Source organism: Choloepus didactylus, chromosome 19, assembly GCF_015220235.1.
Source record: "Choloepus didactylus isolate mChoDid1 chromosome 19, mChoDid1.pri, whole genome shotgun sequence".
In the NCBI taxonomy this organism is placed as follows: domain Eukaryota; kingdom Metazoa; phylum Chordata; class Mammalia; order Pilosa; family Megalonychidae; genus Choloepus; species Choloepus didactylus.
In genome coordinates, this window is record NC_051325.1 from 28,753,388 (window position 1) to 28,865,933 (window position 112,546).

The 112,546-nt window shown below is 40.5% G+C and overlaps 1 protein-coding gene and 2 pseudogenes across 7 annotated transcripts; all 3 read right to left on the minus strand.

Moving 5' to 3' along the window:
* Positions 1-17,928: 17,928 nt before the first annotated feature.
* On the minus strand, positions 17,929-101,952 carry SHLD1 (shieldin complex subunit 1). 7 transcript variants are annotated; one of them, XR_005213051.1, is made up of 6 exons: positions 101,896-101,952; positions 92,691-92,765; positions 89,725-89,906; positions 88,526-88,619; positions 46,196-46,251; positions 18,770-18,794 (listed from the first exon to the last, which is right to left on the minus strand). XR_005213051.1 is itself a non-coding variant. In XM_037811417.1 (5 exons), the coding sequence occupies exons 2-4, from the start codon at positions 92,705-92,707 to the stop codon at positions 46,211-46,213; spliced, it is 240 nt and encodes a 79-aa protein (XP_037667345.1). In that variant the 5' UTR covers positions 92,708-92,765; positions 101,896-101,952; the 3' UTR covers positions 18,673-18,794; positions 46,196-46,210. The 7 variants fall into 7 exon arrangements, 6 of the variants coding, with proteins under 6 accessions (XP_037667339.1, XP_037667340.1, XP_037667341.1 ...); XM_037811417.1 differs by lacking the exon at positions 88,526-88,619 and having other exon boundaries at positions 18,673-18,794; XM_037811415.1 differs by lacking the exons at positions 18,770-18,794; positions 46,196-46,251 and adding an exon at positions 79,292-79,312.
* On the minus strand, positions 28,878-29,677 carry LOC119515455 (annotated as a pseudogene).
* On the minus strand, positions 81,937-87,513 carry LOC119515453 (annotated as a pseudogene).
* Positions 101,953-112,546: the final 10,594 nt, after the last annotated feature.

Here is a 112,546-nt window from a genome sequence, read left to right on the forward strand (position 1 = left end):
TTTGCTAATGCTGCCAGAATGCAAAATACCAGAAATGGATTGTGTTCTAGTTTGCTAATGCCGCTGGAATGCAAAACACCAGAAATGGACTGGCTTTTATAAATGGGGTTTATTTGGTTATACAGTTACAGTTTAAGGCCATAAAGTGTCCAAGGTAACACATCAGCAATCGGATACCTTCACTGGAGGATGGCCAATGCTGTCCAGAAAACCTCGGTTAGCTGGGAAGGCACATGGCTGGCGTCTGCTCCAAAGTTCTGGTTTCAAAATGGCTTTCTCCCAGGATGTTCCTCTCTAGGCTGCAGTTCCTCCAAAATGTCTCTCTTAGTTGCTCTTGGGGCATTTTTCCTCTCACAGCTTCTCTGGAGCAAAAGTCTGCTTTCAACGGCTGTCTTCAAACTGTCTCTCATCTGCAGCTTCTGTGCTTTCTTCAAAGCGTCCCTCTTAGCTGTAGCTCCTCTTCACAACATCACTCACAGCTGCACCGAGTTCCCTCTGCCTGTCAGTTCATTTATATAGCTCCACTGATCAAGGCCCACCCTGAATGGGTGGGGCCACTCCTCCATGGAAATATCTAATCAGAGTTATCACTTACAGTTGGGTGGGGCACATCTCCAAAGAAACACTCAAAGAAATCTAATCAACACTGATAACATCTGCCCACACAAAATTACATCAAAGATAATGGCGTTTGGGAGACACAATATATTCAAACTGGCACAGATTGGCTTTTATAAAGGGGTTTATTTGGTTACAAAGTTGCAGTCTGAAGGTCATGAAAATGTCCAAATTAAGGTATCAACACAAGTACACCTTTACTGAAGGATGGCCAGTAGCATCTGGAAAACCTCTGTTATCTGGAAAGGCAGGTAGCTAGCATCTGTTCCAGAATTCTGGTTTCAAAATGGCTTTCTCCCAGGATGTTTCACTCTAAGCATCTGGGGGTGTTCTCTTAGTTTCTCCCAGGCAAACTCTCTGGACTAGCAAAAGTCTACTTTCAACTGCCATATCCAAAATGTCTCTCCAAGCTGCAGCTGCTCTGAGGTCCTTCTGTTTGAGAGCTTTTTATAGGACTCCAGTGATTAAATCAAGACCCACCCTGAATGGGCAGGGTCCGTATCTCCATGGAAATAATTTATTCAAATATTTCACCCACAGTTGATTGAGTCACATCTCCATGGAAACACTCAATCAAAGGATTTCAACCCAATAAACGCTAATATGTCTGCCCTCATAAGATTGCATCAAAGAATATGGTGTTTTGGGGGACATAATACATCCAAACCAGCACAGAAGTATTTTAATAATAATTTATTATTTGGGGAAATTCTGAGAATTCCTGGGAATTCTGATTTCTTGATTTAGAATCCCAAAGTCTAATATCTGCTGGGAATTTGGAAACATTGTGATGGGTGAGGATACAAAAGTGTGTGTATGAGAGAGTCTGTTTTGAGAAATTTGCCTAAGGCTAATCTTGTTCCCAGAGGGAAAGATAATGGTCTCCAAGAGGCCTGGATTTCTGCAGGGAAAAAAAATTATCTAATAAATGTCATAGGCTAAAGAAGTCATGGAGATTTGCTTTTGTTTGTCTTGTCTCCCATTTTCTCCATCTCATCTAGAAACATCATTTTACCTCTGTCTTGGCTGACAAGTCAGCTTATATACTAAGAAGGCTTAAATGAATGTGCCAACCTGAGCTGTTTTTGGTCATGTAATACAAAGTCTTCTACCACTCTAAGGCCCAAATAACCCCCAATGTGAAAACAGCAGGGATCTACTTCTTCCCATGTGGCAACCACATGTTTTCCTGCTCAGACCCGTTCAAGAGGAACAAGATGTGCTCAAACCATATTAGGTTCTTAAAGTGCAATGACTGCTCTTTTGAGAAGAAATTATTCTTTATCACCATATCAGAGACAATTGTGTTTGCAGTAGGTATACTCTGTTCCTGGGAGGCTAGCAAGCAAAAGAGAGGGCATGAATGAAATTCATCAGACACATGCTTAACTTCTCACTTCAATCCGATTCAAAATGGAAGCCTCTCTGGTTGCTTATCAGAGCCCATCAGCCAACAATATTGAGATGTTTACTAGCAGGGACCAAAGGTTGACCTTTGAAGCCAGGCATGCCCCTCACACTTGAGGAAGTATGGTTGACAATGGTAGACTTCTTCTCCGCTTACATTTTATGTTGCAGCCAGAGGAGGGGAGTAGAACCCAGGTCATCAGGACCACTGATGCAGCAAGATGCTAATTAGATATACATGTAGATGTAGAAGTAAAAGATGTAGATTGCATAGATGTAAATGTTGATGTAGATGAAGTAGGTAGATATATGTGATGGATTTGATGTAGATGCATGTAGATAATGAAGTAGAAGTTGAAGCAGATGACATAGATATTGTCAATGGTGTAGCTGATGCAGATATTGTAAATGATGCAAATGTAGATGTAGCTCTCAGTGCCATAGATGTAAACACAGATGTAGATGATGTGGACATAGACACAAATGCAGACAGAGTAGATGTTAAGTATAGATGTACATTCATGGCATAGCCATAAACACAGACATAGAAGATGTGGGCAATGTAGAGCAGGGTTTCTCAACCTCAGCTCTATTGACATATTGGCCTGGATAATTCTTTGTTTTGGGATCTGTCCTATACATTGTCCTGTACATTAGCAGCATCCCTGGCCTCTGCGCACTGGATGGATACCAATGGCATTCTGTCCCCCTGAGCTGTAACAATCAAAAATTCCTTCAGACACTGCCAAACGTCTCCTGGGAAGCAAAGTTGTAGATGTAGATGATATAGATGTAAATATAGATGTAGATGATGTAATAGTAGACATAAATGACACATTGATGCAGATGACAGATTTGATGTAAAGATGTTGATGTAGATATAAACACAGGTAGAGATGATGCAGATGATACAGATCAGATATAGGTAATGAGATGGATATCCAGATAGACAGCAGATAAAGAATTTTTCCAATTTAAATGTAAGTTCTTTGAGGGTGTGGGGACAATGTCTATTATATATTTGTATCTCCCAGAGCAATCTGGAGGTACTCATCAACTACTTGATGACTGATTAATTAGTTATACCTCTTGAGAGTCAATAAAATTATCTTTCATATTTCAAGTGGACTTGTTTTTTCTGTAAAGTAAGAAGAGGCCATCTTTAGGAAATTCTGAGGTAATTTAAAATTCCAAGTTATTGTAAATAAATATATGTGGCTCAATACCCTGCATATTTCTCCAACATTTAATTATGAAAATTTTCAAACATATAGAAAACGTGATAAAAATTTACAGATAACACCTGCATACTCTCCACCTTGATTCTACCCTTAACATTTTACTATACTAGTTTGTCTCATGTCTATCCATCTATCACTTCATCTTACTTGTTGATGCATTTCAATGTAAGTCATGCATATGTTTTTCACTGATTTCCTAGAAAACCAAACTTCCAAAAGATTACTTTTGACTTCATATAATTACATACCATCGTCTTGCCTATGATGGTCATAAGTCACCTGGATGTTTTGCAGAATAGGATTTAGGAGGTAATCATGGCACTTGAATCTGGAATCCAAGCAGGGATAAGCCCAGAGTTTATTAGAGAGAGACACTAAGATGGTCAGGCTGTGACACTTCCCCAGCCTACCTTGTGGGAGAGTTTTCAGACCATGGGAAAGTAGCATCCTGAATGGAATGGGTTAAGTGTAGTGTTGCCCAGAGGCAGAGAAACTACCTGGATGACCCCTGAAGGTCCTTTTCTATAGAGCTGAATGGTTCTGAGATATCTCAGTTTGTACTGAAGGCTGATATTCAGGTTGAAAAAAGAAACAAAAAATAAAAAAATAAAAAATAAGACACCAAACATCAAAATATCATTTCATTAATATAAGATCCCATTGCATACCTCGGATGATCTTCAACTTATTCCATAAATATTAGTAGGATTTCCATACACCTGATAACAACTGAGCAAATGTTTCCGCTTTTGCCAAGGTCCCAGGTCTTTCTCACGGACATTGTCAATTTGCCAGTTCACAGCTGGTTGACTCACAGTATAAGCAAATGTTATCCACAGTCCTGAAGGAACTGAACCACTTCCCCTGGAGATGAGAAATACCATATTCCCCCAAGATCACAGTTGTCTACATACCCCAAACTCAACATGTTTAGCAAATCTTAGATCTCTTAAAAATATCAAATTAGACAAGGACTAGCTGAAAGTGCATTGGGTGTGGACAAAAGACATTTCCAAATACCCAGGACATTTGCTGATTGGAAAGAAGTGGGAGTCAGTCAGTCAGTGACTATTTATCCAGCTATTACAGGGCTGTGGTCAGTGTCTGTGCTACTAACAAGTTATTGGTCAAGGCTGACAAAGGACTAAACCGCAGACTGACCTCGTAACATGGATGGAGAGTTCCCAAGTAGTATATAGTGAAATAAGCAATCTCTACCAATTAGAAATTTGGTTTGAGGGGTGGCAGGGGATGTGCACCTGCCCATGGTTGACTCTGGGAAGGCTTATGCTGGACTTTGAATGGGCAGAGAATAGAAAGTTTATCCACAAGTCTGGAGGATGTGAGAGAACACAGTGTAGCAGATGCTGGGGTGCCCTGCCTGGAGGCCCTGGGACTTTAGCATTTTGTGCACACCAATCTGACTTCCAACTGCCAGCACCTGTCTCTTGGCTGAGAGCTTTGTCTGTTGGCCAGAACCTGCTCTACCCATACACACAGCAGGCTGGAAGCACTGGAACACTAGTGCCTACCCAGTTGTAGCCTTCAACTGAAGACTAACATGAGTTGGTGTATAAATACCCCAGCTCCCTCACTTCTTGTGCAGGATAACTCTGAGGCTTACATTCTGCACTGGTTCCCAGAGATCCCCAGTGGAACTGAACTCCAGTTGCCCACAGTGGTAACTGACTACTTGCACCTGAATTCCTGTCTCAAGTCTGTTTCTTAGGGGAATCTAAAATCCTAAGTTTAGAATGCTCTGAAGAGCCCTCTGGCTTATTATTTTTCATTTTGTAATCCATTAAGAGAAGAGAGAAGGCAGGATGTGCCAAATACTCTTAGCTCAGCCCAGAAAATTCAAAGGCATTTTTTCCTATTAATGAAGAAATCCTGTGCCCTTGGGAACAGTGTTCACAGTGTCATTCTGGCCTCATATTATTGAACCACAGAACACCTTTCATTATGGAATTCAAGGGTCACAAGAAGACACTGAGAAAAAAAAGTGGCAGAGTCCTGGCTGTTGCCTCAATAAATCTCCCAAGTTCCCATTCATCTCTGACCCAGTCTTAGACATGGCAGTATGAAAGAGTTTAAAGCACAAGTCCAATCACTTGGAGAAATTCTGATGCCCCTGGAAGCAGTGTGCTTACTGAGCGTCTGAGTGCAAGTCAGGTAGACAGATTGATCTTGGTTTTCCTCCAGAAATTGGGTCAGGGGATGATCGCTGAATCATCAAGACACAAGAAGGAACCGTTTCCCCTTTGAGGGAAAGGTTAAGGCCCTTGCGAACTCAGAGGTCAGAATAGTGCTGTTTGTTTGGGAGTAGATAGGAAATACCTCCTCTGTGATGTGGGTCATGATAGGAAAGAGGACCTGCTTCCACCATTTTTCCCTGTCCCTGCCCCTTGGCCACTAGAGGACAGTCATGTGACCAAGATGCTCCCTCCCAAGAGCTTGACTCTGGATGTAGGGACAGTGGACGGTTTAGAATTCCAAAGCAGCAGCAGCATCTGGGTTCCTGTGCTCATCTTTGATGGTGTCCAGCAGCCAGAGAGGCAGCAGGGCTAGAGTTACGGCCATCCTAGTCAGACTGTCCCTGTAGAATGACCTAGGCTGTGTTCCTGCTGCCCCATCTACTCAAAACCTGGTTATCCAGTCTTCTGGTCAATTTTGTTAGACTATCATCCTCCTATTAAAGCTAGAGTCCAAGTCTGTTGTGTGCAGTCCAGACTCCTGCATAGAAAATGGCATAGATAATGGCATCCCATAGTCCTCTGGAGATTAGAGACCCAGGCATCTAGATAGCCGTGGGGAGCTTGCAGGGGCATGAGGGCATATTCACTTGGGTTCTTTTCCTATTCTAAAGTTCTGTGATTCCACATGAAGTGTTGGCCAGTGAAGACCCAATGCTACTTGAGTTTCTGCATCCTTAGTGGCAGGGGTAGGGTTTATGGAAAAATATGCCATTATGTGAAGACCACATCTGGTCCAAATCAAATAACCAAAGTACATCTAAAGCCACTATGTATATATGTAGATCCCCGAAGAGGTGAATGTACTGTTTGTGGCAGGCAGGTAGAAGCCAAGAAAAGCCAAGCTTCATTTAGCAATGCGCACAGGTACATTATGAATGCTATATTAATGGTCCTGTTAGAGAAAAAGAATCAGAAATGATAAGACAGGAGAGTGACTGGCACTTTTATGTATACAGTTATCTAAACAGTTTTGTAGCCATAAAAACAAGTTTGGGGAATGGGAAATACAGTCATAATATGCAGAAGTCATGGGGTTTAATTTTGGGTGCTGCTCACTTTTTTTTAAGCATTCCCACTGTCACACTATAGCAAATGCAGGGGCAAAAAAAAGTCCCACTTGAAACACTGCAAGTCAAGAAAACATTTGTAATTAATGGTAAAACAATCACTTTGAAGGCTGGTTCAAAAACAGCTTTTAAGGGAGGGGCGACTATTAAAGATAAAAAGAGGCTTAAGAGACACGTCAACCAAAAGCAATGGGAGATCCTTGTTTGGATTCAAACCAATCAGCTGGAAGAGGACATTTTTTGAGAGAGGTAGAGAAAATTGAACACAGACTATTAGATGATAATAAGGAATTATCAGTAATTTTCCAGGGAGGATTCATGGTATTGTGGTCATTTAAAAGAGTCCTTATCCATTAGAGATACATACTGAATTTACAGGTGAAATGATATAATACCTTGGGTTTGCTTTAAAATACTCTAGGGCAGTACTTCTCAAAGCATGGTCCGTGGATTGGTGCCAGTTCATGAGTAGCATGAACTGTTGGTCTGTGATAAGTGACAGTAAGTGTACAGAAACCGTTATGGGGCTTTGACATTGCTGTGACAGCTACCCAGAGTAGTTTGGGTGGTGGTGACCTCGCAGGATGAGTCACAAGTGGAAATTAAATGAAAGGGTCCTTCACCACAAGTAGCATGAGAAGCTCGGCTTTAGCACACGCACACGAAGGGAGGGAACTGATGAAAAAGAATGGCAGAAAGCTGATGTCTGTTGAAGCTAGATATTGGGCATGTGGGGTCTGAAGTACAATTTCCTCTACTTTTATGAATAAGTTGGAAATGTATATCATTTGGTATAGTAACAAAAACCAGCCTGTCAGAGGAGACATTCTAAATACATACATTTTAAATGTATATGTTTATATTTAAATGTACACTGATATATATGTATTATAAATGTGTTTCAAATAAAATAACATATGACACTAAACACAGCATATAGGGATTAAATGTAATGGTTCAGGTAAATCTATCTAATTTAAAAAAGAAGTCTTAGGTAAGCAAACAGAAAGTAATTTGCTGAATCATGAGCTTGATGAACTTTGATTATATAATAAACTGATTCTATAATAAAGTCCTTGAGGCAGAGGATCCTGAGAGATATCACCTCTGTACCTCCCTGGCACTCAACCCAGGGTTCTACTGAGTAAACGGTGTATAATAAACACTGGTTGATAAGCTAAACTCAGGAAATGAATTGCTATGAACAGCTGTTTAATGATCTATGCAATAACTCCACACTGCTCAATCAATTTGAAAATCAGCTTGCCGAATCCACCCTCTTGGAGATTCGTCACAGAATGTCTGAGCCCGAGGGGGACTTGGAGCTTTGCTAATATCCTTATCTTGCACACAGGAAATGAGGTCTGGAGAACAAGCCACCCAGGACGTCCCTCTTGTTAATGGCCTGTTTTAGCTCCCACGCTTGCAAATGGAGTCTTTCCTTGCCATGATGGCTCTCAGAAGGTACAAACCTAAACCCCTGTCCCTTTGCTCTAGGTTTTTAAACTATCTGGTTTCAGTTGTAGGAAAGGGAAACAAGTTGTCAAGCTGGCTCCAGCAGAGACTGAAAGGATTGGTGAACTCAAAAATTCACGCTGAGCTCAGGGTTTACTAGCCCTGGGCCATGCCTAGTCTGGGGAAGATGAGGTCTCTGGCCTTCAGGAACTTTCCATCTACTCAGGGCAGGAAGATGTACATGTTTGTAGTTAAAGGGAGGTCCTGCTGTGTAAGATTAAAAGGGGGAAAGAAGTGATTCAGGGGCGCTGTGGGGGCTGGAAAAGGGATGCGATATGTTTGGAGGTCGGACAGCTTGATCCTGAGGGGCCAAGGGGCGAGGCAGGACAGAAGGCGGGAGTTAGATCAGCCTGGGCCGGGTGTGGGCCTCACCCTACAGGCATCAAGGAGCCTGGGCGGTTTCTGTGGGGGGCAGGAGGGGATCCAGTTAGTGATTTAGGAAGATCAATTTGGTATCAATAGTGTGTGGGAGAGGCCAGAAAGGGGGTGGGCATAGAATTGGCAGCAGAGAAACAGGGAGCCTTGAGGAGGTGAAAACTAGAAACAGGTGATGACTGTGGGAAGGAAAAGAAAAGACAGAAGAGGCTTGTTTTTTAAGCAATGAAGAAATATGTAAAATACATTTAACAAACCCTATGTGCCAGGTGCAGTTCTAAACACTATACAAACTCATTTCAGCCTCCTGAATGAGGTTCTCTTTTATCCCTGTTTTACAGATGAAGAAACTGAAGCACAGTAAGGTAAAGTAACATGCCCAAGGACACACAACTAATAAATGGTGGAGTCAAGAGTCATTTCCAGGTGCTCTAACTTCTGGGTCTCAGCTCTTAACCATTATTCTATGCTTACAGTAGGATGTTTAAAAGGAAAAGTCACAATGAATCCACAGTTTTTCAAGCATGACTGACTTAAAAAATGTCAATGTCATAACAGATTAAATGAGACTGTGAGAAAGAGGATACACTTGGTTTTTGTACATTTTGCTTAAGATGATAGGGAAACATCTGAGTAGAACGTCCCAAGGGAAATGAAAGGAACTTGATAAAGGACTGAAGATTGGCATTTAGGTGATAGTTGAAATTCTGAGAGAGGATCAGTTCTGAAGAATGGCACACCTGAAGTGGAACCCTATGAAACTGCTCATGCTTGGCCACTTTGAGCAACAAAAATAGTGATTTCAAATGGATCAACCAGGGCTCAAGATTGTGCCTCAGGGAAAAACCCAAGGTTGAGGTCAGGACGGAAAGGAATTTCTTGGGGAGACTTAGAGGTCAAACAAAAAGAAAAAGAAGGACAACAGGAGAAACACATCATTTATTCCTTTCTACTATTTATTTTTAAATTACATTTTTGTTTATTTTTGAATCAGCAGTCACCTGGGGCTGATAACTCAAAAGGTATTTTATCCATCAACATTCCTAGCTACAGTAACAGAATCCAGTCTGGCTATTTTAAGCAGAAAGGGGTTTACTAGAAATGCACAAAAATATTGGAAGGGCTGGAAGAATATGCTGTAGACCAGGCTTCTAACACCAACTCCCCAAGCCACACCACACGAGAATGAGAAGGGAAACGTGGTCACCCAGACTCCTGTGTCAGGTTTCCCTGGCACAGTCAGTGCCAATGGCCAGACATGCAAGTGAGGCCACCACAGGGCACTCAGCCTCACTCAGCCTGCCGGGTGACCGAAGCAGCTTAAGTGACCCTAGCTGAGCCCAACCCAAGTTGCTGACCCTCAGGACTTTTTTTTTAATTAAACTTTTTATTTTGAGATACTTGTAGATTTGCATGCAGTTATGAGAACCACTATATTCCTTACCCTGTTTCCCCCAGTGAAAATATCTTGCATAATTATTGTACAGAATCACAACCAGGATGTGACATTGATACAAACCAGTCTTGTTCAGATTTCCCGTTTCATTTGTACTCAAGTGTAAATACTTAGTTCTATGCAATTTTATCACATGCATAGGTTCATGTATCTACTACCACAGTTCCATCACCGCAAGGATTGCTGGTGGTGTCCTTTCATAGTCACACCTACCTTCCTTCCCCAGTCCCCACCTCACCCTTACCCCTGGCAACCACTAATCTGCTCTCCATTTCTATAATTTTGTCAATTCAAGAATGTTATATAAATGGAATCACACAGTATATAATTTTTTGAGATGGACTTTCTTTTTCTCCACAGCATAATTCTCTGGAGATCGTCCAAATTGTCTGTATATTGATAGTTTGCTCATTTGCTGTGTAGTAGTTCTATCAGTTGCCTCAGGGGGTGTTGAAGTCTCAACTATAATTGTGATTTGTCTTTTTCTCCCTTCAGTTCTATCAGCTTTTTTTCCCCTGTATTTTGGAGCTCTATTGTTTGGGGTACCATACATACATTTAGGACTGCTATTTCTCCCGGTGGACTGATAATTTCATCATTATATAATATTTTCTTTGCTCTAAAGTCTACTTTATCTGATATTAAGATACTCCTGCCTTTCAAAAATTAATATTACAAAATTATCTTTATCAATCCTTTGAATTTTAACCTAAACACATGTACATGAAGTGAGTTTTTTGTAGACAGCATATATTTGGGTCATGTTTTTGTATCCACTCTGCCAATCCTTGTGTTTTTATCGATCTATTTAGACCATTTACATTTGAAGTAATTATTGATATGTTAGGGCTTAAGCCTGCCAATTTAGTATCTCCTTATTCTTTTTACTTGTCTTCCTGTGAGTTACTTGAACTTTTTTTAGTCTTTCATCTTGTTTTTTATATGTGTTTGAGTACATCACTTTGTACAATTTTCTTACTGGTTGCACTAAGCATTAAAATTACACACATATCTTATCACAGCCTACTGGGATTGATCTTTTACCACGTTGAGTGAGGCACTGAAACATTTCCATTTAGGTCTCTTTACCTTCCCTCTTTAAAAATATGACCGTCTCAAGTATTTCCTCTACATACCCTGAGTACCACCATGAATCTTGTTTTAATTTTTGCTTCTACCCCCAAGGCCAAAAATGGGTCTGGATGTACTAAAATTAAGTGTTGGCAGGGCTGCATTCCTTCTGGAGGCTCTAGGGAAAAAAATCTATCTACTTGCCTTTTCTACGAAATGCTATCTGCCAGCATGGCATTGCTTTCTGCTTTTGTGGTCACATCTTTCTCTGACTCATACTCCTGCCTCCCTCTTATAAAAACCCTTGTGATTAGACTCAGCCTACCTGGATAATCCAAGATAATTTTTCCATTTTGAAATATTTAACTTAATCATAGTGACAAAGTCCCTTTTGTCATGTAAGGTATCATTCATAGGACTCAAGGATTAAGGTGTGGACATTTTTGAGGACCATTATTTTGCCTACCACAGCCACTAAAGTTCTGTGCTGGTTTGTTACTTAGCAATAGAAATGGACACACCTTTGTTCTCCAGTCAGCCGGTTCTTCTCTACAAAGGTAGCAAGAGTTGCTAGTCCTTTCTGTATCTCTCCAAAGATACTTTATGCATATACAAACCCTTCTCTTTTGCCCCCGTTTCCCCAACACAAATGGTAATTTACCACATACACTATTTTCCCCCTTGCTTTTTTTTCCCAGTTAGTAATATAATTTGGAGACTTTGTCACATCAGAATAAAATGAATCTCCTCATTCTTTTTATAGCTGCCCAATAGTCCACAATGTGGGGATGCCATAATTCATTTAACCACTCCCTTACTGTTGGACATTTGGGTTGCTTTCAGTTTTCTGCTTTTTCAAACAACCCTGTAAATGTGTAAGACAAGAGGCTCTTTAAAAATATCTTGCTGGAAATTGGGCCAAAGGGTAAAGGTTGAAATTGTGTTCAAACTTCAACTTCCATGTGAGACCAAGGGAAGAGATGTTTATTTGGTGTAGGATCTATATTTTCTAAACAATATAACTTCTACAGTCAGTTTGTTCAAACACTACAATTATGTGGAACTTTGAACAGGACTTGAGCTATGGTAGGTCTGTATAGATTAGAATGAAATAGCAACACATCTTAAAGTAATTTGGGTGGAGAATAAAAATATATATTTGGGGCCCCCCTGAAGAGCTGGGGGAGAATGCAGAGGTGTTGGACTTCCTCACCTGGATTGTTGCTGATGTTCTCACAAACACTGGGGACGGATGGCTTGATGTGCTGAGCCCTCTGTCTTGGGGCTGGCCCCTATGAAGCTTGTTGCTGCAAGGAGAGGCTAAACCTGCTTATAATTGTGCCTAAGAATCTCCCCGAGTGCCTCTTTGTTGCTCAGATGTGGCCCTCTCTCTCTAACTAAGCCACCTTGGCAGGTGATCTCGCTGCCCTCCCTGCTACATGGGACCTGACTCCCAGGGGTGTAAATCTCCCTGGCAATGCAGGATATGATTCCCAGGGATGAATCTGGACCTGGCAGCATGGGATTGAGAACATCTTCTTGACCAAAAGGGGGATGCAAAATGAAAAACAAAGCTTCAGTGGCTGAGAGACTTCAAACGGAGTTGAGAGGTCACTCTGGTGGACATTCTTATGCATTATATAGATAACGCTTTTTAGGTTTTAATATATTGGAATAGCTAGAAGTCAATACCTGAAACTACCAAACTCCAACCCAGTAGCCTTGATGCTTGTATAAGTGAAGACAATTGTATAACAATGTAGCTTACAAGGGGTGACAGTGTGATTGTGAAAACCCTGTGGATCGCACTCCATTTATCCAGTGTATGGATGGATGAGTAGAAAAATGGGGACAAAACCTAAATGGAAAATAGGATGGGATGGGGGGGTGATTTGGGTGTTTTTTTTTATTTTTTTTTTATTCTGATTCTGATTCTTTCTGGCATAAGGAAAATGTTCAAAAATAGATTGGGGTGATGAATGCACAACTATAAGATGGTACTGTGAAGAGCTGATTGTACATCATGGATGACTGTATGGTATGTGAATATATCTCAATAAAACTGAATTAGAAATAATGTCTTGCTGGGATTTGAGGAAGTGAGTGACAAAGGCTGTATTTTCAAGGAAGGTGGTCACTTGTCAATGTCATGGTTGAGAGGGGCTTCAACTGAGTGGTGGAGATGGAGGACAAATTAAAAAGGGATAAGGAATTAGTGAGAGTGGCAAATAGGGCCACCTCACAATCTTACGGCACTTTATAATTTACAGAGTATTTTAAGCCACATTTTATCATCTTATATACATACACTAATTAGTCTTTTACTTACAAGAGCCTCAAAAGGATGCTGAAACATAACAATCACCTATTATCTACAATTTGCAGATAAATAAACTCAGGCCCTGAAACGGTCAGTGATGTGCCTGAAGTTGCACAGCAGCAGAGCCAGATCTCAAACTTACGTCTTCTCTGTCTCGTGATTCCAGGTTCTTGTGCCTCCACTATTTCCTTGGTCCAGAAGATAGGAGAAAAGGGAAGGGGAGGAGCCAGGCAGAAGTTAACATGATAATGTAAAAGTATTTTTGAGAATATGTGTCTGCAATTTTTTTTTTTTAAGATAAAGAAGATCTGTAAATATTTGATGAGAAAGAGAGAAGAACTAGCAGCTACCCGGAGAGCAGAGGATACCAGAGAGTGGGGATAGAATGTGAAAACCAGGGCAAGGTTAGGCACTGCATCCTTGCTGCCTGGGATTCCAATGGGAGCATCTGGCAATTCCATACCTTACATCCAAATGGTCCACAAGCCTTCTAGATCATCAGTATGGTAAGCATTAACCAGGATCCTGGGGACGGGGACTTGTCCGAAGGCAACCAGAAAACATTCACAGTTCAAATACACATGAATTACATTCTTATTAAATATTAAAGTGTCCTGCTTCTGATATTCAGGTGCATATGCTGAAGGAAGCCAGAGGAGAAAATAACAGAGGGAGGGATGCTAAATCTGCATCTTCTGTGAATGCTCTACCCATCGAGACACCAGTTAGAAAGGATTTGCCTGGACGAATTTGAACAGTGTCTGTTTTGGTTCCCGGTAAAACCACTATCTCTGATGCCCAACTTTTAGGGATTTAAGAAAAAAGCAATGAGAAAAACAGGCCTGGACCTTGTTCAGAGATTATTTGCTGAGAGAATTGTTTATTCCAAAGGGTCTGGCATTCGGATCCCCTTAACATGATTTCTCTCTCAATGTAAGCTTACTGGTGAGGACCACGTTCTTGACAGGGGGAAAGCCATTTTCCCCTAGAGAAGAGGGTGGAGTTTGAAAGAGCCTAGCATTGAGAAGCAGTCTGAGAGAAGGGAAATGGAGAGTGGAAAAGAAGAATAAAAGAGTATTTTGAATCAAGAGGCAGCAAAAAGCAAGCTGGTTTGTCATCTGTTGGGATATCTGCAAACCAACATGCAAACAAAACATTTTATTTAACAAATATAATTGTTTGTGCATCAGTGTTTGCCAGCATGTGTGGGGCAGGCATGGGGAACATGGCCGAGTTCACATTCCCAGGGGTGCAGGGTGAGATTTAAACCCCACACTGCATCACTACATTTGTTTAATGTAATTAAGTCATGAGGGCAAAGTCCACAGTGCTGTGGGAGCATAGGAAAGGGAGACCCTCCCCAGCCGTGGTTGCGAAGTGGAGGGAAGGTATGAAGGAGGGGTCGGGAAAGCCCCTCTGAGGAGGGGCCTGGCAGGCAGAAGGAGCAGCATGTGAGATGGTCCTGGGAGCGCATCTCTAAGACGACTTGCTAAACCCTCCATTTGCTACAACCCTTAGGGATTCAAAGTACCACCTCTATCATATACTAAATCTCCATGTATATATATTTTCATGGATTTATAGACTGAACGCTATTCCTTTGACATGTCTATTTCTGTTTTATTACTGCTTTAACTACTATGGAGTTTAAAAATATTTCCATATTTAACAAAGTTAGTCCCTTCTCTTTACTTTTTTTCTCATCAGAAATTTTCTGGCTATTCTGGCATGTTTTGCTTTTTAAAAAGGATTTACACTATGGCTGCAGGGTAAAGAGAGGCAAAGGTAGATGTGGGTTGACCTGATGGAAATTTATGCAGAATTCCAGAAGAGAGAGGATGGAAGATTACAGGACAGAATGGATCACCTACCCGGCTGTATTCCAAATCCCATTCATTTTTGAGTATACCACTTTTATAACTTTTGACATACCTATAGATGACCTTTATTACTTATTTAAGATTTTTCATTAATTTAATTCACTTTAAAATTTTAAATACCTCTATTAGGCTTATCCTATGTCAGATTTGTGAAAGCACGAATTAGATGTAGGAGCTATATTTTTCTAACATATTACATTGATGGCAATTAAAATAAAAATTTTATCCATATAGCACCTAAAATTATTTTGTGTTCTACTAGCAGTTTGAGAAACATTGGTTTGAGCAAACCATTCTCGTCAATTCTCCAGATGAAAAACTCCACTTAGAAGGGAGGCTCCTGGGCAGGCTGGTAATGTCTGTTTCTTGATCTGGGGGCTGGTTGCACAGGTGGGTGCAGTCTGTGAAAATCATCGAGGTGTCCACTTACATGATATATGCACTCTTCAGTGTGATTATTATATTCCTATAAAAAGTTTTTAAAGTAAACTCAAAAAATTTTAAAATACTACTGTATTGCTTTATATTAACTGCCTACTTAACATAATTATATTATGTTACTTGGCAATAAGCCATATTATAAATACTCTTACATAGATCATGCAAAGAACTAGACTAATGAAACGAATAATAGAAACACAAATTTAAAGTACTTGCAGCATTCCCCCTCTTTAGAGTTCTGATGTTCCTGCAAGCAAATCCATCCTCCCAGAGACCCCCATGGATCTGGAAAGGTCCACAGATAATACCATAGAAGATGTTGGTGAACTTATCTGGAGGGTAGAATTAGACAATAATGCCAAAGGCCAAAGTCTCATATCCTTATCTCACAGTCTTTATTAAAGGTTTGCAGAGGTAAATGGAAAATGCCACCCTAACCTCAGGAAGATCAAATTAAGGAGTGAGATTGCAGGGAACCAAATGTCTTGTACTGCCTTGTCACAAACACTTACTTGGATACGAGTAAACACACACCACACTCTTTTCCACCCTGAGGTGATTGTGGCTGGTAGACTTCTAAATTCTGTTTCCAGAGTCTCCCTCTTGCTGAGCACCCTCAGCATGAATATTAATGAAGGTTACACAAGTCTTGCATTAACTGCCATCAATATAATATGTTAGAAAAAATAGAACTCCTACATCTAATTCGTGCTTTCACAAATCTTACATAGGATAAGCCTAATAGAGGTATTTAAAATTTAAAAGTGAATTGAATTACTGACTAAGATGTGACGGGAAATAGAAACTACTGCTTATATGTACAAAATAATCCAGTTTCCTTCCATTGGTAGCCATGGAAACCAATCTCAACTATTTCAGTGACAGACTAACAACTAATAATGAAATTCTTCAAGGGCGTCTATTAATTTGCTTCACACTGAGAAAGAACAAAAGTAGCTGCCTTCAAATTTAACCTGTAGATTTTCAGTTATAAGTTCCATCGGTTTCATGATTGTTTGGGGGCCAGTTTGAATGGAAGAAGCCCATAGAGAAAGATGCAGACAATTGCTTGTCAGGAGGAAAATCTGAGTCTTGTTTTCTCAAAGGCCTATTCATTTCCTATTTCCTACCATTTAAATCTCTTCCAGTGGTGCCTCTGAACTTAAATTTGGAACACTTGTTTCTTAACTCGGATCTTCCCAGAACTGGAAGATTTAAGTAGTAATCCCTGACCTTTAAAAAGGTTTCTCTCTGTGTCCAAGAGTCCCCAAGAGACCTACCGGAGGGGGTGCGTTCATTTTTAATGTACACTTTTAGGCTGATCCATTTGCATAATCAGCTTTCTGGAAAGCTTTTGGGGTCTTATGCCAATTAAATTCCACCTAAAGTTTCTCAAAATCTAATAACACAGTGTTAGCAGATTCTTTTTTTTGTTCCCCAAAGAAGGGATATAACCTTTTCTGAAGAAGTATGGGGGGTAGGGATTAGTATGAAGCTTCTAATTACAATTCCAGGGAGCTTGGTGCCAGGTGATGTAATTCTACCAACTGAGGCTCCAGCGGGTTCAGGACACGACCGCAGAGCAGCCCGTCTGTACGCCCAGGCCTCTGCTGGCTATTTAAAGCAGAGCTCAGGCCTGCCCGCAGCGCGGGGGTGGCAAGGGGCACCTGCTCTGGGCAAGCGTTTGCAGATGGAGCTCAGGGTGTCAGAAGCCAGGACAGGACTGGGGGAGGGGCTGACCATTCCAAGGGTGGCACAGGGTGCTGGCAGCAGGCAAAAGCCCTGAGGAAAAAAAACCGCTTAGGCAAGTCGCTCCTCTTTCTCTTCCACAACACACTGACAAAGCTGCCCCACGTCAGCCCTGCACATCCTAACTACGTTTTACACACACCGTGGGGGGTGGCGCACCTTTGTTTTCTTCTCACCTCATCTGGTGGAGATGAAAAGAGAATTTTGTTGTTGTTGTTTAATAGTGAATTTTAGCTGTTATTTAAGGTGGTCCAAATGTTCCCTCCACACCCAGTTAATATGCTAAAACAGGAAATTCTGGCTTTGGAGAGGAGGCAAGGGTATGACTAAGATGTGATGTACTTCTCGGAACTGTATTTAGATCTTGATATTATTTGGGGACATATGTTCTCAGTCACATGGCCCCAGTTTTTACAACTTGGTTTAATCCTTCTTACCTGACTCAGCATAAGGGTGCACCTTTCAAAACATTCATCTGCCAGAGGCCTGTTCACTTAGGTCAGGTCTCCCAGAAGCAGACACTGAGTCAAGGATTCAGGTACAAGAGATTTACTGAGGAGGCGCTCCCAGGAGACACCACTAAGGGGGGAGGGGGCAAGGAAACAGAAGACGCTGAGCCAGGATGCGGCTGCAGGGGAAGCTCCAGCCTCGGCCTGCATCGGAAGGGAGCTCTGGAATAAATTGTTCCTCTGAGCACGGCCTTCTTTGAGGGCAGGAAGCTGGGCGTTCGGACCCCCAAACTAGCCAGCCACTGGCCTCAGGTTAAGGGAAGTAGGGGTGGGAGGTGGGCAGACTCTGCTCCAGGGCCAATCACAGGTGTCGGCCTTCAGCTGGGGAGCACACAGAAACTGGGTGGTAGTGGTGGTGGGGTGTCAAAGAGACCTCAGGGGATCTGGGTGGCACCAACAGGGTGGGCCCCAGCGTTACACCTCCAATCTTGCCTGCTCTCTCCCCAGCTACGGGTTTTGCATCACATTCTGCTGCAAGAGGAAATGAATAATATCTTTTGAAAGTCCTGGGGTCGGCTTTTCGTTATGGGGAGATGCACTCCCTTCCCCGGGCGGGTAGAAGCTGCTGTTCCTGGAACGCGTCTGCAGGACTGAGCAGCCATCCCGGTTGAGGATGACCCGGGCCAGCTGGAAACTGCGGAGGGCATATGTTTGGCTCCCCTCGCCCTTCAGCTCAGTGATTTTCTGAGACAGGGACTGGCAGACAGATGCAGAGAGAGGATTTCCGGATGCCAGCTGTGGATGGCCAAACACTTCATAGAATCTATCCAAGGATTTCCGAAGTCCATTATCTTCCTCCTTGGTCTCCAGTTGGCCTTTCATGGAAGGGTCAAGCCAGAAGTTCCCAGAGGTCCAGGAATCATTTTGTTCCATATTTGGGTTACTGGTATCTGAAGGACAAAACACATTCTGAGACTCAATCACACAATAAAAATATGAGAAAGCAAGCCAAGAACAGATCTTGTGTCTTTTCAGTTCATTACTATTCCTGGGTAAGCTGGGAGGGGCCTCACCCCACTAAGGGGCTGACCTTCAGAGACTTGAGACCCAACCTGGAGACAGGAGGAGAGAGAGAATCTACAGTGATGAGAGAAGCTATCATAGTCACGCCAGCAACAAAAGGGACCATGCTTTTTGAAGAATCCAGTAGCAGGAATAGTGATTCCACTACACTGGCATCCAGGAAGTATAAGCTACATCCCAGGACCTTCAAACATAAAAATACAAAAAGGAAAGAATTTCCTTAATGCTGCTATGCCTAGGGCTTCTGCCTAGTTCTTCTACTTGAGTTTATCCCCAATCTCATTGCTGGTCTGAGCCCTGATGGGTGGAAGGTGAAGGAGGTACAGGCTGGTCTCTCCCTGATTCTGATGTCAGAGGAGCAGCAGGAGAGGAGTTCCTGGCCTCTTGACTTGGGACGCCCAACACACTTTCCAATAACAGGTCATTAGGTTATACAATGTAGAAGAAGATGTGGGTGGACAGAGTGGGAAGTTGGGAGTTGTTACAGCAGAGTGATTTTGAGAATAGTCTCCAAAGTCAAACAGACCCAAGTTCAAATCCATGCTCTGCCAAGTTCGAGCTGTGTGACATTAAGTTACTTATTGTCTCTGAGGCACAATGGGGAAGCTAACAGTTATCATCTCATAGAGTTGTTGTGAGAATTAAATAAGATAATATATGCAAATCACTTAGCACATCTTGAAGAAATGGCTCATTTCAGGGTTGGCGATGGAAAGGTTCAAGACAAGCTTGGAAGAACTATTGTTCTAGAAAGTAAGGAAGTACTCAAAGAACAATGGGATCATGGCAAGAGAGCGCTGAGTCCAGCTTCAAAGGAATCCTGTCAGCTAAATTTGGAACAACTGGAGCACAGAACACATAATAAGAGTCACAGATTAAAGTCCATTGATTAAAATAGAAAATGCTGAATCCATAAAATAACTGAAAGTTTCACGAGGACCAGGATATTAAAATAATCTCAGAGTACCTCCCCATAAAATAACTTTACAGAGGGAAGCCTGGCAGACACCATCTTCATCAAGTAATCAAAGTGAGCAGCACCAGTAATGGGACAAATTGAAACCATGTGCCACCTCACTGAATCAACAGGAAGACAAAATGTCACTTCTCTGCTAGCCTGCCAGTGGTGAATTGCCTGAACCCAATTGTGAGGACGCATCAGACAAACCCAAATTAAGGGACATTCTACAAAATAATCGGCCTGTACTCTTCAGAAGTGTCAAGTTCATGAAAGCTAAGGAAATACTGAGCAACTGTACCAGACTGAAAGATACTTAAGACACAGGACAACAAAATATAACATGCAATTTTGAAATGGATTCTTTTGCTATAAAGGACATTATTGGGATAACTGGTGAAACCTGAATGGGGTCTGAGGATTAGATGGTGGAAAGGTCTCACTGTTAATTTCCTGATTTGGATGGTTTCATTGGGGTTATGTAGGAGAATGTCCTTGTTTGTAGGAAATTCAGGGGTAATGGGGCATTGCGTTGGCAACTTACTCTCATGGTTCATGAAAAAAGTTCTTTGAACTGTACTTGCAAGTTTTCTATCAGTTTGAGATTGTTTTAAAGAATGAAAACAAACATCTGGAGGGAAAAATTTTGAACAAACAAATATTAGAACAAACAAACAAAACTGTAACCCAGGGCTTGGAAAACAGCACTTGCCTAAGCAAGGGGAGTAGGGTGGATGGAGAAGGGAGATGGGACAGGGGTCCCACAACAGCAGGATAAAGAGTCCCTTCCCACCTTCTTCCCTCCAGATGATCTGGTCCAGGGGTAGCAAGGCAGGAAGATAGGAGCTAAGAAGGGTCAACAGGGGGGGTGGGGAGAGAGAAGGGAGATCTCCAGGAGTAACATTGAGAAGGCTTGAGCATTCCTGAAACTTCCCACCAGAGGTGGCCATTTTTACAGAACACTCCCAATACTCCTAATAGCATAACATGTACTTAGTCACTGGCCAGTATACTTTGATATGCAGGTTTTTTACTCTTCCATCTGAGTTTCATTTTTAGGCTTCATTTAATCTGAAATCATGAAAATTCAGTGTCCTTCAAAGAACCTAAAAAACTGGCCTATCTCTAATTTTCATGCAATGTGCAGCAGACTACACATATCTTCAAAGAAGCCACCTTGCAGAAAAGCAATGACAAGAAAGAAGGGTTGAGTCAGATATTACCTTGGTTCTTTCGAACATTGCCCCCAGTCCATTTTGGTCTTTGATTTTCTTTAAAAGTTCACTTTACTATCAACTACAAAGCCAGCCCTCTAAACACATGGCTGTCATGGCCTTTTGGATAAAGCTAATAGCTTCTCCTTTGCTGGTGCACCCACGTGCGGAGAGATTGATGGGTCTTTGAAAACTCAGTTCCTGCTCAGTTGCGCAAGTTCACAGCTATGTTCAAATCTCACCTGATTCTTCCTGTTGATGTAGCCCAGACCTGGAGGGTTCTCAACTGGGGTCAGTAATGCCCACTCTAGGGAGAGTGTGGGGATGTTTTTGTACCGGCAATTGGAGAGTGCTACTTGCATTTAGTGAGTGGGGTTAAGGATGCCAAACCTCCTATAATACACTGGACAGCCCTGTACAACAAAGAGCTGTCCTTCCTCATAATGCCAATAATGTCCCAAAGAGGAACGCTGGCTCAAGGGATGGACTTTAGAAGGAGCAGGAAGTGAATGCTGTATCTCATTGCATTATAATTTACCTATTTACCTTGAGCTCCCCAAGGCACCTTTGCCATTCCTCCCCACCTCCCTTCTGGCTACTACCTAGTTGTGTTATCCATTCTTTCCATTCTCAGACCTCCAGATGACATTCTCTTCTCAGGAAGGTCCCCGTTTCCAATGGTTCTGGCATCATCTAAATCAGGTGAGAATCCCGCTTTTCATTTCGATATGCTTTCCATCACAAATAGGATTTCTCTATAAATCTACCAGAAGCAAAGGAGGAGGACAGGGTTTGATATCATGGTGCCTTTGTGTGCTTTGTTTCAAGGCAAGCCATCTACCAGTCAGCCACTTGTTAATTTTCTTTGGCCCAAGAGAAAAGATATAACAGGTAGAAGTTCCCCCAAAATATTTTGACATCTTTAGGAGCTAGAGATGCTAATTTGAATTCAGTAATCGAAGACAACCAATTAGCATGGAGGGTTTGAGATCATCATTAACTGCATCCTGTAAGAGATGCCATTAGCCTTTGGATACCCAGATGTCTAATAGGGGAGTCTTCAGAGAACCTTTATCTTTGTGAACAGTTTTAGCCTTCAACTTTCATGCTTCCTCTAAACGGATCTGATACTTAGAATTCTGTCTCCTTCAGGCATTTGCATCAATAGCCGCCCACCCTGCTTTATTTCTCCAGAGGTTCTTTTACTAGCAACTGCTAATTAGGAGGCTCTTGTGGTCTTAAGGCTGTACTAAGTCCAAAGAAATCTCAAACAGTAAAAAATATGGAAAATTATCAGGATTTATGGAAAGATGTACATATATTACATATGGCTGATATGGTCTCCTATATGGCTTGGATGAGAAGCTGCCTCTTTCTTGGCACTACATGGCATACTCCTAAGTTCCCAGCCTTGCTGCCCTGGTTTCTCTGTTGGAGATACCCTGCTTTCTGTGTGGCTCTGGGAGAAAGTCATGAATGGGAGACCTGGTCACCAATGGCCACTTTTACCACACTTTTGAGACACTGACACATCTCCTTTGTGACAAGAGTCAGACTTCCAAGGCCTCACAGCACCCTGGACAGGTTGTCTCCATGGGAAACACCACCATTTTTAGTACATCAGGGACCATGGCCCACGGATCTGGGGCCTCACTCTGCTAGGCTGCATCTTCCAGCCCCAGGCCTCACTTTTTTTCCTTTCATATCCTCTTTTATTTCCCTCCCTCCTGCCTTCCACTCCAGTTTCTGTGGAAAAATGGAGCAAAAAGGATTATTGGATGAACAAGAGTAAGTCCTTCCTCCAGCTCCACAGACTGGAGCTAATGCCTCTGTCTGCATCACTGCCCTGAAAACTCGACTTATTTCCTGATCCTTCAACACATCAAGCAAGCTCCCTTTTCAGAACCTTTGCACTTGCACCTGAAAGTGAATGGACAATACTTCCTCCACATATCTACATGATTTGATCTCTCATTTCCTTCAGTTCTTTGCCTTCTCAGTGAGACCTTCTGAATCAGTCAAGATGGGGTAGGCTATGCTACATAACAAACATGCCCCAGATCTCAATGGAGTAAAACAACAAAGGTTTATTTCTCATGACATGTAGATTTGTGTCATCATAGTCACCATCCCAGTACCCAGAATGATGGAGTAGCCACTATCTGAACATGGCTTAGTGACTATGGCAGGGGGAAAAGATTACAGGTGAAGCAGGCAGTGACAGGTAAGGCTTCTGTCACATCTGCTCACATTTCACTGGCCAATGTTAAGACACAAGGCTAAGCCTGATTTCGAAAGGATGAGAATGAAAAATCCTCCTGTAATTACATTTACAATGTTGTGCCACTGAATTGTATAATTAAAAATGGATAAAATGGAAAATTTTAGGTTGTATATGTTACCAGAATTTTTAAAAAACAACAGAAAAACAACCAAAGAACTATAAAACAATAACAACAAACACAAGAATATAGGTGGAGAAGATGAAGAATATATGTTTCCTCTGTCCTTTATATAAAATATAGGTAATTTTTATTTTTGTCATGAGGTAACAGGGATTTAAGTCATGAGAATGTAGAAAATGCCTATGGAAGAGACAAGCTCCTTGGGCATACTGGAGGTGGGGAGTCTATCCAGGATATATGACAAAAATCAGAGATACAAAGGCTTTGCTGCATTATTATTTATAATAGTGAAAACTTGGAAACTAAATGTGTGATAATTAAGCAAATTTTGGCTGATGCAAATGATTTAAATCTTTATAGAATAATAAATTACATGAAGCGCAAAATATATAGTGAAAAAAACTAAAAATAAAATTTTATTCAATAACTTGCTTTTCTTTAATAGGGAAAATTGGTGAAGAATAATTCAATCTGCCAGACCTTCTCAGAGCACACTGTTTAAAACTGCATTTCCCTCATTCTTCTGGGCCCTGGCTGTCCCTAGCTCTCTTCTCTGCCTTATATTTCTGTATAAATCTAATACTATCTAATAATATATGTTTTATATAATTGTTACATTATTATCATCTAATTATAATATTTACTATGTAATATAACATAATTATATATTACTATGTTACATTATAATTTATTAGATATTTATATATATATGCATACACATATACTCACACATATGATTTGTTTTTTTATTGTCTATCTTTTCTTACACTATAAAGATAAGGATTTTTGTCTCTCTTGTTACCTGCTCCAGTGCCCAAAACACTGCCTAGCACATGGTAGACACCCTGTATATTTTTAAAATTTTGATGCTCTGTTCTATTTGACAAGTTTGTTTTATATAGCAAGACTTCCTTATTGTACATTTAATAAAGCCAGAGCTCCAAACACTCAGTACATTATAGAATGAACAACCAAGTGAATGAAATCAAAGCTAGCATCCCGCTTCTGAATGAGACATGTAAGCAAAAAAAGTACAAGCAGCCAAACCCCTAGCTATTCCCAACACATAGAGTGGTCAAAGATACTTGCTAAAGACTGACAAAGTTTGAGGACAATTTTTTAAAACTTCATAATAGCAGTGAAAAAAAAAAAAGGGAATTCCCCAGAATATAATGAAAGGTGATGTGAGCAACATATTATACATGCAGCTCTGTACTGTCCAGTGGGGTAGCCACTAGCCATATGTGGCTACTGAGCACTTGAAATGTGCTAGTCCAAGTTGAGATCTAAGTATAAAATCACACCAGATTTTAAAGACTCAGTATGAAAAAAATGTTTTAAACATCTCATTGTTTTAAAATATTGATTACCTATTGAAATGATAATGTGTTGAATGTATTATGTCAAATAAAATATATTTTATTTGATAAATATCTAATAATTTAGAATGTAACATATAATAATAAATAATAAATATTAATTCTTTTAACCTTTTAAATGTAGCTACTAGAAAGTTTTAAATTACCTATGTGGCTCGTATTATATTATTAATAGACAGCGCTGATCTAGACATTCTTTATAGTTGTAAGAAAGCTTTGTCTCCACAGGTGATGAATTTCCAAACCCAGGATCTTTTCTGAAGGTTTACGTTTCAGCTTGTGGAGATCAGATGACATTCTGAAGGCAGGATGAAGCTTTGCTGTCTCATGGTGTCCCTCACTGGTTCAAGAAGCACGAGATGTTCCACACCCAGTTAGTCAGTGCTTTACTACTGTCCTGCCTCTGCCAGCTGCCCCTGGAGACCACGTCTGCAGGGAAGCAAGGACCAGCCTTCTAAAGTGGGCTTGTTGTCTCTGTTCCTCAGACTCATGCAATACTTTCGGAACATCTACTATCCAAGGCTTGGGGTTTGGCCCAGGGAGAGATGGCCAAGGTCTAGGAGCAAAAGGAAAGATGATGCAGAGGAAGAAAACTGTACCAGGGGCAACGGGTGGAGACAAGAATGCCCCAGAACGTGGTGTGGGATGGTCAGGCAAGGACAGAGATTTCTTAAAAGAGAGGAAGGGCTGGGATGAGGCTCCAGAGGGCCTGGATGTCAGGCTGAGAAGCCAGATAATCACTTCTGGTAAACACCCAGCTTCAGCCATCCCTTACCGTAAAGATGTGCTAATTCTAGGGTGACCAGTAATGTCTAGGATGACTGGGACGTTTGCCCAGGAGAGTCCTGGTTTAGGCCTGTTATCTCAATTACTTAGTAACAGCATGCTCTTTCGCTCTCGAAAGTGCCCTGGATTATGTGATCTATCACATGCTCACCATAGCTAACACCTGGTGCTGGGGAGGAGGGCAGGGCCATCTTAATTAACAGGGAAACGTTCCCACTGCACATCCTTGCATCCAGCGGGACTGGGATTTGATGCTGAGAATCATTCAAGTCCTTGGGATAAATAGTAAGGTGGCTGCAGATTTTTGTTGCTGTTTTTTGCTGAATCTTTCACAGACTTGTTCTACCAAACTCTGAGAAAATCCTCCTTTCGTTTTCCCTGTTTTTCACAACTGGCATTTCTCCCACTCCCTTGCTGTTCAAGAAGCTTCCGATTACTTCCTGGCAAGTGAAGGGCCTTTATATGCTCTACCCCATCAGCAACTCACTTTCATTCCTCTTTCTGGTTTCACCTGGCTTTCCCCCTGGCATAATAAGACCAGCAGTGGAGTTCTAAGAAACCTTATTTTCTATCTTATTAATAACATAAAAGTAATGACAAAAGAAAAATCAAGACACTTAAGTTTCCTTTGGCCTGATGGTATCCCCCCATCCATGGCTTAACACAGTTCAGAATTTGCAACGGTTCCTTTGAAGGACAAACAACACATACTCACAAGGAGGTGGAGTGTAGATATCAATATATTTAATCAAAATTAACACTTCAAACAGATGGATGGTTTGGTCAGGTGCCTTTGAAACCACTGTCTCTCCCTCTGTGCTTGTTTACATCTGAAAATTAAAACTGGATGACTCACCCCAGAGAAGAGGTGGCATATGCCACCACCCTTCATCCTAATGATGAACAGATGCCATGGGCAGAGGACAGGGTCCTCTAAGAGGCAGCTGCGGAGGAATAAAATGAATGCTGGCAGAAAACAAAGATCCCTGCAATGGGGCCCAGGGCAATTTAATAAGTAGACAATGTCTACTGTCCTGGTTTGTAAGCTATCTCACTTTAACCTTGCATTTTATATTTCTCTTAGGAAATTAAAATGTCCTGAACACTAAAGAGAACTATAACAACCAAGTTCACACCACCCAAAATGGCAATTAACAATTAAAGAAATAAGGATTTCAGTTAAAGTTACCACTTCCTCAAAGATATTAATTTGGTATGTTTCTTTCCCATCCATTTTTATCCCTTTACATATATATGTATCCATAAGTTTTGCTTGCGGTGGTGATTTTAATTTTACTAGCAATATACAAGGCTTTACACCTTGCTTTTCTTACTCAATGTTACGATTTCTTACTTCTAGCCATTGTTATATATATTCTAGCATACAGAATATAAATAATTCTTTGCAAACGCTTTACTGCATTCTAACATGAAAACGTACTGCTTTATTTTTCATCCATTCTCTTGTCAATGGACATGAAGGTTGTATCTAAATTTCACCATCAAACAAGGCCCCATGTGAGCCTCCTGCTACATTCCTCCTTGTGCACATATGGAAGAGTTTCTCTGTAAAAAAGTCCACAAATGGAATTGCTGAGTTGAAGGGAATGTGTATTTTCAATTTTACCAGATCCTGCCAAAATGCTTTCAAAGTGGTTGCAGCAATTATACTCCCACTAGCAGAGTTTGCGTCTTCCCATTTCTCCACATCCTTGCCAAACCCTGATATTGTCACACATTTAAAACTGTATCTCCGTATTTTGTTTTGCAAGTCCCTGACGACTAGTACAAGTGAGCTGTTTTTTATATACTTACCGGCCATTTGGGTTTCCTATTGTGTGGACTGCCTATTCACATTCTTCACTATTTCTCTATTGGGCTTTTTGTTCCTTATCTCACTTCTTTTTAATAGCATACACAATGAATTACAAAGAAAAATATTTTTGTCTGAGTTTTTGATTAATCTCATGACTAGTTCATTCTAGTCTGTTAGACAGAAAGAGATCAAAGGGGGATGAAAGGAATGTAAGAGGGAAAAAAAGACTTCCTGAGTCACAAATTTTTTTATTTGTTTTTTTGGAGGGACTGGTTCTTTATTTCAAAAAGAAACTTGCCAATTTTCACTATCAAAGCAGTTGCATTATTGGTTTCTTTCTCCCGACTGGCCCCCAAAAGAGCCACACCAAAGGAAGGTACATTTCACGCACACCTAACAGACCTTCCAGAATTCTCACCACAAAGGGGGAGCTGGGTGGGAACAGGAATTGTAAAAGGCGAGCACACTGCCAGCCCAGATAGGGTGGCCAGTGCTCCCCAACCCCAAGAAGCAAACTTTCAAAATAATATAAAGGTTTTTAAAAGTTTTGTACGTGAGCTACTCAAGATTTCCCCAGCACTGGCTGATACAAAGCATGAGTTGGCACTTCTTAGAGACAGCAGCTTCAGACCCAGAAAACAGTGATGAGATGTTTCATACAGCTAAATCAGTGGCAAAAACATAATTTTCCTTTCTTTCCTTTTAAAAAAGGAAACAGGAGAGTAAATCAGTGGTCACCCCAACATAAGATGCACATGATCCATTCTGTAGCGGTTGGGAAGGGGATAGAGAAAGGACAAGACAAAGATTTGGTCTCAGACAGAGGTCTCACCATATTAATTTGATCACTTCTGATGAGAAAACAACTTGCCCCAAGGTAGAATAAAGCTGAAAACTCGAACAGCACCTTCTGGGGGTAAGGGGAGTGGGAGGGGAGGCTAACTCTTGGAATCGCCTTTCTGGGTTGGCTCATGCTTTGTTTAGAGCAACGAGGTTTCCCCGCCGTGGTGACTTTCCCTGATGCCGTGGCGACTTTCCCTGAGCTAGGCCCCACTCTCAGTGAGGCAGGCCCACGCCGCCTTTCCTCCTCTATGCAGAGGACAATATGTACTAAGCTGAAAAGTTACTTCCCAAAAGTGAGAAAGGGATTAGAATGCTGCTTCAGAGCTGTGGAATTATTTGGAATGTTTTACAAATGGTTGCTACAACAAAAAAGGGGAGTAATTACAAAATGTATACCTCACAGCATGCTTTTAAAGACACTTGAATTGTGTTCACTTTTCCTTAAAATGTTCCCAGAGGTGCTCAGCCCCTAGCCCAGCTGCAATGCCTGAGAGAGGAAGAGACAGTTTGGTGAAAAAGACACCAAGCCACGGGTGGGTGGGTGGGAGGTGTGCGGGAGAGGAGAAAGCAGCCTTCCCATTGAAGAACGGCCCTCAGTTTAAAGGTCAGCTTGGGGCAGGCTGGTCTCAGGTGGAGTCAGGGTCAAAGTAGCAGCGGCAGGACAGGCCTGGGGTGCTCTACATCTCTTTCAGGTCCAGCAGAGTCTAGTCCAGCATTCTTTGGGTCCAGAGTTGGTCCTCTTTGGTGGACTTCAGTTTATCTTCCAAATCATCCATTGTTTTTTCCAGCTTCGCTACGGTCTCAGCAAACTCAGCACAGGTCTCTGCCCCCTTGAGCTAATCAGTAGGAATCTTTATCTCTTCTTCACATTTGTCTTCTTTTTGAGAGTACTTTTCTACAGCAGCACTCAGGCACTTCAGGTTCTGGTCCATCAGTCTGATATACTTACCATCTCTTGGCAGTGGGACTCAACCAGCTCAGTTCATTCCTCAGTGCATTCCAAGTTCCCTTCAATAATCACCAACTTGCAAGCCACCTCCTCGTATTTCCAATCTGCCTCTTCTGCAATGTGCTTAGCTTCTTTGGGTTGAGTTTCCTGGAGTTCCATCTTTTCTTCATCTTTTAAAGCCCGCTTTTCTATAACCTTTATACCTGTCTCAGCAGCAGCTTTCTCTGCTTCCCACAGGTTTTGCAGGGGTAAAAAGCACTTGTGAGCCAGGTGCTCCTGAGCACGGTCCAGCTCCTCTTCAACCAGCTGGATCCAACGGTTCAAGGAGGCCACCCCAGCCTCAGCCTGCCCCTGGAGCCACCCTTCTCCCTCCATTTCCTGCCAGGCTCTCTCCTTGGCACCCTCGGCCTGCTGCTGTCAAACCTGGATCTTGTGCTTCCTGCCTCGATGGGGGTGATCCCGGCCACAGTGCCCACCCAACAACTGCTTACACTTGGGTTCCTGCCACCTCCACTTGGCTTTGTAGCCACCTCTCCTTGTTTTTATTTTAATGGCAAATATTCTCAAGCAGAACAACCCTCAGTGTCAGTTTTCACTACCAAAAGGTGAGACTGTGTTTCACCTCCATTTAATAAAAACTTCATATGCCAAGCCCTGTCCAGGATCTAGCTCTACTCAGTCTCACTGTCCATACAAGACAATTGAGGCAAGGACCAAATATCCAGAATCCCTGGCCAGCAATGAGAACACAGAAAAAGCTAATCTGTTCATTAATTTTCTTAATTAGAACGATCTTCATATGGTTACCAGTAGCCATAATTAGGACCAGGGATGGATTTACATGTTGGCGATAAGAGACCAGGAAGAAGATTTCAAGGATGATTAAGATAACAAAAGTTTAGGAATTACTTGCTTTGATCATAAAAAATGTTTTAACAGTTCTCTCCTTTACTATGGTATTGAGGCTTCGTTTAAAACTGGTTGGTTTTGTATTTTGTCGATAAGGTGTAATCAAGGCAAAGGAGCAGAACCTGACCCCTTTATAGCTAGAAAAGCCACGGGGGATGATCTGGGTCAGCTGTGGCACTGTGTGGCTCCCTGCTGCACTCTGCAACCGGAACAATGAGGTAAGGCTGTCAGACAAGGGGAACTAGAGACAATTTGGAATTCAGAGCTTCACTGTCACACTCAAAGCAATCATTTAAAAATATTTTTCCTCAAATGATTTTTTAAATATAATTTTACGTGAAAGGTTTCAGCTGAGCCATTTCATACCCTGGCCTAGAAAATAAAGAGCACTTGTGAGCAGAAAGGAAAACCAAGTGAATTGGACCTCAGTTGCTATGGCAACATTGCTATTTTGATGATGACTGTTTATTTCAGCCAAGTTAAGTTAAATGTGAGCAGCCCATTAAGATGATGCTTGAAACTTTAACCTTAACCTTACCTGTAAGGGAAAAAAAACTGAAAAATGATGCTGGAAGTGGTGCCAGAGACAAATATCTGCAGGATCCTGATCGGCAAGAGAATGCTCCTGTTTGCTGGGAAAGCAGAACATTGGTCCCTTTCTATGAAGAGAAATGGGGACGTCCCAACAATCTGTCCAAATTGACAAGTCAACATTTGGTCATTTTAAGATTTAAAGAGGAACAGAACAGGGTTTCTATCAAACAGAACAAGTTCCAGAGCTGAAGGTAACATCTGTGACAGACAAGGAAATTGTGACACTTTTCTATCGGCAACAGAATTCTTGTTGGACACAGATTTTTGTAAACAGAGTTCACTCCACCTCAAAGCAGCATTAAGTAAATCTATGAAATGATCACCTTGGGGGCTAAGCTCTTGTTTTTAAAATGATGGCATTACTTAAAATGTTGGATCCTCTTTAGGAAGTACCTTCACTCCCCCTGGAAGCTTCTGCTGAACGTCCTCAGTGGTGGAAAGTCTCCATCCTCAGAGGACAGAATTACTTTTTAGAAACAGTCAAGACACATGAGTAGTAAACTTGGGCAAAATACTATAGGTGATCAAACAGGGTAACACAGCATGGGGTGAAAAACAAGATTTACCTAAAAATGAAATTGATTTCCTTATGTTTCACGGACTAACTCTGAAAGCACTTCTCACAAAGAAATTCCAAAAACATTCTTTGAATGGCAGTCAGCATCATTTCAAGGTGTATAGACTTTCAAATACATTACCTTGAAGGACAGAGCTAATGTGGATTTAACTTCTGGCCTTTGTAAATGCTCATATTCTTAGATCACAAATCTGAACGTTTTGTGTCCTGACAGCAGGGTTGCCTCTGAGCATGGATTTCAGTTAGGTAATTTGAGTTTGAGTCCTAGCAGTGCCACCTACTGGCTATTGTGACCTTGGGCAGGTTCTTCAACATATTTGAATCTCAGAGTCCCTATCTGTAAAATGGGGATAATAGTATCTCCTGCTTCAAGGACTGTTGTAAGTATTAAGTGATTTATTGGCATAAACCTATAAAGAGAATAAACACTCAATACATAAACACTACTTTACACCTATTAACACTGAGACAAAAAGAGTATCAGAAGCAGAGCTGGTAACATCTTAGTATGCAGGTATTTGTTATTTAACAGCTGGGATTTTTAAAAGCGAATTGTAAGTGCTCCTGTGTGTCTATTACACAGTGATAAAAGCATACTAAAATCCAGATGAACAAGCACTTGTTTGTGACTGGAAGAAACTTCCATCTTTACCATCCTGGCATCATACGCTGATGGGATGAATTACAGCCAATGCTACCCATCTCGCAGCAGTAGGACTATGACTATAGAGAGGTCCCAAGTGCACTCTCTGCAAAGTAAATATGATCATGGCGCGGGTGGAAACAGCATGTGCCTCAGTGTGTGGGAGTGTCAAACACAGAAGCCCAGGCTGGTGGAACCCTCCAGCTGTCCCCCAACACGCTCCCCAAGGGGAATGAGCATCAGAGCGTGGGTGGCACTGAAATGACTCAATCTCCAGGGAGCCTGATGGGGGTGATGGTTTTTATAAGTTGATGGTAACTGTAAATCAGGTGGACAGCCTCAGAGAAAACTTTAGGTTACAGAGTACACTGTGAAGAAGGAGAAAGAGGTTGCATTTAAAAAAAAAAAAGGGAAATTAGGCAGAAAAGCTCTAGGGTTCACAGGATGACTGCTGGGTGAGTCAGAATTGCAGTGCTGAGTCAAATTTTAAAAAGGCAAAATGAGACTGGGAAATACGATGAGAACAGTTATAGGAGATAATTCTCAACTCTCTCGTGTACATGAAAATGAGGAGAGCAGAGCTTTGAGCCTTCTCTTCTGGACCAAATAAGTTCAGAGAAAATGGAAAACTCAAACTGGATAAAGGTCACAAACAAAATTAAATAATTGCATAATACAACCTCTGCAGAAAAGGAGTACAGACAGCAGAGAAGTGAAAGCTGAGGATGACCGAATGACAGAAAATATGGGCCATGAGGAGTTTAGGATATATTTGTGTTGAAAATGTTTCTTACATGGATTATTGAGTAGAAGTGGGTGCAGATATGAAACTGAATTTACACCTTTTCAAGGACACCTTTAGGCAGGTTGCAGAGATAATTACATGCTTTTGACAAAAGAATGTGGTAGACAAGATAATATGAAAATCCTCCTTGCTACCAAACACCTAAAAATGCTTGATAAAATGTTTTTCAAAGTCTTTAAAAGTGCATAACTGAGCTGGTAATAAAGTAAGGAAAGTCTTTAGAGACCAAAAGGAAAATGAGAGTAAGAGTTCCAAGAGGCATGTGAGTCCTGAGCTGGTGCCTACACCTACCATGTCAGCTCTAATCGCCACACGGGGCTCAGGACACAAAGGCTAGGGTCACAGAAAGATGGGGGTGCTTGAAAGGAGACCACTACCTAAACCTGAGAGACCTGAAGTTACACTGTCAGAAAAAAGGTGAACTGGAAAAAAAATGTGCCCTGCAAAGGGTCAAAGTGAGGAAACTTGTCTCAGCTTTGGCTCTGGGTAGAGAGAAAAGCAAGAAATGTCTCCCCTGGGATTTAATAACCACAAGCCTTACACATATTTGTGGCCTCAAGTGAGACTATCTTTGTGGTCTAAAAACTCCAAGCCAGGTATTTTATTTTAATATGGTTCCAGATTGATGTGTCCCCATATGTCTAGAGTAAGTAAATGCAACTTCTCTTTAGAGAAATGTACTCTCAAACTCAAAAGAAACCCCACACATAATGTTCCATCAAACATGTGCTCACAATGAAATCAATATTCACAAAATACAAACTGAAACAAGGTACTTCTTTTTCAATTATTAGCAGAAATTTATTTTCAATGAATATTTGTTATTTTTTAAAAATAGCTACTTACTTTGATTTTAAATATACTAACCATTTAAGTCCTGGAGAAATTTCACCCTAAAAAAATTTAAGCAGCATAGAATAGTATGTATTTACAAAAATCACCACTTTGTTTCATTTTTCTAAATCTGATATATCTTACTGACCAAATTTTACATTATGCAAAATATACAAATTTGGAGGTAATATTCAAGGTAACAAAATTTACCATGTTAACATACACAATTCAGCTGCATACAGTACATTCACAATGTTGTTCAACCATCATCTCTATATTTTTGTAAACAATATCAGTCACAGTGGAGTCCTGTGAAGGGCATTTCAGTAAGTTAAACTTAATTTAAAATAATTTAAGATCATGATTGAGTCATGAAAGATTGTCAAACTTGGCATATCCCTCAATGAAAGCCACATGATATACTAAGTATATCAGAATATTATTGGTAGTTTGACACTTCCAGTCATCCAAGATTGTGGTGGAAGATGCTCAAGGGTTCCATTACCCTATAGCATCTTTGAGCAACTAGAAAAACTGGCAGAATCATCTTCTGCAAAACTCCAGAACTGAGCAAAAGGATAGCACTAACTGGGTCAGTGCCAGCTCAAGAAAAGAGAACTTAAAATCAGTAATAGAAACTCACGGTGCCCTTGCTGACCCTTCCCCCACTCTCTCACTGGTGTGGTGTAGAGCCCTTGTGTGCTTGCACTGTGGGTCCCTGGCCTTGTTCTGTATTGAGCAGAGTAATCTCTGTGTATATACTCGGGTGCCTATATGTCCATGCTAATCTATTGGGTGGCAGCCTGAAGGAGTAAACCAGGACACTCATCTCCGTATCACCCATCCATAACTTGCCTGCAGGTAGAAGCAGCTTGTGAAACAAGGCACTTTTAATGAGAGGGGTAAGTAAAAAGAACCAGCTCCAGAATGAGACCCATAGAAACTTTAGATGTTGGAGTTAATGAACATAGAATATAAAACAAATATACTTAATATGTTAAAGAAATAAAGTAGGGAATCAACAGTATGAATAAGGAACAAGAGACTATAAAGAAATGAACAGGCAGATTAGAAAAAGAAAAAAAGAACTTAGAAAAATGAAAATTATAATAATAGGTCTTCATACCTCAGTGGATGGGTAAAACAAAAGATTAGACACAGCTGGAGAGAGAATTAGAAAATGAAAATGAGCACTGAAGATAGAATACAACACAGAGAGGCAAAGACACAGAGGGGGAAAAAAACAAACAAAAACTATAAGAGATAAGTAAGTCAAAGTGAGATGGTCTAATATATATCTAATTGGAGTTCTAGAAAGAGACAATAGAGAGAATAGGGGAAGGAATACATAATAAGTTAACAGACGAGAATTTCCCAGAACTGATGAAAAGCATGAATCCACAAATTGAGGAAATGCAATATTTTGCTAGCAAGATAAATAAAAAGAAATCCATGGCCAGGCACAAAATAAAACTGTGGATCATCAAAGACAAAAGTAAAAATCCTACAATCAACTAGAAGGAAAAGACAGATTACCTGAAAGTGAATTCCAAATAACTGTTGGGCAATGGAAGCAAGAAGACAGTGGAATAATACCTTCAAAGTTCTAAGAGAAAATAACTGCTGACCTATGGCCATACAAGAAATGGTAAGGAAGTAAGACATCAACCTCTTCACTAGTCAGTTGGACAAACTGATAAATGTCGTAGCCAGACTACCCTCATATCCTAAGCTCATCCTCTAAGAGTGCTTAAAATAGACAATATTCACATCTGCCTAGGTTGATTTATGAAGATTTTGGCTCAAGGCAGAGGAATGAACTACATGAAATTTTAAGGCTTTCTATTCCTTTGATGACATGAGTCTGTTTAATTCACTAATATGGTTCAGCTATCCTTGAAACAGTTTTCCAATGCTAGACTTTGATCCCAAATCACGGATAATCATCTTAAAAGTGTAGGCACCAAGTCCATTCTACAATTTGTTTCTGAAAATTTCATTCCATAATAAGGCAATTATACAAAATCATTCAACTTCAAAGTTGTTCTAGCTTGGTTCTATAAAAAATATTGATGCTCGTAATGCTTTGTAGATGACATTCTCCCTCTCTCTGTAATCAATTATTTCTATTTGCTTTTCAAATAATTACTTACTTTATCTTCGTAACTTAGCCCATGACTGCTGCCCTAGTGGCCTCAGCACTGCAATACTAATTGTGCTGCCATTGGCCCACAGTCTGAGATATCTGTTCCAAATACTCTTTTAGGAAAAAAGAGAAAATAATTATTTTTACTGTCTTATGATATTCATTCTCTTTGAAGAGATCACACAAAAGAAATTGGATAGCTTAGCTTTATGAAATTAAATTTTCTTCTACTCAAAAAACTACACTAATCATAAAAGGAAAAACAGAACCAGAGATATGAGTCAGGCAGTTATTACTGTGTGACATTTACTGTCTTATTGGCATTTAGAATTTTCTGTTACTTAAGGTCCTCAAATTTGTTTCATCTCACATATAAATGAATCAGTTTTCTTGCACAAACTTAGATAGGAATACAAATTTGAAGGGAATTATGTAGACGGAAAAAGAAAAAAATGATCTCATTATACTGGTCTTTCCAGATGACTAAATTTCTTTCACATCTAAGTGGCAAAACCTCAAATGATTTGAAACTTTGGCTCATAAAGGGGGTCCAAAAAACCCATGCACACAATAAATCTTTCATGTGCATTTCTGTTTTTCTGTATCTTGATCTGGGTAGTGGTTACATGGGTGTTACATATATGTAAAAATTAATAAAACTGTACACAAAAGATTTCTGTACTTTATGTAAATTGCATCTCAATTTAAAAAAATCTACACATGCATATTACCTGTCTTCAATAAATCTTAGATGAGGCATAGGAATTAATTTTTTTTTTAAATATTGACAGATGATTCTAATGTTCAGATACATTTGGTAACCACTATCCTAAGTGCAACAAGAACATATCTTGATTGGAGTAGACACTCAGTAGATATTTGTTTCAATGAATGCATGAATGAATTAATGAACCAACAAACTAATAAATACCTACATTATTTACGGTTTTATGAAAAAGCCCTAGAACATAAAAGAAAAAGCATTTCAGATCATGTTCTGAGACTTTAAATGCCTTACCTTATTAGCCCTCACAACAAACCTGCAAGGTAAGTTGGCTGGTCTGGGTTTTTAGGTGCAGCCAACATAAATCACTTTGGCTACTTTAAGCAGAAAGAGATGTATTAAGAAGAATAATACAATTCATATTATTGTTGGGAAAGTTGCAGAAACAGACTCCAGGCTGAGCTTTCAGGAAGTTATTTTAGGATTTTCTAATGGAACATCTTATTTCCACCTTCATCAAAAAGTTTGGAAAACTATGTTGGATGCAATAGAACACTGTTTTTTTTTTAACCTCTCCAGAAAGCTGACCATTACACAGCTCTTACTGGAAACCTCTAGACAAAAACCAGTGGTGTATTCTCTGTTATCTGCAAACCTAAGAAGCAGAACTTTCTAATGACTGGTATTGCCACACATACTTAGTACAGTTTGGTCTATCACTCTGTCTACCTACCTGTCTGTCTGTCCGTCCGTCCATCCATCCATCCATCCCTCCCTCCCTCCAAGAAAATGACCATAAAACTGTATCCAAAATAAAATCATATCATTAAGTACAGATTAAGGCTGAGAGGAGTGAGAAGGGTCCGTTCCAAATCATAAGATGGTAATGTTGAAGGTTCCCCACAAAGGAGAATGAGTTGCTATTTTTAATGATCATAATTTCTAATAGAGATCCTCCAGAGGGCAGGGGGCAGAGAAAATGCTTCATTTTACTTCAGTGAACTTCTCATGAGAAGTTATAAATTGCAAATCTGCCAGTTTGGGAAGGGTAAATATTTGCTGAAGATTAAGTTCATGGCAAAGGTACATCATTAAATCTAACATAATTAAAAGCTCAATTTAGTATCACCTGTGTCTACTCCATTTTTAATAAGCATATGGCCTCAACTGCCACAAGCCATAGATCTATCTCCATGGTGTAGAAGGAAATGATAAATGTCTTCAGCATGATTTACAACAAGGTGAGTCTGAGTTACTCTGTGTGCAAGTGAAAATGGATGTGATTATACAAATGAGCCTGCCAGTCAAGGACATCCGTCACAATCTGGACAAAAATTCATATTAACCAAGTATATGTTGAATTTTACCAGTGATACATGCTTAGAAGAAGGGTCATTTAAAATTTATATTTTAGCCCTTAACTATTTTTTTTTTTATTTTTATCAAAGTAATATATGCTCGTAGTTTTTAAAAGTCAGATGGGGTTAAAAGACTTATAATGAAAAACAGCAGTTCCCTGCTTCTGCATCCCCCTTCCTATTCCTCAATCATTTCTATTTTATAAATCTTTATATGTCTATTAATATGCTCATCTATGATCCATTTTTTAAACCTTATGTATTGCTATCCTATTCTGGTAGATAAGAATTTAGTTCGTAGGCACACACATACACAAAGGCTTATTGTTGGGAATTGCATCATGTCCCGCACAACCCCTGGATCTGAGGGTGTGAACTCATTTGTAAATAGGATCTTTGAAGATGAGGCCAAATTGAATCAAGGTAGTCCTTAATCCTATGACTGGAGTTTAGGGCAAAGGGCATTTGGACATGGAAGGAGAAGTCATAGAGGAAGCCAAAGGAGGCAGATCACTGTGGGACATTGGCAGAGATTGGTTGTCACCAGCAAAATGCTACAGACTTCTGCTCATACCTTGATTTTGGATATATAGCCTCTAAAACTGTGAGACAATAAATTCCTATAGTTTAAGCCAACTGGTCTATGGTATTTGTCATAGGAGCCCAGACAACTAAGACCCTTACTTTCTCCCACTCTCTAAGCATGGTTGAGTCAAATTTTGATTAAATCAATATTCACTATTTATATTATTGTAACTGCATAACTACTGATCACTGTTAAATGCATCACAAATTTATTTTCTTCATTTAGGAAACTATTGTTTCTGTGGTTGCTGGGAAGTCTCAGACATGCTCAGCAGCCACCTCTCAACCCTGGCCTACCCCCTGCCACCCTTTCCTAATGTGTGCAGATGTTGCATTATGTTTCCACCCTACAGCCCTGGGGATGTTAGGTATAATGGAGAAGCCTGATCATATCTTAACCCTGAAACCAGAAACAAGCCATCCCAGCTGCTTATCAGGGAGGGAACTCTCAGTGGCAAGGCCCTCCTCCCCCTGGGTTGCATAACTACTCAACACTCAAAACAACACAGCGTCTCTTCTTTCTGACATGAAGTGAGGTGTGCAGAGCTGCCGTCCAAGCAGTTGCCCTCCCCAGGAGTTCGGCTACACTAGGATCTCTTCCCTGCTCTTTTGGACCTTTTGTGCTGTTTAAGTAATAAGGTGGTCATTTGCTGAAAGTTTCTGTTGAGCCTGAGCCTGTGTTCCCACAATGCACTATGTAGCAACTCATTCGTTAATAGCTATTTCTTTTCTGCATTTGCTTTGTAACTATCTCTAATTCTACCCACACCCTACTAAAGCCTTTCAACACAGTTTGCTACATGTCAAACCAACTGGAATCTGTCAGTGCCTCAGCCCACCTGAACTTTCCCTCGGAGTCTTCCACCCGCTTGTTCTAGTCTGGCTGCACTCACCCCAGGCCAGTGGCACAGCTGGTGACTTGGGACTCCCCTCTCTTGTTGTAAGTCAGAGTCCCTCTTCCTGGGATCCCAAGTCTTCTTCCTTTTGACTCATGCTACAGTTTTAGAGGTGTATATCTTTCAGGAGATTCCTGAGAAAGGGTGGATGGGAGGTAAAGAGTTTTTGAGACTTTACTTCTTAAATCGACTCTCACATTTGATTAATCGTTTGACTCCCACTTAAAATTTTGAAGGCATTACCACATTGGCTTTTAGCTTTCAGTGTTGCTGCTGAGAAATCTGAAAGCATTCTGATACTCAATCCTTAATATGTGACATGTTTTCTTTCCTTTGGAAGCTTTTTGGGTCTTTTCAAATTTTATAGTAAGGTGCATTGGAATGGGCATTTTATCACCGTGTAAGGCATTCCCAGGGCCCTTTCAACATAGAGACTCACATCTGGGAGCATTTCTTGCATTATTTCTATGATAAGTTCCTCTGCCCCATTTTTTTTTTGTTTTGTTTTGTTTTGTTTGCTTCTACTGTCCAGATGTTAAACTCTTTAGATTGATTCTCTAATTTTCTCTCCTCTCATGTTGTCCATATTTTCTTCCTTTTGTTCTACTGTCTGGGAGATTTCCTAAATGTATCTTCCAACATATCACTAAAGTTTAAAAATTTTCACAATATTTTTACTTTTTACATGCTTGTTTTATTTTCTAATTATTTCTTTTTATTGCTTGTTCTTGTTTTACTGCAGGCATATCTTATTTCTCTGAAAATATAATTTTTTTTCTTTTTGCCAATTTCTTCTGTTCCATCATTATCTGTTTCTTCCAAGTTTCTTTAATTCTAATTATTAATCCTGGTGTCTATGATTTGTGATAGAGGATTTCCTCAATGGTTGTGAGTTCATATTTAAGGGTGAGGCATTAAAAAGATAATTGGAAGTTCTTGCCATGGGTAGTAGGGCTTATGGACTGGTGAGCTTCAATTCACTGCAGGATGACTGAGCTATGAAGTGGCTTCTTCATCAGGGAACCCCACAGCAATCTCTGGGATCATTCAGTTTTTTTTCCAGAGATGGCTCCTCCCATCTCCTGACTGGGCAGTGTCTGCCTTCTGTGTCTTGGAAGCATCACCACCCCCTTCACTTCCATCACCTCCACAGTCTCCATCACCAATCTCACCTCCAGAGCCATTACTACCACCTCCACCTCCATCTCAAGAATATCTGGTATCTCTAATGCCTGAGCCTTTCCTGAGTTCCACGAGATGAACTGGCTTGCTTCTCTTTGGCATTCTGCTTTGCAGATACTTGGTTTTACCTTCCCCTACTCTAAGTTAGGTGCTGATTCTCTGTCTGCTTTTCATTTCTGTATACTATGGTTTGGGGTAAAAGATATTAAATTAAAAGTACGATTTTAAAAAAATTAATGTCAGCTTCACCCCTGGCATTTATTCTACCCCTTTTATTGTGATCCTTGCATATTTTCTTTAAAGTAAATTTCCATAATCATCTCTCTTTTCCAAGGCTCCTGTCAGCATCCTTGAGCTGTCCTCATCCTCACTACCCATAAGGGTTTGCATACCACGATATGCACTAAATTATGCTACTCTGTAGGACTCTAATGCTTTCTGAACTTCCCTCTAAACTTTTAGTTTTACCTTATTCTTTATCCCTTGACTGTAATTTCTCTATTCATTTACCTTATGGACTCTGCCAACAATCACCTTTACAACACTATTTCTCTACTCTAAAATGAAGGAGACTCAGTACCATAAAGTCTGTTCATTCATTCTACAAATATTTAGTGAGCACCTGTGTGCGCCAAACAATGTTTTAAGCCCTGGGATACTGTGGTAGAGGAGACACTGCTGCTGCCTATCCAATAACCATTCTCCCCTTCTTCCTTTCCAACAGAATCCCAATTTTGTTTGGGGCAATAATGTGCCCATCACCAAGCAAGATACTCAATTTCCCAAATTCCCCTGCAGCTATTGAAGGTTACCTGCAATGAGACATAAGTGAAAATCTGCTTGGGGTTCCCAGAAGATTGATTTTCTAGTAAAGGGAAAGATAGGGCTGGTACCACTCTTTCTTCTTTCTCCCTTCCTTGGATACATGATAGCTAGAGCACAGAAGCCATGAGGTTGCAAGGCCAAGGGAACCAAAGCAGCATTGGCCCTTTCCCTCTAAACTGCTGGACCAATGTCAACAACCAATTACCCCGAACTTCTTGTTTTGTATAAGAAGCCACTGCAATCTGGTTTTCTCTCACTTGCAGCCTAACAGATTCCAAACTGATAAGTGTAATGAACAAATTAGGTAAAACCCCACACCTCATGGAGCTGATACTCCAGTTGGTGAAAACAGAGAGTAAACAAACAAATAAATATAAATATAAATATAAATATAAATATACACTGTTAGACAGTGACAAGTTATACTAAGAGAAACAAGGGGCAACATAGTGATGAGTGAGACTGCTGTTTTAGATGGAGGGTCCAGAAAGTCCTCTCTGAGGAGCTGAAATTTAACCAGAGACCTACATGCAATGAGGGAGGGAGCCATATGCGGGGCAGCAAGGTTTCAGACAAAGGAAACGGCAAACACAAAGCCCTGAGCTGGGAGCAGGTCTGGCAAGGATGAGGACCAACTGGGAGGCCATTGTGGCCAGAGCGGAGTGAGCAGGGGGAGACCAGGAGGAACCACGTGCACTTAAGGTTAATGGAAGCAATTTTCACATAGACCTTGTCAGGCATATTAAAAAGCCAAATACTGAAATAGTTAGTGAGCCAGAAATATTTGACATAAGACACAGAAAATCACTATTGACTTTCCTTCTTTTGATTAATCAGGCAGGTTAACAGTTTGTGGAATTATCTACCATGTTCGACTTCATGAAGATTCTAAAAAAGAAAAAATCTATACCTCATAAACACACTAGAGACTTTCTGAATATAATAAATAAGATATAAATCTGTACAGACATGCCTGAACTAAATCAAAGGAAGCAGCTCATGTTGTTGAGAAAAACTGAAGACTTTAAAAAAAAAAATCCCTAACCAGTTGTCAAGGCAACAAGAAAAAAAAATTAGAAAGTATAGTTTCCATCTCTAGCAGTAGCACATTCAGAAGTTGTATATTTCCTGGGCTCTGCTTTTGAAGTTTTATTTAACCTTCAGTCAGTCATTTCAGTAGATGGGAAATCCATAGCACCTGTCAAAGCCAGGCAGTGGGACAACTTGCTTTTACTAGCAAGTCTTAAGAGAGTGAAAGTCAACCCTATGGTTTACAAGCTAAGGTATAAGAACTATGTTCTTTATTTAAAAATTATTCTGCAACTTTTCCAGTATGATACAATTTTTCGGAAGACTTCCACTTCTTAGCTAGCCACCAAATGGTTATTGAGAGACCAGAAGGTCAGATAACTTGCTGGAGGGTTTCCAAGTCCTTCTCCTTGAATTTCCGTAATTTCAAAGAATGACTCAGAGCTGGCTTTTAACACCACCTGTGATCCTCCACCAGCCGCCCTGCTAAAGGTCCTGCCGCTCACACGTGGCCAAACACATTCTGGGCAGATGCCAGTGCTCCTGCGAATGAGACCCCTTGCCTGTGCTCATGCCCAGTTCATCCACGTGGAGTGGCCGGTCCCTCTCGGAGGCCCCACTCAGGATATAGTATCTTTTACGTCCTATTGAAATGGTATGTGTGTCTGCTTTCTTATCTGACTGTGACTTCCTAGAGGCAGGGAAGCTGTTCTATCTACAGATGGCACCAGTACCTGGCAAAATTGCTGAGAGAAATGCTTTGTTTTGTTTTTTAGCAAATGAGAAATAATAAATCAATAAACTGCCCTAGGATAAAGCTAATGAACAATCCAAAATCACCATCAACACAACTAGCAGAAAGAACCTGGAAGGCTGGTGGTGGTGGAAAGAGGGAGGAATTGTCTCTGGTCCCAGCTCAGCCCAGACATGCCGGGTCAACTCTTAGTCAAACTAAAATGCAACCTACCTGGGTGACTTTGCAATACATTTTTTTCTGTATTAGTAAACAGGTTATCCCTTTCCTAGTTTTTCCTCTGCATAAAAGTTACACTGTTAATTTTTCTAAAAAAACAAATCTTTAAATCTTTGGAAAGTCCTATTTCCAAAAAAAGGACCCACCGACAGGGTAGGGGAACCACTTACCTGGAGGCAGGAGGTCCCTACCTAACCCTTCCTCGTGGTGAGCAGCTCTGTTCTCTCCTGCTCCCTGAGACCCTCCGGGGCCTCCAGGAGGGGGCTGGGACATGAATGGTAGCTCCCCGTCTACTTTTCCAAAAATTGAGCACTGCCTTCCTGATAGCCAGCAGGACATAAATATTACCCTTAAGCAGACATCTGGATTCCAAGGGTCACGAAGGTGAGGTGAACCTCATACAGGACCAGGGAATCAAATGCAAACAACACATGAAACTTTTGTCTCCTCCGTGCCTGGGACAGCAGGACCATCTCTGATGAATGGGGTTCCAGGAGAGAGGATTAATAGGGCCACTTTCCATAACTGAATGTAGGGCAAAGGGTAGACAAAACGGAAATGAAAAGGATGCAAATCCAACCTAAACTATCTCTTTTCTCTTCTCTGCCCAACTGTGCTCTCATTCTCCTTCAGTGTCTCTCTCTTTCTATCACATGTACACATACGTACTCACACACACAGCTGTTTACTCACTCGGATGGACCCAGTTCAGGACTGACAATAATTTATAGCAACAATAAGCAGAAGCCTAGAATTATTGCAAATGTCACATCACCCCCAACCAGAGCCAAGCGGAAGAAACAAAACAGTGAATCCACTAAGATATTTTAAAGGTCAAGAGAAAAAGCATCTGTGTTAAAGTGTTAAAGGGTGATATTTCTTATCAATGAATAAACTCTTTCATTTAAATACTTTAGGGGTCTAAAGAGAAACTGGGGACAAACTTCAGAGAAGTGGGGAGGAAAAAATCTGAAGAAAGTCAAGAAGGAGAGACACAGGATGCTATTTTAGACGAAAAAGCAATTTATGAGTATTGTTAAGGTGTGTGCACCCAAGAGCATGACCGAGGGGGGATCCCTAGGCAGGACAAGGAAGATTCGTGAGCCACACAGCATACAGCACAGGGAAGGTAACGGCCAGGTGGTTCCAGAAAAGTAAAGAACAGCGCAGCACTGGACAATGGCCAGAAATCCTCTACTTGAAGTGGAAAACTTCTGTTAAAAATCTAAGGCTAAGAAACAGAATTAATGGGGTTTTAAAGTCTACAAGATTTTGGATCCCCATATTCAATAGGATGAGACTGAGGATTTCTTTAATAAACAGAATGGTCTCTCTTTGAAGAATCTGAAGCCGTTTTTAGTGATTTGGTGCAAAATGTATATAACTACTGAACTAATCTCAAAAATTTAAGCACCGAATAAGAGGAGCTTATAACATATATATCATGTTATACTATTTTTATCCTTTTGTTTTACTTGGAAAGGAATACACACACAAAAACATGAAAAATACAGAAAACACATGATTGTTCCGTAAACCCATAACTTCTCTAAAAAAAAAAAAACAAAAAAAGGAGGGCTTTATGATCAAATAAGCATTGAGGAATGTTAAATGCCATACTCTGTCTTCAAGATTCATAACACACATTAACCCATCAAAGACTCTGGTAAGTCCTGCAATAAAGAAACCTGTTTTAACTTTGTTTAAAAAAAAAAAGTCCATAGTCTCAGAACTCTGAAATTCCACTGTTACCATTTTAGTGGGTGAGGAGTTTAATTTTTTAAAAATTAAATTAACAGCTAGCCACAGAATTTCTCTTTGGGGGGAAATCTCTTTTCTTTGTTCTTTTACTTAGAGAAAAAAACCACACATTATACGGATTCCAAGTGGGACCAGAACTTGTCCTCTGGTAGAGGAAGGAGAGAGATGGTGCTGGGTGGGTCTGGATAGGAAGAGATGAAGGCCCAAATCTTAATCTAATTTACATTTTCACATATAAAGAAATCCAAATTAGCAACATAATTTTGCCTAGGAATCTGTAAAAAATGTGGAGATGTTTCTCTCATCCAATCATTTCCAGCACTTGTAAGAAAGGAAAACAAGAGAGGAGGGGCATGAAAGCAATGAATACGACAGAAAAAGGAATAGAAGAAAATAAAACAAAACAGTATAGGAGTTTATCTTTGGAAGGGTGATGGGTGTGTTATTTTTTTCTTCCTAGTACTTTTCCTTACTTCCCAATCTTCTATGATAAACCTGTAAACAAGAACAGAGAGAGAGAGAGACAGAGAGAAAGAGAGAACCAGGCAGTATCACAGCTTGTTTAAAGAACCAAATAAGATCAAAGGGATTAGAGAAATCAAATTGAGACCCCTCAAGGGAAGCATCACAAACACTGTCTCTTAAAAACAAATGCTTGTTCCTGCTTCAGGCAGGGCCTCTGTTCATTTTTCTATCTCTTCAAGTCAATCATTTGTCAAATATTTATTAAATATCCACCATATGCCTGCCCCTGGCCAACAGCAGGGCCATTGGCCTCAATGAACTTGCAATCAAGAAAGAATTAAAAAAGAAAAATAACTAGAGCACTATTAACTGTTAAACTAAGTTCTTTTGCCAATGGCTTTAATTAGCACTTAGGAACAGAAGTCGGAGGTGCCAATGAAGACTGCACCAAACCAAGAAACCTGAGCTGACCCCTAAGGAGAGTGAGGGATTTGGAGAGCTCCCATGGCTCTTCACAAAGAGACCACAGCTAGGTTGGCGTGTCTCAACGGTTTCTTTTGGTGGCCCACCCCGTTCTGCTTAAAGACAATGCAGTACCCGTGTGATCCTTACCCTTGTGTCAAAGCGTCACTGTAAATGGTTCTCTGCGCAGCAGTGGTGGGCCTCTTCTAATGAGTTGACACCAAACACATAGGGGGTAAGCACAGAGAATAGTGATCAGCTCGTCCTTAAATTAATGCAATGCTATATATTCAAACTGATGTATTTCAAACTTTTTATTAAACTGTAAAATATATACATGAAAGTGTCTGAATCATAAATTCTGTTAATTTTCACATACTGAGCGCACCCAGTATAACAAGCACCTAGATCAAGAAACAAACAGCTCCAGAACCCAGAAGCCCTCTCTCTTTGTCCCCCTCCCAGCTATTACCTGTACAAGGGGTACTGCCATTCTAACCCCTAGATTGCTTTGTCTCTTTTAATGCCGTTTATAAATGCAATCATACAGTCTGTATTCTTTTGTAACAGCGTCTTTCACTCAACCATATGTTTGTGAGGTTCATCCACGTTGTTGTGCACAGCAGCAGTTTGTTCATTTTCAATGATGTATAGTATTCCATTGTGTGACTGCACCGTTTATTTATCTGATTCTACTGCTGGTGGGCATTTGCGTAGTTTCTAGTTTAAGGCTATTATAGTCAATGCTGCTGTGACTATTTCAGTGCATATCTTTCCATGAACATATGGATGCATTTCTGTTAGGTATGTTCCTGAGACAGATGGGTCATAAGGTATACATATGTTCAGCTTTCAGAGACACTGCAAATAGGTGTACTAGTGTGTAAATGTCTGAGAATTAAGGACACTGTTCTCTGTTTGCCCGCTCCCAGCTCTCATGATGGCATCCTATGCCAGGCCTGTACTAAATACAGCACCTGATCTTATAGGATCTGAGACTGAGAACCTCAAAGCCATTCTATTTTCATCTTCTTTTAAAAATATTACCTTCACAGATATTGCCCATGCTTATTTTTTTTTCCTAAAGAAAAGATTGTTAGAGAACCTGGCAAAGGGATTAAGAATGCCTTTTTGACCAAAAGGGGGGAAAAAAAGGTAACAAAATAAGGTTTCAGTGGCTAAGAGATTTTAAATAGAGTCAAGAGACTATCCTGGAGGTTACACTTATGCAAGATCCAGTAGATATTCCAAATGCCCACGGTATGCCAAGCCCTAATCAACAGTAGTCCCCAAAACACTAGAGAATACCTAGGTCCCTATCTGAGACTATAAAAATTTCACTCACTAAGTTTACTTTCCAGAAATTTAAATCCCACAGAGTGTTCCTATACCAGATAAGTCCCCAAACCCACAGACAATGGCTTCTCCAAGAACACCAACCAGATACATTCCCCTTCCCTATAATGTCAACACTCCTTTTCAACCTTTTCAATATGAACAAGTTATGGAGGTCACTGCCCAGATATCTCTGAAGGTTGAGAAAGTGATCAAATGAGAGAGATCAAAAGAGTTAAATCCTGACAAGATAGGATTTAACAAAAGATTATGAATACTGCATCTTTAATTTTTTTTTTTTTTTTAGTTTCTAGAGTTCTAGAATAGCTAGAAGGAAATAACTGACATGGTGGAACTGTAACACTTAACACTCTTTGAGATTTGTTCTATAGCTACTATAGACAGAGAAAGCAAATAAAAATCTTACATAAAGGGAAAAAAAAGAAGAGGTTGTTAGGAATTGTGGAATTAATTATTTTGTTTAAGGCAAATTATATTATAAAGGACAAATTGTGTGGCAAAAAACAACTTGTAGTTACAATTAACTTCAAAATAAATCAAGTTATCCATATAAAATCAACAACTCACTGGTAAATTAATGAAAAAGATGAGGGTTGAGCTTTTAATTGCTTCTATTGCAAAACACCTAAATCTAAACTTAGATTACCAGGCAGAAAAGAGGCAATTAGTTTGCAACAGATCTATCAGAAAAACACCACTTTTTAACACGGCTCCAGAGTTAATCTTCCTCAAGTTTATGAAAACCATCTGCCCAATTTTTACAGGTTTTCATTCTTTAGATAATCCTATTCAGTTTTTCCAAACTAATTGCATTTTGCTGTTTGTTTGTTCTTTTTTTTATCAGTATCTTTTTCTAACACCTCCAGCATACAATCACAAACTTCATAAAAGCCCTGTTGTCTCAAACCCCAAGTTTAATTTCCTTTCCAGAACTTTTTGTTTTTCAGAATATTAAACCTTGGAAAAAATGACAGATGAAAAGATTATTGAGCAATGGTAGGGCTTAAATGAATTAAGGCTTCCAGGCTGTGCTGCCACTTCTTGTTTCCAAGAAGCAATCTTTTCTCAGCTCATTACATATCACTCTTGACCTTTAAAAAGAACTCCCTGAAGTCATTCATTAATAATAAAATCTGGTTAGACGATCGTAATAGTGAAACAATATAAAATGAAGCCAATTTTCAATTTTAAGACCTATAATGCCTATTATACGTTTTCAGAATTACTAAAAAGGATTGAGGTGATCCAAATTCCAATCAAATATATTTCACTTGGCACCATAAATTTCTATTCTCAGATGAAGAAACTACACATAAACACAACTGGAAAAGAGAAAAGATAATAACAATTTCAGAAAAAGGATAATTCCCAAAATATTACTATATTCCCTAGAGAGATTGAAGGAAAAAAGGGATTTGTTCTTCTCAGTACAAGACCTGCCTTAGTACAAGAGGAGGGTGGCTGCTCCAGTGATGGGGAAGTGGAGGGTCACAAAGACAAGAACCTTTCAAGTAGCAAGCAATGATTTGAGGGTCATGGAAAGGAACCCCATGTACCCTTCCACAGTACCTGGCATCTGTATCTTTACTCTGCTGGCCTCCTAAGGTTCTAATTTGTCACAGTGTATTGGGACTAATGTGTTTATTCATTCAACAAATATTTATGGAGCACCTATTATGTGCCATATACTGTCCTAGAGTCTGGAGATTCTGAGACAAATACAGGTATGGTCCATGCCCTCATGGGGCTACAGATCTAGATGAATAGGGAAAACATGCAATAAATAATTACAAAAATAAACTCTAATAAGTGACATACAGGATGCCAGGAGGGTATGGCAGCAACCAAATCTGGACGTGGTGGGAAGACATCAGGCAGTGACTTGATTATGTGCAACACGCAATATCTTTAATCAGTGTTAAATATGTTGAATCCGATATTCATAAATTACCACACTCTTTAGCCAGACCAGTAATATTTATGACATATTTCCATTAGTCATCTTCTATGCAACTAACTTTTTTGACCCTTGTTTTTATTTCTGACTCTTGTAGGTATCACAAAGGAATGTCGAGATGGCTATGGTGTGGTCTCTGCCCTCAAAGATGGGATGATCTAGTAGAGAAAGCAAATAACAAATACCCAGCAGGCCCACATGAACCACATCCCAGTGAAGTACACACAGAGTCAGCTGAGAGGGGACACAGCTGGCAGGCAGGGGAAGACCACAGAGAACAAGGGTATTTGGGCTGGGTCCTATGAATTTGTAGCATTTCTCCAGGCCTGGAAGAGTTGAAAAGAGGTATATGGTCATAGCATGTTTGAAAAGCAGCCTGCAAACTAGGAGGGAGGCAGCAAAGGAGAACAGAGTGGGAGGGGGTCAGAGATTGGGGACTTGTGCGTGGAAAGGTGGGTGTGGACCAGACTGCAAGGGGCCAGGAGCCAGGCTGATGGGGGCTGCAGAGCAGGGGCCGTGTGTGGGTGGGAGCTGTCTGCCCTGGGAGACTGACTACAAGGACCAGATGGACAGGTGCCCTTGCTCTGTCTTGGAGACGGGAAGCAAGGGGAGGCCGGGCAGGAGATGGAAGGAGGGAGAAATGGGAGATGGACATACTGGCTTCCCTGGCTCCATCCCTCCACCAAGCTCACAGCTCCTGTCACGCAGCCCTCTCAGCACAGCTCCTGTGAGTGCTCTCAGGGTTTCTAGCTCTAGGTACTGTGCTTCCCCTCATGGTTTCCTCATACCTGCTCATACCTTTGTACAGAATCTCTTTATGAAGCTCTCCTCACATTGTCTGTTGAACTTGTGTTATCTGCTGCCCACTAGGACTTGATGGGTTCATTCAGGTAGCAAGGAAGTCAGGGGGAGGGGCTAATGAAGGCATAGAGATACAACTGCAGATACAGATACTTGTGGGAGAAGGAGAGGACAGAGGATGGAAGGGCATGATGATGGTGAAGAGTGGAGAATGAGAGAGGTGGACGAACAGATTAGCAGCAGATCACAGAACTTAAGCGAAACCTACCATGTGGCAGGCTCTGTTCCACAGGCTCTAACATGACTCCCTAACTGTAATGGCCTCCTTGTGAGCATCCCATTTAACAGATGAGGAAACTGAGGCACAGAGAGGACAAGCGACTTGCTCAAGGTTCCAAGCTAGTGAGTAGCAAAGCTCAGATTCAAAGCCAGGGAGTCTGCTGCCAGAGTCATGGTCACAACCAACGTGCTAGACTGGCCGCTCTGCTTGGGGTGACGGAAGGGGATTTCCGAATTCAAGATCTTGGAGGAGGCAAGGCACTGGGTGATGACAGCTCTGGGAAAAGCCATCTGAGTAGGTTGCTGAGGTAAAGCTACTTGAAGAAAATCTCACTATCCTATACAAGCCCTCTGCCTCAATGTCTCAATGACAATACATAATCTTGAACACACATCAGAATGGCAGAAATCCTCAAGTAAATGACCCTATCCAAATACATTACAGTTGCTTCTGCTATAAACCATAATTGTGTTCCTAAGAAGCCTCACATTATTAAAAAATATATACAGCTATTTCAATAGGGGAAAAGGAGGATTGTGGTTAGAGAGGACTGACAAAAGTAATTTCTCCGACAGGAGCTTCAACAATAGAGTTTAATTATATTTTGTTACCACCTAAGAATAATAAATGGCTTGACCACAACCAACAAAAGAGATCCAAAAGATGAGTAGAAAAATGGGAACAAAAACTAAATGACAAATAGGGTGGGATGGGGGGGATGGATTGGGTGTTCTTTTTTTATTCTTATTCTGATTCTTTCTGATGTAAGGAAAATGTTCAGAAATAGATTGTGGTGATGAATGCATAACTATATGACCGTACTGTGAACAGTTGATTGTATACCATGGATGATTGTATGGTATGTGAATATATTTCAATAAAACTGAAAAAAAAAAAAAAGAGAGATCCAAAAGCAAAACCTGAGCAGCACAGACAAACAACCTGCAGCCAAGTTCATGCCCACTGATGGTAGAGAAAAGCCCATGATACCAGCTGGCACCCCCAAGCACACTGTGCAGGGCTGTGCCCCCTGCTTCACCGGCAGCTGCCTCCCTCCTCCAGGGCAGGCCCAGCACTCTCACCAATTCTGCTCACATCCTAACCACTAGTGGCCCAGAAAATGCAAGCCATGCTCCCTCAGGAATCAGTTGCACAACAGTTAGTTCTCGGAATGAAAATTTTTAATCTAAGTGAAATATTTATAAAGAATGTTTACGGTCTCTTGCAACAGATAAGATAATGAGACAGCGGTGCTCTGGAAAATGAGGAGTGTTGTATACATGTAACAATGGCACGGTGCATCCTGGTTACTTGTTTTAAATGGCATCTCACCATTTAAACTCAGTTCTCTTCCTTTGGGCAGCAGAGCCATGCCAACCTGCTGTTACTAATACCCGAAATAACTTCCACAGCAATCACTTCCCTTTCCTTAAAGACAGAGAGAAGAAGGAAAAATGTTCTCTAGCCAGACCAATATTTTTTCCATTTGCACCGTGGGCTGCCAAGCGTAGCAACTCTGCTGAGAATGTAGTGAGGGATCCAATAACGAGCTCTTAGAAATATCGACTAGGGAACTGCAGTCACACAGTGGATGTTTGATAAGAGCTGCTGGCTGTATTGACTGGCTTCTGCTTTGTTCTGCTCTTCCATAGTCTTCATGCTGGGTCCCCACGCAGTAAAGACAGGGATAAAGGGAACGGTCCATTTTGGCAGTTGTTCACTCAGCAATCACAGGCAGGTTGCACAATTACGTGCACAATCAGCTTTTACGTGCAAGAGGGAGTGGCTGGCAGATGACATTTATCAATCAGAGATGTTCCACACATTCATATTAATTTTCACTATTGTAAAGCTTTACCCTTTCTGGTTCAAGCTGCTAATCTGTTTTAAAGAAATACCCTCTCTTTTTTTATGTACAGCAGAAGGAGAGAGTCTATAAATCAATTTGGAAGGGACACGGGTTTAGCTAAGCAATTCTGTGGCTTTGTGAAAGAAGCTTCTTAGGACTATGGTGGCCAAGGGATGTGTATGGGCTACCAGAATGGATCCAGAACTTTAGATCTGAAAGATGCAATCTAAACATTAGGACTTGGAAAAAGCAATCTTAACTTTGGGATCTTCAAATAAAATTAGGAAGACACAAACTTCAATCCATATTGTATAAAATTGAAGATTTTGCCATACCCTTAAAAAATGCAAACTTCAGTTTCTAAAGTTGAGGCTGGGAACCACTGCTCGCAGGAAGCACACTTTCTGGTCTGCGCCTCCATGCTCTGTCTGGGCAAGGGCAGCCCTGTCCCTGCGGGTGGGGGTCTGTGTTACCCGCAACTTGCTGTGGTTCTTCCTGAAATTCTTCAGTTAAGATTGGCATGGAGGAGAGGGTACATTAACTCCTGCTCCACTCTATTGCAACTATTTCCTAGAGCTGTCCTCAAAAGGACTTTAAATTTTAGAACATTTAATAGAAAATATACAATTACGCCACCATTGAGCACTTAGTACTTTTTTTCAAGATTCCTAGGTCTTATATAACAATTTCACAGACAAGGCTTACTCTTTCCAGTGTTAATAAATATTTAACACCTTTAAAGAAGCTTCCTGGATTGATACCAGGCTGCCAAAGTGGAGAAGTAGTAATAATAGGTGTTCTGAGAAAATCTGGCTTATTTCCTGGTATAAAATCCAAAACAACCACTAACTCAGTTCCTTTTGTTTCTTTTTGCTTTGTAACTTGAAGAAATAGTGCTGTAAATATGTGACTATTTCTCTAATGCTCTTTTCCAATATTTGCATCTTTTTCCTTCTCCACAGAAACGTACAGAAGAAACATTTATCATAGAGTTAACTTTACAAGCAACAAGATTACTCCATTAATCCCCCAATTTTCCTAGACTCGATTCACATCTTACCTTATCAGAGAGGCCTTTCCTGACCCCGTGTTTAAACTTATCCCCCTCCTCACTTAAAATGCTTTCCTTTTCATCATAGGACCAGCTGATACATCATATATTTCTTGTTTTATGTCTGTCTCCACCCTCTACAACCATGATCCCAGCAACTAGAATAAAAGCTACTTGAGGGCAGGACTTTTGTCTGTTTTTTTCACTGAGTATCCCCAGTCCTAAGCACAGGGCTGGGCACAAAGTAGATGCTCAATAAACATCTGTCAAATGAATGTGCAGCCAATGCCCACCAGATTGGAAAGAATCCACTCATCATGGGTTCAGATAAAGAATCCAAAATTATATGGAGAAAAAAAAAAAAAACTTAGCATGTTCATGAGCCATAACATCCGGTGAAAGTAATACATGTGACAAAACTACTTCTCATTAACAATAATTCACTTTATAAAGAGACAAACAATTTTACTGAACTTGAGGACTTGCTATAATCTACTAAAAATATGATCCATAAAATTTACAGAAATCTCTCTCCACTAGAGAAAATGTAAGCCATAGAAAAGAATACACCTGGGATCTTAAAAGAACCACCTTGTTTTCAAAGACATCTGAATTTTCTGAAAAAAGGAAAAGCTATTAAATTTCATGTGTCACAATCTTTAAGCAAAAGTTAATAATAATACTTGTTGCCACTTTTAAGGACCCTAATAACTGCTAGACTCAGTAAGTAGTGCTTTATACACTAAAAGTTTCCCAAACACTGGCCTACAGACTCATGCCAGGCCATGATGAACCAGTCCATGGCTAAGTGAGAAAAACAGGGACTAAAGAAGGGTTTGATCTTTCCTCCATTTTGAATACTAAAATATTCTTTCTTCTGTGAAATGAAAGTAGTTTTGTGGAGATGGTGGCATAGGTCGTTTTTAAGATCTTTATTTGACAAAATAAAACATCGAGCCAATCTATTTTGGTCCTCAAAGGAAAAAAAAGGAGGGAAGGAAAACTCCAGGACCAATGGACACACATTATATCTCACTTAATCCTCACAGCAACCTTATAAATTAGGTATTAATAATTCCCATTTTACAGATGAGAACATTAAGGTTTATAGAGGCAAAGTAACTTGCCAGGTTACACAACTGGTAAATGAAGGAGATGGAATTTAACATAGGTCTCTAGCTCCTGAGCATGTGCTCTTTCGTCTACCATTCTGTTGCTAGAGAAAGAGCAATTTAATTCCAATCCATTTCACATTGGAGATGCATTATTTCGGAACCTGGAATAGAAGGGATTTAAAGCTCCTGAGATTTCTGTCTCTTTGTGACAACATGTGGTTTCTAATCTGACAAGTAAAGGCCTTGGCCATCGGCTGTGGTTCCACTCCCCTGTGACTTGGTGAGATCGTGGAGAAGGTGCTCTCTCCCTGGAGATGTAAGGGGAGTCAGGAGACATCCATCCAGAGTCTGCCTGCCACCTGCGGATCCCTGTGGCCTGGGGCATCCATCTGAGCTGCAGTTTCTTTGATATTTTCTGCCTGCCCTCAGGCTTCCTATATGGATCAAACACTTGGCACAGATCAGCACTCAGTAAATGTCTTCTTAAAAGAGTAGATGTATAAATGAACTAATGCTGTATGTTAACTGTGGCAAGAAAACTAAGTGTCGAGTGTAAAATATTACTATTATATTATCAGAGCCACTAAGAGTTGGATGCCTGGGTTCAAAGCACAGGATCTGACAAGCCAGGGCACCTGCATAATTGACAGAGGATTATATGCAAGAAGCATGTCTACTGTCGGTGGTGGGACACAGAGAGAATCAATGGGACAGCATACCTAAAAGAACAACTGCTCATCCTAATCTCACTTCAAAAATATATTTGCCATGGCAGAAAGATGGGATTTTTTAAGACTTAGAGAGACTCTGTAGGTAAGTTGGGCTAATGCCCTCATTTCATAAAAAGTAATCAAATGGCTTGCCAACAGACATTAGAGGTAATTATGAGACTAGAGAACTCATATTTCCTAACTGCCAACCAATCCAAGGTAAACTGTACTTTACTACAACATCAGTCCCCATAGGTACTCAACATGTAGGGTGGTCCATTGCTGAGCGAAACTATTTTTGAGAAAAGTGTACTACATAATAAACCAGATATGCCAGAGAATTAATAATAACAAGACATCAATATACAACATTACCATGTAGAGCAGGGTTTAATAACCTTGGCATTACTGATATTTGAGCCAGACAATCCTTTGCTGTGGGAGGCTGGCTTGTGCATTGTAGGATGTCAGCACCGTCCCTAAGCTCTACCCTCTAGATGCCAGTAACACACCCACAGTTGTGACAACCCAAGATGTCTCTAGACATTGCCAAATGCCCCATGGGGGAACAGAATTGTCCTTGGTTGAGAACCACTAGTATAAACACTGGAGTTATCTACACAAATGAGTGAGGATGGACACAGTTGTGTTCAAGATGTAGAATAACAGTAGCTAGAATAAAAGTTGTTGTGGGCTGCATCTGGAGTTGCTGAGTGCTGACTGCCCCAGGTCATTCCTGGTGGCAGAGTGACAGCCTCCCTGGGAGCGAGCTGGCAGGTGGCACAGGGGGCCCACCTCATGAGAGACAGCTTTTCCTACATAGAATGCCGCTAATCTGACACCCCACCATAGGGATGTGCCCATAAAGGGAAATGGGGATTTAACTATGAGCCCAGAGCAGACAGACCTACTCTAAGAATCTATTTGAGGAGACAAATCTGTTAATGCCCTCAAGAGCGACTCTAAACAGTGGTTAGTATTCATTTCATGGAATCAACATGGTTTGCCTGATTTTGTGCACACATGCACGTTCAGATCATTTCCAGTATTTAGTCATACATTTAGATCCTTAGTGATTTTTAAAAGTTGTCATTTTAATACTCATGAACACAACTTTAGAAAGAAAAATCCACCCCCAACATTTCTCACCTCCTCTTATGACAAGTTCTTTTTTAGTTTTACCTCTGGAAGTACATTCTAATGATGTGTGTCACAGCTCAATATCTAGCACTATGGCAACTAATAAAAACATGCTGCCTCCTTAAATTCTTCCATGGTATATTAACTGGATGTTCTAAGACAAATATTGTACCATGAATTAACTCCTAGAAAACAGTATTACCCATTAAACTGGCTGGCTTTTGCATCACTTCTACTGTCTGTAAATATGTTTCTTGTACATTTTTAAGGAGATACTTTCTCAGTAGGCTTCAATATGAATATTTTCTGCTAAAAATCTACTAAATCACTGATATTTTAAATTCAGCAATATAGTTCTCAAGATATGACTCAACTTGCTAGAATATTCATTGAACAAACTTATCAGGCAAGATATGTATGAGAAGATCTGCTGCAGGGTTGTTTGCGAGAGCAAAAGAGTGGGGACAACCTAAATGTTCATCAACAGGCACCACATTAAATAAATTTTAGTCTAACCACACATGGAATACTATGTGGTTACTGGAAATATGAGAGATCCACATGTACTGACACGGCAAGATGTCTTGATATAGCGGTAAGTGAAAAGAGCAAGGTACAAAATGGCATGTACAATAAGATACTATTTCTATTTGTCAAAAATAGATGTATGTGCTGTTTGTGTGTATGTATATCTGTATGCATGTATATGCTGTAATTGCATCAAAGATACCTGGAAAAATATACAAAAGTTATTTACAATGATTACCTCTAGGGAGAGGCATTGAGGGGACCTGGGACTTTTCCATTTCACTTCATACTCTCCTGTATTATTAATTTTTAGAAGGTTTTTTTTTTTTCAAAGAAAAGGATGGCTAACTATTGCCTTCATTACAAGTGTCATAATTGTCGCACATACACTGAAATGGGGACCTCCTCCAAAGATCACTGTGGGGAGCTTACCACAAAGATCTTGTGTTAAGACTACAAGAAGAAAGATATACCTTGGATTTATTCCCTACAGTTCAGGGCCTGAAATCATCAATGGTTTCCAGGGAGCTTGGATTCCGAGCCCTGCCAAAGAAGGGCTATATCCTCTAACAGGAAGTCTAAGGGGTACCTCTTTTACAATGTTAAAATAATTTTAGGGTTTGTGACTTGCCAAATAAGGAACATTCCACAGAAATCAGACCCTGTAACTTATTAAACTGCTTTGAAAAATAGGGAGGGGTATCATTATCAGAAATATTTTCAGAAGGAATTAGTAGTTTATACTATTTTTCTGGATTTTAACTTCATTTAACCAAAATGATATATCGTTACGTCCCTTTTGACTCACAGTACAAGCATAATCAAATGGGTCAAAAAGCTGCCCCCAGTCCAGCACTGGAGAGGGACAAAAGGCAGAGGCACAGCCCACCTTGAAGGGCTCCAGGAAGGAGCAGCAGATACTGTCCTGGCACACGCTGTTAGCCAACTGATTCCTAAGCCAGTTTGGTCATGAATAAAATGGGAATTCAAGGCAGAAAATTACAGATAATGGTTACAAGACCAATCACTCACTCGCAGGTGCTAAAAGCAAGTCTTTCAGTGGACACGTAGCATTCATGGTGTTCTGGTGGAAAGGGTCGTGACACTGGGCAGCCACTACACAGTCACCCTCTGCACCCACCCACACCCCATCCCCAGTTACTCAGTTCATTTCCCCTGGAAGCACAGAAATAAAAACTCAGGATGTAAATAAGGCATGCTGGTAACTTAGCTGGTCAGCACATCATGAAGGCAAGATGGTTAGCAAAGCCAACTCCCTGATCTCTCCGCCACGAGGTGGTGATGGTGGCTCTCCCAGTCTGTGTCTGAAAGCAGGTGCCCAGAACACAAACTACTCCTGGGACAACACTGTAGGCCTCTATGCCACATCTGGCAAAATTCTGTTATTTATTTATTTTTTTTAAGGCCAAAACCCAATTCCTTCCGAACTCAGGAGGTAGTTTATCAAAACTGCATGCCTGACTGGTAAGAGTGGAAGTGGATTCAGGTCATTTATTGCAGATAAAACGCTTACTCCCAGTAATATATTTAACACTTAATATAGGAAAGTGATCAGTGCATCATAATCATCATGAGGGATGGATATGTAACAGAAGAAAAAGAAACAGGAAAAGGTTCCATTTGTCAACAGAAAGGAAGAAGTTATAATCCACATAATATCAACCACTGAGCATGATATTTAAGTAAGAATTTAAAAGTGGGATGTGAGGGAGTAGGGATGGGGGCTGTCATTTATGGATGCCTACTGTTCTAGTCTGCTAATGCTGCTGGAATGCAAAACACCAGAAATGGATTGGCTTTTATAAAGGGGGTTTATTTGGTTACAAAGTTACAGTCTTAAGGCCACAAAGTGTTCAAGGTAAGTCATCAACAATCGGGTATCTTCACTGGAGGATGGCCAATGGTGTCTGGAAAACCTCTGTTAGCTGGGAAGGCACGTGGCTGGTGTCTGCTTGCTCCAAGGTTGCGTTTCAAAATGGCTTTCTCCCAGAACATTCCTTTCTAGGCCACAGCTCCTCTTCAAAATGTCACTCTCAGTTGCTCTTGGGGCATTTGTCCTCTCTAGCTTCTCCAGAGCAAAATTCTGCTTTCAACGGCTGTCTCCAAAATATCTCTGTAAGCTGCAGCTTCTCAGCTCCTGTGCGTTCTTCAAAGTGTCCCCCTTGGCTGTAGCAAGCTCGCTTCTTCTGTCTGAGCCTATATAGTGCTCCAGTAAACTAATCAAGGCCCATGTTGAATGGGCAGGGCCACACCTCCATGGAAACCATCCAATGAAAGATCCTGCCCACAGTTGAGTGATCACGTCTCCATGGAAACATCCAATCAAAAGACTCCAACCCAATCAACACCAATACCTTTCCTGCCTGCACAAGACTACATCAAAGATAATGGTGTTTTGGGGGACATAATACATCCAAACCAGCATACCTACTATGTGCCCAACTCTAGCAAGCAGGAATTATCATCCCCACAAAATCGATGAAAAAATTGAAGCTCACAGTTCTTTAATTTGCCTAAGGACACCAATTAATAAGTGATAAAGGCCATGCTTTCCCCCAGTCAACAAAAATAAAGATCACCAGTCACAGCCATCAGTCCTGCCACATGGCTCCTACCCTTGCCTTGATGGCTAATTTATCAGACAGTTCAAGCATTTACATTCCTATTTTGTTGTCCGCCCCAAATAATCTACTTTGTATCCTTTTTAAGAAATTGAAACATGTACCAATTTGCAGAAAAGCCTAGCTTCTTTATTTAGAAGAACCCAAAGGAGGATTTTGGCATTGATTAATAAAGAGATCAAGAGGGGAAAAACACAATCATATCATGCAGCTTCAGGGCTATTAGACCAAGAGTTGAATATTACAGCTTTTCTAGGCCAAGGCAATACAACTTTCTGGAAGTGAAAAGGGGCATTTAGGGTTAATGTCATACGATTTTAATTTTTCTCACAGCTGATCACTGTTGCTAGGGTGTCTGCTAGCTAGACCCCACCAGAGATTTCCCAGGCAGGGTAAAGCCTTTATTTTGCCCCCAGCACACAGCTCTCTTTTCAGTAAACAAACTGTCGAAGTCTTTGAATATATAGAATCTCTTGGGTTTTTTTTTTTCCTTCCTGACTTAAAACACTTCAAATGTTCAGAGTCAAGGCAAACATTGCATGCAAAATTCAACAAGATCCTGCTTCTTAACACAAATTCCTGTTTGATCCACAGGCACTTGTTTGTGTTCCAGTTCCCAAAACACCTGACAGCCATCTTCATTGGGTGCAATTTCTGCAATGGAGTTCCTGGGCTGCACATTGTGTTAGTCCAAAATTGAAATGTTCTTTATAGTTACAGATGAGTTCTAACATATCGAAAGATCACAGAACGCAGCAGATGCTGAAAAAGCAAAACTGGCCTGCAGGGACTATAAGGACACATAAAGAAATGCACAGGAGACTAAGTCAGATTATTTTTTAGCACTATACTTACATCTTACATTAATAGTATCGATCCAGCCATAGAAGCAGGCAGTTTCATCTGAGGTTTGATTGAGGAGACAGGAGACGGGCTCCTCAACCTTCAGAGAGCAAGCCCACCACTACCTGCTCTTTTGTCATTCTTGTTTTATTCCTGTAAATGTTAATTCTGGGGTCTAGGTTTCTGGGTGCTCCCCTTGAAACCACATGCCCAACTTGGAAACCTTTATTTTTCCTCCTGGGGAAAGATTTCCTTCTTTCTATCAGATTCTCAAAGGGATTTGCAATTAAATAAGGTGAAGAACAAATACCTTCAAGGCTCTCTGGTCTTCAAGAATGCGATATTGAAATCCAGCCCCTCTGGAGGGTAGCGAGCATCTGAATGCCAAGGGTAAGAGTAAGCCCAGGATGGGAAGAAGGGAACGCCAGGGCTGATAATCAAGCTAGATGGGAGCCAAAGCAAAATGTAACCCACTGCACCCACTGGCCACACAGTGTGTAGGACAGAGAATTCTCTAGTGCAACCATCAGGAAAAACTTGAGAAGATCACTGTGTTTCAAGGGGTGTGGGTTTAAATGGGTCACTTGATGAAGGGGCAATATGGCGTGGTGGTCAGCAACACAGCTCTAGAGTTAAGAGTGCCTTGTTCTACTACATCCTGGTTACCTTGGTTAAATAACCTAGCTGGGACTCAAGTTTTCTCAACTGTAAAATGGGGATAAATACAGTATGTCTCTCTTTGCTTACTGAAAGATTACTGGGATAATGCCAAGTAAACCTTCAATAAATGTCATTGTGATTACTATCTTTAGGTGACTTTATACTCTCTTTGTAATTATTTTCTGTGACCTTTGCAGTGAGCACTCATTTGAGAATGAGAGATTTATTATGATCTCTATGCTAATTCTTACATTTAAGAACTTGTGGCCACGTGTTTTAAAAGTGTATTCTTAGCTCTGCTACATAACCATTTCAGAACTTCTACCTTCAAAGGACCAAAATGAGTTGATCTCCTTATGTTTTTCTTATATTTTATTTCCTAAAGTCATATGAAGTCTGTAACAATTTGAACATCTCTAAATTTCACAGACAGAATGACAAGCAGGATTTTCTAAACTCTGCCAGTAATACTTACTGGGTGTGCCAGTTTGGATGTATTATGTCCCCCAAAATGCCATTATCTTTTATGCAATTTTCTGGGACAGACGTATTAGTGTTGATTAGGTTGGATCTTTGATTGTTTCCATGGAGATGTGATCCACCCAACTGTGAGTGACATCTTTGATTAGGGTGTGACCTCTTGTTGAATGTTTCTATGGAAATGTAGCCCCACCCAATCAGGGTGGGTCTTGATTATTTCACTAGAGCCCTATAAAATCTCAGATAGAAGGAACTCATAGCTAGCTGCTGCCAGGAGGAACACTTTGAAGAATGCACAGGAGTTGAAACACGAGCTGAAATGCAACTTGGGAGCAAGCAGATGCCAGCCATGTGCCTTCCCAGCTAACTGAGGTTTTCTGGATGCCAACGGCCTTTCTCCAGTGAAGGTACCCGGTTGTTGATGCCTTACCTTGGACACTTTTTGGCCTTCAGACTGTAACTGTGTAACCAAATAAACCCCCTTTATAAAAGCCAATCCATTTCTGATGTTTTGCATTCCGACAGCATTAGCAAACCAGAACACTGGGCAAAAACGTCTTACACATATGATGCTTTGAATTTTCTTCAATGCTTTCATAACTACTCTTCATTTTATGCTTTTATTTATTGATTAGTACCCTACCTTTTCCCTAGCCTCATAAGGTGACAAGATGGTATAAAATAAAGATGAAGCGAAGGAAGAAAAATGAGGTAAAAAGCAAAACATATTCTCTGAGAAATGGGAAGAAAAGGTATTATTCTCATTTCACAAGAAGGAAAACCAGGGCACTAAGCCACCAAATGACTGACTTCTTCAAGCTAAGTGGTGCTAAAAGGTAGAAATGACCTGATACCAGGCCAGCCCTAAAAATGACATCTGGGACTCTGCAGCCTTGGGAAATTGACTTAGAACAAAACAAAAACAAATGTCAGAGTGACCACCAGGGCCAGCAAAGCTGGGGCAGGGGGGCTGGGGGCTCTTCCCAGGTGCAGTCCTGGATGCCGCGTCGGGCAGAGCTTGGAGGGGAGGCAACAATGACAGCCAATGTGGACCAGGGTCCCACAAAGTGCCAGGCACCATTGTAAGCACTTTCTAAGCATCACCTCATTCAATATTCACCATAGGCACTATTATTATCCAAATTTTACAAATGAGGAAAACGAGGCCCAGAGAGGTTTAAGCTGGCCCAAAGTCATCGAATTACTAGGTGGCAGATCTGGACAAGACAGCCTGGCTCCAGAGCCCACTCCTAACCTTGGCTGTCTCCAGCAACCCAATGCAGACAGAGACCACCAACAGGAAAGCTGGACATGGGGGACCAGGAACATCCTTTCGCAAAACCGAGAGGGTGAGGAGCAGGGAGGTGGGTGGACAAAGGAAGGGGCAAGGAAAAATGAAGACCCAGCTAGAAAACAACGGATGTCAGGATCTAAATTCCCAGGCTGGACATGCCTTTTATTTGGATACTGGGCAGGGGAAATTCCTTAGAGTGCCCTCACCTGGGGTCAGGATTCTGCCCTGCTTCCCAAACCAACCTTCCCTGTAAGATAGGGTAACAGGATATTAATAATGATGATGAAGATAATAAATGATAATAATAAAACAGTGCTTGCTTCATCCCCCTCACCCCCCCACCCCCATTGTGGTAAGTTTAGAGCCATGATTCAATTCAGCAAACATTTCTTGGGCACAGAGTTGGTACCAGGCATTGAACTAGCCAAATGACTTAGTACAAAGGACTTTAGAGAGAAGACTTCACCTGACTTCCGCTGCACATGAACTACTTTTTAAGTTGAATTAGAGCACTCCTCCTAATTCTCCCATCTCTGGGATACGAGTCAATCTCCTAGGCTCTTCCTTTTGAGGTAACAAATTACTCTGCTGTTTGTTACGGGGTACCCTCCTGCTCTCCATATTTTCGGGAGACACTCCCACTTCTGCAGTCATCCTTCCTGTGCACACTTAGAGTTGTGACTTCTTCCTTCCATCAGATCCCTTCTACTTACCTTGGCCTTTGAGGCTGTCAATAAAGCAATATACCAAATATTTTCATTCTCCCCTCTTCTGGCCACAGACAGGATTCCACTTCCTGACTCCCCTGTGTAAATGGAGCCAGGGAGCTAGTTCTGGGCAATGAGTTATGAGTAAAAGCCATGAGCATCACTTCCAGGATAGATCACTGAATTGCCAATGTGAAGTCTTCCAGAGATGCAGGTCTCTGTCAGCCTAGGTCCCTGGGTGACCATGACGAACAGAGCCCTCCTGCCAACCCTAGAAGGACATGCAGCATAGGCAAGAAATAAACCTGTATAGTTTTAAACTACTGAAATTTGTTTAAACCACTGAGGGTTGTTTGTTACCACAGAATAATTTAGCTTTTCCTGACTGACACAGACTTTTGAGGATGCTCAAAATTTCTGTTCTATAATAAGAATCCCTTCTTCTCTCCAAAAGAGAGGTATAGATATAGACATATAGGTGTATATCTAATTTTTCCCTGTCATTCCTTAGGGTTTGAAATGGAAGGACGAGGCTAAAATGTGTGCCCTATCTGCCACTTTGATCCAATCTTTGTATATAAATAATTTAAATACAAAAATAAATAGAAGTTACAGTTTTCAGAGCCCTTAGAGAGCTCAAAATTTGAGATTTCTTTAAATCTATAAGATGAAAGGCACAAATGAACTTTTAAAGTGCAAGAAGCAATGTGCTTTGTGTGAACTTACAAAATAGTATGGGCAGAACCTTTGCTCTAGACCAGGGTTTTTCAACCTACGCACTACCAGAAAATTCTTTGTTGTAGGGGACTGTCTTGTGCATTGTAGGATGTTCAGCAGCATGGCTGACCCCTACTTACTAAACACCAGTAGCATTTATCCCCTCTCTCCAGTTTTACAACCAAAAGTATCTATAGATGTTGCTAAATATCCCCTGGAGAGCAAAATCACCTTTGCTTGAGAACCACGTCTCCAATTATAATCATAAATGGACTTAAACCTTCTCCACAGAAGTGGATAAGATATTTTTTCATATGAGATTAGATATTACCATGTTTATGTACTTACACAGCGGCGTATCGGTGCCATACAACTGGATCTAAGACAAATCAGTCTATATTCTGATGGTTAGGCCAATGACAGCTCACTACCTTTTCAAGAATTATTTCTGGGACATGAAGCTTGAAAATGAGTATTGTTTTAAAAGATTTAGAGTCAGCTAAGACAAAGTTAAAGGGGTGTGGCATTGCCCATGAATTCCTCCCCTCCCTATATGCATATAACATTTTCCCATGGAGAAGTGGAGTCTGCTCCCCCACTGCCTTGAAGCTGAGCTGGACTGTGACTGCTCTGACCAAAAGAATACAACAGAAGTGAAGCCAGCCCAGCTCCAGCCTAGCCTTTAAGGGGACTAGCAGTTTTTCCTTCTTTTCTCTTGGAATACTCACTCTTGGGATTCGTTTCTTGGCACTTAGCTGCCATGTTGTGAGAAGCCCAAGCCACATGAAAAGACCAAGAGTAGGTGCTTCCTTTTTTCCTTTCTTCCTTCTCCCTCTCCTTCCTTCCTTTTGTCAAGAAGGGAGGCTTTAAATATTTTTAAATCACATCACACAATGTTTGATGAAAGAGAGCTTTCTGTCATTATTTTCGGAAAAAAAATAGAATCCAGAGCTTTGGTTTTTTCCTTTCCAATTATTCTTAATATGCTGAAAGACACTCCATAATCTTCTCATTTTCCAGGCTAGTTGCAAACAACTTCAACTCTCACACCTGTTGAAGACTTAAGTTAATATTTGAAAGGTGATATGCAGATTTACAACTCAGAGGGACCATGTATCCTTCAACTCACCTCCCATATTCTAACACAACCTGCAAACGTTTACTGAGCACCTACCGTGTCACCTCCTCAGTAAATGCAATTTGGAAACAGATCACAAGTGAATTATAGGAAGACTTTCATCTGGAGAGAAATAAACAACTTCAGGTTGTGATCATGATTTAGTGGCAGGAAAAACATTTACTTTCCACCATGCTGCAAGTTTCCTGGAGATTCAATACCAGGAAATAGAAGCTGCAGTTTAAAGAGCCCTTAAATTTACACTGCCTGATTTTGTCCCTTTAACTTTGCATATCTTTTCTTTCCGAATTAGACCATCAACACCTTGAGTATAGGAACCAACCATGTGTCCCCATGATTTTAGGTCTTTCTCAATACAGCATGGTGTTCAGTGTAAAGAAGACAATCAAAAGATGGTTTTGTTTGACTGATCAGACCTCTATAAAACATTCTACATAACGTCCTCTTACAGACATGGCTCTACTGAAAGCTGCCTCAAATTCAATGGGCTCCTCCATTACAATATTATTTGTGGAGAATGCACAGAAGTACCTTCAACTACAAACCAAAACACTTTGCACATGAAAAGGTCTCTGTTGACAAATACATACAACATTTACGATGAAGATATTATATAAGAATAAGATTAGATAATTTGCCTAAAAATATAACAAAAGTTAGCAGAAACCATATATACTAAGAGCAAATGCTAAGAAGTAATTATATATGTGCCTAAGAGCCTCCTCCCGAATGCCTCTTTGTTGCTCAGATGTGGCCCTCTCTCTCCAGCTAAGCCAACTTGAAAGGTGAAATCACTGCCCTCCCCCACTACGTGGGATCAGACACCCAGGGGAGTTAATCTCCCTGGCAACGTGGAATATGACTCCCAGGGAGGAATGTAGACCTGGCATCATGAGACGGAGAACATCTTCTTGACCAAAAGGGGGATGTGAAAGGAAATGAAATAAGCTTCAGTGGCAGAGAGATTCCAAAAGGAGCCAAGAGGTCACTCTGGTGGGCACTCTTATGCACAATTTAGACAACCCTTTTTAGGTTCTAAAGAATTGGGGTAGTTGGTGGTGGATACCTGAAACTATCAAACTACAACCCAGAACCCATGAATCTCGAAGACAATTATATAAAAATGTAGCTTATGAGGGGTGATAATGGGATTGGGAAAGCCATAAGGACCACACTGCACTTTGTCTAGTTTATGGATGGATGAGTAGAAAAATAGGGGAAGGAAACAAACAAACAAACAGACAAAGGTACCCAGTGTTCTTTTTTACTTCAATTGTTCTTTTTCACTTTAATTATTATTCTTGTTATTTTTGTGTGTGTGCTAATGAAGGTGTCAGGGATTGATTTAGGTGATGAATGTACAACTATGTAATGGTACTATGAACAATCGAATGTACGATTTGTTTTGTATGACTGCGTGGTACGTGAATATATCTCAATAAAATGAAGAATAAAAAAAAAAGAAGTAATTATATAGATACTTTGGGTCAGGGTTAATCAGCATAACTTCTCTTCCAGAGCTCTGACTCAGTAGAAATGACTTTTGTGCCCAGAACAGAGCAATACAAAGAAGAAGAAAGCTTGGTCTCCTCCCAAAAGGAACTCAACAAGGAAGAAGAAAAGGAAGTCCAGAAACCAACTCTGGTAGCAGTGGCAATGACAAATAGACTTTACTAAGTGCACTAAACTCCAGGTCCCTAACTCAATCCCTACACCAACCTTATGGAACAGACAAGATTTTTCAGATGAGGAAATTGAGCAAAGAAACTGAGCAAAACAAAGTGTAGCAACCTGCCCAATATCAGAAGGTTAGTAGGCACAGGACCACAGTCAAACCCATATCCACCTGATTCCAGTACCAAAAACATAGAGTATGATTTTTTTTTTTTAAAGTAGGGGGAACATCTCAAGCCAGAGGGAAAAGCATGCAGTTGAATAAACAGCATTAAGATAACCAGCACCTATTTGTAAAACAATAAAACTATCACTTTGTCTCACACCTTACACCAAAATAAAGATCTCAAAGTAAAAAAATTAAACCTGAAAAATACAAGGAGAAAACACGGTGGCTATATAAAAACAGGTAGAAGATGAGAATGGTTTTCTAAATATTACACAAAAGCAGAAACACTGATTGTTAAAATTGACTATACAAGAGTCTAAAATCTTTAAATGTAAAAATACAACAAACGCATCAAATGCTTTTTTAAAATGCATTAATGCAACATATTTATCTTTTTGGAGACAAACTAATGACTATTAATAGGGAGATAGTTTAAAACATTATAGTGTATTCACACTCCAGAATACACTTTAAAGACATGAGGTACCAATGTTAAAGGATGGTTGTGATTGAAGGTGGAATTTTAAAAGGAAAGTTGCAGAACAGTATGTTTTTGTAGAGATTTTTTTTTGTGTTGTTAAAGCCTATACATAATCAACTGTGCTAAAATACATACATTTACATGTACATATTTACCCACAGTGAGATACATTTATGGGTACATCAAAAAGGTCTGAAAGAATACACACAACATCAGCTACCCCTAGGAAGAGACAGAAAGGGGAGGCAGTGAGAATGGAGACTGTGCTTCCTTTTATTCTATAGTATTTGGAATAAAATTTAGAATATTATATATATATATATATATATGTTTGGCATTCAATATATTCATGTATATCCATGTATATTCATGAAAACAAATTTAAATCACAGAATACATAAAAATTGAAAGGTAAAACTGGGAAAAATAACTAATCAGAAAAAACTAAAGAGTGGGTATTCTTCTTGTATAAAGAGCTCTTACAAATAAATAAGAAAACACAAAAACTCTAATAGAAAACAGGCAGTAAGAAGTAAAAATATGTCCAAGAAAACACAAGATTTCTTTTCACTATAATTAGAAAAATTCAAAATAAAACAAGAAAATATCACTTTTGCCTAGTAACTTGCAAAGTTTTTAAAAATTATAATATTAATATTGAGTCTTGGGAAAGTTTTTTCACCCCTTTTCTGGAGGGCAAGCTGGTAATGTGTATCGAAGAATTTAACATATGCATACTCTTTAATCCAGCAATTTTTTTTATAGGAATTTGGCTGGAAGAAATAACTTAAAATATTTACAAGGGTTTAACCAGAAGACCGTTGAAAACAGCTCTTTATAAACACAAAACAGTAGAAACAATGAAAATGATCAAAGACAGGGAACTGTTTATTTGCAAAATGATTTTAAAGGAATGACAAAAAAAGTTAATCGGACAAGCAATTTGAAAGAAAAAGTGCCAGGAGTTCTTAATGCTCAACGGGTTTTTTTAATCAAAAGCTTTATTGAGATAATTATAGATTCACATGCAGTTCTAAGAAATAATACAGAGAGCTCTCATGTACCCTTTTCCCAGTTTTCCAATGGTAATGTTCTGCAAACTATAGTATAATACCATAACCGGGATATTGACTGATATAATCCAACAATGTTATTCGGCTTTCCCCAGTTTTACTTGTATTTATTTATGTGTCTATACAGTTTTGTCATATATATAGGTTCATGTATCCACTGCCACAAGTCACAGTAAAGAACATCTCCATCACACAAAAATCCCCCACTTTTCCTTTTATAATCATACCCACCTCCCTTTCTCCCCACCTCTACCCCAGTTCTAACTGGGCAACCACTAATCGGTTCTCTATTTCCAAAATTTTTGCCACTTCAAAAATGTTTTATAAATGGAATCATACAGTATGTAACTGTTTGTGAATGCCTTTTTTCCCATGTACCGTAATTCCCCAGAGATTCATACAAGTTGTTGCAGGTATCAATAGTTTCCTTCTTCTTTATTGCTTTATTCTATGGTATGAACATACCAAAATTTGTTTAACCATTCACCTGCTGAAGGACATCTGCAGTGTTTCAAGTTTTTGGCTATTATGTCTAAACTGCTATGAACATTTGTGTACAGGTTTTTTGTATGAACATAAGTTTTCATTTCTTTGGTGAAATGCCCAGGAGTATAATTGCTGTATCACATGATAATCTTAGTTTTATAAGAAACTGCCAAACAGTTTTCCAGAGTGGCCAGACCATTTACACTCTCCCCCTGCCCACCAGCAATGTTTGAGTGATCCTGTTTCTATGCATCCTCACCAACATCTGGTGTAGCCATTATTATTATTTTTTATGTAAGCCACTCTGATTTTTATTATGGTTTTAATTTGTATTTCTCTGGTGGCTAATGATGTTGAACATCTTTTCATGTGCTTATTTGCACATGAATTTGTATGTCCTCCTCAGATAAACGACTCCTCATGACTTTTGCCCATTTTTTAATTGGGTTGTTTATTTTTTTTTTTTACGATATAGCTTTGAGATTTCTTTATGGAGTTTTCATCCTATTCTTTTGTTGGAGACGTGATTAGCAAATATTTTCTCCCAGTCTGTAGCTTGTCTTTTTCATCTTCTTAACAGGGTCTTTCACAGAGGATTCATTTTTAATTTTGATGAATTCCAATTTATCAATCTGGCTATCGTATTTTTCTTTTTACTAATTTAATTACATCTTTTTAAAAACAATGTCTATTTATTTGCTCAGTTTTTCTATTTTTTCATTTATGTTAAGAAAATTTGTAATTGATTATTGGAGCATCTTTCTGACGCCTGCTTTGGAGTCTTTGTCAGGTAATTCCACATGTGAATCACCTCAGTGTTGGCATCAGTTATTTGTCTTTTTTCATTCAAGTTGTGATTTTTTGGTTCTTTGTTTGACAGATGATCTTTGACTGCATTTTGTGTCTTTAACGTTAAAAGACATTTTGTGTCTTTAACATTAAAAGACTATGGGTCGGGAGGCGGGGCAAGATGGCAGACTGGTGAGCTGTATCTTTTAGTTACTCCTCCAGGAAAGTAGGTAAAAAGCCAGGAACTGCGTGGACTGGACACCACAGAGCAATCTGTCTTTGGGCATACTTCATACAACACTCATGAAAACGTGGAACTGCTGAGATCACCGAAATCTGTAAGTTTTTGCGGCCAGGGGACCCGCGCCCCTCCCTGCCAGGCTCAGTCCCCGGGGAGGAGGGGCTGTCAGCTCCAGGAAGGAGAAGGGAGAATTGCAGTGGCTGCTCTCATCGGAAACTCATTCTACTGATTCAAACTCCAACCATAGATAGACTGAGGCCAGACACCAGAGACTCTGAGAGCAGCCAGCCCAGCAGAGAGGAGACGGGCATAGAAGGAAAACAACACGAGAAGCTCCAAAGTAAAAGCAGAGGATTTTTGGAGTTCTGGTGAACACAGAAAGGGGAAGGGCGGAGATCAGGCCTTGAGGCGCATATGCAAATCCCGAAGCAAGGCTGATCTCTCTGCCCAGGGCACCTTTCCTTAATGGCCCTGGTTGCTTTGTCTATTAGCATTTCAATAACCCATTAGATCTCTGAGGAGGGCCGTTTTTTTTTTTTTTTTTTTTTTTTTTTAAATCCTTTTTGCTTTTTCTAAAACAATTACTCTAAGAAGCTCAATACAGAAAGCTTCAAAGAATTGAAATTTGGGCACGTCAAGTCAAGAGCAGAAATAAGAGAGCTCTGAGACAAAAGGCAATAATCCAGTGGCTGAGAAAATTCACTAAACAACACAACTTCCCAAGAAAAGGGGGGTGTCCGCTCACAGCCACCATCCTGGTGGACAGGAAACACTCCTGCCCATCGCCAGCCCCATAGCCCAGAGCTGCCCCAGACAACCCAGTGTGACGGAAGTGCTTCAAATAACAGGCACACACCACAAAACTGGGCGTGGACATTAGCCTTCCCTGCAACCTCAGCTGAATGTCCCAGAGCTGGGAAGGGGGAGCAGTGTGAATTAACAGAGCCCCATTCAGCCATCATTTGAGCAGACTGGGAGCCTCCCAACACAGCCCAGCAGCCCAGAACTGCCCTGGGGGGACGGCACTCACCTGTGACATAGCACAGTCATCCCTCAACAGAGGACCCGGGGTGCACAGCCTGGAAGAGGGGCCCACTTGCAAGTCTCAGGAGCCATACGCCAATACCAAAGACTTGTGGGTCAGTGGCAGAGACAAACTGTGGCAGGACTGAACTGAAGGATTAGACTATTGCAGTAGCTTTAAAACTCTAGGATCATCAGGGAGATTTGATTGTTAGGGCCACCCCCCCTCCCCGACTGCCCAGAAACACGCCCCACATACAGGGCAGGCAACACCAACTACACACGCAAGCTTGGGACACCAATTGGGCCCCACAAGACTCACTCCCCCACTCACCAAAAAGGCTAAGCAGGGGAGATCTGGCTTGTGGAGAACAGGTGGCTCGTGGACGCCACCTGCTGGTTAGTTAGAGAAAGTGTACTCCACGAAGCTGTAGATCTGATAAATTAGAGATAAGGACTTCAACTGGTCTACAAACCCTAAAAGAACCCTATCAAGGACAGCAAATGCCACGAGGCCAAAAACAACAGAAAATTATAAAGCATATGAAAAAACCAGACGATATGGATAACCCAAGCCCAAGCACCCAAATCAAAAGACCAGAAGAGACACACCTAGAGCAGCTACTCAAAGAACTAAAGATGAACAATGAGACCCTAGTACGGGATATGAAGGAAATCAAGAAGACCCTAGAAGAGCATAAAGAAGACATTGCAAGACTAAATAAAAAAATGGATGATCTTATGGAAATTAAAGAAACTGTTGACCAAATTAAAAAGATTCTGGACACTCATAGTACAAGACTAGAGGAAGTTGAACAACGAATCAGTGACCTGGAAGATGACAGAATGGAAAATGAAAGCATAAAAGAAAGAATGGGGAAAAAAATTGAAAAACTCGAAATGGACCTCAGGGATATGATAGATAATATGAAGCGTCCGAATATAAGACTCATTGGTGTCCCAGAAGGGGAAGAAAAGGGTAAAGGTCTAGGAAGAGTATTCAAAGAAATTGTTGGGGAAAACTTCCCAAATCTTCTAAACAACATAAATACACAAATCATAAATGCTCAGCGAACTCCAAATAGAATAAATCCAAAAAAACCCACTCCGAGACATATACTGATCACACTGTCAAACATAGAAGAGAAGGAGCAAGTTCTGAAAGCAGCAAGAGAAAAGCAATTCACCACATACAAAGGAAACAGCATAAGACTAAGTAGTGACTACTCAGCAGCCACCATGGAGGCGAGAAGGCAATGGCACGATATATTTAAAATTCTGAGAGAGAGGAATTTCCAGCCAAGAATACTTTATCCAGCAAAGCTCTCCTTCAAATTTGAGGGAGAGCTTAAATTTTTCACAGACAAAGAAATGCTGAGAGAATTTGCTAACAAGAGACCTGCCCTACTGGAGATACTAAAGGGAGCCCTACAGACAGAGAAACAAAGACAGGACAGAGAGACTTGGAGAAAGGTTCAGTACTAAAGAGATTCGGTATGGGTACAATAAAGGATATTAATAGAGAGAGGGAAAAATATGGCAAACATAATCCAAAGGATAAGATGGCCGATTCAAGAAATGCCTTCACGGTTTTAACGTTGAATGTAAATGGATTAAACTCCCCAATTAAAAGATATAGATTCGCAGAATGGATCAAAAAAAATGAACCATCAATATGTTGCATACAAGAGACTCATCTTAGACACAGGGACACAAAGAAATTGAAAGTGAAAGGATGGAAAAAAATATTTCATGCAAGCTACAGCCAAAAGAAAGCAGGTGTAGCAATATTAATCTCAGATAAAATAGACTTCAAATGCAGGGATGTTTTGAGAGACAAAGAAGGCCACTACATACTAATAAAAGGGGCAATTCAGCAAGAAGAAATAACAATCGTAAATGTCTATGCACCCAATCAAGGTGCCACAAAATACATGAGAGAAACATTGGCAAAACTAAAGGAAGCAATTGATGTTTCCACAATAATTGTGGGAGACTTCAACACATCACTCTCTCCTATAGATAGATCAACCAGACAGAAGACCAATAAGGAAATTGAAAACCTAAACAATCTGATAAATGAATTAGATTTAACAGACATATACAGGACATTACATCCCAAATCACCAGGATACACATACTTTTCTAGTGCTCACGGAACTTTCTCCAGAATAGATCATATGCTGGGACATAAAACAAGCCTCAATAAATTTAAAAAGATTGAAATCATTCAAAGCACATTCTCTGACCACAATGGAATACAATTAGAAGTCAATAACCATCAGAGACTTAGAAAATTCACAAATACCTGGAGGTTAAACAACACACTCCTAAACAATCAGTGGGTTAAAGAAGAAATAGCAAGAGAAATTGCTAAATATATAGAGACGAATGAAAATGAGAACACAACATACCAAAACCTATGGGATGCAGCAAAAGCAGTGCTAAGGGGGAAATTTATAGCACTAAACGCATATATTAAAAAGGAAGAAAGAGCCAAAATCAAAGAACTAATGGATCAACTGAAGAAGCTAGAAAATGAACAGCAAACCAATCCTAAACCAAGTAGAAGAAAAGAAATAACAAGGATTAAAGCAGAAATAAATGACATAGAGAACAAAAAAACAATAGAAAGGATAAATATCACCAAAAGTTGGTTCTTTGAGAAGATCAACAAGATTGACAAGCCCCTAGCTAGACTGACAAAATCAAAAAGAGAGAAGACCCATATAAACAAAATAATGAATGAAAAAGGTGACATAACTGCAGATCCTGAAGAAATTAAAAAAATTATAAGAGGATATTATGAACAACTCTATGGCAACAAACTGGATAATGTAGAAGAAATGGACAATTTCCTGGAAACATATGAACAACCTAGACTGACCAGAGAAGAAATAGAAGACCTCAACCAACCCATCACAAGCAAAGAGATCCAATCAGTCATCAAAAATCTTCCCACAAATAAATGCCCAGGGCCAGATGGCTTCACAGGGGAATTCTACCAAACTTTCCAGAAAGAACTGACACCAATCTTACTCAAACTCTTTCAAAACATTGAAAAAAATGGAACACTACCTAACTCATTTTATGAAGCTAACATCAATCTAATACCAAAACCAGGCAAAGATGCTACAAAAAAGGAAAACTACCGGCCAATCTCCCTAATGAATATAGATGCAAAAATCCTCAACAAAATACTTGCAAATCGAATCCAAAGACACATTAAAAAAATCATACACCATGACCAAGTGGGGTTCATTCCAGGCATGCAAGGATGGTTCAACATCAGAAAAACAATCAATGTATTACAACACATTAAAAACTCGAAAGGGAAAAATCAATTGATCATCTCAATAGATGCTGAAAAAGCATTTGACAAAATCCAACATCCATTTTTGATAAAAACACTTCAAAAGGTAGGAATTGAAGGAAACTTCCTCAACATGATAAAGAGCATATATGAAAAACCCACAGCCAGCATAGTACTCAATGGTGAGAGACTGAAAGCCTTCCCTCTAAGATCAGGAACAAGACAAGGATGCCCGCTGTCACCACTGTTATTCAACATTGTGCTGGAAGTGCTAGCCAGGGCAATCCGGCAAGACAAAGAAATAAAAGGCATCCAAATTGGAAAAGAAGAAGTAAAACTGTCATTGTTTGCAGATGATATGATCTTATATCTAGAAAACCCTGAGAAATCAACGATACACCTACTAGAGCTAATAAACAAATTTAGCAAAGTAGCGGGATACAAGATTAATGCACATAAGTCAGTAATGTTTCTATATGCTAGAAATGAACAAACTGAAGAGACACTCAAGAAAAAGATACCATTTTCAATAGCAACTAAAAAAATCAAGTACCTAGGAATCAACTTAACCAAAGATGTAAAAGACCTATACAAAGAAAACTACATAACTCTACTAAAAGAAATAGAAGGGGACCTTAAAAGATGGAAAAATATTCCATGTTCATGGATAGGAAGGCTAAATGTCATTAAGATGTCAATTCTACCCAAACTCATCTACAGATTCAATGCAATCCCAATCAAAATTCCAACAACCTACTTTGCAGACTTGGAAAAGCTAGTTATCAAATTTATTTGGAAAGGGAAGATGCCTCGAATTGCTAAAGACACTCTAAAAAAGAAAAACGAAGTGGGAGGACTTACACTCCCTGACTTTGAAGCTTATTATAAAGCCACAGTTGCCAAGACAGCATGGTACTGGCACAAAGATAGACATATAGATCAATGGAATCGAATTGAGAATTCAGAGATAGACCCTCAGATCTATGGCCGACTGATCTTTGATAAGGCCCCCAAAGTCACCGAACTGAGCCATAATGGTCTTTTCAACAAATGGGGCTGGGAGAGTTGGATATCCATATCCAAAAGAATGAAAGAGGACCCCTACCTCACCCCCTACACAAAAATTAACTCAAAATGGACCAAAGATCTCAATATAAAAGAAAGTACCATAAAACTCCTAGAAGATAATGTAGGAAAACATCTTCAAGACCTTGTATTAGGAGGCCACTTCCTAGACTTTACACCCAAAGCACAAGCAACAAAAGAGAAAATAGATAAATGGGAACTCCTCAAGCTTAGAAGTTTCTGCACCTCAAAGGAATTTCTCAAAAAGGTAAAGAGGCAGCCAACTCAATGGGAAAAAATTTTTGGAAACCATGTATCTGACAAAAGACTGATATCTTGCATATACAAAGAAATCCTACAACTCAATGACAATAGTACAGACAGCCCAATTATAAAATGGGCAAAAGATATGAAAAGACAGTTCTCTGAAGAGGAAATACAAATGACCAAGAAACACATGAAAAAATGTTCAGCTTCACTAGCTATTAGAGAGATGCAAATTAAGACCACAATGAGATACCATCTAACACCGGTTAGAATGGCTGCCATTAAACAAACAGGAAACTACAAATGCTGGAGGGGATGTGGAGAAATTGGAACTCTTATTCATTGTTGGTGGGACTGTATAATGGTTCAGCCACTCTGGAAGTCAGTCTGGCAGTTCCTTAGAAAACTAGATATAGAGCTACCATTCGATCCAGCGATTGCACTCCTCGGTATATACCCGGAAGATCGGAAAGCAGTGACACGAACAGATATCTGCACGCCAATGTTCATAGCAGCATTATTCACAATTGCCAAGAGATGGAAACAACCCAAATGTCCTTCAACAGATGAGTGGATAAATAAAATGTGGTATATACACACGATGGAATACTACGCGGCAGTATGAAGGAACGATCTGGTGAAACATATGACAACATGGATGAACCTTGAAGACATAATGCTGAGCGAAATAAGCCAGGCACAAAAAGAGAAATATTATATGCTACCACTAATGTGAACTTTGAAAAATGTAAAACAAATGGTTTATAATGTAGAATGTAGGGGAACTAGCAGTAGAGAGCAATTAAGGAAGGGGGAACAATAATCCAGGAAGAACAGATAAGCTATTTAACGTTCTGGGGATGCCCAGAAATGACTATGGTCTGTTAATTTCTGATGGTTGTAGTAGGAACAAGTTCACTGAAATGTTGCTATATTATGTAACTTTCTTGGGGTAAAGTAGGAACATGTTGGAAGTTAAGCAGTTATCTTAGGTTAGTTGTCTTTTTCTTACTCCCTTGCTATGGTCTCTTTGAAATGCTCTTTTATTGTATGTTTGTTTTCTTTTTAACTTTTTTTTTCATACAGGTGATTTGAAAAAAGAAGGGAAAGTTAAAAAAAAAAAAAAAGAAAAAAGACAAACAAGGGGAAAAAAAAAAAAAAAAAAAGATGTAGTGCCCCCTTGAGGAGCCTGTGGAGAATGCAGGGGTATTCGCCTACCCCACCTCCATGGTTGCTAACATGACCACAGACATAGGGGACTGGTGGTTTGATGGGTTGAGCCCTCTACCATAAGTTTTACCCTTGGGAAGACGGTTGCTGCAAAGGAGAGGCTAGGCCTCCCTGTATTTGTGCCTAAGAGTCTCCTCCTGAATGCCTCTTTGTTGCTCAGATGTGGCCCTCTCTCTCTGGCTAAGCCAACTTGAAAGGTGAAATCACTGCCCTCCCCCCTACGTGGGATCAGACACCCAGGGAAGTGAATCTCCCTGGCAACGTGGAATATGACTCCCAGGGAGGAATGTAGACCTGGCACCGTGGGACGGAGAACATCTTCTTGACCAAAAGGGGGATGTGAAAGGAAATGAAATAAGCTTCAGTGGCAGAGAGATTCCAAAAGGAGCCGAGAGGTCACTCTGGTGGGCACTCTTATGCACACTTTAGACAACCCTTTTTAGGTTCTAAAGAATTGGGGTAGCTGGTGGTGGATACCTGAAACTATCAAACTACAACCCAGAACCCATGAATCTCGAAGACAGTTGTATAAAAATGTAGCTTATGAGGGGTGACAATGGGATTGGGAAAGCCATAAGGACCAAACACCACTTTGTCTAGTTTATGGATGGATGTGTAGAAAAGTAGGGGAGGGAAACAGACAGACAAAGGTACCCAGTGTTCTTTTTTACTTCAATTGCTCTTTTTCACTCTAATTATTATTCTTGTTATTTTTGTGTGTGTGCTAATGAAGGTGTCAGGGATTGATTTAGGTGATGAATGTACAACTATGTAATGGTACTGTAAACAATCGAAAGTACAATTTGTTTTGTATGACTGCGTGGTATGTGAATATATCTCAATAAAATGATGATTTAAAAAAAAAAAAAAAAAAAAAAAAAAAAAACCCTCTAAGCATTGCAGATGCAACCACTGGGTTGGTAGAGGTGAGAAGGGGAAGGGTTCTAGGCCAGACTGCTCCTGTTTAGAAGACACTTTCAGATTATATACTTTGTTACATACATATGGTTTATTCAAAGATACTGTGTGTGTATCCTGGACAAATTTAAGTCCTTATTTGAAACATCCAGTTTTTTTCCAGATGCGTAGAAGTATACAACATATGTTAAAAGTAGAGAGGGTAAAATAACACTTTATTTTTTCTGTTAATACAGAGGAATGGCTGTATATGGGGAATGGCATTGTTGAACTAGATGTCTTGGAGCAGTATGCTGAGGGGATGGGGGACGAGGGAAGGAAGTGCAGAGGGAAGGGTAAAAAAAAAAAAAAAAAAAAAAAAAAAAAAAAGACTATGGGTCTTTCTTATTTAAATCTTTTATTTTAGCAGGCAGTCACCCTGCTTAGGCTTAGCACACAGTTCCTAGATGACTTTGATGAGCTGTGGTTCCACTGACAGTTTAGTTTTCAGAGCCTTTGCTGTGCTGGTTTGTTCTGCTTGGTCGATCTGGTACTACTAGTGCTCCCACTGGACCCTGATGGTGCTGCTTGCCAGGGTGGAGGGCATTTATTTCCCCAGGCTGGGCCTCCAGGAGAGACTGCTTGTTGTGTTGGAATCCATTTTGCAGATGCTCCCTCTACCCCAGATACCACTCAGCTGTCTGTGAATCTTGGTGGGGGAGCACAGTCTCAGGCCCTTGGGAACAAAGAGGCTTCCCAGGCTACTTGTGGCTGGATCCCTCCACTTCTTGGGGGAAAGAAGTGGAGTCTCAGGTTCAGTGGGGAAGGAGATCACTTCCTCTGGCCACTCATTTTCAGCAGGGCTCCCAATCGGGCCCCCTTGCCAAAGCACCAACTTGCCTTGTGTTATCAGAGGGACTCCTGTTCAACCCTAGGAGAAATGAGCCTACCTGGGCTACTTTCTGTGGCTCAGTTGGGGGTTGGGATACATTGGGCCTGGGTCACCTCCTACTGTTGGGTGGGACGATGTAACACGCCGTGCTGCTGTGTTTTTCCTCCCGTCATGGAGCCCAAACCAGCTTACCTTCTTACCATCTCTTAGAGTTCTCCTTTGGTTGACACTTGCAATTTCAGGGTTTGCAGTTGTACTTAGCTGGGAGGAGCAGGAAAAATGGGTCTATGCCATATTGTCAGAACAGAAGTCCCGAGATTTTTTTTTTAATTTCATGATTACCCTTCAATGCTGCTCTAATTTCACTGAAAAGGGAAATCTTGGATCCTTTGGTCTCATCTTTGCAAAAGAAAAAAAAAAGCACAATCTACTTTTGGCAAACGTGCAAAGAAAAAGCGAACGTCAATCTTTATTTTTAACCAGGTAGGAAAACTGAAAAAGGTCTCACCAGATTATATAATGCTTGTGCAGTTAACAGTACCTCATAGCTGTGGTCTTATGACAGGTTAGTTCTGCAGTAAAAAAAAATCTCTAACAATTTTAACTTTTACCTCTAGCAGGTGCAAGACTGCGAAGCATAAATGACAAATGCTTAACGCAGATGGTGCGTTTAGTCTTGCTCCTCAGCAAAGCTCAGGAATGTGCAAAAATGGTCACTAGAGGGCAGCAGGTTCAAACACTTGCCTTTGGCACCGCTTAGGTGCTTAGGTGGCTAAAAGCATCAGATATTATTTTAACCCGTTCTCCTCAAAATGCTACTTCTAAAATAGTGTTGATCCATGGGTAAGATCCTCATCTTTAATTTATACACTGCCTAACTTTCCCCGAGATTTTGCAAGAGCTCTTTGTAAAAAATTCTGGATACAACCATCATCAAATACATTGTGAAGAAACAGAGCTATACCTCTTTGTTTGCTTGTTTTTAGAATTTATTTAAATTTGCTACTCAATTGCGTTACTTTGTAACCAGGAAAAAAGAAAACACTCACAATGTTATAAAATGTCATAGGAATAGTTTTCTCAAGACAACAGCTTTAGAAGCAATCTTTAATGAGCTGCTATTAGGGAAATATTTGCTGAGGGAATAAATGAAAGAAACAGTTCCACTAGGAACACACTTTCTCCAGGATGAGGGAATGTAGTGATAGATATTCTGCTCTCACTAGCATTATATCTGCTGTTCCAAGGAAAAAAACCCACCAGGGGTTTTGGAGGAAGACAGTTTTGGGCTTTTTCAGACTTTCCAAGAGAGAGTTAAGCAAATCTGTGGGGTTTAGGTAAGAGTAGATGCTTTTCAACTTAGACATTTCTCATTCTATTATACGCAGAGGATCAAGCAAGTACAACTTAAATCTGAAGATAAAGTTACAAATTGGTAAACAAGGTACTGTGATAATTTATAGCTCTCTTAAAACTTTAAGCCCCACTTATCTGTATTTTTTTTCATTTAGTCATTCAACAAGCTTTTACTGAGCACCTACTGTGTCCCTGGCATCTCTACTCTACTCCCATATCAGGGTCTAGGTTTAGGAGAAAGCAGCTGCAGGCCCTGTGCGAGTAGACAGGCAGAGAGCAAAACATGAACCTTGCCTCTCAAGCATGGGGGAACCAAGAATGAATAAAAAAGCACTTACCCTTAAAAAAAAAAACTGGGTTTTTGTAACTTCAAGTATGTTGGCAAAACCCAGCCCTATCAAAAACTCTAGGGAGTTTCAGAATTGGTAAGGGCAGCCACTCAGCAGACAAAGGGCAGGACTTCCAATTTCAAAGGGCAAAGAACCAAGAATAAGAAGAGCTCTGGAGCCAGATGAGAAAATTTCTTTGGAGCAGAAAAAGTTATCAAAGGTCCATTCATTCCAGCAGAGTGAAAATTTCTAACTTGTTTTCTTCCCTTGATTTTAACCATAAGAAGTTGGATCCTGCCTGGTGTGAGAAATTTAACAGAAAAGGCAATGCCTTCTGTCCGTTTAGTCTGCATGTAGTTAGAGCGTCTTCAACAATGGGAATAAAAGAGGTTGAAAGGAGAGGCCAGTAGGTAGTGGGCGCAAAGCTGGTCAAGAGAACCAGAAGTTATGGTCACCTCTGAGAGGGTGCCAATACAGGTTTGAAGATATTCAGAGTTAGTAGAATGAAGCTAACAGGGACCTAAAGTTACTAACTGTGAACATCCAAAGCTTTATGCTTAATACTTAGTACTTAATCATAACTGATTAAGATGTTTGTATTTCTTTTAGGTTCTGCTTGGAAGTCAGCCTGACCCAGGTTTGAGTGCCAGCTTTCCAACATTCTTTGGATAATGTATTAGCATGTAACCTCTTAAGGCTATACTTCCTCATGGATTAAAAGGAGATGATAACAACTATTTACTTCTTCGGGGAGAATCAAAAGGAACAATGCACAGAAAATGTGCAGCATGGTGCCTGAAGCATATGTGTGCAATACATGATGCACTATTATTCTTTCTGTCTTGTCTATATTGCATATAGACTTTTTCTTACAAATATATAACAATGATTGTGGCTAGTGTGACTATTTCGAGCAAGCTGTTTTCTCACATTTTAAGAAGACACAGCTGAGTGACAAGTTCACATGGAGAAACCCTTGAGGAAAGCTATCAGGTCAGACCATGACGTCACAGCTGTACACCTGGACCCAGAAGATAAGTACCCTGTAGGTGTGGCTCCTGACGAGAACGTACCGTTTTTTCAACTCAGTTTTGTTTTTGTTATTTTAACTGTAACCACCAACAAGGCACACAGAAGTAAACAAGTCTCTTCTCCCCTATCAGGTGTCCTTGAAACTCAAAAGTGAAGAGCCATGAGAGATTCACAGATGGCAAATAGCATTCTTCAACGTAAAAAAAAAAACAAAAACTGACTCATCGACTATCATCTATCATGAGTGTTTAATTTTTTTTTAAGTCAGCACTCTACATTTTTTTAATTTTTAAGAAAGCCCTATTTCTTTTATTAAAAAAAAAAGGGAGGGGGATATAAAAGTCACAGTTAAATGTAGTCTGCACAAAGGGTCACCCAGGAAATAGGCATTGCTAGATAACCATGTGACCTTGGATGATTTTCTTCATTATCCTGGGACTCAACTTTCCCATCTGAAAAATGAAAGATTAGATGAGCTTGATGGTTTTCAAACTCTTCTTGGCCCTGGTATCCTTTCTTCTGATGAATGCTTACCTGGAAGTCCACAAGATAAGTGAGCTGATATGGATGAGTAAGTGGGGAAGATTCCAGGGCCCCCACCTGCTTACTGCCTCCTCCCCTCCTGGCCTTGCAGCTCCTAACGGGCTGCCTGGAGCACAGCTTGAAAAACCCGGCCCAGGTACTGGAACACTTTAACTCTGTGAACCTTAGTCATCCCCTTCACTGCCTAGGCCTTCCAACAGCAGCTTACAAAGAGTTCAAAATCCTGTTGTGGAGCTGAAAATTCAGTCTGGATGTTTGAATCTGTATAGCTCAATCCAGGAAGAGGCAACACATGCAGATATGTGCTACCACCAGAATACTCAAACCTTCCAAACAAAATCCATCAACTCGATATGGGATAAGAAGTACCAGATTTTAGTTCTCAGTCATTTCTCCTTTTCTCATAGCATCTTAGGTCCATTTTAGGGAATGTATATTTAACATTATTGACATGTCTAAAATATACCCTGACTTCTATTTAAAACATAATGCACACACATCTAGAACTCTATAATTATAATACTATAGTGAGTTTTTGAGCTTTTAATTGCTTTCTTGTAGAAATTAAATTTTATGAAATTCTAGACAGATAGTATATGAATAAAAGAAAAGAAAGAAGACAAACATATTTATCTACTCTTAAATATTCAATTCCTTGGATGAAATGCCTAAATACGCAGGTTATAAAATGGCTTTGAAGGTTAAGATGTTGGCACATTCTGAAAGAATAGAGGACATTAAACCACTATGTACTTTGAACTTAAAGCTTCCTTCCAGCCGGGGCCTTTAATCATCAAAGATTTACTGTGTTTAACATTCATTCTTCCGTATACATTTGAACAAATTCTCCAACAAAGATTCTTAGGGAGAAGTTCAAGTTTGAGGAAATGGCTGAGATTTCCCACATCTGTATTGCAGTGTCTAAGCAACAACATCAGAGAATCTCTTTGTCCCGTATAATAATTAATCTTAAGTGATCTCCAGGACAAAGGGTTCAGAGGACTCTGATGCGATATGCCACACATGCTGCCCAGAGTTTATCAAGTTATAGTCATACACACAGGAATGGGTCTCTGAGAAACCTTTTGTGATCTTGCTTTTGAGGAGGTTTATCCAAGACCATTTGTCACCTGAGTTGGCTCTTCCGTTCAGTTTACCATACGCTTTCCTCGAGCCCAGAAGCAAAGGGAAAGGAAACACGTACCTAAGAAGCAGGGAGTTCAAGTTCATCAACAAGTATGTACTCAGGACTAATTGATGGATTCAATACAACAGCTCTGGAGTGGACTGGAGTTGACTAGGCACAAGGGAGCACATTTCAAGGAGGAGAATGGTGCAGCTAAGATATTAAGGCGTGGCTTAACACAAAAGCAGGTCCAACAGGAGTAGCAGGCCTGTGCTATTGAGTAGACATCAGCTGGGACCTATATTCAGCTGGCATGCACTAGTACAACCTCACCAGTTAAATACTGCAACATGGCTGTACTGATTGTTAAATATTTTGCCCAAAAAAAGTATTTTGAAGAGATTACATAGAGCCCCGAAAACAATGCAGAGGTGCTTTGATTGGACTTGGCAAGAAAGAAGTGTACAACTACAGGTCATAGGAATTTAAACAGAGGAACAACATGATGGTAAAGGGGGTCTTCCGCCTTGGCCAACCAGGTAGGGTGGAGAAAAAGAAGTTTCATAATCCTGCACATGGCTTAGGTGAAAAATTTACTCCACCAGCGCTTCATGAGAAGTGGCTGGATGGTAACTTCAGGACAGACAAGCTCCGTTTGTTTAGAGGCACATAGCCCTGCCTTACCTTCCTTTGCATATCCAGACTGAAATGACCCAGGCTTTTGAGGATTTTCTGGACCATTAGTTTCTCCGGGATTATTCTTAAATCTCATGTCCCTTACCATTAAGATCCTCCCCCAGGACACAAATAGTGATATGGTCCTTGGAAATAAAAGATAAGGGCAGAGATTTGGATCATTAGGATCTCATCAAGGGCAACTTTAGTTCAGTGAGTGGTGGGAGTGGAGGCCATGTACACTGGAATAAGGAACAATAAGGAGGTGAAGAAGTAAGAAGAATGCCAGCAGGTAACCCCTTCAAAAAGCCTGGCTGGGAACAGCAGGATAGCCCATAGCTAGAGGTGGCTTCAAGGTGACAAGGGGAAATCTTCACAAAGGTTAGGCTTGAGCCTGGGCAGCCTCCTAAAATAGCAGCCCACTCTTCTCTTGCCTGCCACTCTTCCAGGGCTTGGAACTGTGACCTTGACTCTAGCCGTGAAGTTGGGGTCTCACTACAAGCCACTGCACACTGCACACCTACACACTGCCTGCACCACCTAGGTTTCTGAGTACTCTCTCTCTCTGGATTACCTGCTGTGGGGCTGTGCTCTGCCCCCAGGAGGCAATTCCAGTGTGCCATCATGGACCCCACCCCCTTGCCAACTGTGTGTCTGGACTCTGACTGGAGATTTTGGCAAGTGGGATGTTCTGACTGAATCCTAATGGTCAGATCCTGTGTCTTATTTCACCCAATGCCTGGGGAAGCCAGGTGCTGAGTTCACCCTTAGATCCCCCTTCTACCTCTTGAGATAGTCAACTATATTTTGAGCCAAGCACAAGCTACATGAACCCAGCCAACAGTGTACCTTGCTGAGTGGGGGTACCAGGGTCTGCACAGACCAATGTAGAGTCATCATGAACAACAATACAATTGAAAACTTTTACCTTAATGACCAATCCCCAGAAGATCAATTTCCTAACAACAGACAACAACTACAAACACACCGAGGACAGTAAGTTAGCTGGAGAACTAGATGTGTGCAGAATCTTAGGTAGAAGGGTAGCAATCAGAACATCAACAGAGACCAATGGGAAGGGAGGCAAGTCTCTGAACAAACAACAGATCCAGAGTCATCCAAACTAGGTTAAACTGTCAGCAAAAGTCTGCTGAAGAGCCATGGGGGAGAGAACCCATAACTACAACTAGTTGGGAAGATGCAGGGAGGACAAGGACAATGAGCTCAACTTAACAAAAGGAAAATGAAAAACCCGGGCACCTGGCCAGTTTGGAGAAATGTGAGGTGGAAGCCAGTCAGACCAGAGGAAGTCAGGCTGGGTATCCCTCAGAGTTTAGAACTGTCCACCTCAAGTCTACTGCTTAGCAATGGCCACATTAACAGTGACACCCTTTCTTAAATTTCCTTGTAGACAATCGCACAAAAGGTAGCTCTGGAATGTTTACAACAAAATAAACAGCCTCCTAGCGATACTGGGAATGATGTTCCCTTTGTGGGGGATAAACCTGAGCATATTTATTTCTGCTTAGAATAAACTATTAGGTATGGAGTCATTAAATAAACAGGATGGCTGGTCCTCCATTGGATTCTAGAGTAGTTCTTTCATTTTTATGGCTGAAAGATGCCATTTTCATTTACGTTCTTAGAAGCTCTGAGTAATTTGATTTTTTTTAAAACAAACCTAATGAGTACTGTGACTAATCAACAACACAACATATAAAACTACTACAAAATGGCAGCTACACAGCAAAATAAAAATATTTTTTAAAATATTTAAGTACAAAAGAGTAGTATCAAAAACTTCATTCCTCCCTAAAATTATCCCCCAAAATGAGTGGTCTGCTCTACCAAGCTAACAAAATTTGTCTAAATAATTTGATTTCCAATAGTTTCTTATACCATATGCTATTTCCCATGTTTTTCTAATATGATTTAAAATACTGGCTTTGGACTCACCCCAGCTTTGCCATTGACCAGTGACACTGGGCAAGTTTCTTAACTTCTCCAAAACTCAGTTTTCTCATTTATAAAATGGGGATGATTTCTACCTTACAGGTTTGAGTAAGAATTAAAGGTGGTAATGTTTGTGAAACGTTTAGCATGGAGCCCAGCAGCACAAGACCTGATGAGCCGCAAGCTCTCAATGAATGGGAGCAGTCGTTATTAATGTATTCTAAAACATTCTGGCAACTAGAGGTGCAGGAAAATGATCATTCAGAGCCTCCTTGGAGTAGTGTGGGCAAACCAAAATGAGTATTTTCAACACCCACTGTAAAGGACAGAGATCTCTGCTTGGGTCATTGGAGACGGCCACAGGGAAGAGGATATGAGTCCTCAGCATGGGTTCCATTTGAAAAGGATGAAATGGGACATGGAGAGGGAAGCATGAGAATGTATGGGAAACATAAACATGATATATTTCAGGGACATTAGAGAGACCATAGCCCCTTGATTCCTAAAATTTCAAACAACAAAAGCTCCGCAGAGTTCCTTCCATGTCTCATCCATGGTGTCCAGTGGCCAGCAACCCATGGCCTTCTTGGTCTGTTCACAGCTGTAGTAGTGAAAGGCAGTGAGACCCACATTGGTGTGAATGTGGGCCAGAGTTGGAAGACAGGGCTGAGCAGCATCGCCAGCAGGGACAGTAGGAGGGTCAGGTAGTAGGCCATCCAGCAGGGGATGTGGTATCTGAACATCTCATAATTGAGGCCCATCAGGATGCAGGACAGTAATGTCCAGAAAAGGACAGCTTATTGTTGGTGACTTGGAACACCTTCTCCCATAGGGCCGTGTCATGGGCGAGGCACTCTGTGGTCAGGATGTGGCCATGGACCACATTCTCCATGAAGTTGTGAAGACCACTAAGCTCTTCTCCATTTCCAATCAAAAACTTCACCTTGCCATTCCTGGATGCATCAGTGAGGATAGGGACCATCTTAGTGTCCTTTGGGCTGAAAATGCCATGAGGGCAGATGGGTATGGTTAAGGAATTGCTCTCTGGATGACTGGAAGCCAGGACTGCCCTCTTCCTAAGATCTTGGTCTCCATATAGTAGTCAATAGGTTTAATGGCATAAGGGATAAGGGCATTGGTTCTATTCTTGATGTTGTCACCCTCAAAGATGACACTAGCATTGCTGGTTACAATGAGTTTCTGAATCCTGGCCTCTTTGCAAGGTACATTTGCAAGGTACATTACATTCTTCATACCAACATAATTCCCTCTGGAAAATAGTTCCCTGTTGTCACTGGGCAGTGGGGTGATGCACCATGGAAAACTGCTTACACATTTCAGAGCTGGCTCAAGTTCCTGCTGGCTGCAAAAGTCACCCAGAAAGAACCACACCTGTGGATTACCAAACCCTTATCAAATACATTGACAGTGTTTCCTCTTTGTCAGCAACTGCTCCATCATGTGCCACCCTAGAAATCCAGAACCTCCGATCACTGTACATTTCTTAGCTTTTGGAATGTCCTCTGTCAAATGTGTCTGTTCCACCTGGTCTCCCATTTGCTCACTAGCTTTTTGGTCTACTTCTGCTCAAAATACGGTCTTGAAGGTGCACCTGGCTGGCCTCAGCTTGACCGTCACGTACACCAAAAGAACACAGCCACTTTGTTGTTTTGTATTTTTTTTAAGATGGAATATATCACAGCTTGTTTGTATGATGATGAGAATGATCCAACAGAGAGATGATGCCAGAAAGAGATTTAATTGCTAGAGAGAGAAGAGCCAGGATGGCATCCTTGCTTGGGTGGGAGTGGATAGGATCTAGCGCACAAGTGGAGGAGAGGGCAGGGATGGGTCTTCCATGGAAACAGGGAGGAAGGAAGCTGGTGGATGTTCTCTTCTGATTGCTTCTTGTTTAAAGAGGAAACAAGATCATCAGCTCAGAGAAAGGCTGGAGGGTTCTGCGTAAAGAGAAGATACGAAACCATCATCTAGGACAGCGGGAGAGTGAGTAGGCTAGGGAAACGTGACTGATGGATGGGCAGCTAGAGGGTCAACCTGAGGCGGGAGGTCATGAATTTAAGGTGGGCCTGGTCAACAAGGTGCTGTGTTGAGTGGCCCAGGCTCTGAGCACGTGAAGAGTTACAGTACCCGAGAGCCCGCTACGTGCTCACTGGCACTGCCTCGTTCATCCTCATTATCTCCTCACCTATGAGGTGGGTGTTATTATTCCCATTTTACAAATGAGAAAACAAGCACAGAGAGGCTAAATGGCTTGCAAAGGTCAAACCACAAGGAAGAAGCAGAACTAGAATTCAAACCAGGCAGTCTACCCAGCACCACCACCCACACCATGAAAAGCAGCTGCCTTAGCACTTCAGTGCTCCTTCCCAGGCCTGGACCTTTGCAAGAGTTTCCAAGAGAACCTCTTTTTTTTTCCCGCCTGAAATGTCTAAACAGTTTTAACAAATATGCCAATGTAAATATTTCAACATGCTTCTCATTTTTAGAACTAGTTTTAGAACTAATTACAGCTGCTTTCCTAAAGATCGTTTGCCCAAAAGGCAATAGAAAATAAAAATTGAGTCCACACTGAATTACCTGAAAGCACACAGCCATTTCCCAGAAGTATTTCACCAGGCCACCACTTCTAAAGTTATGTTCAACTGCACCCATTCACACATTCCAGGACATGCTATTGACAGCGGGAAATGAAGAACAAGATCAGTTTCAGAGACGCAGAGTAATGTAGTGGCGAGGAGGGCAGGTTAAAGGAACTAGGATGTTTAGCCTAGGAAAAAAAAGAGGTGGAATGATCTAATTCTTGGTCAAGAACTAAATTAAACAGGAAGCTGACTGAGCCTGATTATTCTATGTCCTGAAAATCAGAACAGAATCTCAAGGGAGCTTAAAATTCTTTTTGTCAGGGAATTCTTGACACACCCGGCCTACTGCCATCACTGAATTCATCATCACCTAGGGCTACATTTTCTAGGTATCCAACAAGTTCCCTTTTAAAACACATTTGCATGTATCAATAATAATAATAAGAAAATGATAACCATAGCTACATTGACTGAGTACCCATATATGGCAAGCACTACATTAGGTACTTTACATTTTGTCCCGAGGTAAGCGTAACTCCATGAGGCAGCCAATCCGACTGCCATTTTGAAGATTGTCCTGGAGCTCAGCAGGGTTAAGAAACATGCCCTGAGTCACCCAGCTACTAAGTGTCAGGGCTGAGTTTGGCTCTGAGGCTGAGGACCTCCAGGATTGGGTAACAAGCAGGGAGAAGGTGTGCTTCACAACCAAAGAGGGCCACCACCTACATGGGGGAATTATCATTGGATGCAAGCAACAGATTTGGCAATTCAGTCAGGAAAACTTGTAGAAAAGCTGTCACTTAAATCCAGAAAGTACTTCACAAGAGGAAGCTAAAGTCCCTGTAACTGTTACCTGTAACATATAGCAGGCCCACATCGTTATCTTCTGCTGGAGTCGTAAAAGAACAAAACAAAAAACAATTCCACTTCTTCCTTGTTGGACCAATGGCACCCCTGTCTCTGAACGCCTTTGGACGGACATCAGAAAGGGACCAAAAAGGGCGGCCAGGAAGCAGCTGCTCGTCACTGTTACACCAGGAGGCTCTCCTTGAAGTCACTCCCCACAGCGCTACTTAGCTAGGTTTTTCCATCCAAGACAATAATCATTCCTCAGAGATCTGCCATTTGACTAGAGAGAGCCAAACGATCGCACACTTGTGTATCTGTTAGTGTGCTTTAATCTGTGTACCTTACCTGGATCCACATCAGAAGAGCAAGGAGAAGAAAGGAATTCCACAGAACTAACAGCCTCACTGTTGGCCTCCTGGCTGAGTGTCTGCAGCACATAATCTCTTATGTCACAAGCTGATGGCAGGCCCAAAGCACTGCTCTCCTCTGATTGACTGTCTGGAGTGGCTTCCGGGTCTGCCATCGTCCTGCCACGGCAAAACATAAAGAATTTGTTACAAAAAGCATGGCATACTAGGAACCCTCAGAGAGCCACGGCTTGAAGGGCTGACGTTCCAGCATCTTAAAAATCAAATGACAGTAAAACCCAAATAATTTACTCTCCTCCCCCACTAACCATCTTTCTTGTCTTTATTTTAGACCCAGTATTTTTTGCCATGTTTTCTTTATCATGAGAAACAAACACTCTCATCACAGACAGAAACCCATTAATCATTTCAGCTGGAAAATAAGCTGCATGTTGGATGATTACAATTCAAGGGCTCTGAGGGTAAGGGGAAATGTTCATGACATACTAAATGCAAAACTTTTTAAAACAATAGGGTAGGGCTTGATCCCAGATTTTTCAAAATAAAACATCTGTGGGGACTGTGGGAATGTGGAGGTGAAATATGTAGACTTATAGCCAGAAAAAAAAGTTGAGAAGTGTATATCCCAAATTGTTTTCAGTAGTTGTCTTTGAGGAGTGAGGCTGCAGGTGATTTTCATTTTCCTCTCTGGGCTACTCAGACATGCATCCAGTCACTTATATAACCCGCCAGCCTGGTGCCAAGCATTGGAGATACCAAGGTCAATGTCACGGACACTCCCCTCAAGGATCTCAAAGCTTGGGGGTGACCTAAACCCAGAGACATATCACTTTAACACAATGAGTCAGTAAGCAGGTCTAGGAGGCTTTCTGGAGAAGGTTATCCCCAAGGGGGGGGGTGGGTAGGGGAGGCAGGCCAGGCCCAGGGGACAGTCTGAACATGAGAAGAACCAGTTTGAGCAACCATAATTGGCATGGGGTGTTGGAAGTTTAAAGTGAGAGTCAAGGACAGTCAAGCATGAGTAAGTGGAAAGAGACAATCTGTGGTCTCAGCTGGGCCCCTCCTCCCCTCCTGCCCAACTCCGGGAAGGACAGCAAGTCCTGGCTGCTGTCAACAACTTAGATATACCAACTCCAGAGACCTCCAAGATGGATTTTGGGGTTCAGCATTTGGCCATTTCTTCTTAAAAACTAGGTGTTCCCTCCTGGCTCTGTGCCTACCTGTGGGAGCTGGGTTCTCTTACTGGAGGGCCCTTTGCAGTACATACAGCTCTGCCTTCCTAAGAAATAACTATGGGCCTGGGAGATCCTGGACCCTCTGCTATCCTCTGCTTATTAGATGTCATAAGCAATCTTATTACGACCAGCACCATTTGTCATGAGTGCCATGGGCCACCAGGCAGAGGAGTGACAGATTTGCAGATTCGGCAGCTGAATAGCAGGTGGATTTGCAGGGCCTAAGCTTGGCAGTGGACAATCTTATGAGTAACTGGCATTCACCTGTAGAAGCCCAGGTGAGAGAGGAAGAACATGTGAACTAGGGCAGGGCACTAAGGGGAAGATTCAGAACATATTTAGAAACGAAAATGAGAGCTGAACTTAGTAAATGAATGGGCGAGGGGGCTAAAGAAGAGCTCAGAGTCAACAAGGAGTGGCAGCTTCGTGGCTGAGTTGTATTACACCCGAGGTAGAGAAGGCAGGAGAAGGGACAAGTTCAGGAAGCGAGCAGTATTCCAAATTATGATAGAACCTGAAAAGTCTCAAGGACATATGTTTGAATAAAAGAAGCAATTTCAGAATAACATGAATAGTATAAAAGAATAGTGAACATTTATTGAGTGCTTCTTGGATGCCAGGCATTGTGCTCAGAGCCTCTTAAGCAATAACTCCAGGAAGCAGGAAATCCTGTTATCCTCCTCATTTACAGTCAACCCAGACACACAGAGACATAATATAACTTGCCCAAGGTAATCCAGCTAGAAAGTAGCCAAGCCAGGAAGACCTCCTGGCCTCCCGTATCTGCACAACCTCAGCGCTGCAGCTTAAGCTACGACCCAATCTGGCCAAGACCAATCTGGCAAAGATCGGAGTTCTATCAGAAACAAGTCAACACCGAGGCCTGGCGAACTTTTCTTGTTTGAGGACGCTGGTCACATGCTGTTGTGGACACTGACTCAGGCTGTGAGGAGGCCAAGATATCAGCTGATTGCTCCTGAAAGGAGTAGAGTGTTCAAAGTTCCCAAAGAAGGGAGAACATCCTGTCTTTTCACATGTGCTATATTAGCCAACCAAGCCTGAAGTTTCAGCTAACACCTCTGCTGCGGGCGTCTGTGGCACCCCCTTCTCCCCTCATGTTACCAAACACTTGGCTCTGGAGGCTTCTGAAGGGGACAAACAGGTCAATGACTGAAATCGGCATATCCTGCCTGCCCGCAAAGGTGGTCTGAAATCAACTGTCAACTGGGGGCATCATTAGTGATGCGAGACGAAAGGAATCCCTTTCTGAAAATAAATATCACATTGATGTGATACCCATCTTTTCCTTTAGAATCACTTATATTACATGTCAGATATGTTCCAAAAAGAGCAAAGAGATGCCTACTGAAATGCAGAATCCTTTTTTTATGACAAAACAAGTATCTATGCATGCAAAATACATTATTTGGGACTCGATGAATTTGTACTGGAGAAAGTAAACAATGAGTACAGAAGGGACCTCTTGTAATCTGAAACCACCTGAGATGGCAAGTAGAATGCAATGACTATCCTTTGTTCTGGAAGACTGCCCCAAACCCTGTGATGTGTGGCTCAAAGTCTTTCCCCACAAGTGCTTATCTTCCTCTCTTTAAAGTACTTTGATTATATAGTCTGAATATTATTTCCAAATACAGGAGAGTATAGGAAGCCCTGGGAATGCAGGCACAAGGAGTCTCTATGTACTTACCAGGAGGAGGCAGCCATTCTTCTATTACTCCACCTATGCTTACAAGTCTTCGATTATAAATCAATCAGGGATCACCTATAAGAACCCAGTTTTAATTAAATTTACTTTTGTCAAGAGGCACTTTCTCCCCAATATTTTACATGAAAAATTTCAAACATAAAGAAAAATAGAAAGAATTATTATTCATTGAACTTTCATACACCCATCACCTGGATTCTACAATTAAAATTTCACTGTGATTTGCTTTAACACAGAACTACCCATCTCTCCAACTCTTTATTCACCCATCAATCCAGCTTAGGTATATATTTCTACTTCTCTTCCTATTTAAATTTCAATATAAGGAAAAGCAATGAAAGGTTCCGAGCTAGGGTGTGATGTGATCAATTTGCATTTTCAAATATTCATTCTGTGAGCTGAATGAAGCCAAGATTGGAAGAGAGAACTCCTGCTGTCACTTTTTAAGCCATGTGACCTTTGGCAAGTCACTTTAACCTAAATTTCCTCATCTATAAGAATAGTTTAATGACTACACAAACCTTATAGGGTTGTCCTAAGAATTATATGACAGTAATGTGTGTAAAATACTTAGTACAGTACCCATGCTCAATAATGGCTCCAATAAGTAAAATAGTAAAAATTTAAATATATATTGCAGGCTCCTATTTTCCCAGGCTACCTCCACTCTATCTGTCCTTCTATTTCCCATCTAGTAGCCATCATCTTACTTCTTTCATCTTTATCTAGTATCTCCTATGGCCCATCTTCTTGTTAACGCCCTAAACTCCTCTGCCCATTTTGTCTTTTCATCACACCCCTTTGGCAAAATCTCAGCCTAGACGAACCAACCTAGTCATGGAACAGGGCAGATTGGCTTGGCACTAAATGAATGAGCACCAACCTGGAGTGAGCTATCTGGCCAAATGAATCCTGAGACATTTTTCTCACAACTCCCTCTTGGCCCTCCTAGACTATTTCATGTTTTCTCCACAATTCCCCAACTCTGAACCTACTCCATCACGCAAACATCTTCCTTCTCTGTTTTGTAAATTGTCTCACATCCTGGTTGACAATGGAAACAGAATCCAGCAGAGAGGAACTTCCTCAATCCCCTAACAAACATAAGGAAGGCTCTCTTCATCTTGCAAAAGTCAACCCCTCCACCTGGGATTTAGCTCTCACCCTCCGGACCTTTTCAGAAGCCCAAAGCTACAACAATCTCTTCTCTCTTCTGTTCCACTGGACCCTTCACTTATGCTTTTCAACATGCCCAATATTTCTCATTTTCAACATAACCTAGTACAGAAGAGAATGTACTTCTTTGGAAATACTCACTGAAATAGTTAGTGGGGAGGGTACGAGACGTCTGCAAACACACCCTCAAATGATTAATATAGAAAAAGGGAGAGTACATGCAATAGGGAATGATAAAGCAAACGGGTAAAATGTAGACAATCAACAAATCTCAAAAAGAGTACTTGGGAGTTACATGTCTTGCCTTTTTTTCTGAAAGAGCAACATTATATTAAGATAAAAAGTTGTGAGGAAAGGAATTAAAAAAGAAAACCTTTGACCTCTACCCTCCCCATAGCTGGTCTCCTCTCCCCTCCATAAACTTCTCAAGAGTCTTCTAAATTGGCTCATTTCCTCATCTTCACCTACTCCATCTCTCCACCATATTACTTCCAGAAACACCTTCTTCCAACATCCTTTTCTTTTCTTTTCCAGACACCCCTTTCCTGATTGTCCTCCCACCTGTTCCTTCCTATCTTCTCTGGCTCGTCCTCCATCTCCAATTGGACTTCCTGGAGGTTGGTCCAAGGCTCTCTCCTCTTCTCTCCTTCCCTGGGACATTAATTACCACTTAGAAATATCTCTCTAGCCCAGATGCTCCCACCTCAGTTAGCACCTAAGTCCATCCCTCACCCCCCACTCTCCCCACCCCCTGGGTTTCCCTGCTCCAGGCATAATGGCCTTCCTTCAGTTTCTCCAAGCACTGCTCCCTTCCACTGCTCTTGTTCCCTCAGCCAGGGGTGCACCTCCCCATCCCAGACAACTGTTCTTAAACAAGGAAGAGGAGGGAACACTTCCCAATTCATTCTATGAGTCTCTATTACCCTGTCACCAAAACCAGACAAAGACATCATAAGAAAACTACAAACCAATATCCCTTGTGAATACAAACACAAAAATCCTCATCAGACTACTAGCAAACAGAATCCAGCAACATATAAAAACATACACACCAAGTGGGATTTATCCCAGGAATGCAAGGTTCAACATTTGAAAATCAATGTACTAATAGAATAAAGAACAAAAACCACATGACTCAAAATGTTCCATATTCATAAAGGACAAAAACCACAATAGATGCAAAAAATAAATAAACGAAAGCCTTTCACAAAGTCAAACACCCTTTCATCATCACAACATTCAATAAACTAGGGAACTTCCTCAACCTCAAAGAGCATTACAAAAACAAAAAAAAGAAAACCTTAATGGTGAAAGACCGAGTGCCCCACCCCAAGATCAGGAACAAGAAGACAAGGATGTCTGTTCTCACCATTCACATTCAACATTGTACTGGAGGTTCTAGCCAGGCCTATTAAGTGAGAAAATGAAATAAAAGGCATCCAGATTGGAAAAGGAGAGGTAAAATTATCTCTATTCACAGATGACATGTTACGGAACATAGAAAATCCTAGGAATCCACTAGAAAAGCTAGTAGAACACTAATAAATTAGTTCAGCAAGGTTGCAGTGTAGAAGGAGCACTTCCCAAATCTGGGTTCATAGCTCCATGCAGCCAATAAAAGTCACACCAAACGGGGCTGAGGAGGAAAAGAGGGTTTATTTAGGCCAGCAGGAGGACAGGGGGAAGATTTCGCAAATCAGCCTCTCCAAAGTGATTTTTCAACCGGCTTTTATACCCATCACAGACAAAGAGAGATAATCATCTTAGTTAACAGATAACAGAGGTCTGGAGAATGTCAGTAGTTTATCCTACTTCCTTCAGGATTTATATCCTGAGACACCCGGGAAGGTGCCACCCAGCCTGGGGAGATAAATGAAAGGCTTGTTAATATCTGGGAGGTTTGGGACACTACATTAAAGCTTATTCAGGTCTGGGTACAGACTTCGCATTTACATATTGCTCTTAAAAGCTCTCATTATAGCCTGCTTCCACCTTTGAAGGTTACATTTTAAGGCTACTTTACAATTTCCAGCTTGCTTACAGTTTTAAGATTATATTGAAAAAGTTACTACTAAAACTTAAGGCTGCAAGAGTCAAAATCAACATAGAAAAATCAATTGTATTTATATACACTAGCAATGAACAATCTGAAAATGAAATTAACACAATCCCTTCAAGAATTATGGTCAATCGACTTTTCCACATAGTTGCCTTAAAAGAAATAAAATAAAATAGAGTTTTCTACTGATACGAGATTTAAAATGGAGTCAGGAGGTCATTCTGGAGGTTACCATCATGGGTTCATCTCCTTATACCTCAAACCTATGATCTCCGTTAGAAAAGCCCTAAGCCTAATCAGGTTGTGATTCAATGGGTTTGGGCGTCTTTCAAGCAACCTCCCACTCAATTACGAGTATAGAGACAGACAATAGTTTAAAAGTAAGGAGCAATGAAGACAAGAATTCACCTTTAACACATTTTTACTAAAGGAGCACTTAAGTTAAAAGGAACAAATTTACAATGTAAAAATTAATTGATACATTACCGAGCCTGGGAGCCGCTGTTCCTCCAGACACAGCTGAACATGAGATCAAAGACCTCCCCCTTGTTTCAGTTACAGAGACTTTACAGCACTTTGTTTACATTCAATCAAATCATATTCTATTTTTACATTAAGTGATGCTTCATGAACATGAATGGTTCAAGATCAAAGGAAGGTATCCACATTACCAGTCTTAGCCTTGAATGTCTGTAAAATTCTACTAAAAACATTTTTACTAATTAAGCTATGATTTCTGTAAAAGCAATGTAACATACTTTTACTTGTATAAAAATTAGAAAAGAGACTACTATTACTTGTCTCTAATTTGATAATATAGATTTTTTCATTTTATTCTATTGATTAATTTAGCCATTACATCATATTGATAAACATACATTTGATTAGGACTGTATTTAACCTTGCTACATTATTTATGACTTCTCTATGATTAAAGTAACAGCTGCAGCCCATCCTGTTTTCACAGAGGACTAGATGATTACATGTCATCTATATCCAAGAAGGTTGAGAAGGCCTTTCTGCTTTCTTGAAAATATTCACAGTTCTTTTGAGTGTTTAGCTTTTCCTTCAGTATAATCTTCTAATATGGGACTTGAAGGGTATGAAACATCTGTCCCAGTTATTATAGTAAGGCCTTTCTAGTTTCCATCATTTGGAAATTGTACTTGAGTGTTTTTAGGTAAAATTTCTGTTAAATATGCTTCTATATCAGAAGGAATAACTGGGTCTTCACTATCAGAACAGAAAATATGAAAGCAGCACAGAGAAAAGGAGTCAGCATCCTCATTATTAGATTCCTCAGTAGAGAAATTATCCTGCAACTTTACTCTTATGCAGGTCTCAGCCAGACACCAAAAACTGCCGAAGTATGCAAAGCCTCACGCAACAATGCCCCTAAAAACACTAAGGACATCCAGACACAAAAGACAAACCACAAGATAAAGAATTTAGTTAAACCTGAGGGGCAATTAGAGTACCCCAAATATCCACCAACCACAAACAACCTGTTTAATCTTCTTTTCCTTTAAAACCCTTGCCCTCTCGTGTAACTGGGTGAGTACTGTGGGACAGAGCCTTGGGGCCAGGATCCAAGAGACTTAGCATGGCTTTCGGACCCAGAGGGAAAGTTCCATAGAGGCAGAGAGAGTTGACAGAAAGGCATTTGAGTGATTACCTGCTCCCTATCTATCCTTTTAGAGGGGTGAAAAGTGAGGAATAGAGATAAAAAAGACTTGTCCAAGCCCTCACACTGAGCAGTCAAATCTAGACCTGCATTGTTCAATATGGTAGCCGCTCGTCTGAAGTGAGGTGGGTTCTAAATGGAAACTACACCCTGGATTTCCAAGACATAGTGTACACACACAAAGAATCAAGGATGGCTTTTCCAGCCACAGACAGTGACATCGACCTGAAAAATACTGATGAGCAGCTAGAAAAACCTAGCCTTTCAAGACTGAATAGTATAAAAGCAATGGGAAGACGGAGTTACGCAGTACCCTCAGAAAATGCATCCGAAACACAAGTCCTAATGTTTAGGGACACTCAGGAGAGGACAAGAAAATGACAGCAGCATATAAAACTGGAGACTCTGCCAGTGCTAAAAGTCTACCAAGATCATAAGCAGCCAGAATACAAATGAACAGAAATGATTTCAGCTAATCAGTTCTGGAATCCTAAAAACTTCTACAATCAGTGAAAGTCATCCTTCTCCGTTTCTTGTGTCTCAAGATGCTGTGATACAAAAGCAGATACATCAGCTCTCTGTTGGATGTTCTTTCCCTCTGTTCATAAACTGCCAAATATCAGTATTGGAAGAAGGACTAGTTCTTCAATTTACCCCAAGTACACTTTTCATGACCGAGAAGAAGTCATCAAAGCCAACATTTGTGATCCTTTGCAAATCATGAATATATGAAAATAAAAATCTTGTATTCCTTTATATGATGTCTGCAGTGCCAAAGTCTTCCACTGAATATGACACATACAATCTGAAAGTTGTAAGTAACGAGAACATCAATAAAAACGACTACTATACAATTAGCCAAAAGGCAGTAACACACACTTTTAATTAAGATACTGAATTTATCGAGCTTGATCAGTGGGAAAAAAGAATATCTGTATCACAGAGAATTCACTAAGATTTCCATATTTTCACTTTTCCAGAAATGGAAGGCTTTTAACACACAGAGGAAGAATTCCGCTCCAAGAAAATCACTGGATGTCAAAAATCTCTACAAAAAATTTTGTTCATTGTTAATGCTTATTTGTGACCAGCCCTTAAAATAAATGAACTGTGTTATGATTTGCATTCAATGGGACTTTCTTATATAGAGAAAGGTCACAGCTGCACCCTGCAGGACTTCTAAGGCCTTGCAAATTCTAAGGCTAGTGGAGGTAATAGAGCACCTAGCAGAATTTTGAAATGAGGAGAAAGACGCGGTCAGGAAGGCTTGCTGAAATTGCTCTATGTGCCGCTGGATTTATTCCTGATGACTGTGCATTTGGACCTGATGCGGGTTATTATCAAATACCAAAGAGCGTAAATTTCAGGGAAATTTCATTTGAGATGCCCACCTATGGAGACTCAGAAAATGACATACACAGAACAAGCCAGCAAAAGGCATCATTACATGAGGCTGACATGCTTTAATCCATCTAAATGACCATCTAATTGAGAACACAATGCACATCCTAACGGTAAATTCTGCCAACACTTAACTCTTTTTAATTCAGTTTTATTGAGATATATTGACATACCATATACTCATCCATGGTGTACAATCAACTGTTCACAGTACCATCTTATAATTGTGCATTCATCACCCCAATCTATTTTTGAACATTTTCCTTACACCAGAAAGAATCAGAATAAGAATAAAAAATAAAAGTAAAAAAGAACACCCAAATCACCCCCCCATCCCACCCTATTTTTCATTTAGGTTTTGTCCCCATTTTTCTACTCATCCATCCATACACTGGATAAAGGAAGTGTGATCCACCAAGTTTTCACAATCACACTGTTACCCCTTGTAATCTACATTGTTATACAATCATCTTCAAGAGTCAAGGCTACTGGGTTGGACTTTGGTAGTTTCAGGTATTTATTTCTAGCTATTCCAATACATTAAAACCTAAAAAGTATTATCTATGTAATGTGTAAGAAGGTCCACCAGAGTGACCTCTCGACTCCATTTGAAATCTCTCACCCACTGAAGCTTTATTTCATTTCGTATCCCCCTTTTGGTCAATAAGATGTTCTCAGTCCCATGATGTGGGGTCCAGATTCATCCCCAGGAGTCATATCCTGCGTTGCCAGGGAGATTTACATCCCTGGGAGTCAGGTACCACGCAGGGGGGAGTCTGCCAACTCTCTTTTAAATTATCTTACTGACAAGTTAAAATAGACACCTTCAGCAGAAGTCATTCAGAAATGGATTCGTGAAGAGAAGCCTGAAGTCACTAATAAAAAGGGGCCCTCTAGGATAGAAAAGCAAGAAGACAACAACTCTCTCATCCCCATGTTTCTCACATAACTGATTTTGACAGTTCAACCACTACTCTTTGAGCCTGCTTTGGAAGCCTTTCCAGATGGCATTTCGGGGAATTAATCATTTTCAAAGCACTATGTTATCAGTTCCTACTCTTCTGCCTGATCTGTATTTTGATGCTTTCACCAGCCCTTACTTTAACAACAAACTTGAAGAAAACCTCTGGATATGGACCCAGTTTATCAGCAGAATTTGAGGATGATCAGAATTTCCACACAATTATCTATCAAATAAAGGTATGTTTACTTTTTCTAAAACAAAACAAACAAACAAAAAACCTTGCCTGGAAACACCAAGATGGGGACAAATTTGTGTTGCTGCTTGAATCCATGCTCCCCAAATTGCAACTCTAAGACCCCAAATAAATGCCTTTATTGCCTTGCAGCTTGGTTTACAATTTCTAGGTTAACAGGTACCAAACCAATTCAATGGAGAAAGAATAGTCTTTTCAACAAATGATGCTGGGACACCTGGATATCCACATGGAAAAGAATGAAGTTGGAGCTCTACCTCAACCATATACAAAAATTAACTCAAAATGTACACTCATAGACTAAGGGCTAATACTACAAAATCTTAGAAGAAAATATAGGAGTGTATCTAAGTGACTTGGATTTGGCAATGGTTTCTTAGGTATAACAATAAAAGCAAGAGTAACAAAAAAAAAAAATGGATAAATTGGACTTCATCAAAATTAAAACCATTTGTCCTGCAAAGGATACATACTGGGAGAAAATATTTGTAAATCATGTATCTGACAAGGGACTTATATGTAGACTATATAAACTCAGAATACAAAACAATAATAAAAAGACAAATGATACAGTTTAAACATGGGCCCCCAATATGCACATGAAAAGATGTTCAACATCATTAGTTACTAAGGAAATGCAAATCAAAACCACAAGATACCACTTTACATCCATTAGGATGGCTGGTTATAACCAAAAGACAAACAACAAAAAGCATTGATGAGGTTGTGGAGAAACTGGAAACCTCAAACATTGCTGGTAGGATTGTAAAATGATGCAGCTACTTTGGAAAGTTTGGCATTTCCTGAAAATCTTAAACATAAAGTTACCATATGGCCCCTACCATTGCATTCTTATGTATATACCCAAGAGAAATGAAAACATCTGCCCACACAAAAACTTGTACACAAGGTTCATAGCAAAAAGTTCATAGGCAAAACGTGAAAAAAATCTAACCCAAATGTCTATCAACTGATGCAAAAACAAAATGTAGAATAGCCATACCACGGAACATTTTTCAACAATAAACAGGAATGAAATACTGATAACACATTATAATGTGGATGAATATGCTAAGTGAAAAGAGCAATCACAAATGCCAACATATAGTATGATCCCATTTCTATGAAATATCCAGAAAAGGCAAATCTATAGAGACATAAAGTAGCTTAGTGGTTGCCAGGGGCTGGAGAGTTAGGGGGGAAGGTAAGGGAGAGGAGTGATCCTAACGGGTACAGAGCTTCTTTTTTTAAGGTGATTAAAATGTTCTAAATTGAGATTGTGGTGATGGATGCACAATTCTGCGAATATACTGACCACTGAATTTTACCCTTTAAATGGGTATGTGAATTAATCTCAGGAAAGTTGTTTAAAAAAAACAAAAACAAAAACAAAAACAAACGTGAACAGTAGCCTATCCAGTTCCACTACCTGCATATTCTGGAAATTTCCTAAAGCGGAAGCCGCAGAGGCCCGCGTTGGACCTGGGACGGGACGGGGGTGTGTCAGGGAAAACCGCCATGGTTTTCAATTGCGAAGGAACGACCAGAAGCGCTGGTGAGAGCCCCCTGCCCCGGCCCCTTCCAGCCCACTACTGACTGAACGGAAAAAAAACGGGCTGACAAAAGTCTATGGGCCCCAGTTGCACTCACCGACCCACAAAGGTGACGGCCCGGAACCCGGAAGTGCTTTGTTATGGGAAAAGCGAGGTTTGAAAGAAGACGCGGGTTAAAAAAAAAAAAAAAAGAAAGAAAAATCCGCAGGGACCATCTTTGCTACTGGCAGCCAAGGGCCCCGGAAGGCAGCCGCAGCCATCTTGACTGAGGGCATATCCCCTGCCAATGGCGTTTCTGCTTTGAAAAGTATTTGTGCTGCAGAGCCACTGCTAGTTTGGGCAGCTACCGGGGAAGTTCACTGATGTATTCGTCTAATGAAAAAATATTTAAACATTTAAAAATGTCTCTAGGAAAAAAACAGCATAAAAAGTAGAGAGAAGTTAACAAAAGTATTTTAATATGTTACATAGGAGGTAGCTGTGTACAGCTCCCAGAATTTCAGGACCACAGGAAGGAGTTATTGTCCCATTTCATCACCTTCTTGGATGCATTTGGGATGAATATCTTCACATTTAAATATCTTACAACATCCTAGACACTGTGAGCTTAAGACCCTGTGGGGGACTAGTGATCCTTTGAAGGCAAATTTAAGGATATAATTTGAAATAAAATGAACTTTTCTTCACATTAAGGCATACCTAACACAGCAACTGTAAATTACATTTTCTCTTCCAGCTTTTTGCTTTGGTAAAATCAAAGGGCATAGTTTTGATTTTTACTTTTTTAATTGAGTGTATCTCATAAAGCATTCTTCCAAAGGTTACATGATATATGATTTAGAGAAAGCTGGAATGACTTTGTTACTTTCATGTTTATCAGGAAATGACAAACAATGAAAATAATTATCTGAACTATTATGCAACCATTAAAAATGGCAAAAGATATAGCAAAAGAAAACCCCAGATCATGGATTGCATTCCCAGTTGTCATGTTTTGTTAATCTCCTTTAATCTGGAATAGTCTCTAAGTCTTTCTTTTTATTTCCTGGCACTGACATTTTTGAAAAGTATGGACCAGTTCTTTGGCAGAATGTCCCTCAACATGAGTTTGTCTGATACTTCTACATGATTCTCAAATGGTCTTCAACATTGTTCATTCCCTCCCTCTGGAAAGCTTTTGTCCCTGGGTTTCCATACTATCCTCTCCCAGGTTTTCCTCTTTCATCTCTAAATCTCTGTTCTCTTCAGTGTGGGGCTCTTTCAGGATTCTGTCTTAAATCTTCTCTCAGTACCTCTTCTAAACTGATGATTCCCAAACATCTAAGCCCAGACTCCTCCTGAAGTCCTCCAGTCACCTTAAACTTAACGTGTCTCCACATGGAATCCAGCACTTCTCCTCGTCTCCCAATCAATCTTCTATTCCAGTGTCTCCTGTCACAGTGAGTTGGTCCACTTAGTCGCCAAAGCCAGAAGCCTTTTCTCCTTTGTCTTCATGTCCCATATCCATCAGTAACCAAATCCTCTCCTCTTCCTCTTAAATATCTATTGACTATCTTTTGATTCTCTCCATCCTCACTGCCAGTTCGGGAGCACAGGCCACCATTATCTGCCATCTGGATGACAACAACTTCACTACTGCCCACCCACTTCTCCTTCAGCCATTGTTATCTTTTTTAAAAGAAAATCTGATCACATCACTCTCCTGCCCTCATGCTAAAGCCCAAACTTCTACAAGACTTAGAGGACCCCATCACTAGCTCCCAACCCTTCACCTTAAATAATCCATGTGTGTTCTCCATTGCCTCTGAGCTTTTTCCCATATAGTTTCCTCCATTAAGAATACTCTGGTCATTCTCATCCCTCAGATACCAACTTTAAGAAATTCTTCCTCCAGGAAACCTTCTCTGACTTGCCAAAAAGGACTTAGTAGCCCCTCCTAGGAATGCCCAAGTAATCCTTAGTTACTCTGGATTATTAATTCCTTTGCCCTTTCTGTTGCCCACACTAGACTCTAGATGCCTTGAGGACAAGGACAAGGACTATGTCTATCTTTTTCATGTTTGACTTCTTTGTGACCTCTTATCAGTGAAACAAACCTTAGAGCTTTTTGCTTTTTGCCATTGACACACATTGCTTGAAAAGCAAGTTAGCATGTAATTCTCATTTATTCTCCTGTAGTCTTTCCATGATGGGGCTTATCTTTCTTATGAGTTTCCTAGAGCAAATTTCTGAAGGCTGGAGTGACTATCTTTGTCATATAGCATGCCTCTGACCATCTTTTCTTACCACTTTCCATGGGTTAGTGCACAAGAAATGAAAACCAGTTGAAGTCATCTCTGAAGCAAAATAGTGAACAATTGGGACTGTAAACCTGTAGGGACAGCAAGATAGAGAGTTCATTGCTTTCCAAAAGTGAAGTAGAATTATTTTGGATCCTCTGTTGTTTTGCCATTGATTATATAATGGCTGCATAAATTGAGTTATTTCACAATTTTATGAATCTTTTGTATTTCATGGTTGACTTTTCTGCCATCATCTAAGCCAGTTACTTCAGCCAAATCTCTTTCAGCAGAAAGAAGTCATCTTAGGTGAAAGACCAAAATAGCTCTTTCAAAGTAGAGTGATGTTGTTTGCAATTATGTTATCTCTTTTTGTCCTTCTGGACCTTGATCTAATTACCCTCCCCTCTGGGGACTTGACTTTAAGAAAAGAGAGTAAAAGTTTAAAAAGTTCAAGGGTTAAGTAATACCAGTGCATAGTTTTGAGTCTCAAGGCATCTTATTGCTTTTCATTCATTTAACACTCTAAAGCTATAAGTAATCAACGGGTTGATAAACAAGGGGTAAATGTAAACCTATAAGCTCTCCCACTAGACTGGAAGATCTGTTGGAGGGGGGGGGTAAGTTTTATTGCCCGTGAATACCCAGTTCACAGACAGCATTTCCGTTAGTAACTTCTTATATTATTATCATAAACAGTCTTGGCCTTTAAGATCTCAAAATCAGTACTTGCACAATGCTAGGCAAATGATAAAGACTTTAAAAATTACTGATTGATGGAGTAATTGACAGACTGATGACCAGCAATTCTAAATTCACTTTCCTCCCAAATTAATAATTGTAACAATGCTAGATATAATCAAAGTGTTGCATGTCAGCAGAAAACAAATGCAAATTGAAGAGGCTGCAGCCAAAGAAACTGATTATGCTTCTGAATTCTAAAGAAATAATCTGATTTGTACATATTTCTTGGAATGTCATATCTCAAGTCATAGGAGAACTACTGCAAAGCAAGCCACTAAACCACCAAGCAAAGAAATCAACAGGTACAACATGGTGATGAAGGTTTTCATGTGCTAATTTCTGCTTACCTCCAAAGAATATTAAAGGAAGTGAATGTGTGAATGTGTATTTTACTTGAAGACTTTAGGTAATATGTAATATAATGTGTTCCATTTGCTATGGCTGCATAACAGATTACCCCAAAACTTAGTCATTGAAAACACAAGAATCATTTAATACCTCTTATGGCTTCTGTGGGTCAGTTTTTCAGAACTGGCTGGAGAATTCTGGCTCAGAGGCTCTCATGAGGTTGCAGACTGATGTCAGCTGAGTCTGCAATCCTCTGAAGGCTTGACTGGGGTTGGAAACAACTTTCAAGGTGGCTCAATCATGGCTAGAAAGTTGGTGCTGGCTCTTGGCAGGAAGCCTCAGTTCCTCTCCAGCTTGTCCTCTCCATAAGACTGAAAGTCCTCATAACAAGGTGATTGGATCCCCCAGAACAGGCAAACTTTTTGATAAAGGGCTACATATAAATATTTTAGGTCTCATGGACCACATCCAGTCTCTGTTGTTGCTGCTGCTGCATCTTCTTTTTCTTTTTTACCACCTTATAAAATATAAAAACCATTCTTAGCTCATAGGCCATACAAAAGTAGGACGTGGGCTGGATTTGGCCTCTGGGCCCTAGTTTGCTGACCCTTGCCCTGGAGCAAGCAGTCCAAGAGAGCAAGGTGGAAATTGCTATGCCATTAAAGACCTAGCCTGTGAAGTCATGCGCTGTCTCTTGCACTGTATTCTACTCATCACAGAGGGCTTGATCGGTGGGGGAAGCAGTCACACGAGGGCATGAGGACCGTGCCAGAAGCTCGGATCATCCAGGGACATCTTGGAGGCTGGCTGCCACACAGCGTCTTTAAAAATAATACTGGCGCCTAAGGAGCATGCCAATGATTAACACCATAAACCACAAGGGAACTGTCCTTACCACAAAATGTAAAATATTCTGCTCCTTATTGCTTGGTATTCCTCTAAATTATTCCCTGAAATGTTCTATAAAGTGGTAAAGGATATAATAACTAGATTGCATGCTCTTAGAGGGTAGAAACCATAACTTTTTTATCATTAAAGATTTCACACCTCCTAACAAAATTATTTTGAAATAACAGGCATTAAGCAAATATTTACTGAATTGAAAATAAGATATGTGTGTGTGAGTGTGTGTATACACACACACTCACACACACATATATATTAGTGTCTATAAGGCTTCAAATGGCCTTTCTTTTTTAATCATTCCATCCAATTATTTGGTACTCTGAAACTTAAAAATACTAGTTAATTATCTATTTTTCAATCAGCCGCACAGACTTTATATAGACACAGTGTATGTTTTCTGAGAAAAAAGAAAAATCAAAGAAAAAACATGAGGAAAAATATCCATGAAAATACCTCACTGTCAAAGATATAACAATCATTCATTTTTTTCTTTTTGAATAACCATTCATCTTTTTGAGAAATACTTTTTTTGGTTAAGTTTTTATTTCATAATTATAAACTTACCTTTCCAATCCAGCGAGACTTGGAAGGGGGAGGATAATGTGGAACCTAAAGAACTGCAGAGAGAGAACAAACATGATAAGATCTGCGAGCCGACCAGGGGAGGTGGGACACTCTCCTGAGCTACAGAAGGAATGGAATGGTGGTTAAGACAAAACACAAATCAAATTTATTAGACTTGTCCACAGTCAGCAATGCTGATCTTGCTGGTCTTGCCAATCCTGGATCAAATGCGTTCCATGGCTTCCACAATGTTCATGCCTTCTTTCACCTTGCCAAAGACCACATACTTGTCATCCAACCACTCAGTCTTAACTGGAATCATTTGTGTTGGGTCCGGCACTGGCCATGGGTAAGATGTCAGGACCCATATGCTTCAAGTTGAAGTTCTCATCATCAGATTTCTCTCCATAGATGGACTTGCCACCAGGGCCGTTATGGCATGTGAAGGAATTATTCTGTGAAAGCAGGAACACTTATAACCAAATCCTTTCTTCCCAGTGCTCAGAGCATGAAAATTTTCTGCTATCTTTGGAACTTTGTCTGCAAACAGTTCAAAGGAGACATGGCCCAAGGGCTCATCATCAACAGTGATGTCGAAGAATATGGTGGGGTTGACCCTGACTGTGGATGGGGGACTGTGATGGCAGGTGGCAGAGTCTGCAAGGCCAACAAATACTTTTGAGTGATGTTCTTAAAGATGGTATCTCACTGTCCATGAGTAAGTACACAGAAGAGCTTGATAGAACTTGCCAAGAATTTACTAATTCTGGCTTCAATGGGCTTTCTCAGTAACTTTTAAGTCTCCAAATTATTTTGCTGTCATAATCTTTAATACTGAACTCTGAAATATAGAGATAAGGTGTTCTGATTTGCTAACACTGCCATTATGCAAAATACCAGAAATGAATTGACCTTTATAAAGGGAATTTATTCGGGTACAAATTTAAAGGTCTAAGGTCATAAAAGTGTCCAAACTAAGGCATCAACAAGAGGATGCCTTCACTGAAGGAAGGCCAATGGCATCTGGAACACCTCTGTGATCTGGGAAGGCACATGACCAGCATCTGCTGGTCCTTTGCTCTCAGGTTACCTTTCAAAATGGCTTTCTCCAAAATGTCTCTGGCGTCTGTCTCTCTTAGCTTCTTTCAACTCTCTGCTTGGTTCTCCTGGGGGCATTACTCTGTAAGCATCTCGGAGTCCTCTCTTAGGTTCTCCAGGGCAAATTCTGGGCTTCATCTCTTAGCTTAGCATTTCAAACGTTTTTCTATCTGCATCTCCAAGCGCCTCTAAACATCAGCATCTGTGTCAGCTCTTGAGCTCTCTTAAGGACTCCAATGAACTACAAGACCCACCCTGAATGGGAGAGGTCCACACCTCCATGGAAATAATTTAATCAAAGTTCTCACCCACAGTTAGGTAAGTCACTTCTCTATGGAAACACTCAATAAAAAGATTCCACCCTAATCCAAAGACTAATAAATTTGTCCCCATAAGATTGCATTAAAGAACATAGCTTATGTGGGGCACATAATAGATTCAAACCAGCACATAAGGTAAAACCACTTCTTACACCACAGCTTCAACTACATTAAGCACCAAATGATTGACATTCTCCGTTCCCCATTTCCTGCCCCATCATACTCATAAGCAGGCTTGGGATGCAGTGAGGAGATCCAAGCCAGTTGCGTCATGTCCTCCCACCACATTTCTCATCTTTAGCTGGCAGTAGCTTTCTGCACAACACTTAAAAACATTTGGTCATTTGAACTCCTCTAGTAAAAAGCAAAATGCACTCACACTAATGAATCACAAAGCTTACTCTTTGTTCCCAAAGTTCCCTTATGTTGTGCAATTTCTCATTTTGCAATCCTGGGAAGTATATTTCTAAGTGCTGGGAAGGTCTTCTGAGCATTACACAAAACCCAGGAGGTACAAGGAGAAGAGGGAGGATTTGACATCATTGGTGTGAAATATACACAAAACTACCTAGAAATATGAAAGAAACCCTACAAATGATGCACACAGTCACATGCAGATTGGACAATGGGCTAATAACCATATTACACAGAGAGGCGTTTCCAGAGTAGCTGCTGATGTGAAAGATGTTCTTGGTAAATTGTTAGCAAATGGCCAGCTGAATAACTTATAATTCCATATTTGTACAAAACACTATTTATCTGCTCTCTCTATTTAAATAATATAATATGCACACACATATACATATATATGTATATATACACACATATATCATATATATATGTATATATAGATAGATGCATGAATATGCATTAAAAAAATATGGACAAAGTTATCTCTAGAAAGTAGAAGTGAATGGTTTTGGATGATGTGTGGACACTGTCATTCTTTTAAAGTTATAAACCGCTATATTGTTTGAATTTTTTTTACAACAAGCATGTATTATCTGTGTAATTTCAAAACAATTATAATAATGCTAATCATAGGTAAGCTTGTGCTAAGGGCATTAATTACATGGATTTGCTGATTTAATCTCTGTAACAACGCTGTAAGGAAGGTACCGTTATTATGCCCATTTTATAGATGAGGAAACTGAGGGACAGAGAGTGTAGGTAACTTGTGACAAAGCTCGTAAGTGGCAGAGCCAAATAAAAAGATATTAAAAGAAATAAACAGAAAAAAATCCTATTAACCTAAAAGAAATTGCTGTTACTAGTCCAAGTAAAATTAGAAAATAATTTTAAAGTTTTAATTTTAAAACATTGAACTAGAGCACATTGAACTTATGTACTATGTACTAAACGTTATTAGAGTAGGTAGAGCAGACACACTCACATACTTGATGTCTGTGACCCAAATCATTTATGTATTTTAGAAATATCACTCAAATGTGCCACAAAACCCCCGGTGTCAAGGCCTCCTTGCTAAAGTGGCTCGTTCAAAAGGCTGAGAGAGGGAAAATCACTGACAAAAACATAAATCAAGAGAAAAAATGGGTGACTACAAAGCTCAAATGCCCCAAACAGATTGGTGTGGAAAATAAAAATATGAAGACATGCCTTTCATTGACACTTTAAGCCTTTCGTTGGGTCCCGCCTTTACCGTGGATGCCACAGGACTTACGAGAGGGGTGAAGGCTCACTTCAGCACTGCAGCTGTGCTCCAGGCAGATCTGCAGGGGCCCTGGCTCCATGGCTCCTGCGCTTTCTGCCTCTATAAAAAAAGAGGTAAAATACCTGTTTGCTGTTATTGGCATTATAAATAATAATGCTGAATTGTCTGTGAATGTGGTTGAAAGGGGTTGTTTAGAGTCACGTATGTCTCCAGAAGGAAGGCTAGAGGTTAAAATATGGGAAAGTATAACACAATCAACCTTGTGGTGGATGATGTTTATGTTTAACACTAAAATCTAAATAAATTCTTTCATGAACGAGAACAAATGTAGGACACTTGTACAAAGAGTTCATAATAGAGTAGTATGTGGGGGAATAAGTACCTATTGCAAACTACAGACTATGGTTAACAGTAATATCTGAATATTTTTTCAGCAACAGTAGCAAATGTACCACACCAATACTAGAGGTCAACATAGGGAGATAAGAGGTATGGGATGTTTTGGGTTTTCTTTTTTATGCCTATTTGTTATTTTTCTTTTGGGAGTAATGAAAATGTTCTAAAATTTATTATGGTAATGAATGCACAACTAGGTAGTGATACTGTATACTTTGTGTAGTATACAGTATCATTGTATACTTTGGATAGATTATATGGTGTGTGAATATATCTCAATAAAATTTGCAGTGAGGAAAAAACAAAACAAAACCCTGTTTGCCAAGTATCTGAAGGCAGGGAATGACATGTGAAATGGACTCTCCTTTTGCTATCAAAGTGACCATGATTGCCCACTTCCTTATGTGTGCACTGATAACACTAAGTTATAAAGACCCATTATCGATCAGTCCTTTAAACTGATTGAAATCAAGGAACCTCCCAGGAAGACAATGAGCCAGGTGTTTCTGAAGTTCTAAAGGGCAGAGTCAACCTCTCAGGAGGGTGAAGTAGGTGGCTACCTATTAGGTAATTTGAACCACAGAAGGCAGAATCCCTTGCTCTCAAATATTTCTGTCCCCTCTGACCCTGAGTTCCACCATTAGAAATGCATTTCTTAGGATAGTGTAGGCTCCTTCCTGAAAATGAAAATACTTTCCACATCAGCTGTCCACACTGACTGTGAGTTAGAAGTTGGGTTATTGGGAATGAAGCCCAGAAGACCAGCCCCAGAGTCAGAGAGAGACCCAGAGTGTCTTGCCAAGGAACCAGCCCTAGGACAGGCAGAGCTCTAGGGGTTCCAGGTCAATAGGTCCCACATAAACAAAGCCAGGCTGACAATCTACTCTCCAGGTGCAAGGAAATCTCAGGCTTTGGCTGGGCTCCCTCTCAGATCATCCCCCTCCCCACCTGGGAAAAGCAACTTCCCAGCAAACAACAGCCACCAAGAAAAGCAGACTGGTGACTCACTGGCATCATTTTTCTCTTCTGGCTTGAGACCCTCTGACCCACAGAGTGTGACTGACAGGTTTTAGAGGCAGACATGAGCTTTCCAGGCAGAATACCTGGGAACTTTTCCTTCCTCTGAACCCCAGAGGACCAGCTTTTGTTTTTTTCTCTTTAAGAATATTGTCATTCAATTGTTTAAAAATGTAGCTTATGAGGGGTGACGGTGGGATTGGGAAAGCCATAAGGACCACACTCCCCTTTGTCTAGTTTATGGATGGATGAGTAGAAAAATAGGGGAAGGAAACAAACAAACAAACAGACAAAGGTACCCAGTGTTCTTTTTTACTTCAATTGCTCTTTTTCACTTTAATAATTATTCTTGTTATTTTTGTGTATGTGTTAATGAAGGCGTCAGGGATTGATTTAGGTGATGAATGTACAACTATGTAATGGTACTGTGAAAATCGAATGTACGATTTGTTTTGTATGACTGTGTGGTATGTAAATATATCTCCATAAAATGAAGATAAAAAAAAAAGAATATTGTCATTGCAGATTTTCTAATAACTGTATCTTTTCCATGAAGAATGAGTCAGTATCCTCTGACTAAGGATCCAGAGGTCCTAAACAGGAATGCCTTTTCCTCTTTGCAAAAGAACTTATGATGTCCAAATTCTATCTGTTGGCTTGTAACCCACCAATTTCCTAAACTCTGGCAAAACTAAACTAAGGGTCAGTCCCACCAGCCCTGGGCGTGAAGAGGTTTTCATAACAGGGAAATTTTAAAACATCTTTAATCTGCAGACAGCATGGGCTGTGGGGCAAGAAAAGGAACTAGCGAATTGCAAACTTTTAAATGTCTGCTGCTTCCAGGGTCAGTCAAGAGGCAGAGACACTCTGTGTCCCAGCCCATTCAGAGAATCGTTTCAAAGATTAATAGCATTAGAAATCATTAGGACTTTGAACTCTGAGCAAGGGTTTACTCACCCAACCACATTACAAAAGGCAGTATGTTCTGAAGCAAGGGAACAAGATAAACTTATCACAAGCCTTCCCCTCACAGGTGTCCCTAACATTCCTTTTAGAATCTTCTGAGTTTCTCTGCTGCTCTCTGGCTCTTGCCCATCCAAGTTTTCCTTGATAAATTGAAAGTGGAACACGATAAGTTACTATATATTGTCACTTTTTGCTGATCGTCCTTCATTCCCTTCTTCCTTTTGAATCTTTAGGCGGAAAAGTTCCCATGATGATAGAGTTGAATGAGATGGACGTGCCTTCCCTGAGAAGACAATGAAAAGTCAAATAACCGAGCTCTCAAGCACCACTGGGGAAAGATCATTCATGGTGCACAATGGGTCCTTTGTAAAGTCACCATGATCAACTCCTCTCACATTCTGTGGGGTCTGATTTTCTGGCCACATTTCTCTGGTTGGC

Coding starts and splice junctions, on each gene's coding strand:
- SHLD1 (XM_037811411.1), bottom strand. Junction 18,795..89,724: donor CTCTTCTGATGTGGATCCAG/GTAAGGTACACA, acceptor TTTGTCCTTCAG/ATACCAGTAACCCAAATATG.